This window comes from Aplidium turbinatum, chromosome 17, assembly GCF_918807975.1.
Source record: "Aplidium turbinatum chromosome 17, kaAplTurb1.1, whole genome shotgun sequence".
Taxonomy (NCBI): Eukaryota; Metazoa; Chordata; class Ascidiacea; order Aplousobranchia; family Polyclinidae; genus Aplidium; species Aplidium turbinatum.
Genome location: NC_137488.1, coordinates 3,699,596 through 3,843,774, shown reverse-complemented (window position 1 = coordinate 3,843,774; position 144,179 = coordinate 3,699,596). Strand labels below are relative to the sequence as shown.

Sequence of the window (144,179 nt, the reverse complement as noted above, 5' to 3'; positions counted from 1 at the left end):
ACGCTGGCTTCAAACGATCAAGCGACGCTGGCTCTACTCTCGGGGTGTGCGCTTGAGCAACGCACGTTAAGGACTGCTCTCCATTCAGCAGCATCTAATTGATGGAATAATTCCGCCGCAACAAGACTTCAACAATCGGAAACTTCACTCTGTCTATATCGGTGACCGGGCCTGCGTCAGTGATTCAAAGCTTCTACAAGTATGCGAAACTGCCAGGACTAAGCTCTGCAAGAAGCTTTCCCAGTCCGAGGATAAAGATTCAATCAATCAATCATCTTGCCCTTTATCATGTATTTTTCAACTTAATTGTACTTCATGCAAAGAAGAGTAGTTGTAAATCAGTAGGGGAGAACCTCCTACAGTGCCCAGTTTTTTAACATTTTCATAAATTTTGAAAAAAGTTGCAGAGAAACATTGAAATTTTGATTTTTATTCTATAGTTTGAGGTTTTCTCCATTTTTTGGCCTATTTGTCTAAGTTCTGGGATTACTAATTTTTGTTCGGTAGCCCTTTAAAAACTTGCTTTCAAAAGTGGGCACTGTAGGGTATTGGTCCCATACAATGCCCATGGGGAGTACCTACAGTGCCCACTTTACAAAGCATCACATTATTATACTGCTTAAAAGGTCATATGCTACTTATCTTGTGTTGTAATATTTTGGCTGCAGCAATCACCACACAAAAATGTTGAATTCAAGCCATATAACATAACATGAACAACACTAATCAACAACAAAAGAAGCAGATGAAGAAATAAAAAAAACTTTCTAACCATGTTTTTCCAGCCATGGTATTTGCCTTCCACGCTTCCGGTATTTTTTTGTCATATTTGTATACGTAGCAAGTTCGTATGCCAATTTTCTAACGTTCTTATTGAAAAACTAAAATGGTGCTTTGCAAACTCTATTAGATAGTCACAAAGTTTCTGTTCTTCTTGGTCATTGAAAATTCTGTTTACGGAGTAGTTTTGATTGAAATTAATCATGGTAATATTCTCTAGATCTCGTTTACACTTAGCTAAATAGCGCCGAATTGTTCTACGAGAAATGCCGCACTCCTCAGATACAAATTGTTTTGATCTTCCTTTTACAATCACCTCCATGCATGCTGTCTTCATGACATTTTCTGAATGTCTAACAAGCTTCTTTGTAGGCTGCTGGACATTTTGAAAATATGGTATAGAAGATTATTAACTTATTGTCTGGACAAAACCAATAAAAGTAAACCTATCTGAAGATTGTTGCTCATTATCAATAAAAAATATATAGATCCAACAGTGCCCACCCCTGGGCACTGTAGGCTCTGTCACTGATGGGCACTGTTGGGCAGTCGCCATTTTGGACAAAATGTGCTGCAATATTTATAAACTACATTATTACAAGCAGTAAGCAGTATCAAACCTTGCCTACATTAACTAACTATCCACAGTGTAACTGACAATACTGTAACATGAGCAATGAAGTCACACGCACACTTTCCTTTCTTCCAAAAAAAAGTTTCTATTTTCCTAAAAAAATGATTTCTGTTCTCACTTGCCAAGTACTTCACGTTGCATCTTCACGTTACATGCGAGAAATCATTGGGCACGTGGACATCTCAAAATGAATTCGGGCGCGCAATTGATGATGCATTGTGGGTAAAATTTTAATATGGGCACTGTAGGAACCTGGGCACTGTAGGAGGTTTTCCCCTACTCATATCAGGCCCGGATTTAGGGGGGGGCAGAGGGGGCAGTTGCCCCGGGCCCCCCGACTTTTGAAGGGCCCCCCTATGTGTAAAAAAATGTGATTTTGTGTTATTTTTTTCCTTTTGGCCTTTAAAGTTTCTGCAAAATGCTGTGCAGTACTGGACTGATGCTACTGTAGACGTAGAGATGGTTTTTCGCGCCGTGGGCTTGGAAAAATTTTTTTGCACGGGGGCCCCCCGATCTAAAAGTGCCCCGGGCCCCCCATCAGCTAAATCCGGCCCTGACTCATATGCAACAATTTTCTTTCAAAAGTAACTGTAACTAGTAACTGTACGGTAACTAATTACTTTTTAAAAAACTGTAACCGAACCTAGTTACTTTTTGAGCGAAGTAACAGTAACTGTAACTCAGAGTTACTTTGAAAGTAACTTGTGCCCACCACTGGCTATTTCAATGGTGCCATTCACAGTTTCTCATTAATTCAATTTATTTTTCATTGTCAGAATGCAAAAGAAGCGATATTGTGAAACTATAATACGGCAATAAAACCAACAAAAGGTGTCAAAACCGTAATGGTTTAAGGCTTAAAAGCAATTGAGGCTCCTAAAATTCTTCAGAAGAGTGTTGTCTGTTTACTGCATTATTATGATTATTTTTCACTCAATAATGTGTTGTTTTGCGTGTTGTGCGGTCACTATAGACCAGTGGCAAACATTGACCATTTTTTTGGATATTCACATTTCACTTGTTTCAGCTGGCTTTACTAGGTTTGCAGTTTGCTCAATGGCTGTTACTCTGCTATCATGTCAAAGTAAATTGGTGTAATGTGATATAAAAGTCACTTTCAAAATCAAGCATGTGTTTAAAACTTTTTCAAAACAGTAAATAACTTAAAAATGGGCGGTACGCCACTGCTATGTTGGCGTATGCTGATAATTAAAACACTTAAGTTTTCATTTCTGACACCTAACGGTTTTTTGGTTTGTGGGTCACGCAGAACAGTGTTGCCGGATAAGAAAATTTGAAAGCTGATTGGTAAAATAAAATTAAAAAATCTGACATGGCTTATGTCCACAAGTTGACCAGCCTTCTTTCAACAACGCACTGCCTTAAACATGTGAAGACCTTAGAATTTTGAAGCTCTACATGTTTTTATATGGTTAAAGATTACTGGGTTTTTGAGCATTTTGGAGTGGGGTGGGGAAAAATGCACTGACGCGCGTCTGGCAAACGTTGACACAGACACCGACGATGTGGTTCGATCATTGAGAAAGTTTCAGTTCAGTTTCAGCACTCCCTAGTTTTGTAGCAGAATGAGTTATTCATGCTATTAAATTTAGTTATGTCCTTGTTGGCAACATTTTTTTGCAGAAGCACACGGTTGATTTAATTGACTGTGGAAAGATTCATTTCATTCCCGGTGTAACGGTCCAGGAGTTACTGCGGTCTGAAAGTTACCGTAACTTCTGGACCGCGTATACGCAGTCTGAAAGTTCCTGCCAGTCCAGAAGTTACTAAAACAGAGTTTTCAGATTTGACGCTTGCAGCAGATTTGTATAAATGATTTCAACATTGGAAACATGTTGAACTTGAAAACTTATCCACCATCGCATCTTAACAACATGATTTACAGCAGAAACGTAATTGGGAATGAAGCGAAAACAAGATGAAAGTTAAAGGATGAGTTTTGTACCAGAAGTTGTTGCTGTTTTGGAATGAAATTTGAATTTGTAACCTAACAATTTACGTAGGCTATCATTTTAACCTGATTTGTTTGTGTATTATACCATTTGAAGTTGTGTCCGTGCCTTACGTGAGTTGGCAAATAGGCTAAATTTGCATGGGGAGGTGATTGACTAAATGACCACTTAGCCTATAGTCTTTTGCTGTCATCCTGGTTGTGCTATAATGCAACCTACGATTCACAATGTAGTATTATGAGTGTTTTATTGACTCGTTGTAGGCTATGGCTCATTGGCTTTGTTGAAACAAATAATTTAATATTTTAATTGATCATCGCTGCAAACATTTCAAAGTTTAAATCGTGGCTATACGTGAATCGGTGGCATTTAATAAGCTATACAGGCCTTAATATATCGTGCAAAGTTTGCATTTGAAGGCTGACTTGTTAGCCGCTGGTCTTGAGTTGTAGTTGACGAACATAGTCTTTGACTATATTTTATGTAGGCCTATTTCATGAAAGTTAAAACCAAAGTTTTCCAGTGAATGAAGCACTGAGCCTATTTTTGGTCTGGTTTTTCATAACTACCGTTTTGAAGAAATATAAAGTAACTTAGGCTAAATGTAGGCCAACCGGTAGTCAAAACGCCATCAACCTTCAGTGAGTAGGCTATCACAATCTCACACGAGGGGAAGGCTTTAGCTTTTACGAAAGTGTTGAACACTTTGAGATTCCAATGAATTTCCGTTGGATTCCCATCGAAAACACGTGGTACGAAACTTAAAGTCTAAAATTATGGTTTCGTGGTAAGAATATTTATCCTTGGGACAGTGGCGTAGTCAGAAAAATTTTTTGGGGGGGGCCAAATATTTGATGAATTGAAGAGAACGACAAAATGTTTGATTTAAGACATCGCCACCTGATGTACAGTGGCGCATCCTGGTGGGTTAAGCAAGGGAAGCAATAAAGCTGGTGGGGGTTAGAGCGTGCCGAAGGCACGCGTATTCTAGGGGGGTCCGGGGGCATGCTCCCCCGACAATTTTTTGCAAAATTACACTTAAATAATGGATTATAACGCTTTCTGGAAACACTTTCAGGGTAATATTTGTATGAAACTTATTAGCAGATAAACAGCTATTAACTTATTAAAGGTAACTCTTATCTACACACAAACAGGCAAAAACTGCGGCTAAAATTAGAGAACACAAAAAACTCAGCTACACAAAAACCCTACAGAGTAAGCGATTCTGAAATTGCTTCCACAGATTTGCGCGATTTACGATTTGCAAAATTTATTGGTGTCTTTCTGTGTGTTTAAAACAAGTCCTGGGGGGTGTTAATAGCCAGATGTCTTGGAAAACAATATAAATTTATACAAATTATATTATATTTTCAACAAAGGGTTCAACTTCGGAATCCAAACTTTGAAAGTTTGGGGGGGGCCATGGCCCCGTTCGCCCCCCCTGGCTACGCCTATGCCTTGGGATTCATCTTTCGCATACTTGCAGAGGGTTTAATCTACTGACCAAGTGAAGTTTTAGACCATTTACAAGTTTCCCAAAAGAATTTCGAAAAAGCACACCCACTTACAATAGCAGTAACTTTTGGACTGCTTCTGCGGCGTTGCAGTCTGGATGTTACTGTCAGTCCAAAAGTTACCAGCGGTGCCCGGCGTTTTCACAATCGATAGAAAAGCGAAAATTGTTTCAACTAAGTGTAATGAATTCATTGCTCTCAAACTAATGCAAGCTTTTCAGTTAACATTACAAAATACTTATAATTATTAATCTGACCTTTTGAGAGGTTAAAAATTCAATTATTTTTCAAAACAAAATTAAATAAAATTTAAATGAAATATTTGGCAACTCTTGTAACTTTTGGCATGCAGTAACTCTTGGACCGCTACACCGGACTGAGAAAACACTTTGAAAGGATAAATCTGGCTGTTGCACATACTGGTACTTCTAGAGCAGGTTCCCAAACTGGAGACCATACAGAGGGTCCTCTAAAAAGTTCTTGATATTTTTTAGTGATTTTGATTCCATAATATTTTGTATCTTATATATGTAATCCCTTAGGTAGTATTGACTCTGTTTTCTTTGTGTTTGTTTCCTTATTCAAGGTTACCTTTGGTACCTAGTATTCTATTTCGTTTTTTACTTTGTTAGGTTATGTAATTTACCATAAAAAGTGAAAGAGCATTGCTGTGGTTGCAACACTATTATTATTATTATTATAAGGTAGTGGTGCATGTGCAATAAGTTAAAAATTGCATACAGTTAGCCACAAAGATAATTGTCAAGTTATTATATAACAAAAGTTGGAGATGGTATAGGATACTGTACATGCCTGGTCATAAATGCTATGACGTGAATATATGTCAAAAATTGGAATCAACGAAGACATATAGGGTGAAGTATGTACTATGTAAACAGTAAAGCAAAGGTAAAGTAGTTTCACCCTATATGTTTGGTCAATTCCAATGTATGATGTCATGGTATTGTCGACCAAGGCGTAGACTTGTACATTTTCTAGATCTTCTCTATTCATACTTTTGATTTTTCACAACTTTCTTTACCTCTTCAATAACCTATATAACCTAGTGTAATTCATATGCAGCGTTTTTGCTTCCTTCAGGTAAATATTTTCTTTTAAGGTGTGTAAGATCCCAGCCTATCATTACTTCTACATTCTACAGATTAATCATATTTTTATAAAATTTGTTTGTGTATTGTTGTAATGCCGTACTTAAATGATGAAGACATAGCTAAGGCAGCAAAAGACAACAAAACACTTTTAATCTTCAAGAATAAAGTGTACAATGTAACAAAGTTTGCTAGTTCTCACCCAGGTATGGAGTGTATCGTATAACTTTGCATTGTTACACCTGTACTGTAGTGTGCATCATGTTTTTGTTCAAATACTTACCATACTAACAAGCTTAGCTAGAAAAAATGTCATATATAGTATAATGTTATTTATGCTTTTCTAGGCAGTATAGACAATCCCCCAACCGCGAATTTTTGGTAAAATTACCCCAATCACGAATTTCAAAATAAACAGGCTAATATTTGTTCAAACTCAAAAACTGAAATGGCACAGGCAAGAAGATTGCTATCCCTATTTCTGCACTAAAAATTAGGCCAAAACCGCTTTTCAGATTTTAGCAATCAGCAAATGTTTGGCCTAGTCCCAAAACCCTTTCCCTAAAAAAATTAAAACTTTCTGACCGTCTGCACTAACTTTGCTGTTAAATCTCTTCTAGTGAACCTACAATGACCATTGAAAGATTAATGAAATCAGAAAAGAATACTCTACCACCTTGCGGCAAATAAAGTTCGAAACAGCAACCACTACATAGCGATAGCAAGAAGCGCGGTTAGAGCAATTTTACCACTGCGCAATAGCGACCATGCTTTTTTCCAGGGATGCCAGGTTGGCATTTGTAATGCCAAATTTCATAAATTTGAAATTTTTTTATGTTGTTTGGCATGAAAAAAATCCTGTTAGGCATTTTTTCAAAATTGTTTTTCTGAAGAATACGGTACTCTCAAGAATGAAGATAGCTAGGTTGTGCAATAGCAGCAAGTGTAGGCTGAGCTTTTTTGCAGTTTTACCCATTTTTTACCAATTCCATTATTTATTAATGAAGAAACCTTTGATTTTGCTCCGATTTGCCTATTTGGCATTTTTTTTAGGTCATTTGGCATTTTTTGTTTAGTTGTTTGGCATTTTTTCCATAAGTGGACCTGGCAACCCTGCTTTTGTCATATCCGTTTTCTTCTTCGTCGTATGAGCTGTTCTTCCTGACTATATAAATATATCCGTTTTGATCAGGTCATAGAAAAAGTGAGGAAGTTGCATGCATGCACGAATAAATGCTTTGGGAAGAATTGTTTTACAAAGAATTAACTTTACGAAGAATTGTTTTACGAAAAGTTGCTTACGAACAATTGCTTTACGAAGAACTGTTTACGAAGAAAACGTCGGACACCGTTTTTGATTGATTGCTTGATTTTGATTGATTGTTTTTGATTGATTGATTTTGATTGATTGTTTTTCTTATGCTGTGTTGTTCATTTTAATTTCTTTAATAAATTTCTTTTTTCCACTGTTGCGTTGTGTAGTGGCGTCCGCCCGATAGCTCTGTTGGTTAGCGCGTGACTTCTGGAACGAAGAAGCTTCAAGATCAAGCGGTGCTGGTTCGACTCTCGGGATGTGCGCTTGAGCAACGCACGTCGCACGTTCACGACTTCTCTCCATTCAGCGGCAACTACTGGATGGAATAATTCCCAGCAACATGACTTCAACAATCGGAAACTTCTCTCTGCCAATCTCGGTGACCGGGCCTGTGTCAGTGATTCAAAGCCTCTGCAAGTATGCGAAACTGCCAGGATTAAGCTCTGCAAGAAGCTTTCCCAGTCCGAGGATAAACATTCAATCAATCAATTGATGAGTAATGTTAACTCTGCTATTGTGTTCTCAAGTCTTTAAAATCTTTGGATTGATATTTTTTCACTAAATAAATAAAAATTAGGAAAATTGCGGATCCGAGGAAATTTATGCATATTTTCCTACCGACCAACATCGTTTTCGGGATCCATTACGCCAAGGTTTGTTCTTTTTTTCAAATGAAACTATGTGAAAATAATCAGTAGGTATGCAGGAGCTAACCATGTCAAATGGAAGCAAATTTATTACGAAATAAACGTGCAATTGAAAGATTTGTTGTATCCACGAATTTCCCCAACTGCGCATTTGCGCATTAGGGATTTTTCCCCTTCCTCGAAAATGCTTCCCCCATGTGACGCTTTTGTTCCGTCTATCCGAAGTTGATGGAGTTTTCGCCTGAAATAAATTGTTTTGTAAGGTAGACGCAACTAGCTAGAAGTGGATTACCACCAAAATAATATATCTTCAGAATTAAAGAGTGGGTGATGAAAAACATTTCGTGCTTCAAAAAAAAAATTCGCGGTTGGGGGATTCACCATATTAGTTAGTTAGGTTTTCTTTCTAATAAGTAAGAGATATTCATCTGCTAAAACTAGTTCAATTACCATGAGACTTAGCAGCATGGACAATTGGACATGGCAATATCTGTTAGTTGAAACACCTGTCTTCTGCCCCGGTACCTCTAAAAGCCCATTATTGTGCACTGTAAAGAATTTTCAGGCATTGCCAGTTTCAATTAAACCAATTTTTTGGATTATAGTTTGGGTTACGATTAGGGGTTAAGGTTAAAATTAAGGCCCGACAATTTTAAAATGTCTGCCAATTCCTGAAAATGCTCGACAATGGCTGGTAATTTTCAAGGGTTGCCAGATGAGTATTGCTCGCCAAACTGGCTAGTTTTGGCTTTTGATTTCCTATTAATTTGAATCAACTTCTAGGCTATAGAATAAATATAATATAACCTACCAGTTTTAGTTAAAAACAGCTTGCAACCCTGGCAATGGGTATTAGAGGTACCTCTTCTGTCCTGCCATCTGTGTTTCATAAAAGTTTGAAATCATGAATGTTTCTTAGTTCTAAAGTTCAATACGGTACTTAAGTTGTGAGAACTGTAAGCTAAATAGCTCATATTATATATAATATATTTACATGTACTTGTAGGCTTATGATATATACATACACCGTTGCATATGATGATTTATGTGACGATTTTTATATTTTTTCCATTCAGGTGGTGAATCTGTCTTGAAATTGTACAGAGGGAAGGATGTGAGTAAAGTAATGGAATCAGGAGTTCATGCTCATAGCGAAAATGCTTACAGATGGCTAGATCAATATTACATTGCAGATTACAGAAAAGATGGTTCCTGCACTGAAGCTCCGGTGAGATTAACATAAGCATTCAATGGTATTGCGTAAATTAAACTTTCCTATGTATAAAGGCTACTTCAATTATTTTCACAATTCTGGCACCTTCATTATCAGTTCTAGTAAAAACTGACATTGAATAGTGTGTTTATAAAAATATATATATAATATATATATATAAGCCATAACTTAAAGTTGGCATGCTTTTATTTTGATGATCCTATTTTCATGAAACTTGTGCATGAGGTGTATTGCTGGTTGATAACCATGGTTGCCATTGTTATTGCCATTGTTTAACCATTGTTATTTTTATTTTGAGATTTACGGAAAATATTTAAACATGTGTTTTTGATACTGATTGATAAAAAAGTTAACCACCTTGGCTTGAGTGCATTCAGGAAACGTTCAATTTATGTGTAATCTGTTTCCAAACTATTGCCCCTTTCAATCACTGATTTACGATCTATTGTTGAAACTCCAATTACAAGTCTATTTCTAATTCGGGTCTGCTACCATTCGGTGAGTCCGATTCGGTGAGTTCCTAACCTCTAACCCTAACCCTAAAACGGCAATGACAATTAGGCTACGGTACCCGATAATTTAAAAAAAAAATTTAAAAATCACCAAATAGGGATCGGACTCACCGAATCGGACTCACCGATTCGGTAGCTCAATCCGCCCCGATAGCTCTATTGGTTAGCGCGTCACTTCTGGAACGAAGAAGCTTCAAGATCAAGCGGCGCTGGTTCGACTCTCGGGGTGTGCGCTTGAGCAACGCACGTTAAGGACTGCTCTCCATTCAGCGGCATCTAATGGATGGAATAGTTCCCCGGCAACAAGACTTCAACAATCGGAAACTTCACTCTGTCAATCTCGGTGACCGGGCCTGCGTCAGTGATTCAAAGCCTCTACAAGTATGCGAAACTGCCAGGACTAAGCTCTGCAAGAAGCTTTCCCAGTCCGAGGATAAAGATTCAATCAATCACCGAAACGGGCCATTCCGTTCTAATTCAATCTGTTTTGTATCCTTATTTTTCCCACACTAGTTTTGTTTTAAATTATGAAACTGTATATTGTGCAATAAATAATTATTAGGCCTTATGGCTTATTTTTTATTCCAGGTTAAAAATGGTGTTTCAAATGGCCATGCACATTCAAAAGATGAACTTTACACTCCGAAGCGAATGGTGAGGATATTATTATATATACAACATCATTTACATAGTCTATTGAAAGTTTGCATTGCCATTGTACTGTGGTAGTCTATGCTTGCCAAAGGTGACAATTGCAACATCGGTTGTATATATATAACTATTAATCTAAGCTTGAATGGGTTTTTAACTTTTAGATCAATATCATTCTTAAACAAAAAAGCCATTAGATAATTTGTTTTAACAATTGAATGGTGTCCATTCCACCACAAAAAAAAAAAAACAGTGTTAAAAAGTTAAAAACAAAACATACTGAAACCTTTTATTGCAATTTAAAATGCAGTTGTCATCCGAAAATTTCTTAAGATTGGTTTTAAGAGGTGTTTATCAATTGGACGGACTCTGGCTCTGTCTGCAATGGTATGCATATTGCAGTTATTGCACTGTGCAGTGATAAAGGTTTATAAGCAGAGGCTGTAGGCTACATTCATATTTAATGATGTGTAATCAATTATTCAATTATGTTTGTTCCCATGTCAAATCATGAAAACACATTTCCGCAAGTGCTCATGTATGATTTAGAACCGTTTTCTAACAATGTATGTTTTTTGATATAAAAGTATAATTTTTGGTAAAGATATGCGCATGCAATTTTTTTAGCTTAAACCAAGTGTAACTGTCACAACAAAGTAATGGATGCGCCACCGCCCACAAATATATTTTTCTCCTTTGATGATGTTCAGTCGAACAAAAGCAAGTTGGAGTGATTACCAGTTCAACACATTTTTTGCTGGGCTATTAAAGCATGGGATTACAATACTTGTAACCTTTATCTTATTTAGTATTTGTTTGACATGGACATACCAATGATTGATCTAAAAAGTAATCTTCAGTGATTTAAACTAGGCTGGTAATTAATATATTGGCTCAGGCTCAATGGAACTGATATAGTAGCGTTGCCGTTGAGCATATATATGCCACTATGCCAGCTGTCGTATCGTAGAGTGTTCTAAAGTACAATTTCAATATACTGCATCCTGGCACCACCTTTGTTTATATCATTCTGATAAAATTGCAGCGATTATAAGAATGTTCTTTCAGGCCGATCTTATCAACTGGGATGAACCAGTGTTGTGGCAGGTTGGCCATATGGGGGCCAAGTACCATGAGTGGGTAGATAAGCCAGTGGATCGGCCTCTTCGTCTTTTTAAAAGTGATTTTGTTGAGTTTTTCTCAGTCACACCATGGTGAGTCAAGCTAACATACTTGCAAGTCATAAATAGTAATTATTTTATAGTTAATTTAATTATATTGTGGTATGTTTTTGCTCTACTTGTGCTGTTAGCTTGTGGTTTTTAAAACCTCATGAAACAAAATCCTTGGTGTATGAGACAGATTATCATAAGTACAATATGCATGAACGTCGGAGCATTTCCTAAATTTGAAATAAAAAAGTATCAGGAGGTAACACTCAGTATCAGGAGATAGTTTAGTCATTTTTCTATGCAAACTTGCCAATGACTTGTAATATTGGTGGCACGCCTTCAGATTGCATTCGATTCTGTTTATGTCGCAAATTGTTATTTGGGATACCACTTCATTTCTTATGAAAAGATCTTTTTTTTTTTCCAGACATGGTACTTCGGTATCCCAGACAGTAAATCAACCTGTTTTTCATTGATTCATCTCTGCAGACGTGAAATCAATGTAAAAAACGGTTGATTTGCTGTCGGAGAATGTTTATGGGGAGACAATACTTTACCATTACGCTGCCGTATCCATTATTGAAGTGTACTATACTTTGACATATTAGTTCTTCATTTATCTCAATTATTTTCACGTCACGTGAAATCGTAAAACATTGTCTTTTGAAAAATTAATGCTTTCAGGTCGAAATGAGGATAATAAAGTTTTATGAATACTGGCGACGTAATGCTTGCCTTGTGTTTGTGGTAAAATTGCATAAATCTCAAGCCTTCAAACTTTGTTTTTTTGACGACCAAGCATGTAAGCATGACTTATCAGAGCTTTTTTCCGGCATAAGCCCACCTCGGGACAGGACGATTTTGGGGTTATTAAGGAGGGGACAAGTTTCTGCCACTCCTATACACATAGTTGATTAAAGTCAACTGTACTATGGCTAAAAGTTGCTAAATCTGTTAACAACTGTATACAACGATTGGTTCTCGCTAATTGCGTGTTTTGTGAGTTGTGTCAGCAAGCAGCCGTGTTTTGTACAACCCAATCTAATGAGATCCAGGCTAAACGGTTTGTGACGACACAGTTAAATTAAATTCACAGCGTAATAAAGTGTGAAATCGTCGAAAACAAGACGAAAAATAGTAAATTGTGACCCGTTTCACACAAATTAAAGCAAATCTAATCGCAAATTGGGCTTATTAAGCCGGGTTTTGGGCTTATATGGCTTTTTTTTATTACACGAATGAATGGGAGTAATTCCGTACCGGACCAAATTGGGCACTGTAATCAATGTAGTATTTTTGCGTTCACTCAGGTAAGAACAACGCACAACGAGGCCCTTAAAAATATTTGCAGTTGTATTTAAATGCACTCCTTTGTAAATGAGAGTGAAGAGAAAAAAGTTTGAAATAATGTAGGCTCGTGTAAGCCGGCGACCAAGCATAGCATACCGGCGCGGTAGTTTCGGTGACTTCTGAACGACTTCTCGTTGGCCGCCTGGAGCTTAGAGTATTATTTTCCCGGCTTTGTGATCTGGTATTGTTGTGCAGTGAAAAATCGGTTATCGTTTTCATTGTACGAATGAAAAACGTGTATTTCTTAAAACTAAGAAAGCCCCTGTAGAAGTTTTATCTTGGCACTTTCACATGGCTACTTTTGGAATTTTTCAACAGAGGTTTCCACTGAAGCAAGTTTTATACGTGTGGTGTTCCTTTGAGTCTAAACTTCAAGCTGACCCTGATGTCTGCATGCTACTGAGGGTGAAAAAATTAATTCACTTGTCTTTTATTTTCAAGCCAGTTTTTGTACCAACAGCAATCTTTATAACCTATTTCACCAACAAAATAATGCCTAGGCACAACTTGCAAACAGATGTACGGTATGTGTTCTTGTGCGTAAATCCCACTTGCGTTTGAAAAGCCGGGTACGACATGGTTGCCTGTATTCTGTCGTTTGCAGTTAGGCCGATATTGCTATGCCTGACAAATTACCAGAAGAAAGAGACCATGTGTTCCATGATTTCGCGTCCTAATTTTTGTTCGACAACTTTTGCATTTTTTGAAAACAGATCCTATGAGCTTATGGTTGATCAGCAGCAGCTTTTATGTGACACCATTTGCTTAAAGGGAAACTGCATCACATCGTCATCTATTGTCGGTTTCGTCCCCACTGGTGGGCCGATTCTATCTTTACAGCGATGGTCTTCACACATATTCTCATTCTTCATCGCATTTTCTTTCAGACCGACATCTGCACTTTGATGTTTTTTCATTTAACAACTTTTTGAAGTAAATGATATCTTCCAGTTTTAGTGCGTGAATCTACAAATTCGCAATCAATCAAAATATCTGTTTCGTTAGCAATACGTTTGTAGTTAATGAAGATGTTAATATAACAGATTGCAAAATAAATCTTTTGTTGTTAATCTTAATTGTGTTTTTTTTGTAAATCTAAACAACGCTGAAAGTAAATCGAAGATGAATTTTTTCTTTGGTGTACTGTATGCTGTATTAAGTTACTACAAATTGTTACCACAGCCAACCAAAGTCTTCTTCCAACGTTTTTAACACACCGTTTTTAACACAACGTTTGAAACAATATAGAATCGACAACAACCTCTGCAGACTTCGAATAAATCTAAAAAAAAATCAGGAATCGAAATTCGTTTTTGTTGACGGCGGACAAAAGTGTCCGGTCTGAGCAGCTATCTCGACGGACAAATTAAGTTACACGGCGGACGCTTGATCACTTTACAGTATCTTGATAATTCTTCGCCATTTAAGAACTATAGCTACGGTTTAGAAGACTTTTAAGATTTCAGCGAAATCACTCTGAAAGGCTTTAATAAAGAACAACGACGTGCGCTTGAAGAGTCAAAGCGCCCTGTAGCTGCTTAATTCACCGCATCGCCGCATAACTGATTACCTTCTACCGAACGAGGTCGTGTGGCTTCTTGCGTCACAATGGTCTGGGCACGAGTCGGAAAACGTCTACTCTACACCAGGAGACACCAAACTTTTTTCTCTGAGGGCCGGATTGTTGCGAGATTAACAGCTGCGGGCCGGATGCAAATTGCGAAAAGATATATATACAGCTATTTACAATCTCCATTGACTTGAATAGAGCACAATAAATAACAAAGTCAGCAATGTCAGGTGGAATAGCAAAGTTGTGATGAAAATCGAAAGGTTGCTGGAAAAGTTATTCCCTGCTGTGATACACTACAGGGCATCGTGCTCTTGAAAAAACATTACATCTTTCCAAATTTGGCCAGATTTGTGTAGCTGTTATTTCCGCACCACGTGGCGGGCCGGATGAAATTAGTTCGCGGGCCGGTTTCGGCCGGCTGGCCATAGTTTGGTGACCCCTCCTCTATACTAACACTACGGTACTATTTTCTGCTGTCCGAATTCTCACTAGGCTTTTTTCTTCTGGTTTATTTTTGCGTGTCATGTAAGCGAAAGTGAATTTTTCCTGGGCCTTTTCTTTCTTACTGTAATACCAAAACTTAACAAATTTTGCTGCATCTTGCTGTAATAGCCTACTCGTATTTCTAATTTTGCAACCAACCTTGCTTATCACAGAGATCAAGGCCAGACATTGTGACGTAAGACTTGAACGAAGTTACTCGTGATTAGTGTAGAAGTACCGTACTCCCATCGATTCTTAGCGAAGAATTTACCTTTGTTACGCTGATTCAATGTCATCAATCGTTGAAGCAACCTAACAATCGAAAGTTTTCTTGCTTGAATGGAAGCTAAGGGGTATGGTATTCACATTTTCTAGATGCGCGCTAGAATGCGTGGGAACTGGGAAATTATATTCGCACAACAATTGTTCGACGTTCGTGCTATGCAATGACGATTTGTATCGCTAGTTCCTGTGTTATTTCTCGGCGGACAAATATGACCGATCTAGATTCTAGATGGTACTTCCCGCGGACATCACATGCTGTGACGGCGGACATGACCGCCGTGAATTTCGAGGCCTGAAAAATGATTTGCCGTCCGAAACTTGTGTTGGCGGGGATAAAGTAACTAACGCCCTTATCTTTCGGTTGAAATACGATGTACCGTAATTGAGTTTTTTCTCCAAGTTTGTGGTGGTGATATAATTGATCATCTTCGTCATCAGAAATATAGCAAACTATCTCATTGAATAGCTTGGTGCTTTATGGCATCAAGTCAAACAAGATGAGAACTTTTAGCTATTTTTAGTTTGTTGTTTAAATTTTTATCAACACTTTTGGTGTGTCAGTTTTCCATGATGTAAATTTTTTTTCTTGGTAGAGTCGAAACAGGTTTTGTCTCCATTTTAAATTGGCATATCATGCATTTTTGACTCAATATGGTGCAACTTTCAAACGTAAAATTTCCCAAGGCGCAACATTTCAGTCAATACAAATGCTTAGAAAGTGTAAACCTTCTTTGCTCTAAAGTCTAAAGCGATAGCTTAAATGTCTTTGAAAATGTCGTAATGGATTATTTTGTTGCAAACTAAATTGAATTAATGATAGTGTGATCCCATCCACGCGCAGGTTTCAGTGAATGTGAGTATTCTACATGAAGTTGGTAGCCCTGGTCAAGAATAACTGAGTCCATATAAAATGTGGCATACACCGCTCGAACTAGCCTGATCGTTAACCTTTTTTTCAGGTACATAATTCCTATTGTCTGGCTTCCCGTCGTAATGTTGTTGGTTTTGAAAAGTTATGCTGCATTTCATTCTTCTGATGTATTTCTCTCCGCTTTTCTTGGTAAGTATGTTTTTTATTTTAGAACGTTTTTTTTTCACTATCCAGTCTATCGTTACTCAAGCACTATGGTTGTAACTTATTGGCGTTTATTATACGTCGAGCCACATTATGTGCCGAATGAACCCAGCTGTGATCTCAACCCAGCAAGAAAAATTCGTCTTTTTTACGTTGATTAAACGTCTGCAGATCAATGCAAAAAATGGGTTTCTTAGTTGGGAAATTTTTCATTTCAGCTTGCAAATATTTACATTGATCCCACGTGAAATTATGAGATTTTATCAGTACAGCTTGCTTCACAATCACACATTGCTTCAACGTTGTCTTTCAACTAAACGATGTTAAACGAGCAAGTTTTTTTTAGTTGAAGTACCATTACCTATCTTCTAGGCTGGTTTGATCAGACAAGAATTTTGATGTTTTTGCCCAACAAGCCAACTAGTCCATTTACACATTCATTTAGCGTTTGCAGACGCTGAATTAATGCAAATAGACTGGTTTTAGTTTCACTCCGTTTTGTTGTCATCAGAAACTTGTGTGGAACATAAAATGGAGCTTGAGAAACTTGTATGCGGCAACTTCTTGTGTATAGTAGTTTGTGCTTGGTTTTATCAAACCAAGTTGAGCTCTTGGTAGCATTGCTTCAGAAGGCAATGAACATGTATACCACTGGAAATAAATTGGCCCAATGCTTTGTGACTATGAAGATTTCAGCTCACGCGTTTTATATTGAGTACATTTTGTAACGCTATTCTATATCTTACTCACCTATGCATTTCTTCAAGCTCGCTACATCTCTGGCCTCGCCAAAATTTTTACATCTCACAGCGATGTTGAACAATTATATTGTCAAAAATCATTAATTGCTTAGTTTACTAAAACGTGCCACTTTAACCGTGCTTTATGCTCATCTTCTAGGTCTTCGTGTGCCTGTATCTTCCATGCCTGTTCTTTTTATATTGGGTTGTATCAGTTGGACATTCGCGGAGTACGCCCTTCATCGGTGGCTATTTCACAGGGATCCTCCAACAACATCATATTTCCTCATCACTCTTCACTTCCTTTTGCATGGGCAGCATCACAAGGTAGAGTAAATTTTCACCACTGAATTCAGTGGAAAATTAAATGACATTGCACAGTTTTTGCCAGCCTATTTTTGTTGAAGTTTCATGTGTTTTTTGTTGCTGAGTTTAAAAATTTGCATCACTTGTTGAAATATTCTTCGCGACCGATTTAACCCACAGGTTTAAGCCAGCCAAATTCTCCCTTTTGATATGAATTCATACGTCTGCAGACATTGAATCAATGTTAAATGAACAGATTGGCCGGTGTGATGCCTGGCCAGCAGATTATATCACATTGTAACTACGTAAGAATTCTATTCATTTTGTAAGCCGCAAAAGGCAATTTACAGACTGTTTATATCCAGGCTTTATGATAAATACAACTGAGTGTTATCAAGTAACAGAATCAGTATTATATATAATATGTTAAATCAAATATAGTTATTACTATCTGAATCCTTAACAGCCTGTTTCACCTTTAACGGATCATCAGAAGGTCTTATTCAAATAGAATATAAAATAGATTAGATTCTATTTGAATAAGACCTTCTGATGATTCGTTAAAGGTGAAACAGGCTGTTAAGGATTCAGATAGTAATAACTATATTTGATTTAATTCGCTCTGCTTTGCTTTTTTTGCTTAGCATTAAGCACTTTTTGTAGTACAGTATTAATAGTTTTTATTGCTTTTATATAATGTGTTATGTATCTTATTAAAGGATCCTCAATTATTAGCCAACTAATCAGGCAATGTACTTAAACGGCAGTTTAAAAAATTAGTTTTGGTGTATTCTACTCTTAGGGTATATGCACCAAAGGAAGTTTATTTACACATTATTTAAGCAAATCAGCAGATTTGCATCTTATTCCGTGAACTAATGTTTTTATCTTTGTGTATCAACCGCAATCTGATGAGAAGCATCGGAGATTACTTATCCAATGATGAATTTTGCGTAAATTAACTGAGTAACTGAATTGGATGTGTTGGGGAATTGCTTTGTCGAAATAAATGAAAATATATAAATAATATATAATATATGGTGTTTCAACTGGTTAGGTTTTATCTGATTTGTTGATCAAACCAACCCTTTTACTTACATTGCTTCAATAGTTGCATACATTGAATGCATGTAAAAGCACGGATTTTACCCACTGGGAAGCAATCTTGTGCAATGTTTAAATTTTAATCTCCGCTTGTATCGGAAAACCGGAGCTCTAATTGAGATAGCCATCAATTGGAAAGATAGGATATCAGTAAGCTTTATGGTTTCCACATGTCCAGTTCGATTTCTTACAAGTATTTCTATTTTACTGTGCTGTCTATATCAGTTTGTATCAACTGTTAACTGGATCTCAACGGAATGCATCGGTCACTTCCTAGACATCAAATCAGCCGTTTTTTCATTGATTCAACCTCTGCTGAATCAATGTATAAACGACTGCTTTGTGTTAGGCAGAAGCGGGTGAAATTATTTTTTCACTCAGCGCTGATTGATCATTGTCTTTGTCTTGTTAGCTCGGCACGGCCTAAAATTGCTTTAAAACTTATTGATTGTCAAAGTCAACGTGTAAGATATATTATAGATTGGCAATGACAATGGAAGGAGATGTACCCAAGGAGCATTTACCTAGTTTCTGATATGCATCTCAGAGCAAATTGACTTGTGTCTTATTTGTTTTTTGTTTTTCAGCAGCTATGTCTGCCCTATCTAATCGAAAAATAAAGAGCTTAAACCTTAATGCTAAGCTCATCTTCAGCAAACGTTTCGAAAATTAAAAGAAGTTTTCGGAACTTTTGTTGAAGATGAGTTTAAAATCTACATCTTGGGCTCTACTTTTCTGGTAGGTCAGTTTATATGTTTTCTCTGCTGGCGAATAAACAAAAATATACACAACACAATAAATAGAAATAATTCGCACAGCACGGATGGCAGCGAAAGACCGAAAGGTCACCAAAGTCACCTGCCACCCGAACATATGAGCAAAACACAAAAATAAAGGAACATAGTACCGGTACTTAACAGTGAAATCACAAAAACAAAGCAACATAAAGACTGTGTGCAAGGAGATCAGCAGATGATACGTTTTAGGAGTGACTACTGTACAAATTTTAAGAAACATTTACAGTATATTTAAAATTAAGTACTGTAAGATGTTTCTTTGGTATATGATTCCGTAGTAACACTTCATTGAAACATAGCGTCTTAACAAACTTTGATTTTATAGGTGGCAAATATAAATCATTGTTTGTGTTTGACTGGTGCTATACTGGTGAAATTCATTTACATAAGGAAAGCAGCCAGCAAAGGCCCGTATTAAATTGACCAGGCGTACCAAACATTTTTGCTTCTATGTCTGGCCTATTTTGTAATGTTGCATCCATGGATGTCTCTTTACAAAGCTGTCAATTTGGTTACGTCAGTCATCTCTGGTTTAATACTCGATTTTGTAGGTTCCGTTTGACAGCGGTCGTCTCGTCTTTCCCCCCGTCCCTGCAGCAGCATTAGGAATCACCTTGTACGCAGCCTTACGACTGGTCCTGGTGGACGCCATCGCGAATGTGATGATGGCTGGTCTCTTATTCGGCTACATTTGCTACGACCTCACTCACTACTATCTACACCACGGTGCCCCTAGGAAAGGTGGCTACTTCGACAGCTTGAGGTCCTACCACGTACGCCACCATTTTGAATCACCAGACCTAGGTAAGAAATGCCTAGATGTTGTATAAACCACCATCTGCGCTGGAGAGTTTGCAATGTGGTTTCACTGTGCATTGCTTTACCAAAGCACAATCACCACTTCTCCAACGCAAAAAATGTTGCTCGTGATGCCTGCTGTCAGACACACCTAGACGACGAACAAACTTCTCAATTACCCAACTATAATGTTAGTCTTGTTAGTCGTTGCGTTCTTCGGAAATCACCACAGTTGTGTTTTTCCAAACAAAATCCCGTGATTCAGATTGACTTGAGAGCCTAGAATTTCCTCAAACAGGATTGTGTTTGCTGGGAAGCCGGTGCATGCTTCAGGCAAGTGTTAATTATTCAGCTAGGCTTCGTTTTCGTTGCTGGTTTGTAAACTGCTTTCATCACAAGTTCACAACAAAATATTCTGGCCGTGTTGTAAAACAACAGTGTGTGTTGCGAAGGGTCATCTCACCGAGCAATTTTGTTAGGCAGGTTATTCAAAAAGGGGTTCCTTGCGCTGTTTGTTGATTTACAAGTAACACCCCGATGCAATTAAAGCTTTCATCTAATCGACAGTGATGGATATTTGTTATCACAGTTTTTATGAGCAAGTTTGGATTTACCTTTCTTAATTGGGACGCAGTTATTGAATATTACAAAAAATAGAACCTATGTTTTTACATATTACTCAGTGTTCGCTCTAAACAACCGTGTGAATATTGTTACCATCTAATTTTAAAAGGAACATCGTACTTCTTAAAGGTTTTGGAATTTCCAGCAAGTTATGGGACTATCCGTTCAACACTCTTATCTCCATGAAGCAAGTCAACAAAACCAATTAAACACTTGGGAGATATTATGTACAGTATTTTATCAAGTTGTGGAAAAATCAATTTACTTTTTTTGTTTAATTTTCCATCAAGTCTATCGCAGCATGCAAAATTCGTCGATTTTGCATTGATTTAACGTTTGCATTTATTGGATCAGTGTAAAAAGAATAGGTTTTGCTAGTTGTGATGCTATTAACTTAGTTGAGGCGTTCTTGCTATTGCTAAAAAAAAATAATTATGCAAATGTTGAGGAATATTGGCTTGGTAGTGTAAAAAGTAAATGAGGAAAAAATGAACATAAATTCTACCATAATTCTTTGTGGAGCGGCAAATTGTCTGAACAGAACTTTTAAGCTAGTTCAAAGTCTGATCCGCTTGATCCGCTCAGCTGACAAGCTCAATTGGTTGAACTTCTGCAGACGTTAACCAGTGTAATATGCAAGACTTACGCACCAACGTGTAGTTCAAGTAATTATTTTAGTACAAATATTTCCTTCCGCAAAAGGTTATTGTTGTTGTAGGTTAGTTGCTGTAGTATTTGATATATATAATTCTATGCTTCATTTGATGCTAGACTTTTTTAATAACTTTTGTTGTGTGCTCTTTGCTTTTAATGGTACAATCTGCCACCAATGCGTACACCTTGTCGCGTAAAAAAATTCTACTCGGTCTCAAGTTGCACAAATACGACAGCTCCGCAAAAACACGAATTGCTTCAAATAATCTTGCTGGAACTACCCAGACAGAAAATCAACCGTTTTTTTACATTCATTGATTTGCGGTCTAAAAACAGTTGGAACTGAACTGATCAGAAACCATTGATTTGCTGTTTGGGTACCATGCTCATAATTTTGCACGCCCTTGACAATCTTTGGCTTGACAAATTTGCATCAAAATTTATAATCAATTGTCGCAACTCACCCAGCTTGCTTCCTTTGCTATCTAAAGTTCAAGGTATCTCTAATTTCCCAAATGCAGCTGTACAGACAGTCAGAGCATGTGTTGACTGCCAACTTCTATAAATATTTCGTCGTTCGTCGCTGCACATACAGCGAGAAGTTTACAAAACGATATCTGTCGCTTGAAGCTTCACTTGATGCGTGAGAGGGGAATTGCAACATCCGATATTCCTTCCAGATGAAATTCAGTTATTTTATGTTGTGTTTTTCCAACATAGTTTTTTTATAAAGTGAATTCTTTCTACGCATGACCTTCTTTCAGTTTTTGTTTGAAAGCGTTTTTTTTAACACACCTCAGAACTTTTGGAAATGACAACTAAGGTTTTTTTTTTCTTATGCAAACATCACCTTCACCACAAAGTTCAGCTGGTTCTCCTAGCGCATCCTCAAGCATGAGCAAGGACACAATTTGTTTGCATCCCAATGCTGACTTGCTCATGGGAGAGCAAAGGCACATCAATCATGTGTGTGAATGAAACATGCGACTAACATGAACTGGGCAATACAGGAAACGGCTTTTATGTCGAACAAAACCTTCCCAGGCCGCTAATGTTGTCGTGTTTACATCGTTTCAACGCGCTAAAATGATGTAGTAACCGCACTTTTTGCTGACTGGTTTGTGGTAAAAAACTTTGTGTGCAAAATTCTCAATGACAAATCTTTATACCACTTCTTAGTCATTTGCAGCTGGGCGATTCAACGTTGTGCACCCTGTCAACTACATTGCTTGTTTGTGTCTAAGCTTACAAACAGACGTTCTAAGCATACATCGTTGTAATAGAGGGCAACTTTACAAGATGAAATTGTCCATCCGATGGTCACCTGTCGGATAACAACATGCCGTCCTTTTCCGTAATTGCCTTGGATAGCTTGAGCACCTGATAAGTGTGGTTCTGCAATGCACATAGTACCGCTGATTAACACAGCATTATGCAAAAATACACGACGTCATACAAAGAATCTGCTTGTAACTTAACAAACAGGGCACCATTCCGACTGCTAACCACCTTGATTCTTGTGGGACAGAGAAGATACCAAATTTAAACGGATATTTTTCCACAAAATCAATGCTAGTTGTTATAAACGTGCTGACATGCAGAAAAAGAAACGACTTATTTAACTTTAGGCTGGTAAAAAGCACTTTGCGACCTTCAACTAACTCAGGGTATAAGCTACATTGCAGATACCACAGACATATGCAACCAAGCAACCACACGGCATTTAACATAATCTATTAAAATTGAACATAAACTATCAGCTACAAACGTTTTCGGCCATACACACGTTAGCCCTTATCAAGTAACAAAAAAATAACTGCTTATCATATCTACAATGAAAATGAATAACTGATCTAAACATTGAATTGAAAAACGAAATGCATAAAATAAAACGGCAGAGCAAAGGAGAAAGGCAGCAAGGCAGCAAAAGGAAAAAGTGCCTTTCTCCTTTGCTCTGCCGTTTCATTTTATGCATTTCGTTTTTCAATTCAATGTTTAGATCAGTTATTCATTTTCATTGTAGATATGATAAGCAGTTATTTTTTTGTTACTTGATAAGGGCTAGCGTGTGTATGGCCGAAAACGTTTGTAGCTTATAGTTTATGTTCAATTTTAATGGATTATGTTAAATGCCGTGTGGTTGTTTGGTTGTATATGTCTGTGGTTGAAGAAAGTGACCTCTTTACCAAAATTGTACATTGCAGATAGTTTTGCAGCAGCTGAAAACAAATATTTAAAATTGCACGAATAGGCTTGAGCTTCAAAACAAATGTTTACGTCACATTAACGTTACGATGGCACATCATAATGGAGTGAAAAACCCATAAATTTTCTGTAAGTACATTTTCCTTGAGACAATCAATGGCTCGCCATGAAATTGTCTGTTACGAACCTATGCACTCATACTCTGCGTACAATCATTCAAAACGATTAATCCAACTTTTGCATTTTCCCCACCTGATGTTCTTATCACATTGTTTAAAACAACTTCAACATTAGACATGTTTGCATGTTAAACTAACCATCCAGCAAGTATGTCTCTTTACATTTTCAAATCCAACGTCTGCAAACGTTAAAACAATATAAAAATACCGATTTACTGGCTGGGTTGTTGATCTTAATTGGTTGTTTTGGTCGTCGCCTTCAAATAAATGCGGAAGTTAATCCATGGCACAAATTTCGCTATTTTCACTTTTCGTTTACGCCATTTCTGGCTAAAAATCAGAGCACCAGCAGATATATGTTTGTAGTGTATGTTGTGCAAAACTAGTTTTTTTATGCATTTGTGTTCTCAATTTTCTGTGTAGCCATGGCCACCTAAAGATACGGCCTGATTTGTCACATTTTGCAGAAATTTCCAGGTTTTTCTAACTTTGGGCAAACGTTTAAATAAATTTTTCTAAAAATTAGATTTTTACGCTTTCTATATTCTTTTCCCCAGATGATACAATAGGTTTTAACATCTTCACATATTGAAAAACAAAGAAAATTTGATTTTGTAGATTTTAGTCAGACTGTTAATTTTCAATAACAGTCTGATTTTGCGTTTTTCAACTTACTTTTTCTCATTTGCTACTGCTTCCCCAAGGCAACAAAAAAGTTTTTTGTCATTAGGAAACCGCAAAAAGTAAAAACATCTCAAAAAATGTCAGTTAAGCACTAGCAGTAGCTGTAATCAAAATCTGCAAAATGTGACAAATCAGGCCGCATCTGCAGGTGGCCATGGTGTAGCTAACATCAATTGCGTTCAATTGTATTATATACGCAAGCAATCGATTTTGCATTTAAACTAAAATTAAAATTGCTTGGTTTTGTTTTTAAAGTTGTGTCTTTGTAGTTGTAACTGAAACCATATATTTGCACTGAAAAAAATAATAATAATAACATCGCCTTCACAAGGCGTGTATAGCACTAAGCAAGGTTCTGGTTTGTAATGTGATTATATTTTTTGTTTCTTTAGCTTTAGAATAGTACTCTTTGTCGAGTTTTGAAGGGGTGTTTTAGACATGCAAGTTCTTTGCTTTTACATTGCTTCAACGTTCTTATGATACGTTTACAAATGTAAAAATAACAACTTTTATGTCAAGTCAAAGCCTAGCCTAGTTACGAAGTATTCATGCGTCCTGCTTTCTGAATGTGTGTAGCTTGTGTTTTTTTGTTAATTTCTCATTTACAAATGTGATAATCTGAATTCATTCGATTTTTTGAAGGAGGTTTGACATTTGGCTGTATTAAGCGAATCAGGTGAGGTATATGTTCAATTGCAATTTTGAACAACCACAAAGTTAACTTGATATAATTTGCCTCCTTGCAATTGTGTGATAACACTATCATTTGTTGTGCATTATGAAGCTTCATTTTTTCAACACATATCAGGATCAACACCAAGTTAACATTGACTGAACACAGTTTGAATTTGATGATTTTCATTCGTTGACATTTTACAAACAAGCGACTTTTGTTTAAATGAATTTTTCTAAATTTCAAACACTATCAAGAATTTTATTTTTATTTGTATTCAATGTCTGCAGACGTCAAATCAATATAAAAAAGAAAAAATTACCATTTCTGATTTGGGTAAGCTCTGTATTGGCCAACATTTTGACATATCTGCTTTAACTTTATTATTTTGGTTGAAATTGTGGGCGTACATTATTTTGCTAACGCCTGTGTATTGTTGATATCAGTGCACACAGTATGCATAGGTTGTTCTGCCATCCAACTTCCTATGTTAATACCATATGGTGACACACTCAGGAAACTTTGCTGAACTTTTATAATGTAAACTTCCCATTGAATAATTCAAACAGCCAATGAACTCCTCTCGACTTAATAAATAAAACAATTCATTCCTGTTGAGTTGCCAATTGTTCTTTTTTTTTTATCAAATTTGTTTGGTTTATCAGAATAATCATGCAAAAAGTTCAAGTATCGTCTCAACAATGACGTAATCCATGGCGACTGTAATACACAGGCCATGACAACGCAACTTAAAATTTGACTGAAGGCCGATCTGTTAGTAACCTAAATCGCTACTATAAGTTGATACTTTAAGTATTAGTTAATAAATATAGTCTTTGTGTATATTTTGAGTTACTTTTGTGCTGTTGTTACCCTTTAAATAACAAACTAGACTTTGGCACTTGTGCTGGAAATTCAAAACGTGTCTGGCAACACTGGTAATTGGGAAAGATTTGTCGTTTTTTGACATAATATTAAGAGTTTTGCAGTAATTTGAGATTCAGTGATCACACTCAATATCATTTCGAAGGGATAAAGTTAAATTAGCTTGAAGTTCAAGATCGAAATTACATCGGCCTTCAGTCAGGCCTCCAGTTCGCACGTCGTCAAGGCCTGTGTATATAGATCGCTATGACTTATTCCTTTTGCTTTACTAACGTTTCGCTCGCCGTAATCGTGTGCATCTTCACAAGAGGAATATATTGAGAAATGAATGGTGTTGCTTAGATTTTGCAACCGCATTCCATGTGGTTATTGAATGGAACGTTTGCTTCTGAACTTTAAAAAATGTTTTCATCAAATTAATGCTTCTGGTGTTTTATTGACATATATTTTTCCTCAATAATTAAACTATTTCACGGTACAAGTTTTTTTTGTGGATAAAGTTGTGTGTGAACAACTTCTTTAAACGTACGCAGGTCATTGAATTGATATTCGCTCTGTTTTGATTTCACATCTTGCGGTTTCGCACAAGAGTTTGTCACATGCAATGATATGACACTTGTGACTGCTCCAACAGCAAAATTTGTCTCGCTTTACAAACTGTATCAACCATTTCAGATTTCGCTCAAATATTGTCATGTTTGAAATCTTTAATCATATTGAATTGAAGTGTCGTTTGGAAAGTGAACCGGCAATATGTGGCTAAACGTTTTTTGCGTTACCCGTGAGTGCGTAACAAACCTTTTTTTCATCAGAATAAATTCACACATTTGCAATAAAAATCGATTTCCTTCTTGACCGCTAAATGCCTTACAAACTTAGGAAAGGAAGGAGTTTAGAAGAACATAAACACTGAATTTTGTTGTACTTAACGGGAATTATAACTGAGCAGGCAAAAATGTTTTTTTTTAGCGATTCAGTCATAACTTGCCCCTTCACTATGTCTTGTGTTCAAGAAATTCAAGGTCAAAAAATTTGGAGATTTACATTTTTTTAACAATTTATCCGTAATTCCTTTTTAATTTGAGTGGTTTTATGAAGTGGTGTGTTTTGTGCTTATACACAATGTTTGGTTATCCACAGTTTACCGCAAAATTAATGAATACAATGTAGCCTAACAAGCATGTCTGAGTGATCTGTAAGCAATCTATAAACAATCTGGAGATTTCAGTCCAGAGGAGGAGTTCGTCTAGTGAAACCACACGTCTCCACTCTCCAGGGACGGATAACTCCTCTGAGCTTGTGCTCCATGCTAGCCTTGCCCTCAAGTCCTGGTTACGTAGATTTCTCTCTTCCTGCTTGCACCACCTTACAGCCCCAAAAGCTGGAGAAGAGCTTTAGTATTGGCGATCTCTATAAACTCACAAGCCATCAGAGGACCTAAGGAGTTATCGTCCGATATCCCTCCTCTATGTACCTTTTCACGTCCTCGAAAGACTGATCTACGCCCGCGTCAACCTAATCATCGACCCGCTCCTTCCAAAAGAGCAAGCTGGGTTCCGGCGCGGAAGATCCACTGTCGATCAAGTCCAGGGATATCTAAAGAAGAAGATGCGAAGGCTTTTATTACGTCTGACAATAGAAGGGCTTTTGTTTATCGTAAAATGACAATTGCCACTGATAGAAGTCTAATGTAACAAACCTTGTTATGATAACCAGCATTGCCATTATGTAGCGGCGCGATGAGTAGCAATCCGCCCTGTTAAGTTAATAGCTTCATCCCGAGCACGGCAATGGCAGGGATAATCTGAGAACGAGGATGTGTTCCTTGATATAGCCTACTGCTGGTTTATTGCAGATAGAACACGACTTCAACCGGAATGACAAAACCGCCGAACTTAGGTCATCAATTGTTTACAACAGAACGCCCAGGGGCAAGGCTTTCATGTTTATTGCAGACTCCAGCTGCGGAGCGACGGTTGATAGTTTGCGTATAGCTTAGTCGCCCTAGCTGTTGGCTACTCTTCAGCAGAGTAGGCTACTGTGCGGTCTGTTCGTTGCCTCATTGCCATTAACCTTTGCTTTTCAATGTTTTTTTTGCAAGTTAACTTCCCAAAGGAGGGCCGTTTTTGGATTAAATTGAATCGGTACTACGACAGTTTATCGAAACGACACAGGGCCGTAGCCAGACCGCAGAGCAAGGGGGAGGCCGAAAAAATTTAAATGGGCAAAATCATTATAATTGTAGCTGTTGCTCTTGAATGTTGGAATTTTGCCAGGGGGGCGAGGCCCCCGGCTGGCTACGGGCCTGGAACGACAGTTAATCGAAAACCTAACCCTAACCCCCAACCTTTAACCCTTAACCAACCACTAACCCTACCCCTTAACCCCTAATTCTAGCCCCTTCGATGAATTGTCGTTCGATGAACTGCCTTTCGATAAACTGTCGTTCGATGAACTGTCTTTCGATAAACTGTCGTTCGATAAATTGTCGCGTCACGAATTGAATCAGTTACAACGTGTGATCTGCTTGTGCTATTTCGCCAGAAATCAATGATTTCAGGACTGCTCTCCATTCAGCGGCACCTAGTGAATGGAATAATTCCCCGGCAACAACACTTCAACAATCGGAAACCTTCACTCTGCTAATCTCGGTAACCGGCCTTGCGTCAAGAGCCTCCACAGTATGCGAATCTACCAGGAATAACCAAATCAAGACTTTGTTCGTCCGAGGATAAAGATTCAAAACCAACCAGTCCTACTCCAATAAACTAACAAAAGTAAAATCTTTAGAAAAATAGCAATACTTCGAACAAAAAATATATATAAATCGGAATGATGCAAGGGCAACATGGCAAACCATTAACTCGTTGTTGGTAAATAACAAGTCATCTCAAGCTACTGTTGGTTCTATTAACGTAAAAGGAACACAAATCTCTCAGCCAAAAATTATAGCCGATAACTTACTATTTCGGTAAAATTGGAAAACACTCGTTGGACAATGTTGAACCAGTGATAATTATGATTAATTAGGCTACCTGAACAATCTTCCATCTATTTCGAACCAACGGATGAAATTGGTCAATGAGTTACGTTTCTTTGGATAGGCTACTAATAAAGCGTCTGATTGTGATAATATATCACCATATTTTATCCGACCTGTATCAAGCATTATCGCACCTCATTTTGACAGCTTTGATCAACTATTCATTTACATATGGAATTTTCCCGGACAAACTAAAAGTTTCCAAAGTTATACCAGTTCATAAGTCTGGTAACACACAAGAGGTAACTAACTATCGATCCATTTTGTTGTAATCGTGTTTCTCTGCAGGGGTTCTTAACCAAGGGTGCGATACCTGTGCCTAGGCGGTGCCGGGATGCTGAATTATCAAAGTTTGTTATAATATGACGTAAGAAGCGAAGTTGTTTTACCAGGTTTTAACAAAAATTTCGAACTGTAGGCGACTATTACTTTTCAGCCAATCCAAGGAGGAGGTACGAGAACAGGTGGTAATTTCAAGGTGGGGCCAACAAGGAAAAGGTTAAGAACCGCTGCTCTAAAGTATTTGAAAAGCTCATAAACAGGTTTCCCGTTTTACTGATAAAAAATCTGTACTCAATCCTATGCAATATGGATTCTGTGCTCACCACTCTACAACACATGCCGCTCTTGATATCATCACCACTTAGGCTACTACGATTAAATGAAAACTAACAACTTTAGGCTACAAGGCTTGCTTTTTTGGATCTAAAAAACGCTTTCGATACTGTTTGCCATAAATGACTGTTGCGCAGACTTGATCACTATGGTATCCGGGGAGTAGCAAATGACCTTGTCTCGTCCTATTTGAATGGCCGTCAGCCCGTCAACAATATGTTGAGATTAACAATAACTGTTCCACACATCAGTTTATTGAGTACGGCGTTCCGCAGGGATCTACACTAGGTCCATTGCTATTCTTGTTATACATCAATGATTGTCCAATAGCATATCATCAATACTAAGGTTGTTTGCCGATGACACGTGTCTCATTGTCAAAGCTGAAAACTTAACTATGTTAGAAAACAAGTTCAATTCGGAACTAGCTAAGTTAATAGCTGGATAAATGCCAACAAGTTAACTATCAATGATTCTAAATCAAATTTATTAGTAATTCCGCCAAAAAAACTGCAGTAAGTTTGATAAAGTCCGTGTTCTCTTCTTCTTCAACAGATTGATCATGTTTGATCAGCTGTGATCTCTCTTATGAACTGCCTCCATTTTGTTCTGTCTTTTGTTTTTATTAGTGCTTCCGGCATGTTTTTTATTCCTGTAATTTGCTTGATATTGTCAAAATATTTCATTTTTTGTCGTCCTTTTGTTCGTTCGCCTTGCACCATCCCAGTTAACATTGAATTTTCCAACGAGTTGCTTCTTGCAATGTGTCCGAAATATCTCAATTTTCTAAGGTTAATGTTGTTTATCATTTATCGTTTATTTGTTGGGAAACAAATTCATGTGATACGTAATAGCTTTCTGTGACACCACATTTCAAAACTTTTTAACTTTTTAATGTCACGTTTTTTGCATGTCCAAATTTCACATCCATATGTGGCAATTGGGAAAACGAGAGTTCGCAGCAATCTTAATTTTGTGTTTTTACCAATTGATCTCTGTTTCCACACCGTTTTAAGTGATGTCACAGCTGTTTTTGCCATAGTAATTCGCCTTCTAATTTCCGCGCTATCATCATAAGTGTCAGTTATGACACTGCCGAAAGATAGCAGAAATTATTTACACTTTCAACAACATTACCACCAATGTATAAGCTTGGACAAATTTCATCTTTTTTACTTATGGCCATCACTTTTGTTTTTGTGGGATGTAATTGCAAACCATATTCTTCACTTCTTGACTTGATCCTATTCCAAAGTTCTTGCAGTTCCGTTACACTTCCACCGACCAACACTATGTCGTCAGCATATCGAAAGTTGGTTACCACTTTTCCTCCAATCTTCACTGAGCCATCAAAATTCTCCAAAACTTTTCTCATTATGTGTTCAGTATAAAGATTGAAAAGATATGGTGACAATATGCATCCCTGTCTGACACCTTTTCCAATGGAAAACCACTCGGTAAGGCCACTTCCAGTTCTTACTGCTGCTTTTTGAGCAGTATATAGGCTTCGGATTAAATTGATCATATGTGTAGGAAAGCCATAACCTTTCAGAATTGTCCACAATTGTTGGTGCTTCACTGAATCAAAAGCCTTTCGATAGTCTAGAAAACATAAATGAGTTGAAAGGTTCCGTTCTCTTCGTTTCTCTATCAGCATTTTAAGATTGAATATTGCGTCTTTTGTTCCTTTGCGGGGTCTATAACCAGCCTGTTCAGGAGCTAATTCGTGTTCAATTTTGTTTTCTAGTCTTTTTTTAATTATTGTTAACATTACCTTGCGGGCATGACTAATTAAAGCAATTGTTCGGTTGTTGCTGCATTCCGTTATATCGCCTTTTTTTGGTAATGGGACAAATATTGACTTTACCCAATCATCTGGCCAAATGTTGGTTTCCCATATTCTGATACAAAGTTTATGAATTGTTCTCACTGCATTTTCTCCAATATATTTCAATAGTTCGATGGGTATATCATCAGATCCTGGACTTTTTTGTTTTTAATAGTGTAGCATTTTCTACTTCACTCAGCAGTGGTCGTGGCTCTGTATCATTTTCATCTTTGCATTGTGTAATTGGATTTGTTTGTACATTATCGATAGGATCTTTTTCTTTGTATAATTCTTGGCAATATTCTTTCCATCTCTTTTTTACCTCCTCTTTCTGCCACAAAACTTCACCATCTTTACTTTTTATGTTGTCTAGCTTTGGTTTGAACTTATTGGTTATGCTTTTTACCGCTTGGTATAAATCACGACATGAGTTATTTGATGCGTGTTTTTCGATTTTACAACATTGTTGTTCTATATTGTCTCGTTTGTCTTTTCTCATGGCCTTTTGTACCTCTCTATTGAGCTGAACGTACTCTTGTCTGGCCTCTTCTGAATGGGAAATTTTTGCTTTCAATTTTTTCCTTTGTTTTATTTTCATTAATGTCTCTTCTTTAATCCAGTTGTTTCGTTTCCTGTTTTTCATCGGTAATGTGCTCTTGGCTGATTTTAAAATGGTTTCCTTTGTGTTATTCCAAAGCTCCTGAGGTGATGATTCTACGTCTATACCTAGTAACACCTCAAATTTGTTACTTGTTTCAATGGAATAATCTTCTGTCATATTGTCATAATCGAATAGAAGTGGGGGCAAAGAGTGTGTCATCTTTTGTAGCCGAAGCTTTAATGTTGCTTTTAGCAGTTGGTGGTCGGTACCACAGTCAGCTCCCGGATAGGTTTTTACTTTTTTAATGCTGCTTCTCCATTTTTGTGAGATCATGATATGATCAATTTGATTTCGTGTTTTTCCATCGGGTGATGTCCAGGTAGGCTATACAGTCGACGAGGATGCTGTGCAAATGTTGTGTTTGTTACTACAAGCTGGTTGTTTTCACAAAACTCTATTAGTTGTTCTCCTTGTGCATTCTGTTGACCAAGTCCATGGATTCCATGTGTACTTGATGCACAATTAACTTTTCCTATTTTTGAATTTGTGTCTCCCATAACTACTAAAATATCTCTTTTTGGAATTTTGTCCATTGTATCTTGTAATGAATCATAAAATTCTTCGATAACAGAATTTTCTGCTGATGTAGTCGGTGCATATATTTGTATAATTGTGATGTTGCAAGGCTTTGCTTTGATTCTTATCATTAAAACTCTGTCATTTACTGGGAGATATCCCATAAGACTGTTCGAAGTATTCCTTTCCAACAAAACACCAACACCATGCCAGTATCCATCTCCATCCTCCTTTCCCGAGTAAATAAGAAAATTATTATCAGCTGTTCTGAAAGTACCTTTCCCTTTCAATCTTGTTTCACTGAGCCCAAGTATTTTTATCTTTTGTTGTTCATTTATCACTAACTACTTTTAATTTTCCAGGTTGTATTAAGCTTCTTACGTTCCATGTTCCAAACATTAAATCTTTTCTTAGTCTCACACGTTCATCAGTTACATTTTCCGTGACTAGACTTCCAGAAGGATTTAATCTAGCCACATCATAAATGGCATGCTTTGCATCACCATGTAAACCAATTTCACCAGTGTGGATCTCTTCCCCAGTAGCTTTTACAGAGCTGGCCGACAGCCTGGGGGGCCTACTATCTGACCAACTAAAGTTTGTTTTCTTATTTATTTTGTTCATAATAGGAGATAGTCTGGAGGTATGAAAATTGTGGTGGTAGAGCCTCCAAAGTTCTTTCCACCATCGCAGTATCTCGCTAACTGAGATTTTTGATCTTTGTCGTTGTCCACATGTAGGGATCTTCCGCCAAACATCTTATTCTGACCTCATCGTTGAACTCATCTTGGAGCACTTCCGGTGAGACAAGAAATCCATCACCCTGCTGCCAGCAATTTCGACAATTTTTTCGAGTTGACTTCTTTAGATCCGCCCAGATCAGCATAGCAGGCTCTCCTCATGCAGGATTTAGCTGGGACGGTCTTGCTACACAGACAGAGGCTGAAGTTCCTTTCAACATGTCCTTTCGCCTGGGTTGTGAGGACCAGTAACCGACGAGAGGCTGTGTATTGCGCATCAGCCAGTAAAAGGTTCTACCTCTCCATAGCCCTTGAGCCCTTAAATTGGGAATAAATTGAAGCCGTTAAATTGGGAAAGCATTTTTCAAACTAACCACTCGGACTGCAAATCAACCTTTTTTATATTGATTGAACATCTGCAGACGTTGAATCAATGTAAAAAAACGGTTGATTTGCTGTCTGGCCACATACAACTTTATCTGTTTCCGATATAACGCTATAGCACAGTAGCCTACACGAATACTGCATTTTGTACGTTTATATAACGCTTTGACAAGTCCTTTCAGGACAGCGATGATAGTTGATCATGCTAAATATCTTGGAGTAACTATTGACCATCAACTTTCGTTTAAAATTAAACCCAACACCGATGACCTGAAATCGAAACTTGCTCGATCCGTCGGCTTCTTGTCTAAATTAAAATCTTTTATTTTTCCTAACACCACACTTCAGTTGTAGGCTATCACTCGCTTGTGCATCCCCATATACAATATGCAATAACAATGTGGGGTTCCATTTTAAAGACAAATGTCGACAAACTCCAAGCATTCCAATCTTCTTCTTCTTCTTCAATTGCCTTGCCTGAACCAGGCATCGACGGCCTCAGATGAATAATTAGACCAAATGTTCCTATTATATGTTGCATGGATAATTGTTTCTGTTTTGTCGTTAAATTGTTCCAGATGTGTTTGTCTTTGTCTGCCAGGTGCCCGCTTTCCAAAAATTTTACCAGTTAAAGAGAGATGCTCCAGCATTCCAATACAAAGCAATAAAAATCGTTGCGGGAAGTAGATGGTCGCATCACGTGACACCATATTTCGAACAACTAAATGTTCTTAAAATAAAACATTTGTGAAAAATCAAAACTGCAAAATCATTGTATAAATATGAAAACAATTCACCATTATGTACTTTTTCTAATTGTTTAAAAAAGGCAAAGAAATGTTTATTTTTGCAATAAGTTACTAGAAATGCAATTGACATATTTGGATAATTTTTATGTTTCTCAATGTGCTCATCTTCAAAACTTCAACGTAGCTTCAAATATAAAGGTGTAGAAATTTGGAACTCATTGGGAAAATGGAAATGAGGGGAAAATTCACCCCAAACTCATTTAAAAATCCTTTACTATCGTATTACCAGAGGTGGGTACCCGCTACTTTTAAAGTAGCGCGCTACCCGCTACTGCTACTTGGACCAAAATAGCGCGCGCTCCCCGCTACCAATTTACAAAAGTAGCGCGCTACCGCTACTCAAACCAAAGTAGCGCGCGCTACCGCTACTTCTTCCGCTACTTTTGTCTAAAATGACACTAGAAAACACTCGTCCCTAGTGACGCAAAAATGACCTTGAAAACGAATGTTCGCTGTCATTTTAACGTCGTTATAGAAAACACATTCTAAGCCTAAGGGAAATTTATTGTTCACATCTTTCCAAAACACAAGCATTTCAAAATGAGAGTCAATAATCCTGCCTGCTTTCACTTAAGCACATCTTTTCCAACAGAGAAAAGTCTCTCCACCGCAGCACTGGAAGGAATGGGGGTGTTGTATTTAATGAACAAATGTTTTAACTCGGTATTCAAAAAGCTCAAGGACTTGCTCCTGTCCGAAAAAAGGAGTCCACAATTGCTGCTTCCTTCTGCACCGACGCTTCACGGGATGGCGCCAACACACCAAAAAATTCATCTTCGGAGTCGTGACTGGTGTTGGTGTCACTCGTCTGGGTATCAACCTGGCTTGATGTCTCCCACAACAGTCAAATTACATCTGTCTTGACTTTTTCTCGGTGCGTCAGCATCATCCGTGGAAACGTAGTGCAGAAATTGTAGCCACAACGTCTTGAAGGAGGGGTGAAGACATGATGCCATAACGCATTTCATGTCGTTGAAGCACTTGTTAAATCGTTTCTTCACCCCTTCAAGGACTTTCACCTCCTCACAGGTCACAGGATCACTGATCTCGGTCAACTTCTTCGAGCAAATTGTAATGGTTGGAAGCAAGACTCCGTAATACCGTGGACTCAGAGATGTACGTATACGCCGCATACTTGCGGTGTAGACTTTTTGTTTACGCTAACGCTTACGGCCACATTTTTTTGGATAGTTTGCGCTTGAGGCTACGCCGTAAAGTTTTCGCGGTTTTTTAGCGCATAGCGTCAACGCATACTTTTTAATGTCTTTTTTTCGCTACAACACGCCAATACCTTCCAGCGCTGCAGTTGAAAGAATGTTTTCAATGGGAAAAGACATATTGGAATCAAAACACAGCAAAATGTCAGATGAACACTTTCAGATGCTTGTGTTTCTTCGTGGAAATTTAAAATAAAACTTGTTTGTTTCGAGTGGTTTATACCGCGTGAATGTTTGGCACCTAGCAAACAAAATGAGTTTACGCTAGTGTATGCGCTGACGCTGACGCCGCCAACTTTTTTTACAAGTTGTGTTGACGCATACGGCGTATGGTTTTTCGAACGTTTGCGTTAATGCTGACGGCGTCAATATTTTTTGTATGCGCGTACATCACTGCGTGGACTCGCCCATTGAGCCTTGAACTCGTTGAGCCTTGCTCGCCCTGGAGAATGTCTAAAGCCTGGCAGATAGTCTTCATCACACGGAGATATTCGCCGAAGAAGTTGACGTTAGCTAGAAAAGACTGAAACTTTGCAACCAAACCTATTATTTAGCTGCTTGACCACGTCAGTGCAGCGGCAGTGGCCGAGTGGCCGAGTGGTTAGCGCGTTGGGCTCGCAATCGAGAGCCTGCATGTTCGACTCCAGCCACCCGCACTTGCTGTTATTTCTCTGGGCAAGAAACTTTACGATAATTGCCTTTACGCAGTGATAGAAACTTTACCCAGTGATCGATTTCGAGTAATGGGTAGTACCAAATTTAAGTCATAAGTAGAGTAGACAACCGGAAACAGACATTGCCGTCGGCTGCAGCGTGGGTCAGGTGTACGTTGGAAAGCGTACACCCAGTGCCGGTCTTAGGGTATTTCGGGCCCTGTGCGGAATATGCTTTGCGGGTCCCAATGACAATGATCCAATTCAGTAGCGTAGCTAGGTATTTTGAAAGGGGAGGAGGGGAGTTGAAGGCCGGCTGGCGAAGCCTGACGGCGTGTTCTCCGAAGGTGACACCCGGAGGTCTGAGAGGCCTCCGCCAGAAGATTTGAAAAATTACTTTGAATTTGGTCACAGTGCAATGTTAACTATTTGGCACATGGTAAAATGTCGTGGGTGGCCTAAAAGCATGTAAGTTTGTAAAGATGGCCCGATGTGACAATCTCAGCACTTGCCCTAAAGCCTCAACTGACTTCAAGGACACCGCTAGGCTACTTGCTTGCTTGTGAATTTTAAAATTTCTGCATTTTTTGAGTAAATTGCGGGCCCCCTAATTTGCGGGCTCTGTGCGATCGCACGGTTTGTACACCCCAAAGACCGGTACTGCGTACACCGATGCATAGCGCTCAAGTCCGCTTTCCCGCAATGCAGGATAAAGATATGAAAAACAAACAAACAAACATGTGTTGCCAAAAAAAACAAGCATTTTTTTCAATTTAAATTAAAAAGTAGCTGATAGCGGGAGTGCGACTGGAAAAAAGTAGCGCCTCTCCCGCTATCGCTACTTTGGAAAAAAATAGCGCCGCTACTGCAGCCGCTACGCCAACTAAAATGTAGCGCCGATACCGCTACTTTTACCAAAAATGTAGCGGCGCTACATTTTTAAGCTTAAGTAGCCCTGTACTGCAAAAATCACGCGGGACTGCGGAAAAAATACTCAGTTTGTTTCATTGGTCCCACATCTCCCCTACAATTTTAGTTGTATAGCCCATACATATCTACGCAGTAGGCTACTGACCACTTGCGGTAGAAGTGAAGAGAAAGTGCTTGAAAGCAGTTTCACTCAAACAAGCAAGGAAAACTAAAGGAGTAAAAATAAGAAGCAGCCTATGAATCCTGAAATGAAGTTGGTATTTCTTAATGCCATGAACAATAGCAATGCATTCATCCAAGTTTTCTCCCTTAGTCTCTGCAGATTTTATGGTCAGAAATGATATGTATGTTAATGTAAAGCTGTATGCACACATAATATATGTAGGGGAGACCGGGGATAGTTCGGACGCGGGGATACCTCGGATAAGGCATTTGACGTCACAGTAGAGTATTGTTAAATCACGTTTACCAAAGCTTTGTGGCTCCATTACAAATCAGGATAAAGTTTGCAAGTATGTCTGGTTTTCTTAGAAAGTTGAGGCCGAAAAAGTAATTTTATCAGTGATATCAAGATTTTAAAATTGTACGTGTAAGGTCATAATTCCGTTGCAGTTAACCAAAACAAACTTTTTATTGATTGAGGTTGTAGTTAGAAAACAATACTCAGATAAGCAAGTGATGATTTTGACCAGCAGTTAATCAGGTAGCCATGTTTTCTTCATTTACCTGTAGTCACGTGGTCGGGGATACTTCGGACACAATAGCCGAAGTATCCCCGTGGAAAAAATCAAACTTGAACAAAATCTTATTTTCAGGTCTTTTGAATAATTTATTGGATTTTAAAGACGTATTGGTTCGGACATATAAAAGAAAAACAAATATTCTGTATTAACTGCCAAATCAACTCAAAACGCCTGCATAAAATTGCTGTCCGAGATGACCCCAGGCATGTCCGAAATTACCCCGGTACCGGGGTGACTTCGGACATTTGAGGACCGTAGAAATTATGCTTTTTATAAGCATTTCCGGTTTGCTGAAACAAACGATACTCCTACCCTTTTTTGGCAAAGCGTTAAGGTTTACAACAAAACAACATTTACGAACTTGCTGTGTAATTTAAAAAAAATATGGGCTGTTTTCAAAAAATTGTCCGAGCCATCCCCGGTCTCCCCTAATGCTATGTCGATAACGACTAGAACATCACACAACTCAGGCGAAAGAGAAAATTGAAAAAAGAAAACTAATCGGGAAAAGTAGTTACTTTTAGGGAAAAGACTAGAACAAAGGTGTGCAACCTTTATTAAAGGAGGGCCATATATAGGCTAAATATCTGGGTGAAACCGCGGGCCGCACGTTTATTTAACATAATGTGCTTTCTAGTAGTTGCAGGCACAAAAAAGTAGTTTATTTTTGTTATTGATCTTATGGCATGATTAGAGGTTATCTCCTTGCAGGAATATTAAGTTAAGACGCATAAATTTCTGAAGAAAACTGCTATTCAAATGTATTGTCACACCGTCTTTAAACGAGTTCAGTGAGAAATTTGAAGCTGGCTTCTTTTCCTGACGACTTTTTCCAAATTTACTTTAATGGAAGTGCTTGCAATTCGAAGTCCATTTTCCAAGTGATTGTCTGTCAGAACCGATCAATAGGGAGATTTTACGACGCCTATTTTAGAAAAAAATTGTTTGCACAAATACGTTGAGCTAAAAAGAGCCATTTTTGAAGCCATGAATTTTTTCAAATGTGAAAAGTCATCTTGGTTGAGATGTTTTCGGTAAAAATCAAAAAAATGATGACTTCTTTCCGCAGTTCGCAAATCGTTGCAACATGCAGCCTTTGCTTAACCAACGCACCTCGGAAAATACGGTAGGCACTTTAACATTACCCACTAGTCGAAAAGGTACGCAATCATGCGTGACATGTTCATTCGCGATTCAGCTGATTTCAGTCATGTGACTCGACACGTGATATTCTGATCGAAAATTTTTGATACAAAGAAATTGAACTGAATGCTTCACCACAACCACCGTTGCCTAATGGTTAGGGCAGAGGAGTAGTAGTTTCGACTTCGTGGGTTCGATTCCCACCCTCTGCTAATACTATTTTTTCTTCTGCAACTGAACTGAGTGCAAGAAGGATCTTAATGACTGCAATCAATGGAGTTTATAAGGAAAATTGTGACTAAAACACAAAGCAATATCACATTGAAAAGCAGGCACTCTTCGACGAGTGGGTGATGTAAAAGTGCCTACCGGAAAATACAGTGGATCTTTATGTGTTGTGTTGAGCTTATCCAAAAACTTTTGAAACTGACGATCGTTGAACCCTCGCGTTCGAATAAAATTTACTGCCACAATAACCGGGCTCAAGACTTGTTTAAACTTCAAGGGTTTTGCTCGTGAATGATACAATGAAAAATTGCTGTGTCATCATCGATTTTTCTCTCCATCAAGGCAGACTTCAAGAGACCTATAAATCCAATGCCAGTTCCGGACATGGATCGAACACCATCAGTTGCGATTCCGCATAAGCTGGACAAGTCCAATTCAAACTTGTCAAAAGCATCAATTACTTCAGTAAAGATGTCAGCACCAGTTGTCGTGCCCTTCATTGACTGTGGCGACAGAAGCTCTTCCCTTTCGTTCAAGTCTTTGTCCACTCATTTTGCAAATAAGGCCTACGGTGCTGTGTCCTTCTGGTTCGTACTTTCATCGATCGCAAAACTCCATGAAACAAAGTTCTTCACCTTATCCCTGAGAGTGTCACTAATATCACAGGCAAGATCACCGATACGCCTCGCCATCGTCTACCGTGACAGACTTATTTTCTCGAACTCACTCTTCATTTAAGGGCACATTTCTTCTGCGACATCGAAAAGACACTTCTTCACAAAATTACCGTCAGAATACGGCTTCATAGTTTGACCTATTCTCTGAGCAATTCTGTGCCTCTGATCTACTGATGTTCTAAATAATTAAATACAGTCGGATTAGCCATGGACGGTGGGAGATTTCTAAAATGATTAACAGAAGGTGCGAAATGTACAATGATCCACTCTACAATAAATTGTTTGCACGTACCAGACTAAACTAAATTATAAACACGTTTCGCGGGCCACACACAATTTAAAACTGGCACATCTTCGCGGGCGCACAATTTTTCTTCGCGGGCCGCATCTGGCCCGCGGGCCGCACGTTGCACACCCCTGACTTAACCCTTTGAAGACCAATGGTATACGGATGTACCATGAACTTAATTCAGCTCTGCGAGTTTTATCATTCAATCATTTTAATTCATTCAGTGCATTGTTAGCAGAATCCAAGTGAGACTTTGCGCTAATGCCGACACTGACATTGAGATTGACGAGATTGACGACAACGAGATTGACGTAGTGAAGTTTCCGTCTGCTGTTGAAGTGTTGTTGTTTGTAAATTATTCTATCCAATAGGTGCCGCTGAATAGAAAGCAGTCCTAAAAGTGCGTTGTTCAAGCCCGCTCATCCTTAGAGTCGAACTATCGTGTTTTATCTTGCAGTTTTTTCGTTCGTAAAAAATATAGAACCACAAAGAAACGTCAAGTTTCTGGGATTGACCTCAACAAAAGTTTCTTTTTCTCAATTGAAGAGTGGTTAACATTTGTCGTTTATGCGAAACTATTTTTATTTTTCGTTATATCCTCGTTCTCCCCGTTAGCTCAGTGGTTACACGCTCGACTCAAGATCACTTCTCTCGGGGTGTGCCGTGCGCTTGAGCAACGCATTTCAGGACTGCTTTTCATTCAGCGGCACATAGTGGATGGAATAATTCCCCGGCAACAATCAATCAATCAATCAATCATTTTATTTTTCGTCATTAACGCGTCCGGGACGAAAAAGATACTAACTACAAAAATCGATATAAACCTACCAGCACGTTAACGAACGGGAAAAGGTGGCAAAACCTTGAAAGGTTTAAAACGTGCCTGAATGAAAAATTATGTAGTAGGCTATATATATCAGTAGTTAGCACGGCCACAAAACCCAAAAAACAAATAGCAAAAAATAAAACAAAAACAGAGAGAAGCACACATGTAGTAATGAATGACAGCCTAATGAAAAGTGTTGTGGATTGAATTTGCCAGTTCCAATATTGATGTGGATGAGCAGTCATAATAATAATAATAGGATGGAGAAAGAAAACCGGACATAAAAGAAGCCCATCCTCAGGCAAAAGCCCGTTTCAATGTGGCCCAGGAGAGCAGGTGTTGAGCTCTTTCTACGGTTAGACTGCACATCACACAGTAGCCTAAGACGATTGAGGTTTGATATCCAGTTTAAGTTATTGTTTCTTGTCCTGGTAGGTGATGAAATGGATGAGCTGGTAGATGATGATGTTGATGATGGATGATGATGTCCTGATGGTGTTGATGAAGCTCTCATCCCCTTTTGCAACGTGTCGTGTTGATTATGGAGTATTGCGTTTGCTGTTAATATCTACAAACAGAAATGTACAGCACAAGCAATCGATATTACCGGTATTGTTAGGTAAGCCTATTTTTTTGTAAATAATTTCGGATTTCTACTAAAATCTTCACAAGAAGCCTTTCTACGTTATCTTTCTATTCAATCTATACTATTGCGTGTCCGTTTTGCTTAAATGTTGTTTTAGTTTGTGAATAAAAAGTGACTTTGTATCAGTCTTTTTAATTGAAGAAGGAAATTCGTTCCATGTTTTCGCACCTGTGAATTCTATTGAATGTTGAGTAAGCGTTTTTGAGAAGTATGGAATGTTTAGAGAATCATTATCATGGTTTCTTGTAGACAAGCTGTGAACCTCTTTGACATATTTAAAAAGGTTGGTGAAGCAATCTGGTAGTAAATTGGAAAACTTTTGGAAAACAACAATCGGAAAACTTTTCACTCTGCCAATCTCGGTAACCAGCTCTGCGTCAAAAGCCTCTTAAAGTATGTGAAACTACTAAGAACAACCTATCTTTGTCCAGTCCGAGAATAAAGATGCAAAACCAAACCAATCTAGTGTACTATATGCCTCGTACTTTGTAATATCAAAAACAATATTTTATGCTGCGCCATCTAACGGATATTTGATTTTCTCTGGAGATACTTTTTTGTTTTCGGAGTTTTTGTGATTTTAATTCAAATTGTCCCAAAATTGGTGTTTGGCGGAAGTTCAGATTTTAAATCAATTTTTAAATGTTTTGGTAGAACGAACGGTCAATTTTATTCGTGTGCAAACTTACTATATTATTTGCAGCCTATAAATTTTAAATCAAGATTTAGTAGCTGATTTGTGGCTTAGACTAGACAGCTTACCAAGCTTCCACTAGCCCATCTCATTGCTTTTTATAAAAATGTGTAGGCCTGGTTACCAAATTTTTATGTAAAATAAAAAGATTTCAAAATATCACGTTAATTTTTTAAAAGTTGCAGCCAGCACAAGGCTAAGCACTCAGCGAAACACGGTGTCTATCACTGTCAATTTTTGCTACATTTGTCTGCGGAGAAACAAAATAGCAACTTAATTCAAGTTTATTTTAAGTTGCCATAATTTTTTTCAAATTTACAGCATGTTTAGTCCAACAGTACGCCATACGGTAGTACCCTGTTGTATCTGTTGCAAGTAGCTCAGCCTTTGTTTTACGGTACGGTAGGTAGGCCTACCTCATAGACGTGGTGCAGAAATGCTTCTTTGAATTTAATGTTTTATTTCCCACTTTTTTTGCTTTAAGTTGCACCAACTAACAGTTGAAATGAAGAAAATAGGTGTGGGCTTAGTTCGGAAAGTAAGATATCATACTGCATGGTCTGATTAACTGTTTGCAGTTTTTACCGTACATGCACATTGCACACACCCAAGTCATAAATGGATTAATTTATTTCAGATTCAGCATGGTTAAGATTTTTGTAGGTCGACTTTTACCTACAGTGTCAGCATCTCAACTGCGAGAATTATTTGAGAAATATGGATCTGTCTCAGACTGTGATGTTTTACGTGATTATGGTTTTGTCCATATGTCACGAGAAGCAGATGCCCAGAGAGCAATTAATGCATTGGATAAATCTGAATTTTGTGGAAGTCGTTTGAGTGTTGAACTGTCAACATCAAGGTCCATGAAGTCATGTCAATTAGCTGTCAAAAATTTACCAAATGGAATAACATCGCAAGATTTACATAAACTGTTTAAAAAGTTTGGAACAGTAACATTATGCAGAATAAATAATAATTTTGCTACAGTTCACATGCGTTTTCCATCAATGGCTACTAATGCTGTTCGAAATTTAAGTGGAGAAAGTTATCGTGGTAATGTTTTATCAGTTGAATTTGCAAATAATACTACCAGACCTACTCAAGACTGGACTCAACGACATAATGATAGCAATTATAATAATAATGGGGATTCAATGCAACCAGGTGAGAAGTCCACGATGGTTATAGCATTCTAATCTATGTTACTGTCTAAGTTGATTTGAGTAAATAAGCTGCAGTAGTGCGTTTTAAGAGATTGTATAAGTTTTTCAACTTTGCGTAATATAAATGTCATAAAAAGCTTGCGGTACATTTTTCAAGTGTGCAACTGTAATGTCATTTGCATTTAAGTGAGTTTTTAATAATGCCATTTGACTTGACTTCTGTAATAATAATATCATACTGTTCTTTATATCTTACATTCATGTTTTTGTTCAATATCATTTTAGGGTCTATGACTTCTAGTTGAAGACACCTAGACACATTCACCTTTTGTAAAGGGCAAAGGCATTTAGTTGAGCACTGCCTCTTATTTTTTTTAGTTTAATATTACTTTTTTAACTGCAGCTTTTTCTGGGTACATTTTACACATCCCAACTTTGGATTTTTTTTTTTTTGTATTTACTGCAACCTTTCATGTTGAAAGCATTGATCTAAGCTGGAAAATATAAAGTCCATGCCATGATCTTTGAGCAGAAGCATTGTTAATTGGCCAGAAATACAATAATGTATAATTGTTAAATTAAAGAACACTTTACTCGCAATTGCGTTTTAATCACCCGGCACCATCCACACTAAAATAGCATCTAAACAGGCAGCACCATTCCAAAACTTTGTTATTATATACTTCTCTTTTCTGCCCAACTGATCTACATTCTTCTGAGAAACCACATCTCAGCAGCCTCTACAGGCAGCGCCATTATGAGTGCCTACCTTGCATGCATTTATGTGTCTGTAGCCTTTAAAATTAGCATATTTTTAGTGCGGAAAAATTGTTGCTAATAATGTATAATTACAAATTATAAAATGGCATCAGCAATTGCTGAAGTATATAAAAATTTTGAACACTTTTATTTGCGCGTGATTTAAACTGCAATTTCTATTTTAATGATTTCTTGTGGATTCTAAATTACATTCACTTGTTAAAGCAATATGGAATGCAAAGCTCTTAAGCTTGAGATAAAATAACAGCTTTTGGAGAATAGCATTCTCTGCTCAGTAAGCAAAATAAACTGTTTTGAGTGACCATTTTTTGCAGGTAGTTGTAGGCTTGTAGAATATAGAGCTCTAATAATGGCTATTATTAGTTCTAATAATGGCTAGTATTGTTCTTATTATGTAACATTCCATGATCGTTGCAGTTGATCGTAAACCTTAGCGGCTATATAAAACGATGCTGTAAGGTTGGCTAGGTAATAATAGTGGTAATGGATGTAGTTAATGTAGGCAACTGATCAAACAAACAACAATATTTACAGAACAAAAACACAAAAAAATAAAGTACAGATACCGTACCGTACTCAAAAAGTCGAAAGGGATACACCCTCTACCAACGGCAACATTCAATCATCATTGTTTAACAGTATATATATAACTTGCATATGCAATATGCATATGATGATGATTATGTGCCTGATCGGATGCAGACGTTGGCGACCATGGTCTTTCAAACTTCTCTGTCATTTAACATTCTTTTGTTAAATGACATCTACGGCAGTTTTGATTGTTGTGTTTGTGGCCCATTAGTTCAAGCTGTTTAAATAAGTCAATCTTTGCCGACTTCTGCTTCTTTTTCCTTGTATCATGCCCAATAGTGCTAATTTTTTCAAATTTCCTTGTCTGCATATGACCTACAAATTCCATCTGGTGCTTTCTAACTGTTGTTTCTCACACGTTGCTTCAAGATCTTTGTTTCAAGAATGTCATGTAGGGTCTTAATTGCACATTTTCCTGATCTAGTTTAGTTTGATTTCAATTGTTTTGATCTTTCAAAGCGCTAATAATGTTGATCACTTATGTCACGAGTTGCAGTTTTCCCTTTACACTTGGACATACTTTTTCTCCTCAGTTAAACAATGGCTGAACTGGCGATGAACCTGTGCAAAAAAGAATTGATTTACTAACAGGGTTTCTGTAATCTGCATGTGTTCGAACTTTGCGCTGGCACTTTTTTGCAGACGCAATTCATGTTTTGTTTGATTGCTTCGTCAATCGCCGACGCCAAATTTGAAGGCTGTGTCTGTACATACCAGTTATGCTTTTATCATTTTATAATCTCAACTATACATTATTAGCATGCATCTTTAATGGTGAGGAAAAAAGAAAAGCTCCCACTGTAGGCCATAGTATAGCTCACCAATCAAAATTTATTATGTTTAATAGTTCATATTATAACAAAACAGAAGCATAAAAGTTTAGAGTAAATTTTAAAGTAATTCCCGAATCAAAATATACTTCAAATTTAAATTGACCGTAATAGATCACTTTGTGTAAGAACCAAGAGCACACTGCTTATTTTGATCAGATACAGCCGATTTACTGCAACGATGGTTTTGAACTACCGTATATAACTATATATTTGTTTGTTTTTGGGCTTGCTAGGTTTGTTAGCCTACGTAGCTGTTTTTTTTTTGGTCATTATTGGTCATTGACCAATTTTTTAGCAAAATGTCTGAAAAAAATATAGTTAATTTGGTCAAAATGTCTGAAAAAATATATATATAGGTAGTTAATTTGGTCAAAATGTCCGAAAAAAAACAACGTTTCTCAGCAAAACTTAATGTTGTAGCTAGTCAGGAAATGCAAATTTTGGTTTGTATCAGCTACTTGAAAGGAAATATTTTCATCAGAAAAAATGACCAAAATAAATAAAAAATGACCGAATTTTTTCAAGTCATTTCGGACAAATGACCGAAAAGTCTCAGCAAAAAAAAACCCCAGCTACGTAGTGCAACTTTTCATGTCAGCTTACCACAGAAAATTTACATTAAGTGACAAAAACTATATAGTATATATAATTAAAGCTTTTTTTTTAGTTTATTATTTGTTCAGCAGTTTGCATTTGCTTGTATGTTGTCTTTGTGGAGACTCAGTAAATAGTCCTGCACCAAGTTGACTGTGTTGTGTGTGCCTTGTCCTCTTCATATAAATTTTTATTCATCTGCATAAGTCTAAGTTTGCACAAGCTGTTGTTTTGATTCAGTCAGAAAAGTTAAACTTTTAGGCAATATATACATATATAATATATTATATTAAAATCAAAATTTGAAAAAATTTCAAGAGAATTGCAATTTAGCATAATAAATTTGCTGTCTGAAAATTGATAAACTGAAAGTATGAAGTCAACTTGATAAGAATAATTGCAGATCGACTAGATATGAATAATTAAGTGATCTCTATTTAAATCTTTGTAAAATTAGAAAAATCATTTTCTAAAAAGGATTGAAAATGTCCCATAACCCAATTTTTCTCTGGAAAGTGATACACATCCTAAATTATATACGTTATAAAATCTATATCCTTATTGCTTGTGTGACACTCTTTGGTTGTTGCAGCCTGCAAAGTTTCTCAGCTTTTGGGTTTGTAAAAATTATAGCTTTAGCAGTTTTGCTATAGCTGCTGATGTTTTGATTCATCATTATTTAGTTAATTGCGAGAATCGATTACTGATGGTCCGTAATTGGCAAGGCAGGTATTTGGAACTTTTTTACAGCTTCCAAAATCAACAAGGCTTAGATAGATAACAAGATATTTTAAACTTTTTTCTAAAATATTGTAATGCAACTTTTAGCTGCAACATTTCCAAGTTTGTGTCAAAATCAAAATCATCTGCTTGAATTAAACAGTGACCTAAAAGTAATTGTAAAAATGTTGTAGTCAAACATTTTTCAGCATTACATGCAAATCATTACATTGCCAAACAACTTTGATCATCAATTTCAAACGGAGAATGTTTGAAAACATTTTACATGTCATGTGAATAAATGATACAAATAAAGCTTTTACAAATGCAACTTTCTTTAAAACTATGTACAATTTTTCACTGCAACAAAAACTTGCCTAAGTAATAACTTACTGCAAATAGGTTTCAACCATAGCATAGATATATACTATATATATACCAAACATTCTTGCAAGTTTGGTTTTTGTTCTTCGTTTCATATCTTAAGGTAATTAATTATATATATACATTACAATATGTTGATTACTCAAAACTAAGTTATGATCAGTGATCTGTGAATATCCAGTGGTTGTTTGTTTGTTTTTAAAGATGTTATCGCACTTTACATTAGAAGGCATCTCATTAATTTCGATCATGATGTGCTTCTGAACAATTGATTTTTTTCATTAAAGCCATGTCAGGCATCTAGGTTACAAGATGCATGATTTATTTGAAGTTCATAAAAGGCAATCTAGCAGGTCTAGTTGTGTCAATAGTTTTTTGCCCAAAATATTCTTTTTGCATAAAAACTTTTTACAAAAATTACCTGCGCGCTATATGGCATCAGGATGTTTGGATGCGGCGCACTGTGGCACCCAGTCATTTAAGTTCTATTCCCAGTAAAGTTTATTTCATTGGGTGCTTGATGGTAATACTGCACAGGCACACAGTGGCGGATGCAGAATGTTTTAAAGGTGAGGGGGGCATTCGAAATGCTTTTCAAATCGAAACAAAAACAAGTTAAAAAACGACCTTTTGCTAATTATATGGCTTACGGTACTCAACCCAGTGAACTACGTGTATTGAGGGTACGTTCAGTGGCGTACACAGGATTTTGTTACTGGGAGAAGAGGCATTCGATATTCATATTTCAGCATTCATATTATAATCGATGTGACATTTTTGATCAAGAGTAGCCTAATGCTACTTTATTGTCTGACCAAGGTTTAAGGTAGCGTAGGCTATCTGTTGGTCAAATATCAATTCTCACGCTGTTTGCATATGTCACTGTATTTACATATTGAATTATTACATGTGAATTGCTGAATAAAAATCTTCATCCTTACAACTCCTGCATCTGTTCAAACAAACGAGCTTGCTAAGTGGGTTCTTAGCTGTACTTGCATAGTCAGGCACTGCACAGTGCACACTGATTTGTTTCAAACTGAAATTCACTTTGTAACACAGCGGAGAGAACTGTCGCATTATAATCAAGCATTTCTGATAAGTTAAGTGAGTGTAATTTGATACACTGAATAGCACCTAAATGACTGGGCTCCACAGTGTGCACACCTACTAGGCAGGCACCCAACTGTCTGCACCTAAAAGACATGGAGTCGTGGACCCATTTTCACTGCTCTTGGTATAACCAAATTAATGCCACGAATTGCATTCATTTTGTTTACGGTTTTCTTTTACATTATAAAAATGTTGAGAGGTTTGTATGGAAAGTACTTGTAGTTGTTTCAGGGTTGTTGGTATTTTACCCGACCCAAAAAAACCCGGGTGGGTTTTTTTAATAAAACCCACTTAAAAAAACCCAAAAAAAACCATAAAAAAACCCAGAGCATCATATTTGTCCAGTTTTCATTGGAAAATTAAAAAAATTCACAAAAACACTACAAGGCACTTACAACAAACTTTAAATTAGGACTTAAGGATGTGATTGTGAAGTAATTTCCAAGAATAAACTGAAAACGCAGTGGATATTGCACAGTACACAAAAATCAAGTAATGTCACTTTGTGTATACTACACTAAAACTCATTTATGCAAGAAGGCCTTATAGTTAAATTGGTGAAAGTACTACTCTACTGTAGTCTGTATATATGATGTGAAATGCAATTTAGGAGGCTATTTACCAATTACAAATTCCGAATTCTAACGCATGGCTGTTTCAGAGCATTTGCCTAATTGGCCACGCAATCGCTCAATTGCTCATCCATTACTATATATAATATATATATAAATGATAAAATAATAAATGATAAAAAATATTTAAACATGATGGCATAAATGCTCCTTGCCTTCAAATCTAAACAAATGATGCAATAATGTGATTTTTACCACAGTAGCATCAACTTGGTATAGAAATCAGTGGATGATGCAACATCCAACTTGATCTTGAAATTAATGGATGATGCAACATTCAAGCAACAACAGCCCTAGTGCATTATTTTATTGAGTTATGCAAGCATGTACTGTGAGTGAAAGGCACTTCACTCGTAAAAAGTAGTTTTGAGGTGAAATAAGCATGAATCTACCTTTTTTGCATCTTTTTTAAAAAAACCCAATAAAACCCAAAAAAACCCGGGTTTTTTTAAAAAAACCCGGGCGGGTTGGGCTTTTTTAAAAAAACCCGGGTTTTTCTCAACCCTGAGTTGTTTTCTGATTTATCACATTTTGCAGATTTTGATTATTGCTACTGTCTGAATGAAATTTTGTAAGAGTTTTTTTTTGCGTTTTCATGGCTTGTAAATCGTAATGATATAAAAGCTTTTTGAATCCTTAGAGAAGCAGTAAAAATAAGAAGTAAATTAAAAAAACTTGAATTAGATTGTTAGCAAGTGGCTAACAGTCTGACTGAAATTACTGATCAGATTTTTTTGTTTTTCAAAGCTAATGTGGTGTTAGAACCCAATTTGTCACCTGGGAAGGACAGTAAAAAAGGCATTGAAATGTTAAAAAGTTTATTCAGTTACCGAAAGTTAGCAAACCCTGGAAAAATTTGCAGAATGTATTTAACAAATCAGGCCGTATCTGTAAGTAGTCACGATGGTAACAACCAATATCCATTTTGTAAGTGAAAGAGTTTCAATGTAGCTTTGTTTTTAGGTTTTAAACCCGAGCCTGTTCATCCGGGTACAACTAATGCGATCAAACCTAATTGGAATCAACAGCAAGAAAACACGTTTGACAAAAGAGTATTCGAACATTCCAATTCTGGTCCAGAATTCAAGTAAGAAACTGCCAAACCATTTTTTTACATTGATTACGTTTGTGGACATTGATTCAATTAAAAAGATGTCTAGCTGGGTTATTTTAATGTTATTGTTGGTTAAAACATAAAACTTTTAAATCGTACATCAACACATAAAATCCATTGTATTAGTAGAACGTCTCTGCAGTGTTGGACGTTTGAAACACTTAAATTGAAGTGTGGTAAATCTCAGTACATTTAACTTAATATGGTTATTTCTTATTGTATTTTATGGAAATGCATACTCTAGAATAGATCCAGAAGATGGGTGGTGTATTGGCAAACCAATGTATATTGCATATATATGTATGCTGAAGTTGATCAAAATATATGGATTGCCACTATTCCATACCTTCTGTCTGATGATCTGTAATTCCTGGCGTCCCATTACTTTACTTGTTTGTTTTTGCTTGCACTTGTATGCTAACTACTATTTTGACGCATTTCCTACTCACCAACCTGTTTAGCTTTTCCCCTGCACCACAATCGAACAAACCTTCGGAATTGCGCGAAGGAAGACGCTTAAGAATCAAACAAGGACTTAAATTTTTACAGTATGATTATTCTTCTATATTTACAGCTAGCTTTTTGTGGTTGAAAATTCCTATAAATTTTTTCAGATTATATATGTATTTAATTGTTTAAAGAAAAAATATAATTTATTTGAATCTTTGTAAAGCGGTAATTTTCATTTTCACCTCATCATTCATTTGCCTAGCTTGTCGTTTTTGAAAGGGGACCTAGATCGCTTTTCCTATAGCTACATACAGGAATCGGATATCTTGCTTCAAACTATGTCATTTGTTTCCAATCTTGGTCCTTATTTACATGCAAATTGCATTTCTGCTAAGAATGCAACAAGTGTTTTCTCAATGTCTCTTTGTTTCCAAGTTTGACAACTTCAAGTTCACGTTTGCAGCGAAGTTGTTGTTACCGACTCAGTATCAATGTCTCGTCCAGTTATGACAGTTTGCGGATTGAATTGTTGTCTTTGGAGAGTACTTCTTAACTTATATAATTGAAAAAAACTATTCAGTTTTCTGTTTTGCACAAGTCTACAACATGTATTTTTGTCTGTGTAACAAGTCCTTTTGCTCACTCACTGGTTGCTGAGTATAAGAATCTTTCTAAAAGCAAACCGCTTTTTATTGTTTTACTATAACTGCTGTTGCACCAACAAAGCTTATAGCACAGCTCACAAAGCTTGCAACCATTGCATTATGTTTTGTGTAAACAAAAACATCAGGTTCCTTCAAGGAATCAAACCTATAAAACGCAAATAACCATTTTAATTTTTTATACAGTTTTCTTTTGTTTGGTATTCAATAGAAATATTTATGTTTTATTTAATAGTTTTCTTGAATGGGAATTTTAAGCAGTTTTGTTTTTATGTAAAATGTGGTTCTTCTATCATGTAGACTGCATGGCTATGTGTGTACATTTCCACGCCTGTGTCGTTGTCTTGTTTGTTTGATGTCGAAGTTTTCTTCTTTGCATCTACCCTACAACAACCCACCTTTGTTTTATATTTGCTTTGTAGTACAGTAATGTTTCAGGGGCGATTGTCTCATAACTATTCTTTTCTGGTTTAAAACACCTCTTCCATATAATGTATATATTCCTCCATGAGGCAAAGTTGATGTACGAAGAAGTACATTCGAACAGTGGCCAGTTTAATTGAATGCGTCACCTGTTGCAAGGTTGGGTGATTATCGCTTTCGGCTCTGGTGCCGATAGGTCTGGTTTCGATTCCAGGTTGGGTCATACCAAAGACTTTGAAAACGGTACCGATTGTGCTATTTCTAGTAACGCAGTTGGAATAAGTCAGATGGTAATAATGCAATGATATCGTAAACCTGATATAAAATTAAACATGAGTCCTGTCGCTAAAAGACCTTAGCTGTTGTAGAGCGAAAATAAATAAAATCATAACTTTATTATTTGAATACGTTGATGAAGTTTGATTTTTTTTACCCAGGTCGCCCATGCCGTGGAGTGGAACGACAGAGCTATATGAGGTATCCACTCCACATTCCACATATCTTGTTGCTCAGTTGACTTAACAGTCAATTTACAAATTATTCTTGTTAGAATTTACTTATTCACTAGTTTACTTCTAGAATTTACGTAATTATTGTGATATTTCTTGAAAGTTTTAAAAAACAATAGTTGATCGTTGGACATTTTTTTGGTTCATTTTAGTTGAAGAATAAAATATTTCTTGAATGTTTTTAGCACATTAACATCCCCAAAACCGCCAAATCCCTTCATCCATAGCAACTTTGTCGTGGTCGTTTTCATTTCCGGTAAATTAACTTGCATGAGCTGAGTTTAGTGGCGTTATGCAAATCCTGAAGAAACGCCCCACTTTTAATAGCTAACTGTCGTGTTTACACTTATTTCAATCTCACTGCTCGCTCTTAAACTTTATATGGTCGTTAGACCTTTCTCAATCAGTTGAAGGAGATGTTGCTAGAAGAAGGTCTCGAGTTGTTTCGTGAAGGCTTTCCTAAGGATGCGATCGCACAGATAAGTGAGGCAATCAACATCAGCAATTATATGAAACAAGAAGGAATAAACGGACATTTAGAAAACCAAGACCGTCTGTATCGAGAGAGAGCCGTACTGAAGTTGAACATGGTTGGTAAAGCTTGTACATTAGCATTAAAACGATAGATTTATTTTCGAATTGTATATGCATACCTACATTTACCCTCGGTTAAAAATCTCCTCTCAGGTGTTGCTCTGTCAAACAGTTGCTTTTCGTAATGGCAAGAAATAGAGTTTATTTAGCAAGGTCAGCTTTATAATGACACTGAAAATTTGCAAATTGAAACAGCTGCGTATGTGCTGATATAATTGTTAAGATTTCTTATAAAATTAATCTTCCTAGTCATTATTTTTGCGTGAAAACAATTTTGGAAACATTCCCTGCCAGATATCAAACATTGTTGTATTTGAATTTGTTACAGAGAGACACTGCAGGAGCTTTGCAGGATGCAGACGAAGGTAAGAAAAGACATAATCACGTTAAACTTTAAAGCATACGATTTAAGTGAAGATAAACGCAAAGCTTGACTTTCTTGCCTTTCTGCTCACTTAATTGAATCGTCGCCAGCCTTGCATGAACCTGGTTTGACAAAAAAATCATCTTTTCTTTAGTTGTTGTTATTCATGAAACTAGAAACTGCATTTAAAAATACATCGCTTATGACTTTATGTTTGCTTAGCTCTCAAAGTGAGCGGTGGGACAAATCAACAGTCACTGCGGTTCAAAGCTAGGATACTGGTTGATTGTGGAAGAAGAACCGATGCCTTTAAGTTGCTCGTGAATTATCAACAAACTTATCAACTGGTGGGTGATCTTCTAATTATATACTTAAGCAGGTGTCCCGGGTAAGGGCAGGCCACTGCCTTTTTGCATTAATCCAATATCTATAGACGTTGAAGCTGATTAAAAATAAACTTGAATGTTGCATTTTCGTTCTGACTTGTTTGCGTGATGTCAAGAGAATTACTTACTGCTTCGTTGTTAGCGAATTAATTAATTGCAGACGAAATAAAAAAAATGATATATTTGCCACATGAACACTACCATTTGTAAAAACATTATTCTAATAAAATGTTTCTCCTAAAACGGTTAGTTTTGTAAGCTTCAACTAATCCACTTTCATCAAGCGCGTGAGGTTTGCTTTCCTACCTACCACCAGGAAACTTAACCAATTGTTCCCACAGTTTCTACTTTTATTATTGCTTGCTTCATCTATTTTTATTTGAACTTGTTCTATTTGTTACCGGCAGGACGCGGAAACTACACAGCTGTTCAAGATTTTGCGACAAAGCATGACTTTGGCCGAGAGCAATAGTGAGGGAGTAGGCTATAACAAGGGTGCCATTGGTGACGGAAGGAACCGGTCTGCCGTCCAGCAACAACTGCAGCACAACTCATTCCCAGGGCAACCAGTTGTCAATCAAAGCACTTTTAATGTCAACCAGTCCATGTGGCCTGTCGAGAATGGATCTGGCGATGCGAATAACTCTTTTATTTCTCCGTTTGGTAACTTTGACAGCAGGAATGTTTCTGTAAATGATGACAAACTTCTTGCGCCGGAAAGTCATTTTCAGTCGCTCTTTCTTCCAGAAACAACGGCACCTGCTCCTTCTATGAACTTTCCACATCCAGAATCTTTTCTGGATAGCATGATCCAACGACCTGCCAATAATTCATATCTTGGATCCCACATACCACCAGGACCCGTTTCCTCATTTCCTCATCAATCTTCCAGCTTATTTTCCTCTGATTTACCAAACTCAAGCATTCAGCAAAGTATAAATTCTCAAGAGGCGTCTCTTCCTTTACCGATTGGATTCCGTCGTCCGCAAAGCTCTTCATTCTCATCATCGATCGGAAGCGCTCCCTGGAACGGAGTCTCATCTTTAGCAATCGGCAACGAATCGAGCGTCGATAAGAGTGTGGACGAGGAACTGGCCCGCGCTATTGAAGATGAGCTCAGCACTTCTGTTTCAAATGTAAGTGCAAAGAATAAATTACTTTTGTATTGTGTTTAACATTATCATGACGCTTGCAGTGTGCGACTGAACATATTTGCTTTCAATTTAAGGATAAAACAAAGCAATAAAAAGGTGATATTAAAGTATATTATGTTTACCATGTTTTGCGTTGTATATTTCTCCGTGTTGGTTTTCAAGAAATTAATTCTACCATTCACAAACAAAAGTGTTTGCAATATCACAAGAGAGCGATATTGCAACTGGAGTATTGTTGTACAATATACATTCCTTACCGAAGCAATCATAGAGGCTATTGGCGCATGCCACAACTCTTAAATTTATTCATGATACTGTTTTATATGCATGATACATATATTTATACTAATTACGTAGGTATTAAGGCTGTATAAGTGTATAGTGTATGCACACACAAAAATTACGCGCACAAGTTTTTCAATCTGCTTCTGATATTATCTCCTGCATGTTAAGAAACCTATAGTAGCAATGCTACTCAGTTAAGGTGCCACTGTTATTGCGTGTGTAAATACACACTCGGTTTTGTGTTCGATTTAAAGTTCGCTTCGGCGACTCTTCGAAATTGATGGTAGATAACTCAAAAAGAAATTAGCGATGGAAGGGTTTAATATTATGACAAAATGTGCAGTTTTGTGCAAGAACGGAGCATAAAAACGGTCAAAAACTGCGCATGAGATACAGCGTGGTTAATTTTTTGAAGTAACAGTCGAGCTGTTTGACGGTAGAGTGAGTATCTCTCAAATCAACCTGTTCAGCATGGAGTGACGTAACAGAACACACAATAAAAAACCATCTAAAAAAACGTAAAACGTATATTATTATATATAGTTAAAACCTTGAGTTAAAAACACAGTACCGCACTGTTATTGGAATGAGAATTGCAAGTGTGACGTCATCACTCATCAAATAGAAATCGATTGGATGGAAAGTGACGTCACGTTAACTTTGAAAAGAATATTGTGCAGTATATTTGAAATGATTAGAAATCTCAGAAACAATGATTTTTATTGATTGAAATCCATTGTTTTCCTTCAGAGTTTGACATTCCCCGACCCCATATGGCACAATAGTATTGAGCATCCTGGCAAATCCAACTCTTTTGCAGGCAAGTCTACAAAACTTTCAATGTTGTTTTTTATTTTTGTGTAGAATATCTGCCCACTTTTCATCTTTGAAACTGCTCTACTGTACAAGATCTTATTACTTTTTTTTCATGTTGTTGAAATTCATTTGTAAGTTGCTTTGCATAATTTCAAGTTTTTATTGTTATAACGTTAGTGTGGTGGGTAACCGGTCATTTCTCTGTTAGCAAAATTAACCCTTATTGCATTCGTTCAACGTTTGCACACGTATAATTCAATGTAAGACTATTCTGTTTTGCTAGCTGGGTTGCGAACATAAAACTTCAAATGATATTACGCTTAAATCAGTGGTCACTGTATGCTATCAACATTTGCATTACAATACGCTCATAATAATATCAATCATGAACACATTATGATATACAACAGAATGTTACGCTTGATTGATTGTTTCTACGAATTTCTGGTGTAATAGTTTCATAATCGTAATAATAATACAATCCTGTATAACGATATAGGAATAATCAAAGTGTTGTGATAAAGAAAATGGCCGGCTTGATACGTGATTGCAGCAGCTATCGGTTTAATGTAAACATTTCGCCATTTGATTGGGTTAATAACTAATTTTGTTTATTTTTATTCATTCTAGTAATAAGTTTATTCAACCATAAACAGAGATAGCTGAGCAACACCACAACATTTAACATTATATGACAAAAATAAAATAAAGCGAAAGTTTATGGCTACACATATAGCCGCAAACGTTCGCTTTATTTTGTTTATTTTTTGTTATAATGTTAAATGTTGTGGTGTTGCTCAGCTATCTCTGTTTATGGTTGAAAAAAGTAACTTGTCTACCCAAATTATGACTTTATTCGTCTCAATTATCGCTAAATAGAAAGATATTGATTTATTTTCTTCCTCCATATCAAGTGAGATATTTTTACTGGAATCTATTGATGTTTTCCCATCCAGGTGACAATGATGTAGATAAGAACACACCCAGCTACAGTCATTTTTCATCCGACCCCTCTAAAGGAGGATACACTGGCTCCGTACTCGGACCAGCCATGCTTGGGATCCAGACATCGATTCCATCGGTTGTTCCCAAACCAGCTCCTCCTGCAAAACCGGCTCCTCCTGGTATGAAAACGGATAACAGTAAAGTTTTGATTGATTTTTGGATAAAGTGATGTTGCCACGCATTTTGTAAAACGTTTTGTTTCTTTAAAAAAATAAAAAGATATTGAAACTTTCATGAGTATCAATCATCATTTGTCATCAAATTCCGTTATTCCAGTGGAACCCCCCAAACCAGTTGCGACACCCCCTCAGCCAACCACCCAGGAGATGATAGACAACAACGATTCTTTGAGCGAAATCCTTCGCAACCCTCTTCATGACACACACGAGTTCAAGTTGGGATGCACAGAGTGTGTCTTGCGTACGGGATCTCGCGTCATTGATTTTCGGTAATAAACCTACCATATTATCATGACGTTGTTTACGTTTGCTTGCTTATATTGAATATTGATATTCTGTTTAGCTGAGTCCTAACCAAGCGTCAATGCTTGCCGATTAAGAAACACAAAGTTTTTCATTGTAATCTTATCTTAAAGTGTCGCTCCTTATCAAAATCGTGCCAAAACTTCAACCTATGTTTTTATCTCCAGTCATGATGAACAACTCGTTCATTCTTGCTACAAGAATCTTCTTTTATGCCGCCGAAGGGGAAACACCAATTGGCTCAAAATACGGCCCAGGCCTCAGCCTCAGTCCAAGGCCCAGTTGTACGATGGCCCCTACTACATCTGCAAGGACTTGGTGTCAGGACAGGACTGTACTTACCCGGCTGTCTGTACATTCGCCTACAACCAAGAAGAGATCGACGTGTGGACGTTGGAAAGGAAGGGAATGCTCAACAGGTTAGCTATCCACACTTTTTGTCCGTGCGCTTAAAATGTTTTTCTAGCTCACTGCATGAAAAGTTTCCACCTTCTCGGCTTGGGGGCAGTCACGGGTCATGCCGTGTGTAACTTAGCTGTTGTTGAGTTATAAAGCAATAAGTTAGATCGGTTTCTTTGTATTATTTGTCCTTGCTAGCATTTCGTGTAGGTGACGATAAAGTGAAGTGATTAAAACCAACTTACTACCAGTAGTGGAGTATTTGCAGGATTTATCAAGAGCGTACTTTTCTTAATATTTGCTTAAACGTAAAGTGTAGCTTTTGATGTATTACTGTTTGTCCAAGTGACGTACTTGGCAAACATTGTGAAAATTTTAGTTTATACCATAACCAATAAAACAAGACAAACTCTCCACTGAAGTTCTATCAATGTTAATTTGTTGATAATATTTTTTGAGCTGTTGTGCTTTTGTCCTACACTTCAAACCACTTCGGTTTTTGTGAACAACAGTCTTGTAGCATTTGAGTTCTTTACATTGTTGTATATTGTAGCAGCACAAAGTTCTGTTTTTCAGTCGTCTACAATTTGCTACCTTGTTATATGTTAAAAGTGTGTTATCGCAATGGTGGACAAAATGAAACTTGAGTATTATTATAATCAGAGCATGGCTGTGCAAATCCATGGACCCGAATTTTGTGAAGAACCTCTCGTTGGTTGGTCTCACGCTGTGCAAGCACCGAGGAAGCTTCGATTTCTTGTGCAAGGTTTGTTTCCAGAACAAGCCGCGCATCATCAGCAAATTCAACCAACCTTCGGGCAAGTGCACGAACACAACCGCTCCTCATCGAGGCAACAGCGATAACCTGCAGTTGGTAAGTGCCTAGGCAGCAAATCAACAGATTTTTACCTTGGTTCAACGTATGCAGATGTTGAATCTTTATGCAAAAAAACGGTTGGTTTGCTGTCTGTGTGATAATACTTTGAATAAAATTAACAGTTTGCTGCACTTCTGATTTTATCAGAAAAAGTTTTTCTGACAAGTTCTATCCTCGGAAATTGGCAGAAAGAAGCCGAAAATGCGATCAACATTCCCGGAAATCGCGTTTGACGTTTCTTCAAAGCCGAAGCTAACCCCATAAAAATCATTGTTTTGTGTGTCACTAGTTACCACTTAATGAGACAACACCATGTCTGACCCACTTTCCAAAATCAGTTCTTTTCCATTGATTTAACGTCTGCGAACACTCATCAGTGTAAAAACTACGAACTTCGATCGGTGCCTATGCGTTCTGTGTTTTCAAGAAAGCATTGTGATTGTGAACTTTCATTTTTCATCACTTGAAAAAGTAATCATTTAAAAAAATAATAATAATTACCAACTTTGAAAATAAGTCAAATGGATTTTGCGCATTGTCCACATTTGGCAAGTGATGACGTATGTATAACGACGCCCAGCCGGCGCATGTGCACTTGTGCAGCAACAATGCAGATTTATAAACAACACCCACTTCCTTTTTCTAGGCTGGGGTGGATACAGAACGCAAGCATTCAAATTTAAATACAATATTTCGTGGCTACACGCATGCTCAGTGGTGTACGCAGGATTTCGTAACAGGGGGAGCATTCGATTTGACATTTTTTGACTAAGAGTAACACTTTAATGTTTTATAGCTGGCGCAAGTTTAAGATAGCCTATCTGTTGGCACAATATAAGCTCTCGCTGTCTTTGCGTATGTCACTGTTCAATTACAGATATGTGAATATAAAAAGCATGATAGTAAACGGAAAAGTAAAAATGTTATTTAAAAATTATTCAAAGGAGGAGTGTCATGTTGCAGTGCCTTCCTGCATCCGACACTGCGCTCGTTGACTTGCAATTTATTTAAATATTGCATCAACTTTATTCGTGAATTTATTCAGAATTTGCTGAGTTTAAAATAAATCGTGATGAGTCTCGGCTCAAACTCATTGGCTCCAGTTGTATTTCCATAAATTGTGTGCACAATTTATCTTTTCATCAAAACTATACGCGTTTTCTCAACATCTTCAAATACTCATACAATATTTGATGACTCCAAGCCTGGTGTTTACTCTTTCCAAGTTTTATATGACCAACATGTCGTGTTTCAAAGAGCTTTTGGTTTTTAAACTAAGTCTGAAAGTTGATACCAAAAACAATAACAAGTATATTGAATCACCTCTCATGCCACCAGACGCATATTCTTCGCGAGTCCACAGTCCGCTATACGGAGATCAGAGCTCCCCAGCAGGCCATACTTTGTCGGCACGCCATTCGGTTCCAATGCACCAGAGGTTCTGAATGTCACTTTGCGCACAGCCTTGTTGAACGAGATGTCTGGGCTATCATGGATAAAGAAGGGTGAGGTTTTTTCATGTAAAACAATTTCTCATGTTTCTTGATTGTAAAACAGGAATTGCGCGACGTTCGAAAGGACGTCGGTTCGATACCGCACCAGAGCACGCAGCCCTGAGACACTCAACCCACAAACAAGTTCTGCTTTGCATTAATTCAACGTCTGCATCTTGACTGATACTTTCACATTATGAGCCGATGAGTGAGCAGACCATGTTTCTTTTAAGGCTAACCGCCGCAGATATCGTGGCAAAGTCCAACGAACACATCCAGGAACATCCTCTGCCTAGTGATGATTCCGAAGCTAAATCACTTTTTTCAACTGAAGGAAACCTCTCGGAGTTCAGGTGCTGATTGTTCAATTATATTTTACTTGAACCATAGGCATACGAAGCCGAGCAACGTGATCAAGTTTAACATCTTCAAGTTTATTACATTTACATAAACATAAAACTACGCAACAAATTAAGTATCGAACGTTTTCGACATCACAAGATGTCCTCTTCAGGAATAATATACATACAACTTAACTACATCTGAATAAAATACAATGGTTAACTAAATCTATAAACAGGAAAAGACAAAAACTGCACAGTACTTCTGACTAGCTCAAACTCAACGATAGGCTCCACGAGAATCAAAGGTAACTGCATCGTGGAGCCTATCGTTGAGTTTGAGCTAGTCAGAAGTACTGTGCAGTTTTTGTCTTTTCCTGTTTATAGATTTAGTTAACCATTGTATTTTATTCAGATGTAGTTAAGTTGTATGTATATTATTCCTGAAGAGGACATCTTGTGATGTCGAAAACGTTCGATACTTAATTTGTTGCGTAGTTTTATGTGTATGTAAATGTAATAAACTTGAAGATGTTGAACTTGATCATGTTGCTCGGCTTCGTATGCCTATGGTTCAACAAGACAAACTCTCTACCGAAGCTCTATATTTTACTTCTGCTCAATAAAAAAGAGCAGCCAACCCGCCGGTTGATCGGATGTTCGTCAGCTATTGTCATTGTTTAATGTGAAGGAAAGTCTCACACAACAAATTCCGACTTTTGATTGTCGGCTATACTCATGCTATGGTCATGTTTTGTTTAAAATCTCTATTCTTTATCAATGTCTCCAACAAACTGTGTGAGTGTAGTAATAAACTTTCTCTTCTCAGAATTAAACTTTTTATCATCTTCCGTTGCTCACAATCTCTTGCAGGTGGAAGGTGAAGTTCATATGCTCGATCTGTCATAAGAACGGGCAGATAAGCGAACCCACCAAAGACATGAAGTATTGCAATGCCAGAGCGCAACACTCGTGGACTAACAACAAGAAAGTCATGTTGGTCAACACTAAGAGGTCCTGGGTTCAAGTACGGGACCTGCCTTATCTTAAAAACAAGGTTTGTAGACTTCATCCTTTTTGTACCGATTCTAGATTTGACGCCACATACTTTATGTGTTTCATTTATAACAAGGCTCATTGTTTTATCATGGTTTTGTCTTGTCAGACAAATTGCGTAGCTCCGCCCTACTAACACAAGCCTTCTACTCAGCCACGTTGCAATAAAACCTTGAAGGCTGTCACACCATATTATAAAGTGCTAACCTGAAAATAGAAAGAGTGGTTTTGAATCTTTGTGATGTGGAGCATACAAAATGTTACATTTCTATCATTGTAGTTTGAAACCTCGGCAAGGGAGGTGGGGCACGATGTTGCAGTCATGTTTGTTTTTGTTCAAGCTTCTTAAAAATAACGCAGTAGTTTTCCCTCTATTGCCATCTCCCGACTTCATTGTTCCGAAGCCATAACTTTCATTGGGTGCTGAAAATATCCTTTGGAGAAAAAGTTAAAAAATAAAAATAAACTGACGGTAAATCTTGTGAGGGAAAACATTCAGTCCTTTTGTACAACAATCGAAAAGTCCAGTGTTCAAATTTGTTTCAATGATTGTTCTTTCAGTCACTTCCGGTTCGATTTGAACTTTGCGAGAACTATCGTCGCCAGAAGAAATGTTCGTTCTCGGGGAAATGTAATTTCGCCCACTCCCAGGAAGAAATGGATATTTGGATGTTTTTACGCGAAAATCAATGTAACGGAACTCTTAACCGTAATCTTGTTTTTATGTTTATGATAATCATGTTGTGTTTAATCAAGAAAAGCGTTAAAACTCTCCTCTCATATACTGCAACCTGACTGCTACTGGCGCACCAAGACTGGCTGTCAACCAGACGAGCTTCCACCTTTTGATTACATAACTGTATATTGTTTCTATTTGAATAAGCTGGACCGAAGGTGGCCTAGCAGATTGAAATATATTTTTTGCTGCTTGTGATTGAACTGACTCGCGTGAAAACATATTTATTTTGAATCACAACACATGTAACCGAGTCGTTCATACCAAGCCTTGTGGGGGCGACATTTGTCGGAATATTTTTTCATCACTGTTCAGTTAAAAATTTTCTTTATTCAGTCAAAGACATAGAAGAATTACGTGAAGCTCTGATTAAAGAAAAGCAAACCAAGCAAGCGAAACGATCTGCTTCAGTGAACACGGACACTGCGGCTGTTGCCCCGCCCACCGAGGCTCAGGTAACGATGCTGCATATTTTGTCGTTTGTGATCGGGTTTGTAGTGATGGTCCGCTTCATTTGCTCACTTCAACTTTAGCGTTAACAACCAGGGCTGTGGAGTCGGAGAGACTTCGGCGTGTCAGGGGTCGAAGTTGTCAAGAAAAAGGCCGACTCTGACTTGATACAAAAAAGTGCATTAAAGTCTTTGTTTGCAACAAAATATTGTCTCTTGTTCTTCGTATTGCATTCTAAAACGTTACCAGAAATAAGAATCGTTTATTCTTGTCACTTTTTGTGACAGTCGCTGTTTCAATTTCGATCTCAACTAAAGTGAAATAAAATTTAAAAAAATAAAAAAGGACAAGAATTCAATAAGATTTGGCAACACTTAAAAATCTGAAAACACTGAAGTCAGAGCCGGCCGGTTATAAATTGAGGAGGCCGGTTATAAATTGAGGAGGCCGGTTATAAATACAGGAGGCCGGTGATAAATAGAAGAGGCCGGTTATAAATAGAGGAGGCCGGTTATAAATAGAGGAGGCCGGTTATAAATAGAGGAAGTCGGTGATAAATAGAGGAGGCCGGTTATAAATAGAGGAGGCCGGTTATAAATAGAGGAAGTCGGTGATAAATAGAGGAGGCCGGTTATAAATAGAGGAGGCCGGTTATAAATAGAGGAGGCCGGTTATAAATAGAGGAGGCCGGTTATAAATTGAGGAGGCCGGTTATAAATAGAGGAGGCCGGTTATAAATAGAGGAAGTCGGTGATAAATAGAGGAAGTCGGTGATAAATAGAGGAGGCCGGTTATAAATAGAGGAGGCCGGTTATAAATAGAGGAGGCCGGTTATAAATAGAGGAGGCCGATTATAAATAGAGGAGGCCGATTATAAATAGAGGAGGCCGGTTATAAATAGAGGAGGCCGGTTATAAATAGAGGAGGCCGGTTATAAATAGAGGAGGCCGGTTATAAATAGAGGAAGTCGGTGATAAATAGAGGAAGTCGGTGATAAATAGAGGAGGCCGGTTATAAATAGAGGAGGCCGGTTATAAATAGAGGAAGTCGGTGATAAATAGAGGAGGCCGGTTATAAATAGAGGAGGCCGGTTATAAATAGAGGAAGTCGGTGATAAATAGAGGAGGCCGGTTATAAATAGAGGAGGCCGGTTATAAATAGAGGAAGTCGGTGATAAATAGAGGAGGCCGGTTATAAATAGAGGAGGCCGGTTATAAATAGAGGAGGCCGATTATAAATAGAGGAGGCCGATTATAAATAGAGGAGGCCGGTTATAAATAGAGGAGGCCGGTTATAAATAGAGGAGGCCGGTTATAAATAGAGGAGGCTGATATATTTCGCCCAATTTCACAACCCTGTTAACAACAACATGGATGGCCGAAAAGTTTGGTTAATGAGCGGAATGAAATACGAAGTTTTTCAAAAAAATGACAACTCTCATGCAAGGGTATGTTTCGTGTTATGATCATGAAGCCTGTATTATTGCACAGAGCGCCTTCCACTGCTGGCTCTGCGACAAGGAATGTAACGGCAAACGCCAGTGGGACAAGCACTGTTTATCCGAGAAACACAAGTTGCGAGCTTTGTCAGATAGCGATGGACACTGGAAGTTTCGTAAGCCTGGTGGAAAATATAAGATTTGCGAAAGGTGAGTTTGAAGATTGCTTTTGATTTTTCGGATATTTTTCATCACCACCACCCTGCCTGTAGTCATTTGTTTGCGTTATCGAAGTTATATTTTTATGACATCTTTTGTTGTGTTTTGAGAGCCATATGTTGGGAGGTAAATAGTAGAGCTTTGGAAAAAACACAATTTATCTATCTTCAAAATGAATTGAAAAAGAAAAATGAAAGACATTTCCATTTTATTATTCTTAAGGACTTGCGCCGTGTTTTGATTTTAAATTCTCACTTTTAAGAAAGCTAACACCATCGCTTTGCGTCTGGATGCAGGCACGAAAAGGGAGTATGCGACTTCAGCCGTCTTCCCGCCAGCGAGAACAGTTGCCCGTTCGCGCATTCTAAGGAGGAACTCGACGAATGGAATCATCGGAGGCAATACGTCATAAACCGAGTTCGAAAAGCCCAGGATGATCATTTAATAGACGCGGCTCAAGATATGGACGTTTTAATAAGCCAGTCGACCCAGGCATAGAAGATCCCTTTCTAAACCCTCTTTTTATAGCGCACCCTCTCCACATGAAGTCCGACCCAATTTTGGTCCCCGGATGCATTTTCTTACCCAATCTCACACGACAGTTCAGCAAAGATTGTTTCAAACTGATCAAATCAGTTCATCTAACCTCGTATCAATTAAAAAAATATTCACCTACTAGATGATTTATTTTGTAAATTTTACGTTAATTCAACCGCAACAGACGCTATGCCAATGGCATTTCGAGTAAATTTGAACAATCACACCTGCACAACCGAAAGCAATAATCGATTTCTTTCGTTCTCATCCAAACCCACAAGTAAATCAATCCTTTTTCATTGAAGCATGCAAATCCATACAAAATCACTGATTTGGTGGCTGGAAAGGCCCATATGTTGTCCCAACTACACCTCCACCCAAACAGCAAAATCCGCCATTTTTTATTGATTCAACGTCTGCGATTTTGCTGTCTTATTCGGTTAAATCGGCTCTATACATTAATTTTGTTCAAAAGTCTTTTCTTCTAGTTATTATCAGTTTCAACGTAAATTTTTTGCAAAAAACAATGCAATATTGTGAAGAAAGTAGCATTCTTCCCGGCTATCAGCACAAGGCTGAGCAGTGAGCACTCACTAGTACATCGAGCAGTTGCGATTCGCTAGTCATAACGGTGTAGCTTCTACACTAACCGTTTAGACCATCCAATCAAGTATATATTTCTCGGCAGCTGATTGTAGCAAGAATTGACAGCGATAGACACCGTGTTTCGCCCATGAGGCTGGGCTCGTCAGTATCGCACCGTATTCTTGCCATTACCCTTGTGGCAAGAATTAGTGGTGCTATACTGACGAGCCCAGTCTCATGGGCGAAACACGGTGTCTATCGCTATCAATTCTTAAACAATCGGCTTCCGAGAACAAACAATGCAACAGTTACCTTCTTCCACTTCAATCCTATTGACAATTGTAGTGTTTCATTAACGTGAACCGATATCTAAAAGCAATGGGTGGCTAACATTTTCATTTTCCAATGTTGAAAATCTAGATGAAGTATTCGTCCCTCTGTTGGCATTTCTCACCTAGTGATGTTGAAATGATGTAAAAACGACAACTTTTGCTGGTTGGAGATATCACCACACATTCTATTCTTCTAGGGTTCATTGTTTTGAAATCTTTGGCTTAAACCTAGACACCGCAGACTTAAATCAACGTAAAATGAAGGTTTTTGCTGTTTGAAAAAGCATGCTTTTGAGATACAAGGTCTCCCAAAGACGTCCGAAGGTCTTTTTGCCCTTATGATTGCAAATATTTGAAACTTTGTCGGTCAGTTATAAAAATATTGAAATCACCATCAAATATTATAAAGAGCATTCAGCCAAGATTTGCTTGAAATGTCATTGGTTGCAAGGTTGCGTACTTTCAAATGCAGTTATCAGCAATGCGTGTCTGCGCTGTATTAAATTCTGTTGGAACAGCGTTAAACTGCTTCATCACTAACTTCATAAACAAATATGTGGACTGGAAAACAGAAAAGAAAATGTTCTTTAAATACGACAGTTAACATTTTTACTCAGAAGAATAAACTTATTACACAAATAGTAATTACATCGTTCTATATTGATCCAACGTCATGCCCCCCAGCTAATACCGCTCCTTCGGTCAATGGAGGAGGCAACAGCTTCATGTTGTGAGGGAAATTTCTGTACAAAGCTTAGTTTTATCCTTGAAATAGATGGACCCTCCCCCCACACAATGAAGGAGACCCCTCTACAACTTTGCTCTCCGAGTTTTGCAGTTCAATTTTTGCTATTTCTACGTTAAATCGATGGTATTTGACGTTACACTAAGTCGTAACTTTATACCTGTGTAGGTTGCCTGATGACGGAGCATTATATTTTTTATCTGACTTTGCGCCGCCAAACGCAATTATCGTTGATTTTACATCAGCAGACGTAAAATCAACGGTAGAATTGCATCATTTTAGTTTTGATTATTTTAATTCTGAAGCTTTTTGCAGTCTTGACCCCAGACAGCACATCAGTCGATTTTTACATTGATTCAACGTCTGCAGTCGTTGAATCCCTGTAAAAATGACGGATTTTACTGCCTGAGAACCGTTCCTTGTTGCAAGCGAAATTGTGGTTGATAATTAATGTACGTTCTGTTAACGTCCATTCCAAACGTCCCACTTTGACTGTGCTTTGCGAAAGTCGGTGGCGACCCGCTGCTGCCCAGACTGCGAAATCTGTCATTTTTACATTTTACGTCTGCAGACGTTGAATCTGTGTAAAAATGAATGATTTTGCTGTATGGGTGATGATGTCTCTGGTATTAAGGCCATAATTGCGCCTTTTGACTCAGATCTTCATCAACGCCACTGCGTCCAATGTTATTAAAATTGGAATATTATTTTTCTATATCCGGTTTCAGTCATTTTTTGTGTCGCAAAATTAAGATTCCTTGTTGAATAGGGCAATCCCCTGTGTGTCCTCCAGTTAGTAAAATCCGTGCTTTTTGCAATAATCAAACGTACGCAGACGTTGGATTAATGAAAAAAGGACGTATTTTTCCTGATGGGAAACACCGTTTGGTATCTGCGACTTTCACACCCTGCGTGTCGTTTATGAACGTCAGAAGTTCGCAAAATGTTTTTTTTTTCATTGATAAAAAGACACCCATTTTGGTGTCATGAAAATACGAGGTCATATAAATATAAACTTTTTTGACAGAAATACGTCGTTCCTTGTAGACCATATTGTGCGTAACAGTGATACTGATTTTGTGAATAAACAAGAGGCATTTATTTGTTCGTGTTTCAGTATTTGTATCTGCTATGAAGTGAAGTACAGAAACTGTTACCGGTACTGATAGATGGTTGAGCAGTTCAGCTACTTGTAGACTAAACACTCCCCATTTAACACCATTATACAAACGAGAGTGGCACCGTCTGCGATTTGTGAGTGTGATATAGACAACTAAACGACATAACAGGGCACATAAGCTTTACAAATTTTTGCATCCAACGTCAACCCAAATGCTAAAATACAAGTGTGAAGCCATCATTGAAATCTAAAAGAAAAAACGGAATTAGGCCTAAGATATACGGTAATATTTATTGCTAATTGAAACTGTGACAAAATTAAAATAAAAGCCATTTTTGCAGAGTTTTTCGTGTTTAGACAGCTCTGCAAGTGTAAATAAAACTTTTCAAACTTTTTTTGCTGGAATTGCCTGATGGCATTTGAGGATCACAAGTGGTCAGACACCACCCTACAATCAGGGCTGTGGAATCGGGAGTAAAATATACGACTCCGACTCTGCAGTAAAGCTGAGTGATGCAAATGTATGATATGACGTTTCAATAAACAAATTGTTTTAAAAAAGAAATAATTAATGTATTCACGAAGTTTATTGTTGCGAAAACTGAACAGAAGTTTTTTTCTATTTTGTAGATTTCTAGACATTGTTTTTGCTGGTCAAAATATTTTTTTTTTGGCAACTCTGATGTCATCTGTGTCAGCCAGCTGCAGTGTTACCATTTTAGTCTTTTTAAAACCAAATCTGGTTTATTTTGCAACCGTTTGGTTTATTTTTTTTTCGATTTGGTTTATAGTTTACTTTTTAGTTTATTTTTTATTTTTTTGGTTTATATTTGTTTTTTTTGATATTTTTAGTTTATTTCTGCTTCAATTTGGCTTATTCTGGTCTTTTTTTCGACTTTACACATGAGTTATCGGGCCATACAACTTTTTAATCGTAACCTACTGTGAAATCAAATTCCATGACGTCATAATTCCATGATGTCATAGATTGGAATCGACCAAAAATATAAGGTGAAGTTGGTGAATAGTGTTTTCACAACTTTACCTGATAGCTTTCCTATTTTCTAACTTTAAACCCTGAAAGTTAGTGTTTAGGGCAAGAAAATAGCAATTTAGTTTATTCTGATCTTTTTTTTAGCTTCATCTAGTTTATTTTTAAAAAACCTAGATGGCAACACTGGCCAGCTGGGCGAAATTTTAGTTTCCACCATTTTCCAACAATAATTTGTTGACTTAGTAAGCTTCATTTGACATGACAATGTGTTCGACAATTTTCTTCCTACTGTAAAGAAAGAGTCACATTTAGAAACTGTATTTGGCTGATCTAGCCTGAATTTACTGGCAGTATGTCCCATATTTATTGACGCCAGTAACTCAAGCCGCATCTGGCCTGTGCTTGTAACTCAAGCCACACAATCTCAGTAATTGAATTTTCTTTATTGCTCAGCAATTGCAATCATGAATGACAATCATTCGGAAAGCTTGTCAAATTCTGCTTATACTCCAGTAAGTTTTCAATAGATTTTATGATGACATCTGGCTAACCTATCGTAGCTTACACCATGTAGGATATCAGATGCAAAGGTCTAGATTAGACATAGATTTGTTGTTCTGAAGACAATATTTATCCTCAACATCACAATGAGTTATTTAGAATTTGACCATTTTTAAATCTAAGGTAGCCTAGCTTATAGCGTAGGATGCCTGCCCGTAACAAATTTTACTGATCAAAGTTTTATTTAAGGCGTGAGAAAGCCTTTTCAGAAGCTTTATTCTGGCAGTTTTGTGTGTTTGCAGAAGCTTATCACAGACATAGTTTTGGCCATTGACAAAATCAAGTTTTGTTATGAAAGTGTTTGTAGTTTAAAATTAGTTTACAGGTAGCCTACTGTTGAATAAAGATGCGTTGCTTAAGAATATGCAGTATGGTGCCTTGGTGATTGATTGAATCTATATCCTCGGACTGGGAAAGCTTCTTGCAGAGCTTAATCCTGGCAGTTCTGCACACTTGTAGATGTAGAGGCTTTAAATCACTGACACAGGCCCAATCACCAAGATTGACAGAGTGTAGTTTCCGATTGTTGAATCCATGCAAAATCTTGTTGCTGGGGAATTATTCCATCCATTAGATACTAGGTAGCGCTGAATGGAGAGCAGTCCTTAACGTGTGTTGCTCAAACGCACACCCCAAAATTGAACTATTTTTGCTCGGTCTTATTATTTTTTTATTGTATGGCTTAGTGTTTACTGTTTACCCATTAAACTATTAGGGTTGACAATTTGACATGTTGCATAAAATCTTTTATAAAATATGTTTCCAAATAAACATAACTTGTTCCCATTTCAGACATATCACAAATCAAAGTCACAAGCTGTTGATAAACACCCATTGGCTCGAAGTTCTTCAGGGTCTTCTAATTCTTCTTTGGAATTTGATACCACGTTCAATACAAATAGTTTTGGTCAAGATAAAGCTGCTTCAAGGTACATTTGATACCAATGCCAGCCCTCGAAATTAACTTCCATCTACGACGGTAAAAACATTGCCGTCGCCAAATCAACAAACCTTGGATTGCGGCGGCAATTGCCGTATGCTTTAATCAAACGAAATTGTATGCGCTTCTTCTTCATTGTGTGTTAAACGGCGGTAGCCTAGAGCATCAGGCAAGCTATTTTATGCGCTGACAATGCTCTTGTGAACTGTAAAAAGTTTGCAACCTTACAAATAATGGCTTAACTGTTACGCAAAAGTTATTCTTTCATCGAATGCGCATTTTTTTACCGGTGTCGTTGCGAAATGCGAATATAAAAAGTGGAACAAAATTGGATAAACGCTTCCGATCATATGGCATCGCGCGTTCATGAACGGGCAGTTTTGCGTCTTCAAGTATTCCAGTGACGACGCGACAACCTCATCCTCCGATACAGCATCCGATGATTCCGATTCTGACTAGTTCCTTATCCAACAGACTTTGTGTTGCTCGCAGTATCCTAATTGTGTCGAAATTATGTGAGTGTATACGTAAATCGAAGCAATCTTCTCGCAGGGAGCTATTCATTTGTTACCGATACCTGATTGAGCAATTAACGTTATTTCATGATAATTCAACGTCGCTAGATGTCGAATTAATGTAAAACAAACGTAAATTTCTTATTGGGCATTGTTGTTACGTGATATAACTCGCCAGGAAAATTAAATCGATTTGTGCTGACTCGAACGTTGAATCAAACCAAAATTAACTAACTTTTCCCCCCAATGACTTATTTAACGTGAATCACCATAACAGCGTGCATATCGCGTTGCTCGCTTTCTACTTTTGGTATTATTACATCACAACAAATCAAACATTGTGGTTGTGATAGACTATTCGATTATTTTTTTCTCTTCTCGTTTTGGTACAATTTTTTCGTAATAAACGTTCACAGCAATTGCCGAGGCAATTTCAACTTTTGCCGTTTGGCCTCGTCAACGTTTTTGCGAAGTAAAAATATGCTAATTTCGAAGACTGTGTGAGTGTTCACAGCAAGTAAAATAGTCCGAGGTGAGGTCTTGGTGCGATGTTTCTGCTGATTAAACTCCCGCTGCGAGTAAATCAAACATGAAGAAATTTTGAACAATTTTTGTCCGAATTAAATGCTCATTTTGCAACGGCATTTTTATTGCCATAGCATAATGGCCATTATGACGTTTGCGGCGGCATTTACCACGGCAATTGCCGTGTGTCGCCGCTAATTTTGAGGACTGAATGCAATGTCATTATTTTAAAGTGAAAGAATCGACTGTTATTTGAAAAGCTGTTTATTATGAAGTTGTTGTAAAACTTAATATAGAAAACACACACTACTCAATAAAGTCTGCCATACATTGATCACAGAGTTAAAGTTGGACGATTTCGAGATTTTTTAACAAAGTTGGATGATTCTTCCAAAGCCGAGACTTCTGATCCGAATGCTTATCCATCGGCTTCTACTCTCTGGCACAACAGAGCTAAAATATTTACAAATCTGAAAAAACAAGGTTTGTAATGTTCAAAAATAATACCTTACCTAAGTTTTCTCTGAATTGAATTTGCAATTTGCTTGTCTGAAAAAAAGTTTCAAACCATCACTTGAGGATAGTTCATACAAATGTGTGTAATTGTGTAGTCCTATCACTGTGTTTCACTCTTTTTTGTGTCATGAAATCAATTCTGCGTTAAGCCCAAGCTTACACAAATTTATTTTGCTTGAACCAGGTAATGGTTGCCTTGTTGTTATTAATAAGTTCATAGTGGAGCCTCCGCATGATGGCAATGACGCATCACGTTTTGGTTTACACTTTTTGCAGACCACCCGACAGTCTTCTGTGGAACACTGGTTGAAAATCACTGGGGTGTAATAAACTTCCTTAAAATTAAATGAAAATTAAAATGGACTACAAAATTACACCTCCTGCTTTATTTCACCATTATTCCCAATCTCTGGTTTAATGTCAATTCTTGTGCAATATATTTTTTGTGTCTAATGAAATCGACTGCTTTGATAATTTTACTATTCACTGAGGTTGACTGCCAATGCAGCGGAGCACGTCTTTTTGGTGCCTACCAAATAGGTAGCCTACAATCTACATACACTGTAGTGTCAGGATGTTTAGGTGCGGCACACAATGACGCCCGGCCATTTAGGCGCTATTCCCAGTACTACCTATTTCATTAGGTGCTTGAATGCTTGATGGTAATACTGCAGACAGTTAGCGTATGCAGAATTTTGTCAAGGGGAGGCATAACAAAATCCCTAATAAAAATTTTCATCCTTACACCTTTAGCACCTGTTCAAACAGAAGGGCTTGCTAAGTAGGTTCTTGGCTGTACTGGCATAGTCAGGCACTGCACAGTGCACACTGATTTCACTTTGTAACACAGCGGGGAGAACTCTCGCATAATCAAGCATTTCTGATAAATGATTATAAGTGTAATTTAACACACCGAAAAGCACCTAAATGACCGGGCGCCACAGTGTAAATAACCTGATGCCACAGTACGCACACCTATTTGGCAGGCACCTAACTGTCTGCACCTAAAAGACATGGATTCCAATGCAGCTAGTTGAAGATGAAATCACAACTTAACGGCATGTTTGTTTATTTTTAAATAAATCCTTACAATCGTTTTTAAAAGTCTACAACTGACTGTACATATCAAATATAATATAGTTATTACTTTCTACAACTTCTACAGCCTGTTTAGTGTTTCACCCTGAAAGAGGATCATCAGAAGGTCCTTATTCAAATAGAATCCCACTGTACATAATGTATGTGCTTGAAATATCAAATGCCATTGCTACGCTGTTTTCTACCTCATTGTACCCCTTAATATATCGTAAAAAACACATGGTCATGTTTTGTAGATCATTTGTACAGTACAACTAACACATCATGAAAGTCATTGTCACATTCCTTTTCAGCGACTGACAGTGTCCGTTCACTAACTCAGTCAACCAGCATAGACACTGGATCAAATCGTGGTCTGCTTTACAAACCGTTTGATGATACTCTTGATGTACAATCAGTTTCTAATGAAACATCTGAAGTTTCTAATCCCATCAGTGCTTCAGGGTTACGTAAGGTAATGTACATGTAGGACTAGGTACACTGCGTAGCACATATTACACATAAAGTCATTTATTGGGTTAGATCTTTATAAGTCAAGTTTTTGACGGAATGGCCCGTTTCGGTGAGTCCGATTCGGTGAGTCCGATCCCTTAACGGGGGATTTTTTCAATTTTGTTTTTAAATTATTGGGTACCGTAGCCTAATTATCATTGCCGCTTTAGGGTTAGGGTTAGAGATTAGGAACTCACCGAATAGTAGCAGACCCAGAAAAACTGATGGCAACATGCCACAGCCAGTTAGTGAATGAATGCACTGAGATGTGTACATATGCAGCTACAAAGCATGTATACTTTAGTGGATACTTTGCATTAAATCACTCAGAATCATTGGGTCATTTATCTTACGTCAACTGTTAATGAAAAAGAAGAAAAATACAGTTTGATAAAATATTCTGTACTTTTGTGATTTATTTAAAGGCGGAAACGGAGAGCATAGTTGAAAGTCCTGAAGACACAGAAGTGGACACGTTTCTTCAAAGTTTTAAGGAAAGTGTTGACGATCCATTGCAAGAGCTTAAGAAACGAGAAGAAGAAGAGGAAGCCGAAAAAGAAGAAGAATCATTAGATGTGAGACTCTCAAACGTCTTACACTCTCGTTTTTTAAAATGCCCGTTTTTAGTTCATTGCTTGTATATTTTTGTAAGTTCAAATCTCGTTTTGGTTGTGATAGATTTGAACAAAGGCAACGAAATCATTGGCCAGTTTTCATGTCTCTCATTCCATATGCCCTTAGGTGCCTAGCTCAGGCTTCGTTACATGCTCTCCGTCGGCCCAACATCAGTGGTCAACTGGTCATTCACTTTCACCAACCCAGCCATGAAGTCGATATTCAATGTTAAAACTTTTCTCGCTGACATTTAACAATTTTTGAACTTGAGTGAAAACGTTTTCTTCATTTTCAATCAGATTTCAACCGGAGATTTCAGTCTGCGGTTTCGGTCTCACACTTCTCCCACAAGTGAGTTGCTGCAATCAAAGAGATAATTATATTGTTGGCTTGCTTTATGAGTTTAAAACTAAGTTTAAAAAATTTCATGTTATGTGGTATGCGCTGCGGTAAGTGTAGAGTGAAACCAAAATTAGGTACAGCATTGTGAATATTTTGCACGTCAACTCTACAATTTGCTTATTATTTGCAGCGTAACTATTTGCCTCATTTCAATCCGGAAATAAAAGTAAAAACGTTCCAAAAACAGACAAAGCAACTGAATAGCCGAAGTTCGTTGTTAGGCATTTCAACCAAGTGTGCGACTGTGCGTGGCAGCCGTACACCATCAGTGCGTATATTGTGGTATACTTGTACAAATTTCACATTGACGCATAGATTGTTGCTCCACTGAGTTGTGCCACCCATATGCATAGTCACAGCATGGATGTGACTGGTTGATCGTGCCTACAAAAGACACTGAATGCAACTTAAATGCAAAAACTCACTTGAAAAAGGAAAGTAGACTGTTTGCATTTTAGATGACGTACAATATCGGAGAGAAAAATGCTTTTTATGGCAACTGCGCATATAGTTCTATAGGTTGGTTATAAATTATTGATCCCCAATGTGTATGCTAATGCTTTGGTTGACAGCCATGGAATGGAGCAAACAATGATTTCCTTCCATTGACAAGAATGGTATCATTGCAGTCGCATGACTTCCTGCAGTGGTTTGAAATATTGGGTTTCCGTTGCTTAGTTCCATGCATAAAATATTGTGAATGAGAACGGAATGATTGCTTAATTAGTTATTTGATATTAATATTCAACACACCGCATTCTGCGCAATTTACTTCGCATTTCCAAACTATCTACCTTCCTATTTCAATTTTCCTAAGTTGTGTCCACTGCTAGATATTTTCATCATTTTTAAATTTAACACGTTTGATTTTAAAAGTTATACTTTTAAAGGTATTTCTTACGAAAATTAAAAATCACATCCAAATCTAATGGCTTTGCTTCTGATATGACGTTATCTATCCAAACCGGTCATTTAAATGAATAAATATATAAATAAATGTCGGAACCCTATGTGGACGTATATGTGCGATAGGAACGATAATATTTGAAAGAACTTTGTCGCGTTTTTTTAAAGAAAATCTAAATTATGAATCATCCTCGAAACTTGTATGGAAGCAGCTTGTAAGTTTCATAAAGCATTTCTTGCAGTCCAAGTTTTCATGAAAAAAAATCATTTTCAATTTGATTGTTTTGTGTTATAGGTAGTAGTGCCGCTTTAAAATCTAACAAAGACTTCAAGCCTTACAATGATGGTGTCAGTATGCTTCCCAAGAAAACCAGTGAAACACCAACGAGGTACATCACTTTTCCACTTTTTCTTATGTTTGCAGTATGTTCCAGACTCCAGTTAAAGTAGGCCTATTAGACGTATGTGATGATTTTAGTAGTTAGTGACAAATAGTTTGACAAACGATTACTTTAAAAGCTTTTCGTTTAATGCAGTGGTTCTCAACCTTTGTCATGGCGGACCCCTTTTGGTGCCTTGAAGTGGTCGCGGACCCCTAAAAAATTGTCTGAAATTTTGGTATAACGCGTCTTCTAATGGAATCAAATATTTCATAAGTCTCAAAGCGATACACTAAGAACATACAGTCATACACTTAGAATTTGCTGAACTCGCAAAGCACGACGATTGATGACATTGACGAAGTTATGTTATGAGCTATATGTCGGCACACAAGATCAAAATTCAGTAAACCATATGCTGATTTAATGTTTTGCTATAAATTCTATAAAAAATTAATACAATTTTTGCGACCGTTACAAAGAATATTTCATTTATAATCAATATTTTGTTGCAATCACAATCATGGTAAAACTGTGAGCGCTGATAGAATGCTGACTAACGTTTGCATTTCTAAATTAAGCATTGATCTAAAGCATTAAAACCGGCTCGGTGGCTTAGTGGTTAGTGCGCCCGCCTCTGAATCGGTAGGCATGGGTTCGATACCTTGTCGGGTCATACCAAAGACTTTTTAAAAATGGTACTGAATCTAATTTCTGCTTGGCACTGAGTAATGGAGTGGATTCGGGTAATAATGTACTCAGTTGCGCCTCTATACGGCTGCATTGACACTGTCTGCTTTGTAAAGCGCTGAGGAGCAACGCATTCTGCGATGGATACAGCGCTATATAAAAACTAACATTATTATTATTATCTACAATACGCTGTCTCGAAAGAATTAAGTTGAACATGGCCATATTAAAAGATTTAAGTCATTTAAATGATTTGTTTAGTCAGGAAACCAAATCAACTTTTGTGCGATGTCCTTTAAAATTTCAAACGGCGCACCAGTGATTGCGACGTCCAGTTTTAGTTTTGACCCGATCGTCAACTTCCAACCACCAAGCATTAATTGACCCAATCGTCAATTAATGCTTGGTGGTTGGAAGTTTTAAAAGGCAAGAAAGCCAATCTTCAAGTCTGATGTCACGAAATGTTTCGTTATGATGTTCTTGTGCTCTGGCTGGGCATCGAACTCACTCTCTCAGCACTTTGATCACGCAATTAATGTCATTAGACCCGCATGAATGAGTTAACTAAAACCAAATTATAGAGATAGCGTTGCTTGGAAAGCTACAATTTCAAAATTTCTTCCTAAGTATTACAGATTGGAAAGCATTTGTAAGCGGTTATTTCTTCATGGTAATTTCCAGTTGCAGTTTTTTATCTCTACCCCCCTGATCAATGCTCAGCTGAAATAGACTTCTGCACATAGGCTATTTTCCGTTTTCATTTTTTGTAACTTTTGCACGTCCATCACTGTTTTGATACGATGCTGCATTATGTAAACAAATATTTATAATATCGTTTACTTTATTTAAAATATTTATAAACTTGTTCGTTCCTTTCAAAGTGCGTGTCGCTGGATGGACATTGGACAATAGCCTACCAAAGTAGGGCGGAAATTTCCAAGTTTTGGAAAATCGAATCGAGAATCGATCTCTGCACAGGAAGCCAAGCAGAACCACCTCGGTTTTTCAATTAAACTGCTGAGAAATGCGGCGAAAGAGTCAAGTCACACGGCTTTGTTGAGATTTGAAATGTTAATTTGGCCTATGATCTTTATTTTCACCTTGTTGCAGCAAGAAATCACCTCTCGTTGTGAGTCTATCTTCTTTGATGGCGGACAAGCGACAAAGTATTGATGATGACGTGTCCGATGATGCTATCGCGCGATATGATGATGATGGTCGATCCAAGTCACATGACGGTGATGATGACAACTTCTTGGATGAAACTCTAAGGTAATGAGTTTCTTCATGTTTGATTCTCTAGAGATGTTTAGAGGGGGCCAGAAATACTTCTCCCTTCTCTGACTCAGACCCGTGAGGGTGCCGCCCCCCCCCCTCCCGTAATCGACATTTATGGATCTCAATGAAAAAGTAGATGCCGTGAATGCTTCAAAACTGAGCAATCACTGTATAATGGATGGTGTATGCTGTCGTGTCAAGTCTTTTCAATTGTCAAAATAGGTTTTTGTGTGTGTACTGTGAATCTGTGATGTCTTACTATTTCCCATTTATTGTTTACAGAAAAACATCGTTCCATTCTGCAACTTCCTCCGAAGTTCTACCACCAGATGAGCTCCAGTTAACCCTTTCTTTCACTTCCATTGCTCTTCTATCCATCCTTGTTTATTTCTATTATATTTTTCCAATCCCTCCATTTGTTCAAACTGTGGTAACAAGTGAGTAGATACAAGCTGCTTGAATGATGATAGACAAACCGCACCAGCAAATCATTCATTTTTACATTGATTCAACGTCTGACATCATTCATTGACAGACTGCAGACATCATCAGAAGCCAGATAAGAGCATTGATCACTCTAAATCAGGGGTCACCAACTGGCGGCCCGCCACGCCGTTATGTGCGGCCCGCGGAAGGTATCAGCATACAAGCATAACCAAAAATAATTTTCTTGAGGACTTAAAGAGCATAAAGCCAAAAAATACTTTCCGGGAAGCATATTTTCGCTTTGCATACGATTCCACCGACCGACCAATCAGATTGTAGTTCTAGGTGGGGGTCGCTTAAAATTATTCCAATGCGATGTCCAACCACACTGTCCTAGTGGTTGATTAAAACGTCTGTTCGAATTTCGAAATTGTCTGTGAGCATAGGGTTGCTTATTTTAAGTTTGTAAATTTCGTGTAAACACTAGTGTGCGTTTCACCGTTATTGTGTTTCACGGGCAGTGTTCCCTTTATGCAAGTTTTTGTTGGCAAAATAGGTCGGTGTGCCAACTCAATTTATATATAAATTATAAATTTAAAGACTTTTTCTGGTTGTAATACGAAAATATTTAGCTTTAGCTGCAAAATATTGTTAATCAACAATTCTTGCCATGCTGATAAGCACCGCAAGTGACAGTTGTCTAATAATCAAAGAAAGAAGGTTTTAGAGACTGTCACAAAAAGGATAAAAAACCAATTCTTTGCTTTTTTAGAAGGAACACTGTTCATGAGTTACGATAGAAACGTTTTTTCAGTGATTTCCACAAGCGTTTGTTTCATGGAGCCTGGTTTCTTTCTCCCTGTTATTGGTGACTATTTTTCACTGATATGTTTGCAGGTCACAATATTGTTGCCTGGATTGTGATGTGTCAAACATTTCCTTATTTACTGAAACTGTTATTTGCAAGATATCTTTAGTGAACCGAAGTGACGACACCACTCTTGCTTGGCGATGAATATTCTGATGAAACCGCTCGCCTGGCTATTAGTGCGCAAAACAAGTGGCCTCGTTTATTAGGCATTGTTGAAGAAGTCAAAAGTGTTGTTAAAGGAGTTTGGCCTGGCAGTAGCGCTGTTCGACTAATTTTGTTGCTGCGGTATTCTGAGATAAATATTAACAACATGTAACGCTGGATACTGGGTACAAAATGCGTTCTTTTCCAGCATAAGAGTCAACCTACCTAAAATTTTGTTAGTGCGGCCCGCCACAGCTCTCCTTAGTGCTAAAGTGGCCCGCATACAAAAAAGGTTGGTGACCCCTGCTCTAAATCATATGATGTAACAATAGGTGGAGAGAACTGTACTGATTTAATAGGCTATGATTGCCATTCATTATATTGTTTACGTCAGATACATCATAGTCATCCCATAAATGAGATATATTGTTACCCTGTATTTTGTTACAAAGCGGTTGTTTCTGTATAGGTTTCATTACTGGCTGTGTGCTGACTACCGCTTATCTTTGTCTTGTCGCTCCCCGATCCCGTCGCCTAGCACCATTCCTGCCCGCCCCTGTTGTCAACAAAGTGTCACCCCATACGTCAAAGCAACTGTACGACCCTGAGCTACCAATAAAGGTAATCAGGTTTATATTTGCTGCAAGAGCAGGTTCTCCCTGGTATTTCTTATCCAATGTTTAACATGTTGATGAGCATCATCATCAACCAATTTTGATTCTACAGGCCCCAAATTAATCGGTAAAAACGAGGAGGGAGGAAAAGATTGAAGAGTTGATGGATGTGTTGGAAATGAGGAAGACTGTTGAACAACTTGCCAGTGCAAATGGCGTAAGGTGTTATGGGTATGTACTAAAAAGGGAGGAAGGAAGTTTTCTTCAAAAGGCATTGACTTTGAAGGTAGATGGGAAGAGGAAGCGGGGACGTCTAAAAAGAACATGGCAAGAACAGGTGAAGAATGAGGCAGACAAAGTCGGACTGAAGGAAGAAGATGCGATGGACAGAAGAGTAGGAGTGAAGGCAATCGCTGCAAAGAAAGAATTGGCCACCCCCACTAGTGGGGACGAAACCAAATTTGGATGATGATAATGATCAGTGGAGGACAACACATTAAAGAATCAAGAATGACCATTTCAAAAATTGCCTGAGCCTGCTCCCACAAACCCACCTTCTCCCTCCCGGACAACAAAGTCCCCAGGACAGAAATCATGGTCGTCAACATGGTGGGCAGGTATCAGGTCGATATCAGGTTGTTTTTAGCGTGAACCATTCTGTCGCCAGAAATTATAATCTCGCAAATAATTTGTTGTATAAGGAAGTTTTCTTCGCAAGACATTGACTTTGAATGTAGATGGGAAGAGGAAGTGGGGACGTCTAAAAGAACATGGCAAGAACAGGTGAAGAATGAGGCAGACAAAGTCGGACTGAAGGAAGAAGATGCGATGGACAGAACGAGAGTGAAGGCAATCGCTGCAAGGAAAGAATCGGCCACCCCCAATAGTGGGGACGAAATCAAATTTGGATGATGATGATGAATTAATCCTTATGTTGAGGGTGTGGCTTGTCTGTCGAGAGCGAAGTCTTCCTCTCGACACCTCGCGGTCTGTTGGATTGGAAGAGTCCATGTTTAGGGCTAAAAGGTCACGCTTGACAAGTTTTTATGAAAGTTTTGTTCTATCTTGATCCCGCTGTGCTGCAGCGTTGACTCATCTGACTTGAGAGATCAAGCTAGTGCTGCGTTCAACATGCCCAAGCTATTTTATTCGTAATTTCCAACAACGTCTTTTGATGTTTCTCGGCGCCGATTGTAGCTAGTGTCACAAGAGTTAGTAAAATTGTTATAAGAATATGAAAAATCCTTCTGTTTGTGTTGACTAGAAAACGTCTGATTTAGACTTAACACAAAACTATTATCATGCTTCATATGTACAAGGCAAGTTTTGCAAAGAACTTAAACATTCTATACTTTATTTAACACAATGAGCTAACGTAAAGTAACGTTTCTTTTACTTACAGGGCTGGATGAATGAGCTCTACGCGTACGAATACGACCCCGACACCTACCACATCAGCAACACACAATCAGCTTACATCACACTGGATGGTGCCACCATGAGGCTGCAGACTCCACTCAAGTGGGTGAACATGAGAGGAGTGGGAGTGTTGTTCTCAACACTTAAGGGGTTTTTCAAATAAATGCTCTTTCAAAACCAGCGGCCAGCCTCACGGTGGCAAGCCTACTGTTACTCAGGGTCATCCTCGGATGCTAAACAACAATTGTTCATTTATGTATATTGATTGAACGTCTGCAAACAACGAATCAATGTAAAGAGAAAGGATTTTACTGGCTTGAAATGACTTTGTATCCACGAATGTTTGTGAGCAAGCAACTTGTAAGTTCTTTATCATCTTCATAGGTGTGCTTTTGATTTTCTGACTGGTTACTTCGACTTTGTAAACCACCTACCTACAGCCAGCAAATCCATTTATTTTGCATTGATTTTACCTCTACAGACGTTGAATCAATGTAAAAAATAAATAGATTTGTTGCTTCCCCTGTCAAACTTTGATGTCCTGCGCAGGAGCATCCCGCGAAGAAGCGTCTACAACGAAGGGAATATCCCCGTCACCAAGGTGATTCAGCAACGTTTGTTCGACATTACTTTTGCCAAGGTATGTGGCCATTTGGATTGCAAGTCAATCTTTGTGTCTGATTTTGTTGACAATTGTTGCAAACGGAATCAATGGTTGCCATTAAGCTTCATAAAAACAGTAACTAATTACTTCAAAACTTTGTTGGATATTTAAAATTTTAAATACGTTGCTGCTAGAACTGATGACGAATTAAAGCAACAAATTCTCTTATCATCACGTGTTTTAGTTCAGATAGTTGTAACAATCGTCAGCTGACAAAGCAATCATGTAATTTCATTGTGTGAATGAATCCCGTGCAACACTGAAAATACACAAGAAGTGATCATTGCATTTCCTTATTGAGTTCCCACCAATAACGTCATGCGCAGCGTTTCAAACACAGCTTCTTTGTTGTAGTTTGCATTCCCACTCTTCCTTTTCCGTGTGATGTGAGACTGTTGTTTGACAAAACTAGAAAGTAGTTTTCTATTGCTAAATGTTCCTGTTTAAGCGTCCATGACATTTGTGCCCAACAAGCGAGTTTTGCTTTCAAGCAATGTCACGTTTTGTAATTTCAAACTTTATGTTTTGCCTCCGAAAAGACTATGAAAATTCATTTTTTATGGCTCATTTCTTCATAGTAGTCCATATTGTTAGACAGCCAGCTGTGTATTTTCTTGCAACCTTCTGTCACTCACCAGTCAGCAAATCAGTCGTTTTTACATTGATTTAACGTCTGCAGACGTCGAATCAGTAAAAAAAATGACGGATTTTGCTGTCTGGGAACTGTAAACAATAAACATGGAAGTGTGCTCACACCTCTTGCTAGGTAACAACAGTTTGTCTATCTTCGTCTCTTTATAGTATGTTAACGTTGAAGTAACGTGATAGGGACAGGTTTTGTTTGCTAGGTTGGTAGATAAGAGGTAGCTTACCTTTTAGAAAAGTTGATTTAATGAAGCTATTTCATTTGTTTTGAGAATCATCCGCTGAAGACTGGAGGGTAGTTACTCACACTCTTGAACTGGTTTCTAGAAATGTAACGCTTGCTTTGTTGATTTATATTCATAAAGAATTTATTGTTAGAGGATTGAACCTCAGTGTCTTTTCATTGTAAAATACACTTGCTGGTGATTGGCGATCACACTTGATTGTCTCACAAGCGATGTCGTCTGATGTGACCTGTAGTAACCTCGGTTGTAATGTATTGTGCAACTACATGCACTATTTTGGCTAGGTTTATTTGAAACCGCCTGGTTTGGTGAAGAAGCGGGTGTGGAGCAAGAAGTATCCAATCTGCGTTCAAATCCCGTCTGAGAAACCAAGCGAACCTGCGCAACAAACTAAAAGTAAGTCCAGAGAACTATATTTTTTAATTTTCTTGTTTTTTTTCTTAAAATATAAAGCTGCTACGGAGTGAGCTGATTGATGCAAAATTCGCACATTAGAACCTTGTTGATAATCTGTCAACGTTTTTACTTTCAACGTCTGCAGACGTTGAATTAATGTAGAAATGACATATTTTGCTGTGTGGGTGGGAGCGTATCTGCTGCCCTTACTGAATAGGAATGATGATGCACATTGAACGATCCCGAACTACGCTGCAACAAAAATTAAACAGGAAATGCTGCGTTGAATAGCTTTCCATTACAAGGAGGGGAGTGCACAACTACGCATTATAATTTTGTGCCCCATATATAACATTTCGTTTTTATTATCAAATAATATCTTGCGTTCTTCTGGTGACTGTAAACTAGGCTACCACAAGATGTTGAGAATGTCAACCAGTCTTATTTCCGACGATTCGTTAGTCAGACTATTTGCGTTGAAAATTACTCCACTGTCTAGTATTTAAGAATGTGTTAACAGGAGCACAGTATTTGATGATGTTTATCATCGTGACAGGTGATGATCGTGAAGGACTGGTGACGGCTGATGATGATGTCTCTTCATCAAAGGATGTGAAGTATCTGCATCTCTTTGGTCGAACAGACCGACAAAAAGAAGAATGGTTCTACAGGTACTTCGTTAAAAGTGATGGTACTATTTTAACTACCACAAGGTATGGCTCCCTTTGTAGTTGGAGTACATCAAGGGTCTTTAAACGGTGCCAACTCACTTTGACCAGGATATTTCTGCTCCTCAAATTACGTTTGTTTCTATAGAGTAAATTGCCCTTGTTTTTCAATACTCTTGCACCCACAGCATAGAACACAGGGTGTGGAATTATAACACTATACCATGTACCCAGGTTTGCACTGAAACAATTAGCAGGTGGATTTCTTGCACTTTTGCTTGAAGACGATCAAGTTGTGGTACATATTTAATCTTCATTGCGTCTGGCCAGCACCGTAGCTTTAATTTCACTGCCTGGCTATGTATATGATTTTATGTGCATTAGCGTATTTGTGTTTACATTGAGATTTAAGCTGCTTATTTCAGATTGAATTTGACTTCATTGTTTTGGAAGCTTTATGTCCTAATTGCTTCTCGCCCAGCTGAAACATTTTGGTTGTTTTCATGTTACATATATATATTTTTATTTTTTTTGACGTCATGCAAACCATGGTCAGCTTTGAAAATGTCGATTTATTTCATCTCTCAGAACACTAATCTTAATTGCTTTTCTTAACGGGAAGCATCTGTCCTGGTCTTATTAATTAGAAATAGCCCGCAAACATTTTTCTTTAATTTGACCGGTTTTCCTTAACGCAATCATGTACGATTATCCAACACTCCAATGTACTGAAACAACAGCTAAACTGAGCGAGGGTTTCAATCATACTGAGCATTTGTGTTATTTTTAGGGCGAAAGCCCTTAATGGCCCGCTCTGTCAAGCCATACTACCAAGGTGGATCCTAAATGATGTTTTTTGTTTTTGTGACGCAATTCCTTTAAATGACGTTGTGAGATGATAATTCACTTTCATTTCTTTTATAGAATCCAACGTTCTATCAACGTGGCATTTTCAAAACACAGGAAGGCTGTGAAATTGGCGGAAAGAAAGAATTCCTTCACTTTGGTAAGTTACTTGGCTAGAACATTTAACCAAATTTGCAAAAATTTTTATACCTAAAAAGAAAGAATTTTGTCGGCTTGGTTAAATTTGTTACGCTGGCCATGCTTGCGTTGATATTACGCTTGATGACGTTGAAAGCACAAGTCTTTCTTTTCCGATCGAGACCATCTTGTTTGAAAAGTTTCACTTCCTCTTCTGCTTTGTGTTCAAGCGAGTTGGCATGTGGCCTTCCGATGACCACCGAACAGCCGCCTGAAACAGTGCGGCGATTCAAATTCATGGTCTGGCAACACAACTCGGCAAGCAACCTCATAGTGGCTGCATTTCCTTTTAAGATTGCTGATGGCAATAAATTGTTTCTTCATTTATTGCGAACGATGATATGGTAGCTGTGAGAATTCAATGCTTTTTGCTTATTTTCCAAGGAGGTCTGATCGTGTAGGGTTGCGCTCAAAGCAGAGCAGAAGCACATAACCACTATCTATTTAAACCCCTGTTTTTCAAACCCCCTTTGATTTTTTTTCTCTTAAAACTAGTCAACAACTAGCAAAAGTATTTTATTTGAAAAGACCATGTTAAATGAAAATACGTTACGAAGTTTTTTGAATGGTTGTGGTTTAATGGAATGTTTGCAGATCTTTTAATAGTCCCCTAAACTTGTAATAAACTTTTTTTTAATTAACAAGCAAGTCAATTCTTCGATCAGCCAAAACCAATGCATGCCACTGGCTGGTGGCCGCCTGCTCCTTACATTCTACATCCTGTTAGTCATTGAATCCGGTTGCAGAAGTGCTGTAACTTAACGATAGCATCCTCTGGACATGATGCACTAGCATTTCCATTATAAAGCTTTGGTAGAGAGTTTGCTTTGTTGAACCATAGAGAAATAAAACATAGTAACTTTAGCGGGTTTAGCATACTTTATTTCACACAAAATATAACATAATTAAAGTAAAATAAACTCAAACGTTTTCGACACGTACATGTGTCCTCATCAGGAATTAAATCTGCAATACATAAAATGAAAAATCGTAAGATAAATTTGACTGTGCACTGTAACTGTAACGACACTCTGGACTGAAAGCACAAACTGAACAAATGATACGAGAATGATTGCGAGTAAATTATGCGGTGGGAAACAGATCACGTGAGGTGTAGACTACAGGCATTGGACAAAACAATTAGAACACACATAAAAGGAACGATGAGCCACAGGCGAATAACTGCCGGTTAAGAGATGGATTGTTACGTTTAATTCTTAAGGCTTCCATGATCTTAGTCTGAAAATCAGATCTGCCTCGAGAGATGATTTTAAATTGGTCGATCGAGACATTGTCAGTGCACGTTTCACAAGAGGCGATGTGCTCTTTAATTGCACTTTTAGTTGTTAGGTTTGGGTTTAAGTGCTCCCCGGCCCTTGTCAACAAATGTCTGGTTGACATACCAATGTATGTCTGGTTTGCGTCACGCAAACAACTAAATTTATACACAACATTTGAAGAAAGAGCAAAGGGGGTAGGCGACTTCTCCATTTCCATTATGATAGTGATTCTAGCGTGGCGTTCCAAGCATTTAATCTTTAAAGCCTTAATTACAAAGAGTATGATTAAAGATAAGGATTTCTAAAAAGAACTTGAGTTCAGATTTAAAAAAAAAAATGTCAAAGTTTAACTCAGCCCCAGTGTTTCCATACTTGTTGGAATGGATTCGAGGTGGCTGACTCTTTATTAGTACGCGGTGTGGTTACCTTGTGCGCCTAACAAATTGTTTTGTCCCAGCCTCCCACATTGAACCTCGCAGATGATTGGGGAGTGATTGAGGATCATTATGAGGAAGGTAACGGCTTGTTCTCGCATTGTGCAATAATTTACATCTGTTGTGTGTATGTCGTTGTTGCCCATGTCGTCATGAAAGTTGTTTTTTAACTTTGATGTATGAACGAGAAGTTTACTCAGCGAAGTATTTGAAACAGTTTGAGCTGCGGTACAATGAGATTGGACAAACTAAGTCTATAAATGCGTAGCTTGTCAAATTGCAAGACCAAATCGACCACAATAGACCCTGTGACCTTTGTGATTGAGACTGGGTTGGTTTACCCCTTTGTAAACTTTACCTCAATGTCAAATCAACGTAACAATAAATTTGTAATTTTGCAGAAACTTTTGTGGCATCGAGCGCGTTTGACGTGACCAAGATGGACTCTGAACCTATCCGGTCCTTCCAGGACTACTACGTCCACGTGTCCCGGTTAATTCCGGATGCCAGGACCAGTATAGGATCAGGTTGGTCGATGATCAGAGGTGGACAGCTTTTGAATCAAGTCGTTATTTATGACCCACTTATCAAACCTGGCAGGTCACTGCTTGAGATAAGTTGTAGCAAATGAAGTTTGTAGCGCTTTTCTCTTTGCCCAGATTGGCCTTCAAAACACGACAAGAACACTCAGAACACAGCGAGGGCTAAAAACTTTCTGTGATATCTCATGCTTTTTCAATCTCAACCAAATTTATTGACAAAGAAATTGACATTTTTACCGATTTTCATCAAACTGTTGTTACTAGCTTTTCCAATCCTTCAGGTGATATGTTGTATAGGCTAACGTACAGGATTCAACGCACAATGTTTCCAAACATTTAGTTTATTTACATAATTTGACGGTATTGGCTAAGGTTGTTTTTAACAATATCCTTTATTTTAACTCTCCAATTCCAAAGCATACGCTTGGTCTTGTCATGCGCAAACAAGTTTACCTCCAAAAGTGAAAATGCACTGATTTCACATGCAACGTGAACTTGCGTGATTTTTTTCACGTTAAACGAAGCTCCAGACTATGTGACAATCATAGTTTTTGTATTTGGCGGTGGACCGGTATCTTGAAGTATTTTCTATTAACAAGCGTACCAGCAGCGCACCAGCATCAACAGTTGGGTCTGGCTGTCTTGAAGTTTTCTTTTGTTGTAGCTCGTGAAGCTTATAATGTTAATTCCAAGTTTTTGTTTGTTTCAGGTTCACAACGGACCACTTCACCAAACGATCCACAGGTGCGTCTTATATAATTGATCACTTACATTGCACTGAACTTGTTCACAGCTTCTGGAAACTAACGAGGCAGTTTGGGATAAATTTGCGCGTAATACGCAACATCCTGCATGGCAACTCACGACATAACTCGACATGATTTTTTTTTCATATTCTGGGTGTTATTTCCTGATTGTAGAAATACATTTCTCACATGAGTTGGTTAATGCTTGTTTGAACAGGTCTCACTGGCTTTTGCTCAATTAGCATCAAAGTTTGATAAACCAGTCTTAAGTGACTTTGGTCGGTTTCTTTTGTCGGACGTTAATACATTGTATGTTTTCTGAATATTAATTTTATTTTTGTTAAATATAACTATTCAACCTATCTCAGGGAGAGGCATACCTCAACCCCTGTGTGTTTACGAAATTTTCTTGGAAGCGGTAATAACCTGTCGTGTGTCTTCGAACAGCACAACAACAAAACTGTCTGTGAGCACAACACAGAAGTGGCTTGGCTCAATGTAGTACTGGGTCGCGTCATGTTCGATTTCCTTCGTCAGCCGTCCTGGGCTAAATGGCTCTCTGTAAAGATACAGAAGAAATTGGATAAGATAAAGGTGAGATGCTCTGTGATTGTCCTACACTATTGCGTCGAAACCATCTGTTACAAAACAGCTCAAAATTGATTTCGATCTGCTAATTCATTTTCAGTTATGTTTTATCAAATAAGATCTAAATGTTCAACTGCAGATAATCTCGAAGATCGAAACGGCTTTCATAGCGATAAGGTTGCACTGATTCGTAGCGTTGCAAAGCATTCATTGCTTTGGCTGGCGCCGGGCTTGACCTATTTTTCCCTGCAATTTACTTTCAGTTGCCATATTTCATGGATGAGTTGAAACTGACCGAAATGAACCTCGGAAGTTCAACGCCATTGATTCATCAGATATCTTTGCCAACACTTGATTCGCAGGTACGAGTCAATTGAGCAAAGGTTTTTGGTTCCTTAAAACTTGAACCTATTTGAATAAATTGCAATAAGCTATATACCGAAATCAATTCTCATGGCAATGAAAAATGTTGATATAATTTTTGTGCTAATCCGACATGATACGATGATCAATGATCATGGATGGCAAACCAACAGTAACATCTTTCATGTCAGTTGTTTTTATTTCTGCCCATCGCAGCAAAAAACAACATAGCAGAGGCCTAGAAAAAGGTAAAAGCGACAAAACGTGAAAGTTATAACGTGCTTGATACTAAAATAGGATGAGAAGTTTAAAGTTTGGCACGGTTGCAACATCCTTATATCGTCATTTGCATTTTAGCTTAGTTTCGTTACTGTTTAACAAAGTGATCTTTCTACCAAGTCTACAAAAATTATAAATTTTTGAATGTTTTTTGAGACGGCCAATGATCACAGAAGCTTGACAACAGAGTATCTGATAGTGACTAACACGCCAAACAAGTTCACGAAAAAGTAGAAACCATATTTATCAATGACGTGGCATGTGCATGTACTTCACCAACAAATTCACATCATCTCTCACTGGACCAGGGTATATGGTTGAACATGGAGGTGACCTACAGTGGTTCGATGCAGATGACGCTCAAGACGAAGATGGTGCTCACGAAGTTGGGAAAGAATGAGGTCGTATTGGTGGAGAGGGAAAGGTAGGGTCGGAAGTGCACTGACATTTGGAGGAATGCATTTACTAAATTTTCAAAAAATTGAGGCTAAATACGCTCAGTTTGAAGTTTAATTGTTGAATTCTCTGAGTTACAAATTGGGCTCACTCGACTCAAATTTTCTCAATTTTCAATCAATAGTTTGTGTTTTTAGGTCGTTAGCATCTACATTGTGAAGTTTGTGTTTCGGTTATTTTTCTAATTACCGGTACTCTTCATGTTTACGCGTCTCCAATATCGCTTGTAAGTCTAACACAGCATAACTCTACTGTTTTCAAATTGATTACTTACCAAGTCAATTCACAACAGAGCAATATGGTTTCTGCCATTAAGGTTTGTGCACTTTTATCTAGAGATGTACCGATATATCGGTATCGGTGATATCGGCCATTTTTTTAGTATCGGTATCGGCAAAATTTGGCCGATACTGTGGCCGATACTAAACATGTATAAAAAAGGCGTTTGCTGCGGATTTTCTGCAGAAGCAAAGATATAGATTTTTAAAGTAGTAACTAACGTCACATTAAAGTAGAAAAATAACAACCTGAGGTTCAAATTTTTGATACCTCACACTCCCATGACTTCAGGCATTGTTTGCTTACAGTGATTCTTTCACTCAAACAAAACGTTTTGTTTCAGTGTCCTTTCCTGCTGTCGGCACGGGGCTGGGCGCTCACTGGTGCGGCGGGCTGTTGCGATTCGCTGGTCATAACGGTGTAGCTTCCACGCTAGCCATTTAGACCATCCGATCAACTATATGTTTCTCGGCAGCCGTTTTGTAGCAAGAATTGACATCGACAAGAATTGAAATGGCTAGTGTGGAAGCTACACCGTCGTGGTTGGCGGGTCGCGGCAGCTCGCTGAGCTGGTGAGTGCTCAGCCTTGTGCTGGTGGCCGGGGGGATGCTCCTTTCTTCGCAATGAGGTTGTCATCTTGGGCGCAACGGGCCCATTTTGATTGGTTTGGTGAGGATTCGTGGTCCCATTGCTTTCTTTTTGGGCCTACTTATTCTGCCATGACATTGTTTGGGCTTGGTGAGTTAGGGTGGAAGTTGAATCGCCGACTGGTGGAGCCGGCTTGCTGGGGGCAGCTGAGTTGCATGAGTTTTTTGAGCGTTTGGCGGGGTGGGAGGCTGGGAGCGATGCAGAATTGTGCGTTTTTGCTACCTGGGTAGTCTTGGCCTGGCAAAAGCTTTTCAACCAAACAACAAGCGCCCTTAGGTTGCCCATTACTTGTCGAATAGTTTTTGTACCACTACACAAATCACTTGGTTTACATTTTACATCTTATTATCAATTATGATAGCCTATTTGGAGAGTTTGCGCAAACACTTTTTTTTCAGAAACCCCAATTATGATGTAGGCTAATGTTTCTTCCCTTATATCCCAATCCTCAATTATGGTGGCCTTTCATTACTAAAACCTACTATTGTGACACAACAATGCGGTTGAGATTGGATTCTTGAATCTTTAATAAATTATGCCAATTGAAAGCTTTTTTTAATAGTTTTATGCAAGTAAGGTAAATCTTAGCATTTGATATAATATCTTGCAAATACAAAAATTGCTTCTTTTTGTAACACCAAAGTATCGGCCAAAATATTGGTATCAGTATCGGTATCGGCCTAAAAAAGTGATATCGGTATCGGGATCGGTATCGGCCAAAATATTGGTATCGGTACATCTCTACTTTTATCCATTTTTTGTGTGATCCAAATGTGGATGTTCTCTGGCGAGAATGACGGTTCCAGATATACAAAACTCGTTCAAGTTGATATGTTCAGTAAATTGGATATTACAAGTTGTTAATGTTACAAATTGCAACGTTTTAATGACACAGTGTTTTTTCTTCCTATTCGGATCCTATCAATCCTATCTGCATTGTTGCTCTTTTTTGCAAGTATTGCATGCATGTTTTGTTCAGTGCAAATCGTCCTTCAGCTACGACAGACAGTGATGCCGAAGATAGTGCTGAGTCATCCGATGATGATGAGTCAGCTGTTTCCAGGATTGTAGGCCAAGTTCAAACCGCAGTGTTCAACAAAATGGAGGGGTGAGTTGTGACGTTCAAGTATTATCTTTGTTATTGTATAATCAGTCTTCTTCTCTCGTTTGACTTGTAGTAGCTTAGATTGGCAATGCTTCCTCTTGCAGCCAAGATACGGTAGTTGGGTCCAGTTGTCGAATACCAATGATTCCAATGTATAATCAGTTTGATCACACTTGTAAGAATCGATCGTTGTGTCTTTGTAGCCGTTCTATAGCCGATACTAACCACGCAAAGGCGGTTGCACCCCGTGCCGGTGGCCACTCGTTAACAGGAAGCTTATTTTAACTCTCCACCTGCAAACGGAGATTGCCAGACTTTGTTATCTTGCAGTTTTTGCATCGACAATCGTCACCATAGAGAACATGACGTTATTGAAACTATCTCGGTCAGGTTTCCCATTAACGGATGTCCACAATTTTGCATTTTGTTTTCAAACCCAAGAAGGGACCTGGCTTTTGTTAGTTTGGTCTGTGATAATTGGGCTTATTTGTATGTGCTCAAGTTATTGGAATGTATCTTGTCCCCTTAGAGAAAGCTTTCGATCGTGTTCCGAGAGAAGTGATTTGGGGGCATTAAGAAAAATGATGTGATGGAATCAGAAGTTAGAGCAGTGATGGAAGTGTACAAGGAAGCTGAGACAGCAGTGAAACTGTAAAATAAAATGTTAGAATGGTTTGAAGTGAAAGTGGGTGTTCATCAAGGGTCTGTACTCAGTCCTTTTTTGTCATCGTTATGGATGCTATAACAGATGAAAGAATATTTATACGCTGACGATCTAGTACTTACGGGAGACAGATGGAAATAGGTTGAAGAAAAGTATGACAGATGGAAAAATGTATTGGAAACCAAACGTTTAACAGTGAATGTGAATAAAACGAAAGTAATGAAAACAAGAATGGAATGTACAAATGAGGTATTGGCAGTCAGTTTTATGGATCCATGCGCAATATATGGAAGGAGGGTAATGAGCAATTCTATTCAGTGTATTAAATGCAAGTATTGGGTGCACAAGAGATGTTCAGGCATTCATAGAAGATTGACGAGTGGGGTGCGTTTTGAATGTAGAAGATGTGGGGTTATTGTAGCTAATGAAACGTACAAGAAGCATGTGAAATTTGGGATGCGATTCCGCTATCTTGGAAATATGTTAGGAATAGATAATTGCACCAGCAGGGCTGTGACGTCAGGGATGTGTGCGGGTTGGAAAAAGTTTAAAGAATTGTCAGGCACACTTTGTGGCAGAGTGCTTTTTCGCATATTGAAAGAAAGGTTGTACAAAGCGTGTGTGAGAAGCGTGATGTGTTATAGAAGTGAATGCTGGGCGATAAAGAGGACAGATATTAGGCTAATGCAAACGACAGAGATGAGGATCATTCGTATGATGTGTGGCAAGACACTTCTCGACAAAATTGAAAATGATGTTTTGAGGGAGTAGACTGATATTGAGAATATTGAAGAGTACTTGCGTGGTCATCGTCCTAGATGGGTTGGGCATCTTCAACGAATGGATGAGAACAGTTTGACAAAGCGAGTCTGGAATAAGGTAGCGATAGGAAAAAAGAAGGCCAAACAAACCGTGGGATGACACCGTGAAAGAAACGTGACAAAAATAAACCTGGAAATTGAAGATGCCAGTAATAGAAAGATGGAGGAGTCGCTGTAGACAACTGGTCGACCCTGATGTTTTGGGATGAAGACCAGGCTTCTTTGAAGCAAAATGGATGATGATGATGATTTTGTCCCCTCATGTTCAGTCATTGCAGCTGTCCAATTGAACTAGTTTGAGTTAATGCATGAATCGGTGTGACGCTTATTTAGAGTGACCTTTGAATTCGTGAATATGGTTTTATACTTTTTCCAAACTCGCTTCATTAATATTGTTCTCTTAAATATTAAACCAAAACTCAACAAATCATTTTTTTCTTATTTTTGATTTAACATTACATTATTTCAACGTCCATGTTGTGATTTCAGGCAAAACACTCGACCTGATTCTTCTCATGCAGCCTCAGCAACTCCTCCAACATCCGGCGCACCCCCTAAGAAATGGGTTAGGATCGTGGATAGCATCACCAAGTCAAAATACTTCCAAAAAGCGACTGAAAATGATTACATCCGGAAGAAGTTGGAGACTGTCTCGAACACACCAATGCTTCTCACTGTGGAACTTCTGGAACTGAAGGGGACACTGGTTGTCAACATCCCCCCGCCTCCCACCGACAGGATTTGGTTAGTTCCTCGTAGAATTTGAAGTATTAAGATCTGAAAGGGACTCTAGAAATTTTGACGTCCCGGTTGTATAGGTGCTTTATAAAAGCCGGAATGAACTAACTGGGCACAATGCTGCCACTGCCAGGACAACAAGAAACGTATGCTTAACTACAGTATGTTGTGGATATGCTTAGTTAAATTGGATTTACCAGCCATGTTCTTTTGGCTTCGACTCTGTATGGGTTTGTTTTGGTGACCAAAGCTTCTACAACTACAAGTAAGCGAAAACTGTCGCAGATTAAGCTCTCAAAGATGCTTTCTCGGTGCGAGAATAAAGATTCTCATAATCACTAAAGTAACAAGTTAAAATTGAATTTAAATAGAACACTAGAGCTAAAGTAGAGTTGTATTGACAAACCTGCTCTTAACATTGTGATTGTTACCGACGCAGGTATGGCTTCCGTGAGCCTCCCATCATGCTGATGAAAGCTCACCCTAAAGTTGGAGAGAGGGTTGTCAAGACAACGCACGTCACCGACTGGATAGAGAACAAGTTACAACAAGAATTCACGGTGAGCATCATAGCAACTAAGTAATCATCGAAACTTCTTAATAGGTGTCACATCAGCTTGGAAACATAGCAAAATGTTGTATCATAATTGGTTATCAACCTTTTTACTAACCCTAACTCAATGATAAAATCATGCTTTTGTTTGCACACATTGCGATAACATACAGTCCACTGCGATCACAGATGCGATACAACAGACGACAGGAAGCAGCGAAGTGACATATAGTCTTCGAGTCAGCTGCTCCCCTTATTTTGGCTTGCCATTTTGTCTTTGCCGAGACACAGCTCCGTGCTCTAGAGCGGTGTCGAACCCACGTCCTTTTGAACGTCGCGCAGACGTTCTCACCACTAGGCTACGCAGCCGACAATTCTCATTGACACCTTGCTGAAAAATCAGCGGCAAATTCACCCCCACCTCCCTTTTATTGGTTCAGATTTTAGGTATTTGTCATATCTTTTCGGGTTGAGTAGATTTACCCCTTCGATAGATAAAATTGACTCCCAAAAGGTAAGTTTACCCCCGGTTAAGAATCTTCGTGCTGTACCTCCTCTATTTATCAGAGACCAAAGTTAAAAGCGTGTTCTCTACATGCCGGGCCTGCTCCATTCTCTAATGCAAATTTATCATTCATCTAATGCAGGGATTCCCAACCTGTGGTACGCGAAGGTTTTTCTGGTGGTACGCGGGTAACTTCCGTTTTTTCATTAAAACCTGGATTCACAACTTTTTATTTTGTTTATCTGGTTTTGTTTGCAAACATTTTTTTTCCCGAAGCCTATTCTTATTGTTACGTAACTATTCTTGTTGCTTCGTATCATACGATCTTCAAAATACACGTCATGCCAATTGTCAACAAGGAGCACAGTTGCTTTAAAACACCGTACAAGGCTGTGGGACAGTGGGATTTAATTATGTCGAATGATTACTCTTGATACTGTTTTATAACTTAGCTACAAATAACGTTGAATAATGCTAGTTGTATGCTAAAAATAGATAGGAATAAAATGTTCAATAACACTTACAAGGAATGTTCTCAAATAAACTTTTGGCTCAGTATGGCCTCTTCATATTCAACGCTAGCTTACCATGCTGTTCCACACCTACTGATTTTCCCTTCCACGTAGGAATGCGAGCAGGGATTTTCAGTCATGATGAACATCAGGTCAAAAAATTGAAACCGACTAGGTGCACCCGGAAATGACTTTCGATGCGCTGTTGGCAAATTTACACCGCGCATCGACCAATTGGTGGACAATAAACAAAAATCTCATTAAATTTAGTTGTGGTGCTTTAGTGTTATTTTAGTAGGCAAATATTATTCTTCTGAATAAAGTTTGATAACTTATTGCTTTCAGTATTGACTTACTGACTTGTTTATGACGGCAACGCGTTCACCAGTTATTGTTTAACAAAAGCATTGCTTTGTTTTTATCATGGCTGCTAATTATTATTATGATGCTGCTAATGTCGAGATTATGTTTTGTATAGAAAGTCCTTGTCGTACCGAACATGGATGACCTGCCAGTCCCAGTGATGTACCACAACCGTCCTCCATCATGACGTTGTTTCAACGGAGATTAACGCATTGTGCAAGTTTTCGTTTCTAAACGTGTTTTTTCAATCTTATGAAATTCCATCGGTGGATTTATGTTTTCTGCTGATCGAGATCACTATGAGGAACGCAGACAGCAGATCAGTCCTGCAGACGTTGAATTAATGTAAAAAGGGACTGATTTGCTGTTTGGGAACATGAGTCGACATCCGACTTCTCATGCAAAAGTTGTGCAAATATTTTCTGATACATTCCAAACAGTTTATCAACGTGAAGAGACGTAGAAGATCTTCATAGACCACATTTAGATGTCCATATAGCGCTGTGTGTAACCGACAACATGTGTGCCTTTGACCTACTGATTGCATGACAACGTCTTAGCCAGTAGCTCACCAATTTGATGCTGGGCTCACAAAGCCGTGTGTATCAATTCCGTTCTTCAATATTCTACATTCTTACATCATCACATTTTAAATCCACGCAGGAAACGGTTTCTATTTTACTTGCAACCCAATCAGCCAAATCAGTCTCTTTACAACGTCTGCAGACATTGAATCAATTATTCAGAAAAGATTGATTTTCTGGTTTGAAGAGTCTAATGTTGCTTCCCTGGATGAGTTGCCGACCTCTTACCTAGCCAGGAGGTGCCACCTGGAACATTGTCCGGGATTTATATTTCCTTGCTCATCGGCACTTTTATGCTGAATAACCGCTTGGTGGATTGGTAATGTGACGTCATAAAGACGACAAATTGAAATGTTGAGTTTTCATTTTCCAGAAATGAAAACCACACGATTTTAACATCTGCATTTCTTTAGCAAATCCAAGAAATTGTTTATTTATCGCTTGCCATTGGTTACCTGTACTCACAATGTCATTTCTTTGTGTTATCTAATTTAGGTGTGGTCGTATGTGCAATGTAACTATTACACGAATTAATTAATTTGATTGTCTGTGAATTGTAAATTATTCAGTTTGTTATTCTGGACGATGTAAACACAACCTCAGTTCATAAACGTCATAACAATCTACGATTTCAATTACCCCTTATCCACTTGTGCCATTTGTCGGTTATAACTACTTGCACAGTAAAGAAGAGTTGTAATTTTTACATCGTTTCAACATCTGGTGACGTTTAAACGATATAAATAATAACAACTCATGCTTGCTGGATGTGATATGATCACTGAAACGTGTGAGGCTGACGAAGTTTGTTCCCTGCTTATCAATCGCACAACGTCCGCAGACGTTAAATCAATGTGAAAACGGGTTAGCCTTTTTTACATTCTGACGTTGAATCAATGTCAAAAATGATTGGTAAGTTGGTGAGGCTGTGTGATGTACTCCACTATCCATTATCTTGTTCTTGGTGTTATCAACGTTTGTCTTTTGTTGTTTCACTTTCAACCGTCCCGTGTCAGTGTTTGATGAGTTTTTTCACTGCAGTTTTCTCATACATTTCATCAATGTTAAAAATGACGTAATTTCTTGCAATGGAACGCCACAATGCAAACTAAGATGTCAAATTGGTTCTTTTTTATATTGATTCAACGTCTGCAGTCGGTGAATTAATGTAAAAACGGACTGATTTGCTTCCTTGGACACCCCACAATTGTGTGTTCATCTCTACGTCAACAGCTGACAGTGTCGTGTTTATTTGTTTTGTCAGAAATGCATCCGTCGTAGAGGCTTGTGCTCAACGTAGCAACCAAGTCTTGATGTCTTCAATAGTAATTCATCTTTGTTCTAAGTTTATGCATGGATGTTGAGTGTAATAAACTGATGCCTTCATATGATTTAGTTTTGAATTGCAATTCCCCCACAATGACATGCGTCGAGGAACTGCCGGTGAAATACAACCGACACGGTACAGGTTTGCAATACAGGTGTTGAGGGTAAATTTTGTGACCATGGAAATATTGCAAAATAATTACATTTAAAATGTGCTTTGACAGCTCAACGTGTGCTCACAGTGGCTGGGCTCCCTGTTGAATGCATCAGCCTTCCACCAATGGAGGGATCCCACAGTTTAGGATCGGACTATATTGGACTGAATGACTAGCAACAGGCCAAGCGTGGCATCAATCGCTGTTGTCGACAGTAACGCTTCTCTGCGTTTTCCCCCGACCTTCTTTATTAGTTAAATTAATCACAAGTGTATGTTGCTAAAAAGTTAGAGAACTCATGTGATGGTCATCTGACACAAGCAGGTACAGTGTATTACCGTACTAGCCTATTGTATGTGACAGCCTGGACCCAGATCTAGCTGGTTGTTCTTGATATCACTCCACCACTGAACACACCAAGGGGATCATGCCACAAAAAGTAAGTGGTGCCCAGGTGCAGTGCCGGCATACGAGGAGTGATAGCTTGTGACTGCTATATCCATTCTGAACAGCTTTTCCTCTGCAGACTTATAGTTGAACAATTTGTTGATGAGGCAAACCTCGAACTAGTGCAACAAAAAGGAATCTTTTCAGTGGAAATTAGCAGTAGCCCACTATCTTCATAGGCTACCAGGCATGTGTCCAATCCGCTCTATTCAACGTCTGCAGACGTTGATTCAATGTGAAAAACGGTTGATTTGTTGGCTGGGAAAAGGAGTGTCCTCCACACCAACACTCGTGCAGTGCTGGTCTTTGGGGTGTGCAAACCGTGCGATCGCACAGGGTCCGCAAATTAGGGGACTCGCAATTTACTCAGAAAATGCAGTAATTTTGTCATTTCCAATGGAAAAATTCAACAAAGGAATTAGCAACTAGAAAACATACAGACTCAACGAGTGCAACCCATTTCGTCCCCTGAAAAGATCGAGAAAAAAACAGCCGAAGTCGCTGATCGGAGTTGCCGCAAACATTTCAAAATTCTCTCGATCTTTTCAGGGGACGAAATAGGTCGAAATTTGATTTTGTTACAGGATTTCAGGGGACGAAATAGGTTGCATCCAGACTCAACATAGAGATTAAACTTGATTATAAGCATAAACTTAATTCTATTTGAATAAGGGTAGCCTACTGATGAAGCCGAAAGCTCTATTTACGGCGGCAAAAGCTCTACCAACAAATTTTTGTAGTTACCAAACCTGGTTGATTTTTTATTGATCAACATAGAGACATGGCTTTATTTCCGAAAAATGCCGAAGAAAGCATGATCTTATCCTTTTGCTATGCCACCGGACAGCACCATTTTACAGTAATATTCATACCCAAATTTTTGTTGAACATGCTCTCAGAATGCCCCAAAGCAATTTTTCAAAATTTTCTGGAAGAGGTCTCCCAGACTCCCCACCGCTGGGTGTCGCCTTTAGCGATCACGCCGTCGGGCTTCGCCCGCTGACCGTCAAACCATTCCCCCCCCCCCCCCCTTCAAAATACCTAGCTACGCTACTGAATTGGATCATTGTCATTGGGGCCCGCAAAGAATATTCCGCACAGGGCCCGAAATACTCTAAGACTGGCACTGACTCGCGACATCGTACTGAGGCTAATGAAATCATTGCTGAAAGAACCCTTGAGAGGAAAAGATTGCGGGACACGTCATCTATCAACAAAGTGGCTCGAAGAAACAGCCGATCCAGCTGCGTTGTTGTTATTTGGCATAAAGTGGTGACCCACAAATTGCTACGTAAGCTCTGCGTATGAAGCATTGTCTGCTCACAAAGCTGAATCACCACATGATGAAATACTCGGAAGTGTTTAGCTTATATCTATATCAATATGTAAACAATACGGATAGTCCCATTCCTTTATTATAGAAGATTTTCAAAACACTTTTTATCAAGAACTATAACCAGTAGCGTTGATAGGACGGTACTTTTAAACCCGGAATAATTTTTAGGGCCGTAAACTTAAAAAAACCATCCCATTGGTAATATTTGGCTTTGACACCTCCATAATATAGTGCGCTTGTCCAGGCGCGCTCAAAAGGCTGCAGACCCCCTGGAATTTTCGATTGTTGCTTCAGCCCCCCCCTAGAAAATTCTGACAACTTGCGTCTAAATCTGGTCTCATTCCATGTCAGTGCACTGGAGCTTGAGCATTTTCTCTCTTTTAAAAACGCTTCTACTGTGTAAACACTTTTTGTGACTTACCAGCATATCTAAAAACCTACCTTATACTTTTATGACGTTTAGGGGTCGGAAGGCGAAATTTTTTTCTCACGAGATTTCTGTCTCATTTACATATTTTGGTAAAAGTTTGTATTAAAACCATGTGAATGCAACATTTTCTCGTTGGCACGGTTGGTTCAGTGGTTTCATCTTCTGCCTAGTAAGTGATCGTGAGAACGAGGGTTCGACGCCTGTCGAAATCAAACGTTTTCTTTTCTTTAAATTAATTTTTGCGGTGCACAAGAGCTTTTCAAAAAAAGTAGGGTTAGGGAGAGCTTATATTTTATTATTATTGCAGAATTTCATTGGCAAATAGTTATTTCGCAATCTGAATCAACCAATCTCTCAAAACACTTTCGGAAAATCTTAGTTTTAGAGTGACTAGAATCAATGAGACAGAAAGCTCGTGGGGAAAAAAATTTCGCGGCCGGAAAGGGGTAAAGAAAAACAAGAAAATAATGTTTGAACAGCCCATCACAGAGCGAGGTTCGATAGAGCAGTAGTTCACGCTTCAATAGATTGCACACGAGTGGACCATATCAGTGCAACACGGTGTACCAGGGAAGTAGGCTATAGGTCAAACTTGTGTTTCGAAATTTTGTTTTTCACCCCATTGAGGAAAAGTAAAAAGTTAACTTTTAATAAATCCAATATATCAACACATAACAAAACTAGCATCTTGGTATGATTATGTTATTCCTGATATTACTCAAACAGCCAATGATATGATTGAGAATTTATTAAAACTATATTATTTTGATATATTGCCAGTGAACACTGATGTAATTATTCCTTGTGGACTGAGCATGTTCTCTTCTAAGTAGCCTATGCTTTGAAGCTGCAGAGGTGTGGGCTACAAGGTTATCTATAATTTGGAAAAGCAACATCACTACGAAGAGATTGAAAAGCACTGTGACGTGCCACGAAGTACTGACGTCACAAGGAACAGCTAATCAGATAACATGACAAAGGAAATGACTGTTCAGCTTTCTGCGAGAATCACTCATATCAGTTGAAACACTTTGTAATGTACATTTTAATTCGTCAAAAAGTTAAATGAAACCGAATATTTAAGAATACTGTAAAAACCCAACGGTCGGAAAGTAAAGCATTCGTTCCACAAAGATCACTGGAAAAAAGTGTGAGAGCATTCGGTTGGTTGCGAAGAGGTACAAGAGACTGAAATCGCCACAGGCGTATCATTGGATACAAACGTAAGTAGCCAATACAAACCAGACCAAACGCTTGCACACTGTTAGAAGCAGCTGTAGGCTACAAACCATACGGACCCTTGTTCTCGAATGTACAAATCCCACTTCGGGGAGTTAATTTTAAGTAAATATATTTCCAATGTTATTGGTTCTTTTGTAGTAATTTTTTCGTAGGGTTTATGTCTTTGAACGTTTCACAAAATATTATCAAAATCCCAGACAGCAAATGAACCGTCTTATCAATGTAAACAACCGTTGATTTGTTGTCTGAGATGCGGTAAATAGCTGACGAAAAGATCACCAGCAGTACGACGCAGTGGAGGAACACGAGACATAAAGCAGAAACATTTAAGGAAGTGTTATTTGAAAACAAAAAAAAACAGCAATCAATATCCTTTCAACATTAATTCAGCCTCTACAATGTGTTGAATTAGCGTTAATTATGCGACAGCTGTATAATAGGGTGGATCAAAAAAATGAATTTTTGAGTTCAGCTTAGTGCATCTGCCAAAAGTTGCAGTTTGGGCTATCTTTTGCATTGGTACTTGAAAAAACATTTTTTGACCCCGTTTGACCCCTATCCAAGAGCTCTCTAGTGGCCGCCGAACCAAAATTCCTTAAATTGGCTATAGTTTTTTTTCTGGTGGGTGCAGGCTAGTGGTTTTGGTGTCTATCCCCACTAAATCAAGGCTTGTGAAGTCATTTCTGCAATCTAAAATCATCTATGGGCTAGCAAAATGACATCAAAGCCCTTTTTCAGCAAAAATGCTTAAAAAAGTTGGAAATTTATGGGGTTTTTTAGAAAAAAGACAAAGAAAAACAAATTCATAATGCTGCTAAAGGCATTTCTGTTAGTATAATACACTGAAGCAAACATATAAAAGCAAACAATTACCATATGAAGTTTTGCAAAAATGCTGCCTTTAATTTGTACATCCAATTATCCATAGCATTACAATAATGGACACAAAATGCATGACAACGGGTTCAGGCAAAATCAGTCTGTTACTATTTTGTGGCTCAGTTCACCAACTTATGGCATACATAACTTTTTTTGTACATTTATCTTGTGCAGAACTTCCAGCCAGCATGGTTTGTTGCTTGTGTAGATCTTGTACAACTCTGTACATATGGCCTTTTTTTTCTTCAGACTTGGTTACTTTACCGGAGTGGTAATTTGTTACTATTCCCAACGCTCGCTTATCTTCATCGTTTGTGACACGGAGGAAGCTGAGTTTCTGCTTGATAGAAGTAAAATTTTCATTTTGTTCCATTAGCCTTGGAGGAAAGTGCAAAAAGTCGGGAGAGACCTCCAAGAGCGAAAATAAAGTAAATGAATCTGGACCAAACAAATCTTTTAAACTTTGCGTCTGTGGCTGTAGAATAGGCTTAAGTAACTCTTTGGATTGGGAGGTTGTTCGAGTTCATTGATGCTGACTCCATTGATACTTAACCATGATTTGCGAAGCAGATTTTTTTTTCAATTATGGAAACTTCTTGGCTAAACAAGCTAAAGACTACAAGTCTCTCTGCCAGGTACCAAATATGGTTGTCAAGCTTAGCCTGGAACAACTACTGCCAATGATTTAAACAATTTAGGATACTTGCCCGTGTTACGATCCATCATCAACATTAAATCATTGCTGGGTGACTCAACGGTCAAAGGAGCAGTGAACCATGGCTTAAAGTAGAAAATGCAAAGAAAGACTGCTAACTCTATTATTCTTTGCAGCTGCTCATCACTACAGGTTGCAGGCTAAGCTTGGATTGGCACAGTTATCTGCTTTTTTCTCTGCTCTTTTCTTTTTCTGCTTGACTTTAGTGCTGATTTCGACTTCGAACCAGTACTAGTTAATACATTTCCAGTTTCTTTTTAGTACAGTTCTCACAAGTCAGTTGTTAAATAACCTTCATTTAAATAGCCTCTCCTGTTAAATTCAATACAGCAGTCAGACTCAGATGCTTCAGATAAAGGGGTTACATGAGAAATCTGAGACTTGTTTTTAATTGCAGCTAGGGGAGTTTTGCCAGATGGAAAATACTTCAAAATGAAAGCTCCAGGTACCTACCATCATGCTCGATGGATGACAAAAATAATATACACACTGAAGATAGCCTTGTTGAGAAACCAAAAGTCGAAGTCAGCACTAAAGTTAAGCAGAAAAAGAAAAGAGCAGAGAAAAAAGCAGATAACTGTGCCAATCCAAGCTTCTGTAATCTGTAGTGATGAGCAGCTGCAAAGAATAACAGAGTTAACAGTCTTTCTTTGCATTTTCTACTTTAAGCCATGGTTCACTGCTCCTTTGACCGTTGAGTCACTCAGCAATGATTTAATGTTGATGATGGATTGTAACACGAGCAAGTATCCTAAATAGTTTAAACCATTGGCACAGTTGTTCCAGGCTAAGCTTGACAACCATCTTTGGTAATTGGCAGAGAGACTTGCAGTCTTTAGCTTGTTTAGCCAAGAAGTTTCCATAATTGAAAAAAAAATCTACTGCGCAAATCATGGTTAAGTATCAATGGAGTCAGCATCAACGAACTCGAACAACCTCCCAATCCCAAGAGTTACTTAAGCCTATTATACAGCCACAGACGCAACTAAAAGATTTGTTTGGTCCAGATTCATGTACTTTATTTTCCCTCTTGGAGGCCTTCCCCGACTTTTTGCACTTTCCTCCAAGGCTATTGAAACAAAATGAAAATTTTACTTCTATCAAGCAGAAACTCAGCTTCTTCCGTGTCACAAACGATGAAGATAAGCGAGCGTTGGGAATGGTAACAAATTATCACTCCGGTAAAGTAACCAAGTCTGAAGAAAAAAAAGGCCATATGTACAGAGTTGTACAAGATCTACACAAGCAACAAACCATGCTGGCTGGAAGTTCTGCACAAGATAAATGTACGAAAAAAGTTATGCATGCCATAAGTTGGTGAACTGAGCAACAAAACACTCACAAATTGATCTTGCCTGAACCCGTTGTCATGCATTTTGTGCTATGGATAATTGGAATATGCTGCTAAAGGCATTTCTGTTAGTATAATACACTGAAGCAAACATACAAAGCATACAATTACCATATGAAGTTTTGCAAAAATGCTGCCTTTGATTTGTTCATCCAAATTGGATGCTTTGTATGCGTTGTATGCCTCAAAGATTGTATGCTTTGTATGTTTGCTTCAGTGTATTATACTAACAGAAATGCCTTTAGCAGCATTATGAATTTGTTTTTCTTTGCCTTTTTTCTAAAAAAAACCCATAAATTTCCAACTGTTTTAAGCATTTTTGCTGAAAAAGGGCTCAGATGTCATTTTGCTAGCCCATAGATGATTTTAGATTGCAGAAATGACTTCACAAGCCTTGATTTAGTGGGGATAGACACCAAAACCACTAGCCTGAACCCACTAGAAAAAAAATTATAGCCAATTTAAGGAATTTTGGTTCGGCGGCCACTAGAGAGCTCTTGGATAGGGGTCAAACGGGGTCAAAAAATGTTTTTTTAAGTATCAATGCAAAAGATAGCCCAAACTGCAACTTTTGGCAGATGCACTAAGCTGAACCCAAAAATTCTTTTTTTTTGATCCACCCTACTGTATAAACAACACTTCAGTGCATTTTGCGTAAAACGAATAAAGCAGTAAAATGCTGAAACCCTGACGACAACAACCCCGACAGCTGAGACATCGCAAATGCAACATCACTTGATTGACAACTGATTTGTAAACATAAACTGATGATATTTCATATTTTAGCATATTGAGACAATTTTGTTGTGATGTATTGATTCAACATATAAAAACGTTAATACTTGGTTTGCTTGAAAAATCTGATGATGTGAAACACAAATCAACAGATGGAACACGAGGCGGCAAGTCCAATGCAAAGAAAGTTTTCCAGTGGCCTTAAGATACCCAGGCCCAGCTATTAAAAGTTTACACTTTTAACCTAGACAAACGTTGAAACGATGCAAAAAGTACAGAACTTGACAGCTGGGAAACGATATAAATTGAAAGATTAGTTTCAGTGTAAAATAAGCTGGTAGATATACAATAGGAAAACTATCGAGGTCAGCATTATTAAAACCATTTCTCACTGTATCGTAATCGTGCACTGTCGAAAACAATGGCCAGAAGCTTGCCGGTATATTTAAAATTTAAATAATTCAATGCATTTCCTAAAGTTGTTGGCTTTCCCAGTCACTGGCCAGCAACATCCCTATCTTCACCAAAGGTCTCAGGGAATATTACTAGTTAGCTTGTAAGAGGATAAAAACCTAATACGTTTTGTTTTTCACAAAAAATAATCAACTGAACCAGTCATTGATGATACTAAATGTTCATGCGTGAGCGACCGTCATATCATCATTGGCTAGAATGTCACCATGCGTGCAATGATATTTCCTTTACTTCTTTTTACCAACAAGCCATCATCACGCTGAATGATGTTTTTTAACTGATAAAGCAAAGAATATCACTAACATTTGATCCAAGTCTTAAGGTAGACAGGCAACAAAAAAGTCGATATTCTTATTGTAATACAACGATTTGTAGATTGAATCAATGCAGTTATCATATATACTATTGCGATGACTTGAAAAACACTCACATACAAGCTGGCATACGCACAGATGTAGAAGTTCCGCATTTGTGTGATAGACGCTTAAAAACTGAATGGTAAAATACTGTCCATTGTTGTAATTGTAACCGACAATAATTACAGAACGTCTTTAACCACCTCACATGCATTGGTCAATCATTAGCTTTCACATATAGAACGACACTCACAGAGACACAAACTCACAAAGCAACGATGCTATGTAATTTTTAAAAAGTTAAACGTGTTTACGCTTTTTAAACGATTGATTGAAAAACACTTGACATAGCTTGCTGTTTTTACGAGACATGAAAAAAGCTGTAATCTTATTACACAGAGCAGCCGAATACTTCTTGCGAAGCGTATGTGATGTACAAAAAGCCGTCGTCGTCTTGTTCCTGCTGGTATACCTCAGCAATGGGGGAAGATATGCTTACCATGCTACGTTTGTTGACAAGAAGAAAGAATGCTTGGCTTGGGCTCAGTTGGAGACGTCGTCTGAAAGATTAAAATCTATTTGCAAGTTTAAAGTTGACAAAAGATATTTCAAGAAAATAAATTGGTGTGTCGACACAAAATCATTCTCATTAAAATAGGCAATACATTCCACAACGCTTTTTATCGTTCTGAGCTGCTACAAAAACAGCACAGGCTGCTACCATAACGACAATTTAAGCTGGATACAGTAACAGCAAGGATTGTATAGGCTATCACAAGAGAAAATGTTAAAAATAAAACTTTAGTATACTTTTGCATTCATGTAGGTGCAAATTACGGTCATCAAGTACATGTCATTGTTTAACAGCAAAGCACTGCCCGAGGGTCACGTGCTTTATCGCAACGCACCCGCCATAGCCACAAACGAACGTGTTGTGACATCATCACAGGACAATCTGTTGATGGCTTATGTTGCAAGAATAGATCGCAACAACAACGCTAGCGGCTTGGCGATAAGTCAAGGACTAATATGCTGACGGTTATATTTCTAACTGCATGTCAAATTTTACGGTCAGGTGATCGTGAGGTTATACACTTGATCAGGAACAAACCACCGCAACAAAAACCACCTACAGAACAGTTCAAGAAGCTGGTTGGTGCAACAGACTGACATAGTTCTGAACTATAAGAATACGTTGATACACATTTCCAAAGCAACTGTTCGAAGTCAAAAGTATTTAGATGCAGGCAGCCAAATGTATGTTCATGTAAGTTTTAAGTATAATATATGTAATCTTGTAGTATTATATTGATTAAGCTATTTTACCTTCAAGTCATCTAGAATTAAAAGCACGAGAAAAAAGAATATGAACCCATAACAAACGACATTAAACATGACAGTTGAGAAGCAGCGATCTTTCTGACGTCAGCACCACCTGACTACTTAGTATAGAACAGCGAGCATTGTGTTTCGCTAACCATACTGATTACTGATGCAGCCTCCACACTAGCCAATAGCCGTCATGACTTTTCCAAAAACATGTGTTTCGCCCATCAATCTAAGATCATCAGTATCGCACCACTAATGCATGCCTCATAGTTCTCAACTGCTGCTTTTGTTAGTCAACTGAATCATAGACTTTGTTTATTTTCCACAAGAATTGACAGCAATATTTGGAAAGAAAACAAATTTGTGGAAAAAAACAAAGGCAAGGATTCAATTGACTGGCAAAAGCAGCGGTTGAGAACTATGTGGCATGCATTAGTGGTTCGATACTGATGAGCCCAACCTCCTGGGCAAAACACGTGTCTACCGTCTATCGCTGTCAATTCTTGTTACACTGGACTGCCGTGAAACATAAAACATGGCTCGTGGCCAGTAGCCAACCACCTACCTTATGATTCTGACCAAGTCACTCATGGAAACATGGTCCGGAACAAGAAACTTTGTTTTATCCAAAACGGGCAACTGTTTTTCTCCCTGGTACCGTTCAATGATGACCTGCGGATAGCGCATAATTAAAATATCAAAAGATATATACATACCAGGAGCATGTTAACAAATGGCATGCGGTTGTGTATTTTGACAAAATAGGCTTGTAGTTCCAAGAGTTCGCTTTTTTGTACCACAGGCAGGCAAAGCAAGATAGCGCCACAGGATTAACTAAACAGTAAACACTTATCCATATGATGTCTGGATTAGAATTAATTTGATAGCGCAACAGGGTTAACTATTTCACTTATCCTTATGGTGTCTGGATTAGAATTAATTTAATTATTTAATTAAAAAATCCTTACCGGAATTTTGTTTGGATGTTCTTCACGAATTTGTGTCACATCATTCACACGGTCCTCTGAAATCATGAAATATATCATTTGAAGATACAAACCTCTAACACAGAGGTGACGAACCTGCGGCCCGTCAAAGAATTTTGTGCGGCCCGCAAAACAATTTGACAATCGCTCATGCATTAAAGACAAAAACCATCTCTGTGCATAATGGTCGAAACATTTAGTCAACTTGAGCAAAAAGGATAAAGCCAAAAAAAGAAGAAATCATACTCATATGAAAGCAAACGCTTCGAAAATTAAACTGTCTTCAATATCAGTGCAAGGACTGTTGCTCTATCCTTTTTGCTCAAGTTGATTTGTTTTTATTTTTTACTGAGATGTTTCGATTCTGCGTAAGATAATTTCAACTGAGTGGGTTTTAATACTTTCATCTGCCGTTTGTTACTTTTCATGAATAATATCTTGAGTCGCTTCTAAAAGATTTCATAGTAGGGTACGATTAGAAAGTTGTGTGTGGCCCAATAACTCATGTGTAATTGACAAAGTGGCCCGCAACCGCAAAAAGGTTCGTCACCCCTGCTCTAACAGTATGTTTCAGTTTGTAGATCAAAAAGTTGCTGATGCATGCCGTCTTTGATCAACTTCATAAGGAGTTTAAGATGCCCCTCTTATCATCATCAACCAATTTTGATTATACACTACAGACCATGAATTGATCCTCATGTTGAGGGTTTACAAAAACACACTGAAAAAAAAAAAAAATCAAGCAGGACTAATGGAGATGGACCAACAAGCTGGACCAAATCTTTCCACTTGACAGCTTAGAGTTAAACACCTGAACTCTGAACACTATGTCCAAAGCACTAACTATCACATCATCACGCAGTGATATACTGCAGCCTGATGAAGGTTATCAAATTAACAATGGAACTTACAAAATCTTCGTACAAATTTTAAGTTTTGAAATGTTTTATGATGTATTTGAAGTAATTTAGCCAAAATACTAGTTTCGTGGCTTGAATTTACGGTAGATATCAACAATGTTCAATGAATTCAAAAATCATTAAACTTCAAATCAATCTGTTAAAATTAAATGCTTTTCCCAACACAATATTATGATCGACTATAAGTCAATGATACAATTGCTTTCAAGATACTTATGCACAATTGCACATGCTAGTTGGTATACAGTCCAGATACTGTGCACTAGCCCTGTGACAATCAGAATAAAATAACAATATTTTGAAGTGTACAACTGTACATGAATCCTTGTGACAGCTTAAACATTAGCTTCATGATCCAGTAAAGAGATGAACTTTTGAATTTGCAACTAACTAAATATGAATAGAATATGTTTGTGGCATCCAGTCTACGAACAATGGACATGATGGAATGAAGTGCAGGCAGATGCTCTCACAATTCATCCAGCATAGCAAGATTTTAAGTAGAAAAACATCAATAAAAAGAGGGATTTGGTAACAATGCATTTTGAATACACACAAATTCGGTTATTCGCATATCGGGTAACCTGGGTTTTGTCACACAAAGGTTGTAAATTCCAAATTGTAACCAATGTTTTGTTGCCAGTTTATCTCATAACAGCTTAATGCATAATAAGAATTTATATAACACCAGTTGGGTGCAAAATAATGTCAAAAAAAGTATCCACAATATTGGCGATTTTCAGCCAACTGTAGCAGTTGTTAGTTGTTATCAATTGTTGCAAACTTTTGAACATCAATAATAATGCCCTGCACAGGTGTCAATTACTGAAACCTGTCTTTCAAGTTTAACGACTTCTGAGAGCAAGCAACGCAATTTATCTCCATATATATCATGCAGATAATATACTTTAATTATTAAAAACAATCCAGTCTTCAAAATTAGCATATTTTTACTTCAGCAAAAACGTTGCCGAGGCCAAACGGCAAAAGATGAAATCGCCTCGGCAATTGCTGTAAACTTTTATTACAAAAAAAAAACGTACCAAAACATGTAAAACAAGAAGCGAAAAATATACTAGAGTTGTCTATTACAACTGTTTAATTTATTGTGATGTAATAATACCAAAAGTAGCGATAAAGCGATTACGCACGCTGTTACAGCAATTCACATTAAATAACTCACGGGGGGGGGGGGAAGAAAGTTAATTTTGGGTTGATTCAACGTTCGAGTCAGCACAAATCAATTTAATTTTCCAGGCGGTTACATTGTGTAACAACAATGCCCAATAAGAAATTTACGTTTGTTTTACATTAATTCGACATGTAGCGACGTTGAATTATCATAAAGTAACTTTAATTGCGCAACCAGGTACCGGTAACAAATTAATGGTGGCCGTGCTGAATTATATTTATCAATGCATATACCGCAATATTAAATCTTTTTGTCCACGTCTTTTAAACCATTAAGGTTTTGCCACCTTGTCCTTTTGTTGGTTTTGTTACTGTATTTCTTTTTTACAATATCATTTCTTTTGCATTCTGACATAGAAAAATAATTTGAATTGAATTGAACAGCAGCTCCCTGCGAGAAGATTGCCTCGATTTACGTATACAGTACACTAACATAATTTTGGCACAAGTTCTGCGAGCAACACAAAGTCAGTTTGATAAAGAACTAGCTGTCAGAATCGAAATCATCAGCTGCTGTATCGGAGGATGAGGTTGTCGCGTCATCAGACACATCAAGAGGTTCATCGCTTGGCTGTAAATCTACACTGTCTTCGTCATTCGCAATGGAGCGTCCACGACTTCACGTTTTGCGGCTTTCGTGCTTTGATGCCCATCCACACGCCTCTTTCTCTTTCGCAGAGCTCCATCAGGGTGTTGACTATGGAAAAAATCTATGGCTGTGGAATAATGACTGGCAGGAATGTCTAACCCTAACCTTACCACCGCTCGTGTGGTCTCTGCATTTTTATTGCTGATGCTAACGCGCCATTCATGCATCTGCCTCGGCAATTGCCGAGGCTAATTTCGAAGACTGCAATCACATGTGTAATCACAAAATAAAAAGCCCAAAATGTAGACAATTAACTCATGTTCAGCAATCGTTTTGAAAACTACATACTCTCTTCATCTATATACTAATTGATGTAGGCTATACTATGCTGTAGTGCTAAACCAAATAAAAAGAATCTGAATCCTCTTCAATGCTAGAAATAAAAGCAATTCCTGGTGCTGCATAGTTTTAAGTTCTTAATAAATTCTTAACTTCGTTTAAGTTTTCATTGATATGTGCTAAAAAAATCATATATATACCGGTACTTGTATCATTAATTAAACAAGCTTTTATATGTAGTTTACTGATATATGCAAGTATCCCAATCAGATTGGGTCTGTTACTATTCGGTGAGCCTTTTTCGGTGAGAGCCCTATTCGGTAATTTTTTTGAATTTTTTTTTGAAAATTATCGGGTACCGTAGCCTAATTAAAACCCCTAACCCCCAAACCCTCTAACCCCAAACCCAAAAACCCAAACCCCCTAACCCCAAACCCCCCAAAAAAAACAAAAACCCCCAAAACCCCCAAAAACCAGCAAACCCCAAAAACCCTAACCCTATAACGGCAATGATAATTAGGCTACGGCGCGCAATAATTTTAAAAAAAATTCACCGAATAGGGCTCTCACCGAAAAGGGCTCTCACCGAATAGGGAACTCACCGAATCGGACTCACCGAATCGGGCCATTCTGATCAGATTATCCATTTAAATTTTATGGTTTGGAAGAATCATACAAGATTAAACAGTTTGTGTGTTCAATCGATACACAGTTGATCACTTTTTTGTCTATACAATACTATGCTGCATATTATACAGTACAAGCCACATGAGGAAAAGAGGTATACCGGAGGTATTAGTGAGAGCTGTGATGTCTATGTATGAGGATGCAAGAACAAAAGTGAGAGTTGGATCAAATTATTCAAACGAGTTTTATGTGAAGGTTGTTGTACACCAAGGATCAGTTTTGTCACCTCTGATATTTGCTATTGTGGTTGACGTTGTAACTGAAGGAGTGAGGGAGGGCTTATTGAGTGAAATTTTGTATGCAGACGACCTGGTCTTGACAAGTAATAGTATGGAGGGACTGGAGAGAAAGTTTGAGATATGGAAAGAAGCATTTGAAACCAAGGGTATGAAGGTGAATTTTGAAAAAACAAAAGTGATGGTGAGTGGAGCAGAAGGAACAGTTGTTGAGAACAAAGTAGATCCCTGTGGAATATGTGGCAAGAGAGTGATGAGAAATTTAATGCAATGCAAGGAATGTGGAAAGTGGGTACATGCAAGATGTGCTAATGTCAAGAGAGCCGCAACAAGATTGGCGAAGTGTTTTGTTTGTGGGAAATGCAGTAAAGGAAGGAATGAAGTGGAAGGCCATGATGATGAGTTCTGCCATGGCATCGAAACAGTGACAGACTTCTGTTATCTGGGTGATCGGATAAATGGAAGTGGTGGATGTGAAGCAGCGGTGACAACAAGGGCAAGATTGGGCTGGGCAAAGTTCAGGGAATGTCGGGAAATGTTGCATGGCAGAAAATTTTCATTAAGGATGAAAGGAAAAGTATATCGGAGCTGTGTGCGGCCTGCAATGTTATATGGTAGCGAGACATGGGTATTGAGAGAGAGTGAACTGGCAATCCTGAGAAGAACGGACAGGTCAATGGTGAGAGCAATGTGTGGGGTGAAAACGAGAAGGGAAAAAAGGACTGAAGAATTGTTGGATATGCTAGAGATGAGAGAGACCATAGACCAACTGGCAAGGGCAAATGGAGTAAGATGGTATGGACATGTGATAAGGAGGGAGGAAGGAAGTTTTCTTAGAAAGGCACTAGATCTAAAGGTGGATGGGAAGAGGAAACGCGGTCGTCCAAGAAGAACGTGGAAACAACAAGTGAAGGATGAATTTTAAAAAGTCGGACTGAAGGAGGAAGATGTAAGGGACAGGGTGAAATGGAGAAAAGGGATTAAAACAAGTGCTGCGCGGAAACAATCGGCCACCCCCACTAGTGGGGAGCAAACCGGCGATGGATTATGATGATGAAGCCCATTCTCTGTGAACAGCATGAGGTTGTAAAGAGGTAAAATATATATACTGAATATATAAAACAAATGCATAAACAAAATATTCTTACCAAAGCAGCGCCTCTGTTTGAATGTACGGTCAGCAGACATGATAAACGGAGTGACAAAGACAATTATTGAACACAGTGTACAAAGTATTTACTTATTGTTTGCCTTAATCAAGTTTAATTTCTGCATGACACACAACATTATGTAGTTTAAAGTTCTTAAATATTTAATTTACAAGGCACCTGGGTTTTTTTTGGTCATTTATCGGTCATTGACCAATTTTTTAGCAAATGTTCGAAAAAAATATAGTCAATTTGGTCAAAATGTCCGAAAAGAACAACGTTTCAGTTCAGTTCAGTTGTTTTTTTATTTCTGACCATCATATCAAAACAATACACGTCAACATAGCAAAGGTCAAGAAAAAGGTAAAAGCGACAAAACGCGAACGTTAAAACGTGCTTGTGATCGAAGTAAGTTATTGAGTTGAAAAAAATTTGGCACGGTCGCAACACCTTCAGAAAAGTTTAAGATATAAAGGGAAAATAAAAAAATAAAAAATGTTACAAAACAAATAAACATATATAGGCTATAACTTTATTAGCCTACATAACTTTAGCTGATATATTGAAGATTTGTATGGACAGTTGCTATGAAGATCGGCCATGGTGCGTTATCAAGGGGTCTGCTACTATTCGGTGAGTCCGATTCGGTGAGTCTGATTTGGTGAGTCTGATTCGGTGAGTTCCTAACCTCTAACCCTAACCCCAACCCCCTAACCCTAAAACGGCAATGATAATTAGGCTGCAGTACCCAATAATTTAAAAAAAAAAATTGAAAAAATCCCCCGTTAAGGGATCGGACTCACCGAATCGGACTCACCGAAACGGGCCATTCCCGTTATCAAGAGTGCTGATGGTCGTAAGGGGAACACATCTTGATGCGTTTAGCTCATAGCAAAGAGCAAGGCAGGCAAAGAAAACCCCACAAAGAAATCCTACCACGGGCAAAGCCATTTCAAGCGCAACGCACCAGGCCTTGCATGACTCACAAAATAGATAGGCTATAACTTGACGACATGAAACAATGACAAAAAACAAATGACAAAAAAAAAAAAAAATTCTCAGCGAAACTTAATGTTGTAGCTAGTCAGGAAGTGCAAATTTGGGTTTGTATCAGCTACTTGAATGGAAAGGTTTTTATCAGAACAAATGACCAAAATAAATAAAAAATGACTGAATTTTTTCAAGTCATTTCGGACAAATGACCAAAAAGTCTCAGCAAAAAAAAAACCCAGCAAGGCACCAATTGGCATGCATGGCCTAGCAGAACTAGACAAAGCTACACATACTTGGCGTTCCATCACCTGCCCTGAAATTTGAACAGTCCTGTTTCACACAAAAAAGATGTAATTTGCTGACAATATGTTAACATTATGTTAGCAACTGTCTTAAAAACAATAAAATACTAAACATTTGGTGTTTTAACAGGATTCAACCTATTTCGTCCCCAGAACACTTCGTACCTCAATTTCGTCCCCCGAGAAATAGGTTGGATCCCTATTTGAAGGTTATAACGTCATTGCATAACATGAACAATTATTGCGAGAGTGTAATTTCCAGCACATTCCAGCGCGCATCTAGAAAATGTTAATACTGTAGTGTATCCCTTAGCTTCCATTTAAGCAGGAAAGCAATCAATTTTTTTTTTGCTTCAACGATTGATGACTTTGAATCACAGTAACAAAGGTGAATTCTTCACTAAGAATGGATGGAAGTACAGTGCTTCTACGCTAATCGCGCAACTGAGTTCAAGTCTTACGTCCCAATGTCTGGCTTTGATCTCCCAGTAATATTGAAAGGGCAAGGTTGTTACAAAATTATATTACACCAGTAGGCTGTCACAGCAAGATGCAGCAAGATTTATTAAGTTTTGGTATTACAGTAAGAAAGAAAAGGACCAGGAAAAATTCACTTTCGCTTACATGACACGCAAAAATAAACCCGAAGAAAAAAGCCTAGTGAAAATTCGGACAGCAGAAAATAGTACCGTACCGTAGTGTTAGTGTAGAGGAGGGGTCACCATCAAGTTTTATTGTCATACATCAAGTTTTGGTATCACTGTAAGCAGGGCTGCGATTTTTGCCTTTTTCGGTGACAAGGTCACTCGACACGCGCCATCACTATTCGACAAACGCCGTGCCTTACAGAAAAAAACAAAAAAATTAAAATAAAAAGGAAAAAAACTGAGAGGACTAAACATCGTCAGGCCGAGAAACAATCGGGGGGGGGGGGGGCATCACGTGATCCAATCATAAGAGTGCTGACTTACGTAAACTTTCCTTCGCCAGGTACTTCAAAGCAAGGTCTAAAAGCGACGCTTCACACGAGAAACTCCCAAGGCGTCAGCGCCGCCATTTTGAACACTGCGAGAGAATGCTTTGATCGAAGTTCCAACGCCTGGCATCAAACATTTTGCAACACACGTTTCAGGCTATTCGACACAACGGGTTTCTTTTATAGATGAAATAACCTAGGCTACGTTGAGTTGTCAACGTCTATGCCAGTTTGTATTTCGCAGTTTGAGCTAATTAACAATATTGCTCTGGTAAAATGACTGTTAGATACTTGCTATGAAAGTTTTTCACATGTAGAAAACAGCCTAGTTTCCGACCAGACGTTCAGAAATACAGATGAAAAAAGCCGCTATTTTTATGGAAAGGAACATTTTGAACACTGCGGGAAAATGCTTTGATCGAAGTTCTAACGCCTGGCATCAAATATTTCGCCACACACGTTTCGTGCTATTCGACACAACGGGTTTCTAACTTTCTTCGAAGTGGGCTACTTTTACTTGTCAACGTCTATGCAAGTTTGTATTTATGTCTGACTTATGCACTTGTTGTTCCAAGAATGGAGAATTTTTTTGCAATGTGAATAAAGAATAGTAGACAGATAAACACGGTTGCAACTCAACTTCCTTCCACTAAAAGGGTTTCTGTGATTACGTAATGGGCGATTTTGCACTTGCATTCACAATAGCACACAACCTAGCTAGCAAAACACGTCGTTTTTACATTGATTCAACGTCTGTAGACATTGAATCAAAAAAACGAGAAGCGAAAAATATACTAGAGTAGTCTATCACCACCGCACTGTTTGATTTGTTGTGATCTAATAATACCAAAAGTAGCGATACGCACGCTGTTACGTTAATTCACCTTAAATAACTCAGGGAGGAAAAGTAAGTTAATTTTGGGTTGCCTTTAAAGTAAGTTAACAGCACAAATTGATTTAAATTTCCTGGAGGGTTATATTGTGTAGGCTACCCAGACAGCAAAAATCATCATTTTACATTGATTCAACGTCTACAGACGTGAAGTCAATGCAAAAATAACGAATTTTGATGCCTGCGTATCACTGCACAAGAAGAAATTTACGTTTGTTTTACATTAATTTGACATCTAGCGACGTTGAATTGAATTATCATAAAATAACGTTAATTGTTCAACCAGGTACCGGTAACAACATAATTTCGGCACAATTGGGACACTGCGAGCAAACACGAGTCTGTTTGATAAAGAACTAGCTGTCAGAATCGGAATTATCAGATACTGTATCGGAGGATGAGGTTGTCGCTTCGTCGCTAAAATACTTGAAGACGCAAAACTGCCCGTTCATGAACGCGCGATGCCATATGATCGAAAGCATTACTTTACTGCCCACGAACCATTTATCGAATTTCGTACTACTTTTTTAACTTGACCCCGTAGCTTTTCTAATTCCAATTTGTTTCCGTCATAAAATTCTTTACAAATTTTGCAAAATACCACACTAACTTTTCCTTCTGTTTGATAATCTATAGCAGGTAAATTTTACTTTTTAACTGTATCTTCTTTCACTATAATTTATATTTGCAATGACATCGGTAAACAATAAGCATTCCATGAAAAAATAACTTTTGCGTAACAATAAACCGGTATTTATAAGGTTGCAAACGTTTTACAGTTCACAAGAGCATTGTCAGCGCATAAAATAGCTTGCGTGATGCTCTGGGCTACCGCCGTGTGACACGCGATGAAGAAACGCATAAAATTTTGTTTGATTTAAACATTAAAGCATATGGCAATTGCCGCCGTAATCCAAGGTTTGTTAATTTGGCGACGGCAATGTTTTTGCCGTCGTAGATACAAGCTAATTTCGAGGGCTGTATACATGTCCGGTAGGTACATAACTTAGCGCTTGATACTCCTTTGCAATCACTCAACCAGCGTGCGATCAAAAGCTTAGTAAGTGACTCTGATACCACACAACTTATGCGGTAACTCGCGGCCAAACGCTTATAATCTGACTCCTGTGACGTCATATTACTATTCGACAAACAAACGCAGAATTTTTGGTCGTTTGACAAGAAAGAAAAAATCGCAGCCCTGACTGTAAGAAAGAAAAGGCCCAGGGAAAATTCTACTTGCTCTTTGTCATTTTTGCTCACATGACACGCAAAAACAAACCTGAGGAAAAAAGTCTAGTGAAACGTTGCACAGCAGAAAACAATAACATCAGTGCAGAAGTTTTCCGACCAATATCCGAAGCATTGTGACACAAGAAGACAAACGATCTCGTTTGGTGGAAATTAATCAGTTATGTGACGTATTGGGCAGCTACAGGGCACTTTGACTCTTCAATGGTCTGGTCTGATGAAAGCCTTTTAGAGTGACTTCGCTGAAAAGCCTTCTAAACTGTAGCTATAGTTCTCAAAGGATGCCACCGATGTCGTCCCCTGAACACGTCGTCTCCCCCAATGTCGTCCCAGATTGATGTTGTTCCTTGAGTTGAAAGCAGTGTTGCCAGATGTTCATTTTTTGTCTATTTAAATGTAGGTAAAAATTAGGGTTGTTTGAAACGAACTTTTCCAAGTCAAAACGAAATTTTTGCCACATTTTTCTTTTTTTAGCAAATATCTGGAAAAAAACAACTATTATATATAGCCTAGAAATTAATTTTTATTTCAGACTTCAGCTGCTTGGTCAATCAATAATGTTAACAATTCAAGCATAGACAGTGTGTATTGTGATTTATTGGGTGCTTTGACTGCTTTCTAATTCTTTGTGATTATAAGTGGCAAAGTACTTTATTCACAAGGCCGCTAGCGTAAAATTTTTCTCAAAACTTCATGGCTGGACAAATGCGGCCGACGGAAAGATGAAACCCGACAGACAAAATATGGGTTTTTGTAGGTTAATCACGGCGATGGCCGCCTTCAGTTTCGAGGCCTGGGTAGCCTACCAATTGATTGTTTTTTTGTTTGTTCATTAACTAATTCCACAAGTTGTACCAAACTGAAAGAATAACGTAACAAACACCACAATAAATATTAAAAATGTAATAGCCTACTTTCGCAAGTCTGCTTTTGTAGCCTACGTTTTAGCAAAAAAGCGTATTTCCAGCAAATGTCAAGTTTTTTGGCAACGTTATTCATAATCACTCACTGGGAACGACACGCGCATTGACGCTCGAGCTGAAATGTAACAGCCCGCCGCATATGAAGTCTATCCGGCAACGTTATTCATAATCACTCATGAGGGACGACATGGGCATTGACGCTCGACCGGAAATTCAACAGCCCGGGCAGATGAAGCTTTTTCTGGCGGAGTAAATGATTGCGCGTCCCGATGTATGAAGCGACGACATCGGGGGTACGACATCGGCAGGGGACGACATTATCTCCACCCGTTCTCAAATGGCAAAGAATTATCAAGATAAAGTGATTACGTATGACAACCGATGTTAAATCTGGTGTGTCCGCCGGAAGGCTGATTTGTCCGCCGGAATAGCTGCTCAGACCAGACACGTTTGTCCGCCGTCAACATAAACAAATTTTGACCTATTTTGTCTCCTGAAAAGATTGAGAGAAATTTTGAAATGTTTGTGGCAACTCCGATCAGCGACTTCGGTTCTGTTGTATTTTTTTCTTGATCTTTTCAGGGGACAAAATCGGGGTACGAAGTGTTCAGGGGACGAAATAGGTTGCACCCACTTCAACATACATTTTAAGTTAAGCCTAAAATTTTTCTATAACATACGGTACAGTAGATCAGATCTGAACTATATACAAATACATGGTCATGTATTCAAGTGTGATAAAGCAGCATTTACTATGGCAGCACTTTTTGGAAGATACGGTATGCTATAAGGGGTCCACGTCTATTAGGCGCAGACAGTTAGGCGCTGGTCAAATAGGCGCGCACACTGTGGCGTCTGGATATTTAGGTGCGGAGCACTGTGGCGCCCGTTTATTTAGGTGCTACTTCTAGTAAAGTCTGCAGATTGTATTAGCTCAGCTTTGGCAAAACCTAGTCGGGGTTTGATGGAAAACTAAGTTACTCTTCACTCAAGCATTAAGCCTACCAACCGCTTGAATATAGGCTACGGTATATTTTTTACTGATGTTTAGTGTAGTTATTATTTGACTTATATATATAACTAAAAGTGAACTCAGTCATGTTCGGAAACTTGAATAATTTATTGATAAAGCTTTCGCCAACGCAAACCTGGACTAACAACAAATAAACGTCGAACACGCCCATTATAAAAACAACATATTTTCTGTTCAATATAACATTTTGTGTGAAAGCATTGCCCTACCTGCCAAGCTGATACAATCTGCAGACTTTACTAGAAATAGCACCTAAATGAACGAGCGCCACAGTGCTCCGCACCTAAATATCCAGACGCCACAGTGTGCGCACCTATTTGACCGGCGCCTAGCTGTCTGTGCCTAAAAGACTTGATCCCGCTAGTATAAGAAGCACAAGAGATTCAGCATTGAATTGTCACGTCTTGTGCTTCTTGTATTTTTACTTTGTTTGTGCTACTATCTCATGTTGTGCTTCTGTCCATCATGCGTAATCTGCTTGAGTCCTTTTCTGAACCTTTAATTAATTTTACCTCTCAAATACTTGACCCGTTGTGCTGCGTACGGTAATTTTTCAGTTATCATTTTGTGTGAGATAGTAAAGCAAGTTTTCTGAAATGTTTAGATTTGACAATATTTTTGCTGTGATAGTGAGTTATTATATGTTCATGAACTGTTTGTTATTGTGATGTAAGCTTATTGTGTATCGTACTATTATAGAATCTGATTGGCAAATAAAGTTATTTCTCTCTCTCTCTCTCTGTTCTTTAGTACGGTATTTCTTTTAAAAATATTTCTCTTATAGGCTTGAAAAGGGCTGCATGACTAGCCGAAAACGTTAGCATATTGTTTTTATAATGTTAAATGTAGTGTTGTCGCTGAGTTATGTCTGTTTGTGGTTTAAAAAAGTTACGTACCTCTCTACTCAAATTGTCTTAAAAATATTGTGAACAAATACGATACCGGTACCGTACTGTGAATTTCTTCCGGCCTAATTTGTCATTTATTCTTAACAAATTAAACTTTAGTCAATCTCAGGAGAAAACTTAGATTGGTCATTGCAACATAAATTTATCTTTACTGCTTTGTCTGACAAACTTGAATTGGTAAGAAAACGTATTCACTTGAAGGACTCAAAATTACAAGCTACACAAAAGATGGAGACAGCTTCTTTGTTTACCAACATCAGCTGAATGAATCACGTGACAATAATTTTCAGTTTTGAAAGGAAGTGCGGTGTGGAAATGTCTAAATTTTTGCTGATATTTTTGAAAAAAACTTTTTTCTACAGAGCATAAGTTTCTCGTTTTTGGTTACATCTTCAAAGTTTTTACAAGACTAGACATGCTTTGGCTATTGCCGAGAGATGTATAGCCTACTTATGTTATTTGTTGACACATCAATTCAAATACCTATAAGTCAAGTAGGCTAAATTTATTTGTTTTGATTGCGCAATATCACAGAGTGAATGAAATTTTCAAAACAATGCATTGTATCAACACAGAAGTATGGAAAAATATAGTCAATATGCAGACAGTGCCGTAATTTACACTAAGAATACGTAATTTGCACTTTAAAAAAAATCTCAAAAACCAACTGTTACATGAATATACATGCGTACCTTAAGTGCTCAATACAAAGGATAACTTACCTTTACAGTAGGCCTATATCATCATATCGTACTTATTAATATTTGTTCTCTACAGTTATTAGTATCAAATTGCCCTGTCTTTGTATGCTTCACATAAAAATTGTTGCAATTCGGTGGTGGTATCCACGTTTTTCCTCGTTATTTCAGGAAAACTTTCGCAAGTGCTGTAGCCTATTATAGCACACAATCACTAATTATTGGTGGTTGGTCAATTCTTGGTCGTTGGTTTGAATCTTCATCCTCGGCTTACTCAGTCTGAAAATGCAGATTCAAACCAACAGTAGTTGTTTTTCAATCTCAGTGGCGAACCCTTTTTATTCAATGAAGTAGTGTGCCTGCCTCTGCACACTAGTGTGTATGAATGTGTAGTTAGATTTACTGTGATGGGGTGGTGGCTGACTAGATGATTGCTTATGGTCTTTCGCTACCATCCTGATTGCGCCATAATCTAACCAACAGTTGTACAATGCATTGTTTTGACAATTACATTTAACATTTAGATTAACATTTACATTTACATACAATTACATTTAAAGTGCCTACTCGGCAGCAATGGCGAATACTCGGCAGCAATGGCGAGTAGGCTACTCGGCAGCAATGGCGAGTGGTTAGCGCGTTGGGCTCACAGTCGAAAGCCTGCATGTTCGACTCCAGCCACTCGCACTTGCTGTTGTTTCTCTGGGCAAGAAACTTTACGATAATTGCCTCTACCCAGTGATCGATTTCAAGTAATGGGTAGTACCAAATTTAAGTCATAAGTAAAGTAGACAACCGAAAACAGACATTGCCGTCGGTTGCAGCGTGGGTCAGGTGTACGTCGGAAGGCGTACACCGATGCATAGCGCTCAAGTCCGCTTTCCCGCAATGCAGGATAAAGATAAACAAACAAACAAACAAAAAACAAACATTTTACTCTGATTATTTGTTAATATATGGCGCTGTTAAAACAAATAAATTGACTTGACTTGACTTGACTAAGAGTTTGCATTACAGTTTGTCAAGTGTACTGTAATGGCCCTTTTCGTGTCTGCCTTAGTACAGTAAGCCTATAGCAGTGGTTCTCAACCTTTTTGTCTTGGTGGACCCATTTTGGTGTCTTCGAAGCGGTCGCGGACCCCCAAAAATTTCAATTTGAAATTTTGGTATATTGCGTTTCCTTATGGAATCATATGTTACATAGGTTTCAAAGCAACACACTTAAAAGAATTTGCTGAATTCGCAACGCACTTCACGATTGATGAGATTGACGAAATTATGTTATGACTTATGCGCTTATGCGAAATTATGTTATGACCTGTTGACGACCCAGCGGCAGGGGGTCTGGGGGGCCTCCCCCAGAAAATTTAAAAAAATTATTTTGAATTTGGTGCATTCTGAGAGCATTTTCAACAAAAATGTGGGTAAGCCTACAAATATTCCTGTAAAATGGTGCTGTACGGTGGCATAGCAAAAGGATAAGATCATGTTTTCTTCGGCATTTTTCAGAAATAAAGCTAAGTCTCTATGTTTTCTTGTTGCTAATTCCTGGCTGAGATGTTTGAATGTTTGGTATTGGCAAAACTCGCTCTTTTAATGCAGTTTTGTTTAAAATTAGGCAATTTTTTTTCGACTGAAAGCATCACCGTAATTAACTGATATTCAAAGCCTAATTGCATTTAGTAACGTTGAGTCTATGTAAAAAAAATAATTATCAAATTTTAAGTAGTAACCTCTGATTCAACCCTCTTGTAATCCGTCAGTAGTTCTTTGTTTTTGTAATCCGTTACTTTCAATTTCTAAACTTTGAGCTGTCGCTGTAAACTCCGAAACATCTTAAACTTAACCAACTTTTTATATATTATATTTATACATTTTCTACTGATTATGTCACGCCCTTTAAGTCGCACAGGTTCAAAGACTTTTCAAGATAACCTGGCCGGTGTTGATTTTACCTCCCCGTCTGCTGAGTCCACTAGTTTAGGCTGGCCGACGAGGAAGCAGGTTCCTGTGAGTGGGCACTCAGTCCCACTCAACCCAGATGGTGAAGCCTCACCGGTAGACTCTATTGCTTTCACGAACTCGTTGCTTCGTCGTGGCGACGAGTGTCCGATCCGTGATCCCACACCACACAGTGGCTTACCTGTCGCATGCCACGAGTCAGCTCCACTATATCTGAGGTCGAATAGACTGCAGTCCGTCTGCCCTATTCGCCTCACCCTCCCCAATCTATTCCCCCTTCTCTGTCCTTTCTCCACTTGCAGGAGGGCATCTCGACCTTACCGAGATGTGCAGGCGTATCAGGACCATATGCGAGCATTCCATGGTTCGCGCGCCGAGTTCCTGATCACCTGTAGCAGGTGCTGCCGTGTTCTCCCTCGAGCTTACAAGCTGGATGGGGCCTTAGAGCACTGGCGATCCTGCCTCAAGGGCCTTCAATTGCCAACCTGCCTTCCCTGGCCGAGCAATGACCCGACGCCGTCGGAGAGCCAAACCAGGCTCCCTATGATGACCAAGCCTGGGCCTTCCTACGTCTCTGTTGTTAGGCATGGAAGGCGCCGGCCCTCGACTGCAGGCGCATCGGTCGAGGGGTCATCCCTCCCTTCCTCTTCCTCTGTCATCCGCTCTCAAGTCTTCTGGCGCCAAGGCCTGGATAGCACTTCCACTTTGCCCCCCCCACCTGACTTTATACCAGAACTTTTCCGTACTGTTCTATCCCATTCACGCAAGACTTCGCTCAGCCCAGCTGATGCTGACAGCTTGCCTGATCTAGATGTGCTGTTTCTTCCTCGCCTGTCTTCGGCCGGACCTGGGTCGGAAAGTGGGGACTCTTCCGACTCGTCCGACTCGTCGAACAGCAAATTTCTTTCCGCTTCCTCCACTTCCTCGCCTGATAGCCCAACCACGGACGGTTACGGCCCTACTGTCAGTGCGAATCCTTTTCTATATGCACCTCTGCGCAAGCCGACCTCCACCGGAGCCGTGGCAGTGGACTCGCTCGGTTTATCCAAGCCGGCTTCGCGCCCATCTTCCCTGCCTCGGACGGCTACCACCGGAGCTGAAGCTGGGGACTCAATCAGCTCTTCCAAGCCGCCCATGCAGACCTCTTCTTCCAAGTCTCTCCAACACTACCCATCTCACTCCTCCTTATCTTTTAATCCTGTTTCCATCTGTCCTATACAATCTTGTACCTCGACGCTGTTTGCCGAAGCTCGACCCTTTACCCCACCTACCCAAACCACCCACAATGAATTCCATTCAACTATCTCTTCCCAAACCTTGACTCGACCCCGAAGCGACACCATGGCATGCAACCAAGCCACGCATGACCCCGGACTCCCACAGACTACCCCATGGATGTCCATCACACCCAACACTCAACGATCCATCCAAGACCCTGTTGAACCGGTCAGGGAAAGTAAGACGAAGAGCTCCAGGCGGGCTCTTTGTAGTTTAGTGAACCTTACTTTAGCGGGTGGCATAAATTTCGACCAGTTCTGCATTGAATTGGAAGAGTGGACCGCTGGCACTTCGCCGCCCAAGAGGACACGTCCTCGCAAACCACGCTTCAATCGTGGCGCCCGGGCTCGCGCGGCTCGCCGTCGTTCGAACGGGGGTTCTCCTCGGTCGGACGGCGGGGGTTCGCGCGGGAACGGAGCCCGATATCGTAGGGGAGTGGAGTTGCGAGCCGCCTTCTCGCGGGACACGAAGGGAACGGTCCGTCGGATTGTTGAAGGAAAAAACTGCGACCTTCACTGCGAAATTCCCCCTCAAGAAATTGAGGAGAGATTTCGACGTGACATGACCGCTCCTAAAGCTGGGAGTTGCTCGCGGATGCCTGAGTGGATGAACGCCCACCGTTACGAGTATGGCAATGTAAACCTCTCCCTCATCGATGACGGTGAAGGTCCCATTACGGCCCGGGAGGTGGAGGCGGTCCTCCAGTCGCTTGATGTCGGTTCCGCCCTGGTTCTGACGGATTGTCCTACGGTTTCTGGAAGACCCTGGACCCAAGAGGGGGACTCTTGGCCAGCCTTTTCGAGACCTGCCGGATCAACCGTCGTGTACCGGACCAGTGGAGAACCAGCAGGACCACACTCATATGCAAAGACCCTGAGGGTGATCTGCACGATGTCAGCAACTGGCGGCCCATCTCCATCTGCCGAAACATATATAAGATTTACGCCGCCGTATTGGCCCGACGCCTGCAGCGATGGGCGGTGGAGGGGAATGTTATCAGCCGAGAGCAAAAGGGATTCATGCCCACGGAGGGCGTCTACAAGCATGTGTTCATGCTCGACACCATCCTCTCGGATGCACAGTCACGCAAAAGGCCTGTGTCGGTTGCGTTTCTGGACATTCGAAACGCCTTTGGCAGTGTCCGGCACGAATGCATAGCCGAGGTCCTGCGTCATTTCGACGCCCCCACAGACCTTATTGAGTGCATCTCCGACATATACGTCGCTAACACCTGCACCGTCCGCTGCGGCAATGGTGAAACCGACCGTATCCCTGTGGGGCGGGGAGTCCGTCAGGGCTGCCCGTTGTCTGGGCTGCTATTCAATTTGGTCATCGAGGTGCTCCTCAGGGGCGTCCGTGACAAAACGGATTGCGGCTACAACCTTCCTGCTAAAGAAGACATCAAAGTACGTTGTATGGCATATGCGGACGACATCTGTCTCGTTTCTTCCGATCGCGAGCAAATGATCTCCCTCTTATCTACTACTGATCCCTTCTCTTCCTGGTCCGGGCTACGGTTCAACCCACGCAAGTGTGGCACCTTATCCTATAGGAAAGCGTCGGCGTCCCGTCTGCGGGTCGACCCGGAACCTTTCTCCCTAGCCGGGGAGGAAATCCGAGTCATCCCCAAAGGCGAAACGTACAAATATCTTGGCGCTCGAACCGGTTACGCCTCGGATGCGTCCCTTACCCAACCTTTCATCTCCACCCTGGAGAAACAAATTTCCTCTTTAATGAAATCTTTCCTTACTCCAAGCCAGAAACTTCTGGCACTTAATTCTATCATTCTTCCGTCCGCGTCATACCATCTGCGAATGCGGCGCTTCAGACAGTATGAGCTTCTGAAGCTCGATCGACTGGTATTGCAGTGTTTGAAGGTGGCGTGGCGTCTTCCCAGGTGGGCGTGCAGCGCTTTCTTTTACTGTAAGCCTGCATTGGGGGGCTTTGGTGTGTTGAATCTGTGTTGCGAAAGTGACACGCTTTCGATAGCCCAGGCCTTCAAGATGCTGACGTCACCTGACGACCGTGTCTCTGCCATCGCTTTCGGGCAGCTTAGGCGTTGTGCCAGTCTGAGGTTCGGCACTCCAGATCCTACCCCGTGCCAGCTAGCCAGTTACTTGAATAAGGACCCCCCTCCTGAAGGTGCCCGTTCTCGACCGTGCCCAACAGGCGAAAGCTTGTGGGTCCGCGTCCTGGCGGCTACCCGTCGTCTAAATGTACGTTGGTCCGCACGCCCGGATGGCGGTCTCGAGTTGACCGCGGGGAGCTCCAAAATCATCCCTCCCATAAGAAAAAAAGTGGTTCCGACCCTCCACCAACACAATGACTTGTGGTGGAGGAGACAGTGGGAATCCAAACCTGACCAAGGCAAGACGGTCAGTGCCCACTGTCTGTCCGGATTTTCGAACTCTTGGACTCGGCGACCGGAGCTCCTGGATCACGCGAACCGTGCATTTGCTTATAAAGCCCGCCTAAACCTACTTCCCTTGAAATCAAAACCAAGCCATGGCCACCCATATAAACCTGCCATATGTCGCGCGTGTGGGAAAGCGGAAGAGACTCTCCCTCATATATTGAACCACTGCCCTACCGTGATGCCTGTTGTCACGGAACGACACAATTCAGTATTGTGGGAGATCGTGAAGCATGTACCTGCCGAATGGCAACCCTTGCTTACCATAGATAGTACGGTTCCACAACACGTGGAAGCGGGCGGTGCTGATCTGAGCCCTGACATTGTCCTGCAACGCCTTGACGGTGTCACGGTTGTATGTGACGTCACTTGCCCGTTCGATTACGGCGCGGATTCCCTTCGAAAAGCCGCCGACAGGAAACACGACAAGTACGGCGAGTTATGTGTAAACATATTGGAAGACAGGAAGCGCCCTTGCAGGGACGTCCTGTCGCTTCCGTTCGTCGTAGGCTCCCTCGGGAGCTATGCTCCGTTGAGCTCTCGGGCTTTGGCGGCCTTGGGTGTTCCTGCTCGTGGGGTAACAGAGGTGGCTAGAAAAGTGGCCTCCCTCTCAATCGAAGGTTCCCTCCGTGTCTGGAAAGCTTGGAACGCCGGGCTCACTCGTGGAGGGGCTACGTCATAGAAAAGACGATTCCAGCGATCAGAAGCTCAATTCCCCAACAACAGAAGCTCTGCAGTAAGCATCCGAGCGCGCAAGACAGCAAACCTCAAAACCCGCCAGTAATTGTGTGACGTCATAGTATGTTAAATCCATCGTTTCATTATCAATTTACCTGTAAACAATTGTTGTTTCATCAGCATGCTGCAGCTCAATGAAGAATACAATCATCATCAATAAAATAAAATAGCAATATATGAATTAAGTATATATTGCATATCGTGAATGGACTCATATCATCTATCAATGACGTAATATCATTAACAACACTGGATCTGTATTTTCATATTTCAATATTTTAGATTATCACACACTACCTTCTCCCGATATGCTGCTGTTTCCCGCTCGGATCAACCTCGCGTTGCTTTTAACTCATCGATAAACATGATTTCCTGATCAACTCGATGCAACCTCCAAAGTTTCATCCCAATATTCTATATTTTTTCTGGTAACGTAGCCTAGTCATATCTACGCTTCGATCGCTAGTCCCCCCGACCCATCTGGGCGAACCTGCCTCAACGTCTGGCCAGTGCACATCCGTGCTCGTTGGTTCAACGTCAACACTTTTTCGGTAGGTAAAGCATACAATATATTCCCACTTACCATCTTTTTTTTTACACCAATTAATTGAGCCTTTGCTCCAGATTTTATATAATTTTCGTCTCCTACGAGTATTCAAATCGTCCTTGTAGCTAAACTTCTCTTCCTCGTGGGAGACCCCAAAGTTTATCCGCTCTGCCTACGGGCAGACCGGGTATAGGAGTTAAACGTACCTGTGTTACGGTCACGTGATGGAGACGTGGGCGCTGCCTGGCTTTATAAAACTTCTGTCGCCCGGTCCGTCGTGAGCTGACCTTTTTGCGTTTGCAGAAAGCAAAGCCCGTCTCCCTGGCCCGTTCCGCCATTCTAACTTTTGCGGACGAGTCGCACAAAATTCTCGATACACACTTTCCTTCCACAGGTACCTAGACTCCCCAGCCTGGCCCCCGCGACCTAAGCTGGTGGACTTCCCTTCCGGGTGCATCGCCACCCCATAATCACGCCGCTACCCGCCTCCACGGGGCGTGGCAGGCCGGTTCTTTAAAGTCTCTGACCTGGCTATGTTTGTTGTGTTCTTCTCGCCGTGTCAATTATTTTGTACTCGTGCGTCGTTGATCAAAATAAAACAGTTCATCATCGTGTGCACTGTCTGCAGTGACGCTCTTGGCTTACGCCGATTGAGCACTTTACTGGGGGCACCTTGCTATGCATTGCGCAAAGTTCACTGCTTGCAGTTTGAGCACTTTGGCATCTGTCTGCAGTTATGTATATACCTGATTTACATATGGGCAGCCTGTATTAGATTTATGGGTTACATATGGGCAGCCCATATTAAATTTGTGGGTTGAGTGTGAGCAACCCACATGACCCCCCTTAAATGAATATGGGCAGCCTATATGGAGGCAATGTGATGCCCGCGGACACAATGTGTATGGGCAGCTCACATTGAGCCCGTACATCAGCCCACATGGGTCCCCATGTGGGGCCCATATGGGCTTGCTGGCTGGGAAGTTAATACATCTGCGCGAGCAGATACAGCACCTCTTAGATCTCGGTGTCATTCGCTCTTCTAACTCTTCCTGGGCCTCTCCTGCTCACATGGTCTCAAAAGGGGACATAGGTCGCTACCGCATCACGGGGGACTATAGAAATCTCAACCGTCAGACCCGGCGCGACACTTATCCGCTACCTTCTTGCACAATTTCGTCGACGCGTTGCATGGTTCTACCATCTTCTCTATAGTTTGGATTTGTTCAAGTCTTATCATCAAATTCGTGTCTCCGAACGGGACGTTTCAAAAACTGCCATCGTTACGCCCATTGGCGGCTTCGAATTCTGTAAGCATGGGTCTGTGTAATGCTAGCCAAACATTTCAACGCTTCATGAACGAGGTTTTGCGTAGATTGGACTTCGTGTTTTGCTATGTCGACAACGTGTTAATCTTTTCCAAAAATAAGGAAGAACATATGATACACCTGAGGGCAGTTTTTCGACGCCTGACTCACTACGGGATCATTCTAAATAAGGGGAAATGTGTGTTTGGTGTTCCGAAGTGTTGTGTTTGTAGACTGTCTAAGAATACTCAGCACAAGCATATATATGATTTAGAAAGTATATTGACACGTTAGGTAACAGTAAGCTTCTTATTAGTTCACTTCAGTCTTCAATCAGTAATAAGCACATTTTAAAACAAAATCAGTCATTGTACAAAATCGGTGTTTCCACTTTTAAATATAAAAATCAATTACCAATTTAACCTGATGGCGATGCAACACCTCACACCCACTCTTGAAAATAATTGAAAGAGTCAACAATCATGTATAGCTCGTGGCTTACGACGTCTTGTAGATCGTCTGTTGTTTACAGGCATTTTATCATTAGCTGGGGAAACACCGGGTAAATTTACACATTCGTTGAGACAAAATTTATCATCAGAAATGTCGAATACGTCATCGTCGATTGCGAGATCATTGTCATTTGGCGTCTCGTATCGTGGTCGGAGTTGATCCACGTGCCGTCGCCACACCGGACCTCGAGGTTGGACTCGCACGTTCACAGTTCGCGTACCGTACTCTTTTACTACCGTGGCAGGAACCCATTTACAATTCGAATTTCGCGTTCCATAAGTCAACGCATAGCAGGGTGTGCCCACTGGATACCTTTCATTGACGACGACGTCGCGTTGATCTCGTCGGTTGTTGTTCATTTGTTTGCCTTGCGCAGCATGAGCTGGTGAAGGCATCAAAGCATCTATCTTTGTACGAATGATTCTTCCGTTAAGAAGTTCAGATGGTGAATACCCTCCTGGTAAAGGAGTTCTTCTGTATTGAATGAGGAATTCTTGCAGGGCTTGCTGTGGTGGCAAGCTGGACTTCTTCAAGGCTTGTTTGAAAGATTGCACTAACCTCTCAGCTGCACCATTGGTGGCTGGATGGTAGGGTGCACCAGTTAAATGCACGATTCCTCGTTCTTTGCACCACTTTTTGAATTCATCGGACTTAAATGCTGTAGCATTGTCCGACACAATGGTATGTGGATACCCAAAGTGCGCAAAGTCTTGTTCAAGAAGTTGGGTTGTAGCTTCAGTACCTACAGAGGTTGTGGAATGGACACAAGGATATTTTGAGAAGGCGTCGATTAAAACAAGCCAATTCCTCCCCATGAAATTGATCGCATGGTCTATATGAACTCTGCTCCATGGCTTTTCAGGTAGCATCCATGGATGATTGATTGGCTTCTCCGGCTTGTTCTGATGTTCAGCGCAGCTAATACATTGGCGACAAGCCTGCATGATGTCTTCTTCAATTCTCGGCCAGTATACAGCTGTCCGGGCCAATTGTTTCATACGTTGCATTCCAAAATGCCCAAGGTGCAACAGTTGCAGCACTTGTTTCTGAAGTGTTTGTGGGATCACGAGTCGTGATCCGTACAATAAACATCCGCTTTCCGTGGACAAAGATGAAGAGATTTTTCTGAAATCCTCCACCGAATAGCTGTCAGTTTGAATCGTATCAGCAGTTTTTGCATCCGGCCAACCTTCACGAGTGTAACGCATGACAGCCGCAATAACTGGGTCTTTGCAAGAAGTCTTGGTTATTAGATCAGAGTTGACAGGATTTAATTGCAAACTAATAGTTTTGATTGCGTTGACAATGTGTGAATTTTCTTCTTGTTCTTCCTCATCGAAGTCAAGGTCTGGACCAACGGGTAATCTACTAAGAGCATCGGCATTGCCATGATCTCCAGTTTTTCTATATTCAATAGAGTAATCATACTGACTCAATATTAAAGCCCACCGAGCCAGGCGGTTGGCTGCTAAAGCTGGAGTTGCTTTAGAAGGACCGAAAACGGATAGTAACGGTTTGTGATCTGTAACCAAGATAAATTTTCGTCCGTATAAATATTGATGAAATTTCTGCAATGCGAAAATTATGGAAAGTGCCTCTTTCTGTATTTGACTGTATCGTCGCTGTGTTTCCGTTAGGGTTTTTGACGCGTTGGCGATTGGGCGTTCGCTTCCGTCTGGCAAGCGATGAAATAAAATCGCACCAATTCCAACACTTGAAGCGTCACAAGAAATTCCCAGAGGCAATGATGGATCAAAATGTGCCAAAACATGTTCCGCACATAACATTGCTTTAAGGTTTCTAAAAACTTCATCATGTACATGATTCCACTCCCATGCAATGCCTTTACGAGTTAGTTTGTAGAGTGGTTCAGTAACAGTTGAAAGATTAGGTAAGAACTTACCATAGAATTGTACAGATCCAAGGAATGATTTCAATGTAGAAACATCATGAGGTGGTGGCATTTGTAATACGGCATCCACCTTTTCACCTTTGGCTATCCCCGATTTTGATAGCCGATGTCCAAGGTATTCGACACTAGGTTGAGCGAATACACATTTCTCTAAACGACATTTCAAACCATTTTCTTGAAGGCGCTGCAAAAGTGCTCGAAGGTTTTGCAAGTGCTCCTCAGCATTTGAACCACTTACCAATATATCATCGAGATATACGGCAACTCCTTTAAGATCAGCTGTTAGTTTAGACATTATTTCCTGAAAATAACCAGGAGCAGAACTAATACCGAATGGAAGCCTCATTTGTAACAGTACACCTTTGTGTGTGCTCAAGGCAAGACGCTTTTGACTCTCAGGGGTCAATGGAATTTGGTTGTAGGCATCAGATAAATCTATTTTTGTAAAACCATGGCCTCCTCCTAGCTTTTGCATCAATTCTTCTGGGAGTGGCAGTGGTTGCCTATGCGTCTCTAGTTGAGAATTAACAGTAACTGAGTAGTCACCACATACGCGAATAGATGCAGTTTTGTGGCCAGGAAGTTTGGCTTTGCGGACAGGTACAACTGGAGTACCGTAGTCATTAAATTGGGTCATTTTCCAGACACCTTTGGCGATACCTGCATCGTAGGCTTGAGTTAGCTCATCTTGTAATGCAAAAGGTACAGGGCGTGGTTTACAAAATATTGGTTTTGCATCATTCTTGAAATTGATGTTTAACTCAAAATCTTTTAAACACCCTAGTCCTGGTTCAAACAATTCAGGGAATTCTTGACATAGTTGTTGGCATGCCTTTTGCAATGATGTATCAGGGCTCAATGAATCAAAAACATGGTTTACAGAAGTACTTGATTTGTGAGGAAAAATTAAGGAATCAATTGATAGTTTCAATGTTTTAATTGCATCTCTACCCAAAAGATTTAAATGTGGTACCTCAGTAATGATGAAAGTCACATCCTTGTTGTTGTCAGTATTCAGCTTCTTACCATCTTTGATAAGGTTGACTTGCTGTGGGCAGTACAATCCCAGTATAGGAAGCTTGTGTCCAGAAGCTGACTCAAAATTTGTGTCAATGTTCTGCAGACATGGTTTTCCTAACTTTAACCAATTTGTTTTTGACAAAAAGTTTTCACCTGCTCCAGTATCAACTTCAAACGAAATGTTTTTCCCATCAATTTGAATGGTTTGTTCTAATTGAGGAACAGCATTAATAGCTTTCACAGTTTGTAGTTTAGCTGAAGTAATTGTCTTTACAGATTGATCTTTTCGTTTGGCTAAACAGGCTGATTCAATGTGACCTATTTTATCACAGTAGTGACATTTAGCATTTTTATAGCGACAAACTTTTGGCAGATGTCCTTTCTTGCCGCAGCGAATGCAAGTTAGGCCAAAACCCATTTCACTTTGGTTTTTAGCAGCACCTGAATATTTACTAGAAAAGCGGTTCTTTTCTGGGCCTTTATACTCTTGGCGATGCTTAACAACATTGGTTTGGTTTTGTTGAAAAATGTTTGAGCCATATACAGTTTCTTTTGCAACCTGAGCGGCTTCTTCAATCTCAATAGCAATTTGAATTGCCTTTGCAAAAGTCAATTGATCACTTTTTTCTTTGAAAATTGCTTTCAAAACAGCTTCATTTTTGATAGAGCAAAGAAATTTGGTACACATAGCCTCATCTTGAGGGTTTGCAATAGAGGAAAAGTCACAAGTAATTGCATCTTGTCTGATCCGAGCAACTAGATCATTGATAGATTCATTTGGTCGACGTTTCATATCACTCCAGAATTTATATCTTTCACGAATAACAAATCTTTTAGGGTCATATTGTTCTGACATGAAAGTAACAATGTTGTTTATGTTTAGCTTGTTGACATCAACTGATGGTTGTTGTTGCAAGGCTAAATTTTGAAGTAATTTGTATACCATAGGAGACTGGTTTGTAAGAAAGACTTGAGGAATTTTAACTTCTGGAACAGAATGGGCATTAACAAATGTTTCAAATCGAGAGTAGTAGTCAGTCCATAGCTCCATTGATGGATCAAATGCACTAAAGTTAGGCATTATATTGGAAACAGAACTTACATTTTCAGTGTGTGTAGAAGTTCCACTGGTACTTTCTCCCATTTTCTGAATAGTTTTAAGAAATATATCCATTTGTTCTTTACTTTGTTTATTCTGTTCTTCAATTTGAAGCTTTTGCTGTTGTAACTGTGTTTTCAGTAGCTCAACAAGTTCTTTGTTACTCATTGTAAAGTGGTTTCTTGCTGAAAACAACTTTTTAAAATCCAATCCTCGTCGCCAGTTTATATGTTGTGTTTGTAGACTGTCTAAGAATACTCAGCACAAGCATATATATGATTTAGAAAGTATATTGACACGTTAGGTAACAGTAAGCTTCTTATTAGTTCACTTCAGTCTTCAATCAGTAATAAGCACATTTTAAAACAAAATCAGTCATTGTACAAAATCGGTGTTTCCACTTTTAAATATAAAAATCAATTACCAATTTAACCTGATGGCGATGCAACACGAAGGTAAAATTCTTAGGTCACGAAGTCAACTCTGAACTTCAACCCCTTTCCGGAAAGGTGAAAGCAATCTACAAGTTTCAGCGCTCACTCCAGGCGGGCAGCTCAGGAGGTATCTTGACATGGTAGGCTAAACTTCTATCGTAAATTCATTCCCGACTGTGCACGGCTCTTGCAGCCGATACACGGCATCTTAACTCCTAAGCTATCTGGTCAGAAACTGATAACCTGGACCGACGATGCAATTTCAGCCTTCGATAAGCATTTCATTGTTAGCGTATCCAGCCCCCGACGCCGCGACCTCTCTCGTCGTAGATGCATCCTCCGCCGCCGTCGGGGTTGTCGTCCAACAAAAAATTGATGGCAAACAGAAACCCATCGCCTTCTCCAAATGTCTGGATAATACTCAGCGACGCTATTCTACATTTGACCGTGAGTTGTTAGCAATATACCTCGCCTTAAGGCACTTTAAGTACTTCCTGGAAGGTCGCAAGTTCGCCATATTCACGGATCACAAACTTCTTCACCGCCTTCAAGGGTACGCTAGCCCATACAGGTAGTTCACGTCTGATCTACAGCATATAAAGGGAGAAGATAACGTTGTAGCTGACTGCTTAAGTCGCCCCCAGATAAACGCTATCTTTGAAAACTTTCCGGGTATTGACTTACTCAAACTAGCCGTTGAGCAGGAGGATGACAAGTCAGTGGCTAAATTCTGCAGATCCGAACACTCCTTGAAGTTAGAAAGAAAAACTCTACCCGATCACGGGGTCTCCTTACGACCACGGGGTCTCCTTAAGTTGTATACTTATCAAGGCTTTGTCAGTCCGAGGAAAAGAATTCAAAACCAAAATATCCGAGCCTCAGATTGCGATCGTTGGATTAGTGCTTCCAAAGATTCTATGTAGGTAAACTTTCAGGATAACCTACTGAAGTTAATTGCAGGCAACTTATCTACCGTTGACTGCTGTTGTCAATAGGCCAACGCACTGCGACAACCAAATCATAGCGTAGTCTACCACGGTAAAACATTTTACAAGGTCATAAATTCAACAATGAAAAGCATAGGAGGTGAGGAAAAAGTGGATGTTTTCTCGTTTTCGTAAACCTTCCTCTTTTTTTCTTTCCCGCCTATGCTTTTCATTGTTAAATCTATGACAACGTTCGATTTTTTACCGCTTGCGACACAGCGGTCGAGAGAATAAAGGCTACTTTTTATGCGCAAGGTGTCAGTGGCAGCCTAAGCCAGAAACAGCCTGTGAGAAGTGGTTGTGAGACGACGAGATATAGGCCTACAGTAGGCTATAGCCAATTAACTTTTTCAGTTGTTGTGTCTAGATAAGACTATCGTTACCTTTTGGATAAACATTCGATTAATCCAGGGTTTTCCAAACTTTTTTGGACCACTATTTGTGAAATTTTTTGGGCCACGGACAACTAATTTTTCGTAAACAACTTTTTAACTGCAACAAAGCTTTAACAAGTAAGATTTACGATACTGGATAGCAAAAGCTTTCGAAATCATTTAAGTTAAGTTGTAAAGAACTGTGACAATTATCTTTGACAGGGTACGTACTGTACAACGTAGGCTATATGTGTGACTTTTTAATTTCTTGTCATATCATATCGCCACGGACTACCTGTGCAGTCGTCGCGGACCACCAATGGTCCGCGGACCACAGTTTGGGAAGCCCTGGATTAAGCATCTCCACATTTTTGGTCATACGATTTTCATTACAAATCAGTCTTAGCAGACTTTATACACAGTTCATCAATAAAATAGCGAAACGATTTTGTCTGGTTTGTTGCAGAATTAGTTCATTTATGTGAAATGATGCAGTCTATATTTTCAATGTTTGGTTGTACAATGTCCTTTAAGAGCAACAAACGTCACAATTAGAGATGAAAAAAACGTTTTTTTGTTTTAAAAAAAACGAGCTCGTTTTTTTTTTTTTTTTTTATCGTTTTGTTTTGTTTTTTATTCGGTTTTTTTTTTTTTTTTTTTACCTATTTTGACATTAAATGTCATAATATGTAGCAATTAAGGTAATCTCATTGCAATAACACAACAGATTAACACAACAACAACTCTTACTACATCAGATTTTTGTTAGTTTCATTAAATTTGTTCTTTTCCCAAATAAAATAAGTTTTCATCTTTGATGTTTGTTTTGTATCTTTCTCCTGCATTGCGGGAATATGGGTAAAACTTTATACTTGTCAGGAAAAGTATTATGAAGCATTTATTCACTCTGTGAACACTGAGCAGTGCTGAAAAACTCCACTTTAAAGGAAAAATTGCTTCATTTAGGGTTGGTAGTTACTAGCAATAGTCAACATGGGTGATCAAATCACTATTTCAAGAAATGAATGAACAAATGGTGAACTGAAATGAACAAATGGTGAACAAATCACTGTTTTAAGAAAATGTTCACTGTAAACTATTTTGCTAATACAGTAGTGATAGTGAACATGTTCACTATTTTGACAATTAATTTTTGTCTACAATTCTGTCAATATATTTTAGCCAATAGCAATGGATTAACCAGTGACTATACACTTCTGCTGCTTAGAAAGTAAAAGCATATGAGTCTGGTGCTTTGAGGAAAAAAAACCCTAATATGCTACCCCAGTGTAATTTCGTCAAAGCCAGGCTTGGCCAGCACGAAGTCCAACAGTGGAGTGTACACTGTACTGTACAGCCTAGGTAGCTGACAAACTGAAAGCCACTAGCCTGAGCAACTAACAGCCTAGAAGTTTGGCCATTTAACTGTTTGTTTATAGACTGTGTAGGCCAGCTACTCAATCATGTGTGATGTGGCTAATACGTTAAGAATTAAGATAATCGCTGGAAAAGTGGACTAACTTCTTTCAGAAAGAAACTGCACCTAAATTGTTAAAATTTGTCCAGTATACAATGTCTATCCCTGTATTTAATGCCAATGTTGAGAGAATTTTCAGTGTTATGGGTTACAATTGGACAGATGAGCGCAGTGGCGTAGCCAAGGGGGGGGGGTGTTTTGGGGGTTACAACCCCCCCCTTTGTCACGCGTGTGACGTCACGATATTGAGAATGATGCTTTCAGTCTCTATGCCTCAAAACAAAGTTTGCCTAATTTTAAACGAAACTGCATTAAAAGAGCGAGTTTTGCCAATACCAAACATTCAAATATCACAGCTGGAAATTAGCAACAAGAAAACATAGAGACATAGCTCTATTACCGAAAAATGCCCAAGAAATAATGATCTTATCCTTTTGCTATGCCACCAGACAGCACCACTTTACAGGAATATTTATACCAGGGATATCTATAACTACGGGATTGGAAACTCTGTGGAACTGAAAATCATTTTATACACCAGTGGGGTCATTTTTCTTTGTGCGCTGCTGTGATAAATAATCACATAAATTGATCTCAAAGGGTAGCAAGTAGTAGGCTAAACGAACAACCAAAAGTGTAATCATTAATTCACCTGTAAATTGTAAGGTCTATGCTTGCCTGGTTTGTGTATTTGTTTGTATTCCATTAGTGCAGTTATGTTGTATTTTGTTTGCTGCTTAAAAAATTTCCAGAATGACTATTGGTTTTAGTTCTGATGACGTCGTAAACGGATTGGTTTCGCACTGGATCAATCAGTGAACAAGTTGATGATAAGTTACAACAGCATATTTCACTGATTGCTGAACACTCCTCATTTACTTCTGATCCGATTTGCAGTAGCCTACGCACAATGCTAAAGAACAACAGTAGGCTGTTTCTGGACTCATTGCATTCATTCATTTTTTGGATTCATCGTTTTTTTTCTAGCAGCGTAAATGTACTTTTATACATCAATTAAGTTTAAATCAAATATAGTTATTACTATCTGAAGCCTTTACAAATTGTTTCACCTAACGGATCATCAGAAGGTCTTATTCAAATAGAATTCTGATGATCCGTTAGGTGAAACAATTTGTAAAGGCTTCAGATAGTAATAACTATATTTGATTTAATTCGTTCTGCTTTGCCTTTTTGCTTGGCATTGAGCACTTTTTGTAGTATTAATAGTTTTCATTGTTTCAATTAAGTTTATGTGAGTGTACATTTTGTATTATTATTGCAAAATCTAACTTTGTATATCTTTTAGTCGGTATTATATTTTGTTAATCTTTCTGTAGTCCTAGTAATGTGATGACCCTACTGATGTATAGCACTGGATAGAGTTTCCAATCCCGTAGTTATAGATATCCCTGATTTATACCCACATTTTTGTTGAAAATGCTCTCAGAATGCACCAAATTCAAAGTCATTTTTCAAAATTTTCTGGGGGAGGCCCCCCCAGACCCCCCTCCACTGGGTGTCGCCTTTGGCGAAGACGCCGTCAACCCCACCCCCTTTCACAATTCCTGGCTACGCCACTGCTTTGGGAACTTTGAGGATGCGATTGCGCGCTTTCAAAATGTTTACTATTTTGAGGAAAAATATCTGGCAACTCTATGGGTGATGAGTATTTGAAAGGAACATTAACCTAAACATTTTCTGACAAATGCACTTACTTTTGACAGGTAAAAATATCAGTGATAAGATCTCTTGCATTATGTCACAAATGATCTGCAAGAAGCATCAATGACAAAGTGTCTAAGACCTTACAGCACACGAAAGGAATACTTCTGTTTCAACATTTATAAAGCATATACAATCGTTGCTAAGCTATCAGTTAAAAAACATGTTTAAACAAGCTATTGGCAATAGCGTGCATTAGTAAATTACCAAAAACAAGGTAATGTGTGTTCTGAATACTGCCATCCAGTGGCGTAGCCAAGGGAGGGTTTGGGGGTTTCAACCCCCTCCCCCTTTGGCACGCGTGTGACGTCACGTTATTGAGAATGATGCTTTTAGTCTCTTTATGTCTCTAAAACAAAGTTTGCCTAATTTTAAACAAAACTGCATTAAAAGAGCGAGTTTTGCCAATACCAAACATTCAAATATCAGAAGAAAACATAAAGACTTAGCTTTATTTCAGAAAAAATGCCGAAGAAAACATGATCTTATCCTTTTGCTATGCTACCGGAAAGCACTATTTTACAGGAATATTCATACCCACATTTTTGTTGAAAATGCTCTCAGAATGCACCAAATTCAAAGTAATTTTTCAAAATTTTCAGACCCCCCACTGCTGGGTGTGGTCTTAGGCGAACACGCCGACGGGCTTCGCCAGCCGGCCGTCAAAACCCCTCACTTTCAAAATTCCTCGCTACGCCACTGCAGTGCCATCTTGTTTTTGCCAAATTTTCGTCAACCCATTAAGTGTGTACAAGAATAACAAGTAGGCTAGCTTCCATAAAGTGCATTATATCATGCGAAGACCCCCAGACCCCCCATAACATTGTTGCATTCTTAATATTTGAAATCGTTTACACCAAGAGTCGGCAAACTACGGCCCGCCAAGAAGAATCATTCGACCGGCCGCTCCTTTACAAATTATAATGATATGTGGCCGAGCCAGTGGTTTATTACAGTATAATAGAATGGAAAAACAAGTAGCCTACTTTTCATTAATCATTTTAGTACAGTAGGACCACGTCTGTGACGTCTTTGATTTGCATCGTTTCAGTTTGTATAAACAAAGAACTCAACATAAAGCGCCATTATGATACAAAACATATTATTTTTTCCAAGTTAATTGGTCAAACAAGGAACGGCAAAGTTAATCTACTTAAAAATAGCTTTAAAACAGCAAATTTCTCTGTTACAAAGTAAAGGAAAACCAATGAATCTGAAAATTCTTTTGCTAGCTACAAGGTAGCACAATCAATAGCAAAAGACAAGAAATCGTATAGTGATGCAGAATTTGGGAAAAGGTGTAAGATGGATCTTATTGAAAACATATATCCAGAGAAAAAACAAACAAACTCCTTTTCAGATATAGGCCTAAGTCTTTCAACAAGAACCGTAACTCGACGAAAAGAAGAGATATCGGAGAACATCTAGCAAAATGTTATTGTATATCTACAGTTCTTCGCAATGGCAATAGATGAGAGCACAGACACGACAGATAAGCCTACAGCTGAGCTGGCAGTATTTGTGCGTGCAGTAAACAAAGATTTTGATGTTTAAGAATTTATTCAGCTGATTCCCGTCAAGGATATTACTAACCTATATTCTAAAGGCATTGGGCTACGTCAACGCCTTGAAATCATACCTCTGAATCTATCAAAACTAGTATTAATAGGCTGCGGCCCGCCAAGACCATGTCAAGTTTAGCTTTGGCTCGCTGTGAGAAAAAGGTTGCCGACCCCTGGTTTTCACATTGCGTTTTCATAATTGCCTTTCGTGCCAACAGGCAAAATTTTCCATTTTTGGGCCGGATTTGGTAAAAAAATTTACAAAATTGTTGAATTGCTCTATAACGCTGTAACTTACAAAATGTGGCGATGTACACACAAATAAAAAGGTAACAATACACACAGTCACACACAGTTATAATACCACCTGGGAGTAATAATATGCAGCATTATACAGTACGTGCATATGTAATGATATCACTGTTCTGACCATAGAGAGTATAGAGAATAATTATATTGATTGATAGATTGCTCCACCAGTCACACGCAACCACACTCACACGTGCTGCACATCAATAATGGACTCAACAGAAAAGTTTAAAGATTGAATTCATTATTGAGCTATCAAAGATAATCAAACCATACTGTGTATCGAATGAGTGAAGACCTTTTTTTGGAACTCCCTCTCTGATTCTCTACCATTTCAAAGAAATTTGGCTTTCAAAAGTGAGTGGGCCTGGCCCACCCAGAAAATAAAGTAGGTGGGCCCAGGCCCACGAGGCCCACGTGGTTCCTCCATCCCTGGCTTATATCTGAATGCACACGTTGCGACGATAACTAGGAAATATCACTTGCAAATATTTATGGCACGTATCTAATAAAAGCTTACGTAAAAAGAAACAAACAGGAATTTTCGCAACAAAGTTGACACAATTGGACTTTCCTAGGGCTAGGCCTAGTGTAGTAACAGACTGGTCAAACTTCACAGGCGTTTATTGTTATCACATTCAATGCAATATGACAGTTTTGGCACCATTGAAGGCGTCACATAATAGTTGAATAGGCCCCTAAAGACTTATTGCTCGGCATCTGCACTTTCCACGTCCGCACTGCGTGCGACACACTGCTATTGTTTTTACGATCTTGTTTGCGCTTAGTCGAGTGTACTTCAAGCCACGATAGTAAACGGCAATGTTGATTACAGCAGAGTACATACGACAATACTAAAATCAGACAATATGAAGCGATTGTAGTGACAAGAGTACTAGACTATGCCAACATTATTTCGTCACGTAGTAGTGTCAATATTGGCGTATTCTACCACATGTTAGTTAATGACAAAAAAAATGTGAAATAAGCTTTCACAATAATAGGCTACTATCAAAGCTATGCTGGTATGAAAAGTAAAACATTCACAAGTCCACTATATTGTACTGCATAATGGCAGTTGTTTTGTTTGACAAAATGTACAAATATGGTACGCGAATGAGCCTTGGTCTGCTCCATGTCAACATGCAGGTTGTAATTTTCCACACCTCCCACATTGCTTTTAATGGTAACTTTTTAGTACGTGGCTTACAGTCCAACCACTTCAGCTGATTTATTCTTAAAAGAATAAATACCTTGCTTAGTAACCTTGCTGGTGTAAAACGTTGTTTTAAAGTTACTTTTATTCCTAAATTTATAAATGTTGTTAACTGAAAGAAATGCAACCTTGCTTCAAAGTAATTCATTTTATTATTAACGGGCACCTGGGACGTCACCAGATTAAAACTGGACTACTAGGCTACTACTCACGGGTAAGACGAAGCTACAGCATCACTCTGCATGGGGGTGAGAATGACAAAAGTGAACAATTTTGGGTTTAGCTTCACAAAATTCTAGGGAATTCTCACCATTTGTACGCATAATGCATGGTACCACTATTGGTTATTGCAAACTCATCGGTTGTAACATTTACAAGCACACAGCCTACCCTATACGACCTATAACGTAGGTTACGGCTTATAGTAGACTAGTGGTATATAGGCATCTTTAAAGTTTTGGAAATAGAAATAATTAAAAGCAAAAAAAAAAAAACGACACGTTGTTAGAATTCCTATAAAAGATGCATTGTAAAATAAAAAAAATTCGTAAAACATAAAATGACATCTCATTAATCAAACACAGGTTCACTCAAGAAAGTCTGATTCGAAACCTTTTGAAAATATATTGATCAAACCCCTGTGCATCCACACAGTGATGTTGACATTGTCGAAGGCTTTATCACCATCTACTGTCCAGTAGCTGCGATTGCAACAAGATACTTCTTGTTCCTGTGATGTTGATCGTGATGCAGGAAGATCATTGGTGGTGGAATCTTTTTGATTCTTCACAACTCCAGAATCATCTGATGGAACGCGGAATTGCATTCCCAGCACTCGATGAGGTTCAACAATAGGATGTTCCAGATAATTTTCTGTTGGACTCATTGTTGTTTTCACCACGTCCAAGAAGTCCCATCTTGATGCTTTGTTTATCAATATGACATCAAAATCCCCGTCGGAAAGGTGCGCGAAAGGTGAAATGCCCCCAGGACACAGTTTATACTTGCACGGTATATTGACCAAATTGACACTGAAATAACTGTCTCGGATCACCTGTAAAATGAGGTATAAAAATTACAACATGAGGTCTTGCACACTAACAATGAAGTCATTTAAGTTTCCAATTTGTACCGTTTCAGATTTTCATCTCTGTTTTGAACATGACTGAAGCAGGCAGCATTAAAAGTTTTTGTGAAGATTTTGTCTGTCAACTACTAGTGAGTGTGGAATAAGAAATGCCTGAGTGCAAAGATGTGATAAGATGATGCTTGGCTTTGCATGTAGCAATATTCAAGATTACGACAATTTAGTAACAAAAATTGATAGAAAATATAACTTCGATGCTTGAAAATCCTTATACCATCTTTCTTTTAACATATATTAGCCAGTGGCGAAGCGTGACCATTTCTTTGGGTGTTCACTACTTTCAGAAAACTTTAGTTTACTTGTAGACTATTTAAAAATTTCCAAGGTGCGGTTCCGTCGATTCACCCACAAAATTTGTTTTTAGCACTAGCAGACTATATGAAATGGTCACGCTACGTCACTGATACTACCCTGCATTATCCTCAACCTATTTAAATAGTAACCAGCAGTAAATGACGTACTGCATCGTGCTCTTGTAGAATTGTCAGATAAATACAACGTAGTGCAAACATAACTTATGAAATTGTAAATGTACCGTTTTTGATAGATTTCCCGTTGAAGAACTTGTCGTATTAGAAGACCCTTTCCTCTCTACACTTTGTTGAGGTGTTGTAGTAAGAGAGAAAGACGGATTTTGATTTATTTCTTTCAGACCTACAGCACAACGATCACAGGGATATTCACATTTTTTTGGTTCCAAATTGAGTTTCTCTGCTTCGTCACGTGATCTTGTGATGTAAGTTATTTCACATAAATAAGAACGAAGCTTGACAAATGAAAGTATGAGTGAAACGTAAGGGCGAGCTGGACCAAAACCTCGTA

At 38.7% G+C, this 144,179-nt stretch overlaps 5 protein-coding genes and 1 pseudogene across 5 annotated transcripts in view; 4 read left to right on the top strand and 2 right to left on the bottom strand.

Moving 5' to 3' along the window:
- Positions 1 to 6,107: 6,107 nt before the first annotated feature.
- Positions 6,108 to 22,005, top strand: LOC145786632 (fatty acid 2-hydroxylase-like). The gene is made up of 8 exons (XM_082598323.1): positions 6,108 to 6,219; positions 9,052 to 9,203; positions 10,310 to 10,375; positions 11,441 to 11,586; positions 16,195 to 16,295; positions 17,211 to 17,377; positions 19,809 to 20,061; positions 20,809 to 22,005. The coding sequence occupies exons 1-8, from the start codon at positions 6,108 to 6,110 to the stop codon at positions 20,886 to 20,888; spliced, it is 1,077 nt and encodes a 358-aa protein (XP_082454449.1). The 3' UTR covers positions 20,889 to 22,005.
- Positions 22,006 to 43,245: 21,240 nt separating this feature from the next.
- On the top strand, positions 43,246 to 67,967 carry LOC145786656 (zinc finger CCCH domain-containing protein 7A-like). The gene is made up of 20 exons (XM_082598354.1): positions 43,246 to 43,768; positions 50,378 to 50,501; positions 50,990 to 51,076; positions 52,501 to 52,540; positions 52,965 to 53,162; positions 53,495 to 53,531; positions 53,753 to 53,877; positions 54,324 to 55,052; positions 56,106 to 56,175; positions 57,128 to 57,295; positions 57,453 to 57,624; positions 57,826 to 58,077; positions 58,721 to 58,931; positions 60,273 to 60,439; positions 60,661 to 60,780; positions 61,642 to 61,825; positions 62,386 to 62,515; positions 62,897 to 63,015; positions 64,501 to 64,658; positions 64,964 to 67,967. Exons 1-20 carry the CDS (start codon positions 43,246 to 43,248, stop codon positions 65,163 to 65,165), a joined length of 3,816 nt encoding a protein of 1,271 aa, XP_082454480.1. The 3' UTR covers positions 65,166 to 67,967.
- A 1,270-nt stretch (positions 67,968 to 69,237) lies between these two features.
- Positions 69,238 to 97,885, top strand: LOC145786699 (testis-expressed protein 2-like). The gene is made up of 25 exons (XM_082598417.1): positions 69,238 to 69,492; positions 70,334 to 70,470; positions 71,862 to 72,004; positions 73,429 to 73,589; positions 74,053 to 74,202; positions 74,542 to 74,593; positions 75,846 to 75,939; positions 77,731 to 77,892; positions 78,181 to 78,335; positions 79,809 to 79,960; positions 81,356 to 81,474; positions 81,922 to 82,012; positions 83,211 to 83,322; positions 83,879 to 83,993; positions 84,915 to 84,996; positions 86,772 to 86,829; positions 87,150 to 87,275; positions 88,000 to 88,034; positions 88,484 to 88,630; positions 88,888 to 88,986; positions 89,575 to 89,690; positions 91,629 to 91,757; positions 93,729 to 93,983; positions 94,417 to 94,537; positions 96,026 to 97,885. The coding sequence occupies exons 1-25, from the start codon at positions 69,445 to 69,447 to the stop codon at positions 96,095 to 96,097; spliced, it is 2,931 nt and encodes a 976-aa protein (XP_082454543.1). The 5' UTR covers positions 69,238 to 69,444; the 3' UTR covers positions 96,098 to 97,885.
- Positions 92,503 to 93,339, top strand: LOC145786806 (uncharacterized; annotated as a pseudogene).
- A 3,320-nt stretch (positions 97,886 to 101,205) lies between the features above and the next one.
- On the bottom strand, positions 101,206 to 113,488 carry LOC145786348 (microtubule-associated protein 1 light chain 3 alpha-like). The gene is made up of 4 exons (XM_082597991.1): positions 113,366 to 113,488; positions 108,238 to 108,293; positions 107,835 to 107,941; positions 101,206 to 106,500 (listed from the first exon to the last, which is right to left on the bottom strand). Exons 1-4 carry the CDS (start codon positions 113,403 to 113,405, stop codon positions 106,332 to 106,334), a joined length of 372 nt encoding a protein of 123 aa, XP_082454117.1. The 5' UTR covers positions 113,406 to 113,488; the 3' UTR covers positions 101,206 to 106,331.
- Positions 113,489 to 141,478: 27,990 nt separating this feature from the next.
- LOC145786648 (ceramide kinase-like) overlaps positions 141,479 to 144,179 on the bottom strand; it is a 3,726-nt gene continuing 1,025 nt past the window's right edge. Inside the window, exons 1-2 of the mRNA XM_082598343.1 lie at positions 143,893 to 144,179; positions 141,479 to 143,264 (exon numbers count right to left, since the gene is read on the bottom strand). The exon at positions 143,893 to 144,179 is cut by the window's right edge and continues 1,025 nt beyond it. Of these exons, the coding sequence (XP_082454469.1) occupies positions 142,797 to 143,264; positions 143,893 to 144,179 (755 nt within the window). The 3' untranslated portion in view covers positions 141,479 to 142,796. The remainder of the gene's footprint in view (positions 143,265 to 143,892) is intronic.

What these genes read in the sequence shown, in the direction of transcription:
- LOC145786632 (XM_082598323.1), top strand. Translation starts at nt 6,108, where the DNA reads ATGCCGTACTTAAATGATGAAGACATAGCTAAGGCAGCAAAAGACAAC. An exon ending in GTTCCTGCACTGAAGCTCCG is followed by an intron (nt 9,204 to 10,309) that starts GTGAGATTAACA and finishes TTTTTATTCCAG; the next exon opens with GTTAAAAATGGTGTTTCAAA. An exon ending in TTTACACTCCGAAGCGAATG is followed by an intron (nt 10,376 to 11,440) that starts GTGAGGATATTA and finishes ATGTTCTTTCAG; the next exon opens with GCCGATCTTATCAACTGGGA.
- LOC145786656 (XM_082598354.1), top strand. Translation starts at nt 43,246, where the DNA reads ATGGTTAAGATTTTTGTAGGTCGACTTTTACCTACAGTGTCAGCATCT. An exon ending in TTTGCAGGATGCAGACGAAG is followed by an intron (nt 53,532 to 53,752) that starts GTAAGAAAAGAC and finishes ATGTTTGCTTAG; the next exon opens with CTCTCAAAGTGAGCGGTGGG. An exon ending in TGCAAAACCGGCTCCTCCTG is followed by an intron (nt 57,296 to 57,452) that starts GTATGAAAACGG and finishes CCGTTATTCCAG; the next exon opens with TGGAACCCCCCAAACCAGTT.
- LOC145786699 (XM_082598417.1), top strand. Translation starts at nt 69,445, where the DNA reads ATGAATGACAATCATTCGGAAAGCTTGTCAAATTCTGCTTATACTCCA. An exon ending in TACAAATCTGAAAAAACAAG is followed by an intron (nt 72,005 to 73,428) that starts GTTTGTAATGTT and finishes ATTCCTTTTCAG; the next exon opens with CGACTGACAGTGTCCGTTCA. An exon ending in AAGAAGAAGAATCATTAGAT is followed by an intron (nt 74,203 to 74,541) that starts GTGAGACTCTCA and finishes ATTTTCAATCAG; the next exon opens with ATTTCAACCGGAGATTTCAG.
- LOC145786348 (XM_082597991.1), bottom strand. Translation starts at nt 113,405, where the DNA reads ATGTCTGCTGACCGTACATTCAAACAGAGGCGCTGCTTTG. An exon ending in CAAACAGAGGCGCTGCTTTG is followed by an intron (nt 108,294 to 113,365) that starts GTAAGAATATTT and finishes TCATGATTTCAG; the next exon opens with AGGACCGTGTGAATGATGTG. An exon ending in GACTTGGTCAGAATCATAAG is followed by an intron (nt 106,501 to 107,834) that starts GTAGGTGGTTGG and finishes TTAATCTTTCAG; the next exon opens with ACGACGTCTCCAACTGAGCC.